This window comes from Cetorhinus maximus, chromosome 11 (assembly GCF_964194155.1).
Source record: "Cetorhinus maximus chromosome 11, sCetMax3.hap1.1, whole genome shotgun sequence".
NCBI lineage: Eukaryota > Metazoa > Chordata > Chondrichthyes > Lamniformes > Cetorhinidae > Cetorhinus > Cetorhinus maximus.
Window position 1 is genome coordinate 93,576,537 of NC_135889.1, and position 121,896 is coordinate 93,698,432.

Below are 121,896 nucleotides of genomic sequence, written 5' to 3' on the forward strand. Positions count from 1 at the left end.
CGGAAATGAATATATGTCATGACCCGCCTGAACAGAGCATCAGCCACCAACTTCACGCAACTGTGAACAGCTGACTGATGCATGCCACACAGATCCCCTCTGGAAAGAGCCATAGGCTTAGAATGTGAGGGCCACTGTGACCTTCAGAGCCACTGGCATGGGGTGTGCACCCACACAATTGGATGCAACCTCCGGTCCAATGATCTGACAAATGGAGGTCACAGTCTCCCTGGAAAGGTGGAGCCTCCTTTGGCACTGCACGTCTGACATGTTGAGGTAGCTGCATCGCTGCCTGTACACCCTGGCTGCAGGCTATTGGTGCCTTCTGTGGCCCCTTCCGCCTTAGGCTCCCTGCTGGCCATGCACTCCTTGCCTGCACCTCTCCTCCCACTGGTCTCTCCCTTAGGTGCTGCCTATGGACACCTGGCCTCTTCTCCCTTCTACCCCTCTATTCCTCCTCAGAACAGCTGCCACCAGTGGAGTACACAATCCCCATTATCAGAGAAACAGAAGGCTGTCTGGCTACTAGAAGATTTCACGTGGTATCCTCCAGGGGCCTTGGAGATGCCAAGTCTCTGAAACGAAGGTTAGTAATGCAAACACTGAAGCTCAAAACAGTGATAAATCTGTCAAGTTTCACTAAGCAACCAGCAGCAAACTATTCCCTAAACCCCTCACCACTCACAATGGCAATGCTGCAGACCCTTGGTTGACAATTTGTTAAAAATGGGCTGCTCACCTGTCTGTTTTGCCCATGTGACAAGCATGAAATCGCATGGGCAACGTAGAATCGTGGACAGAAGGATTTGTATTGATTTTTAATTAGCCGTTTAATTGTCGGCAGGCGCAGCAAAATAAATGAAACAAACGACATTGTAGTAAATGTTTGATGAAGCTGAAAAATCCTGTGTACTCAAACCATCAGCATTACCAAGCCCAATCCCATCAACCAGCATAGTAGATGGAACACTGGGCCCAGAATTAGCTGCTCTTGTGATTGATGATCAACCACTTTCTTCTATCTCTCTTCCAACTATTGGTGAAATAAAACAATGTATGGAATCATCTGTTCCCTCAAAGTCATCGGCATCACTTTAGCACAATACTTTGGGAGCAGAATCATGGAAGACACGGTATCTGGATGAGCACAACTATTATTATTAGTGCTTTCTGATGTCTTATCGCTGTTTCATGTTTCAGTTAACATTTATACATACAGTGTTTTCAGGTTCACACACTTGCGGTTAGGCATTCTAACATCATTGCATAATCCGAAAAATTCCAAAATCCAGAAATGACGTTCCCAAGCATTCCGGCCTGAAGAGGTTACAGTGTGCTAATTCTAAGACAAACAATTTTTGTACTGTGCTGATATCAAAATTAACCCTTAAGGCTTGGATGCAATGCCAAGTTAACATTGGTCCAGCTGTATTGGGAACAAACAGCAGAATCATGTCCCGCAATGACTTGCTTCCAAGCTATGCCCACTGGAAACACATTATCGGGTAACATCATAACACAGAATGGAATTTGTGCTAATTTTTCTGAATGTGCGGAAGTAATCATGTAGCAGACTTTTCTCAGGGCCATCCAATGAGAATTACAATGTAAACAAGTCAACTCAAAGTTAATCTGACAAATTCCTGGAGAGATTATATCTATAAATTACAAGTTTCAGCACAACTGTGTTTAGGAAGGATGCTTTAATCCCAATCATATGAGTTGGATTTCTGTCAAGGTCACTTGTCTATAAACTGTATCTACACATACAATGGCACCTGGTTTGTTTCATCACAAGATGGGTCATGCAGTTTTACTGAGGTGATTTCCGAAAGATTTTGTACCTCATTCTAATAAAATGTATAGCAGCTTGGTGTATTGACTTGCATTATTTAGTAGTTTTCAATTAATGGCTACAGTACCAAAAAAGAGGAACCACTGCAGGCTGCAACTAAAAATCTGAATCGTAAAAAAAAATCTACTCAGCGGAATGTGGAGCCAGGTGGAGCAGAAATGCTCCCCCAACCCCAAATTAATTCAGTGCTGTTTTCATCCTCCTCCCTCTATCGCTGCGTCTCCCCTCCCTCCAATTACTTCTTCCGCTGTCCCGATTACATTCCTTTCTTGGTTTAGTAAGGATTATTGGCTCCTTTTGTCATACTATTCTCACTTCTGTTAAATAATTGCTCCTGTCCTTCACCTAATCACAGACTAAAAAGACTTGCGTTTACATATAGTCTTTCTGGGTGTTGCAAAGCACTTTACAGCCAATGAAGTGTCGCCACTGTTGTAATTTAGGAAATGTGACAGCTGATTTGTACACAGCCATCTCCTACAAATAGCAATTTGATCGCACCCAGATAATTTGTTTTAGTGATGTTGATTGAGGGTTAAATATTGTCCAGGATACTGGAAATAACTTCACCTGCCCTTCAAAATAGTGCCATTGGAATCTTTTGCACCCAGCAGAGTGTGCAACCAAGGTCTCAATTTAAGAGCTCATCCAAAAGTATCCCCAACAGGTCATTGCTCTCTCAACGCTGCATTTGGGTATGAGCCTTGATTTTTGTACTGCAGTGGGACTTGACCCACAATCTTCTGACTCAGATGAAAGAGTGCTATGTACTGAACCACAGCTGACTTCCACAGACCATTTGAATTCTATTGTTTTTGGCTTCTTCCTGCTTCAGTTCCTTCTTATAAACATTTATCTGCACCAACTTCTGACTGAACAAGGATTAAGGGCAGAATGGACGTGCACCTGACCTGATTGGTAGTAAAATTGCACGAGAGGACGTCGGGCGAGTGCCCGATGTCATCGCGCACTCGCGCGATATTTCACTTGCTGGGTGAATGCTAAAGTCGGAAGCACACCCCACCGACAATTAAGCGGCCAGTTAAGCCCATTAATGGCGCAACTGTCTGTGCTTTCTCGTGGTCCATCCAACCTTACGGTTGGCAGACGGACAATTTGGCCTAGCGGCCTTTACATTTTTCATCAACCCTCATCCAAGAGCGGGATGAAATCTCCATAAGGAAATAAAATAATAAAAAATACCTGGGGAAGGCATTTTTATGAGGTATGCTTTCAGGTGCTTAATTGTGATGCATGGACATTTTTTTGCAGCTTTTTAGGGCTATATTCCATAATTTGCAGGTCTGCAGCTCCCTGAGGCAGCTGCCTGCCTTGAGGGAGCTCTCTCGCAGCGCTCACCCGCGCCCGCAGTGACGTCGTCGCCCACCCTCTTCCTGTCCACACCCCGACTGCGCTGAGCTTTTCAGCACGCGTTTCACACTGGCTGACTGTTAATTGGCCAGCCAACGTGAAATCGTGGTCGGGGGCCAATTGCGGCTGAGGGCCCATTTCTGGGCCAATCCTGGGCTCGCTGATCTCACACCCAATGAGGGTAAAATTCAGGCCTATGTGACCTGAATCATTGGGTTGTGTTTTACGGTTTTCAGCGGGGTGAGGGAGGCAGAACGGAAAGTAGGTAGTCCACTTGCCCTCGCCCTCTCACACGGCAAATCAAGCACTGGACAGCCAATTAGCGCCCACCCGGTAGGAAATGGTGCAAAGTGGGGCTCGGCACCCGATCGGGCGCCTGAGCCGAATTGTGAGGTGGGAGAGGGGTTGTAAACAGGGAGCTGGTCGTGGCCACCAATTTAAAAGCCCCTGCCCTCTCAATCTCTCCTTGTTTCTTATGGCTGGCTCAAAACAGTGAATACATGTTTTTTTTTATTCATTCACAAGATGTGGGCTTCACTGCAAGGCCAGAATTTATTGCCCATCACTAGTTGCCATTGAGAAGGGGGTGGTGAGCTGCCTCTTGAACCGCTGCAGTCCATGTGGTGTAGGTACACCCACTGTGCTGTTAGGGAGGGCATCAAAAGTAAAAAAATATATACAAACAGTGCCACTTTCACCAACAGACTTTGCTGCTACATGCATCCATGATCCCATTGGCAGGCGTCATGCAGCTTCTTTGTACCTGGAGTAAAGCACTCTCAAACTTTTTTTCCACCTGAAGCCCGAAAAATGGAGTGGGCACTAAAAATTTGTATGCTATTGGATCGTTAACAAGCTCAATAGATTGTTAATTGGTTATTTCAAAATGGCAGGCAGGCTTCTGATTTCCATGCCCATTCAGCTTTCGTAATATCAGGCACTGGTGTGATGATGCTGGATTGCTGCACAAATGGTGGTACCATGGACCAAAGTCCCTCCCCCATTACTGACAGATCCTATTTTCAACGGTAGGGGGAGTGGGGGGGTGGGGGCTAAAGGAAATGGGGGCTGGATGTCACTCCCACATTTGGAAATCCTGAACTCAGCAGGGTCATTTGCATAAAAGCAAAATACTGCAGATGCTGGAAATCTGAAAGAAAAACAAAAATTGATAGAAAAACTCAGCAGGTCTGACAGCATCTGTAGAGAGGAAGACAGAGTTGATGTTTCAAGTCCGTATGACTCTTCATCAGAACTAAAGAGAAATAGAAATGTGGTGAAATATAAGCTGTTTAAAGGGGGTGGGACAGGTGGAGCTGGATAGAGGGAGTGATAGGTGGAGGCAAGAGAGAGATTGCCAAAGATGTCATAAACAGAAGGTCAAAGGGGTGTTGACGGTGGTGATATTAGCTAAAGGATGTGCTAATGGTGACATTAAGGGTAGAAAGCAGGATGAGCAAGTGACAGATGGGGGTGGGGTGGGGGGAAGGGATCAAATTAGGCTAAAAGGTGGAGATAAAGCAATGGATGGAAATAAATTTTAAAAATAATAATAGAAATAGGTAGAAAAACAAAAATATATGGGGTGATCTGAAGTTGTTGAACTCAATGTTAAGGGTGTAAAGTGCCTAATCAGAAGATGGTGCATCGATGTTACATCTTCGGTACATGGCTGACTGCTTCGGTGCCACTTCATACACTTGCCTGGACCTGGAAAATTTTATTAATTTTGCTTCCAATTTCCACCCCTCCATCTCTTTCACATGGTCGATCACTGACACTTCCCTTCCCTTCCTTGACCTCCCTGTCTCAATTTCTGGTGATAGACTATCCACCAATATTCATTACAAGCCTACCGACTCCCACAGCTACCTCAACTACAGCTCCTCACACCTGTTTCCTGTAGGGACTCCATCCCATTCTCTCAGTTCCTTCGCCTCCATCACATCTGTTCAGATAATGTCACTTTCCAAAACAGTTCTTCTGACATGTCTTCCTTTTTCCTTAACCGAGGTTTTCCACCCACAGTGGTTGACAGGGCCCTCAGCCGTGTCCGGCCCATCTCCCGCACATCCGCCCTCACACCTTCCTCTCCCTCCCAGAACCATGATAGGGACGCCCTTGTCCTCACTTATCACCCCACCAGCCTCCGCATTCAAAGGATCATGCTCCGCCATTTCCGCCAACTCCAGCATGATGCCATCACCAAACCCATCTTCCCTTCACCCCCCCACCCCCTCCCTGTTGGCATTCCATAGGGACTTTTCCCTCCGGGACACCCTGGTCCACTCCTCCATCACCCCATACACCTCAACCCCCTCCCATGGCACCTTCCCATGCAACTGCAGAAGATGCAACACCTGCCCCTTTACTTCCCCCCTCCTCACCGTCCAAGGGCCCAAACACTCCTTTCGAGTGAAGCAGCACTTCACTTGCACTTCCCTCAATTTAGTCTACTGTATTCGCTGCTCCCAATGCGGTCTCCTCTACATTGGAGAGACCAAACACAGACTGAGTGACCACTTTGCGGAACACCTTCAGTCCGTCTACCAGACCTTCCTGTCGCTTGCCAGTTCAACACACCACTCTGCTCTCAGGCCCACATGTCCGTCCTTGGCCTGCTACAATGTCCCAGTGAAGCTCAACGCAAACTGGAGGAACAGCACCTCATCTTCTGTCAACACCCCTTTGACCTTTTGTTTATGACATCTTTGGCAATCTCTCCCTTGCCTCCACCTATCACTCCCTCTATCCAGCTCCACTTGTCCTACTCCCCCTTAAACAGCTTATATTTCACCACATTTCTATTTCTCTTTAGTTCTGATGAAGGGTCATTTGAACTCAGTGCTGAGTGCAAACACACCCTATTTCTGCTGGAGCAAGGGCCTTATCCCACAATGTGTAGGTTACAAATCTTTAGAGAAGCTGTGAATGTTCATGAAAGACGGATAATGTCTGTCAAACTGTTAAGCTACCAAGTTATTTAAATGGCCAACCTTTGAAAATTGAAAAATAAACTGCCTGCCTGTGACCGTGAGAGATGAAAAAATCTGTTCTAGCAGTTTCAATTACTTTTTGTTGACATAGCCCTAAGTGCAATCATCAAAGCATTTATTAATTCTTGGCTGCTTTCCACAACCTATCATTATCATGGGGTGAGGGGGAGGCTTGGATGGTTATAATTTCACTATTTTATTGACAACTCAAATAAGTTATGAAAGGATTAGTATTAATTGATGTAGGGTTATGAGTATAATTTTTTGATAAGGGACAAATTACTTGAGGGGATTTAAATGGGCTTTTATGAATGGGCTTTTTTTAAATAGTGAATCCTATAACAGACATTTAGAATTTATTTTATTCCATCCCAGCATGTCTCCTGAAGTATGCCATGGTGGATACTGGGTGAGTTGGTATGGAGAGTGTCAGAGCAAAGGGTGGTGGGTAGGGGTCATGACTTGGCATGAATTGGCTCTAAGTTGGCATAGGGGTTATAAGGGACCGTGGGGATTGGTGGAGGAGGGTGTCATGGTTGGCATGTATGGGCATGGGGAAGGGGTGAGGGCTAGGGGTCCTAATGTTGAAGTAAACAAGTCACAGAGAACTGAGGCGAGTTGTTTAAACAGCCCACCTCGGCATCCAGCAGCCCCTGCGGCCACTTCCGATCTCTTTCCGGGGGCAGTAGGCTCGACTCCAACCTGAACCACACCCCATCCCTCCCCCCGAAAGATGATTCTATCATTCGGGGCACATTTTCCTCAGGCAGGTGTGACAAGCCAGGAAATTTCCCAACTTGAGCTACCCGACTCAGGAGTGAAATCCAGACCTAAGTCTCTCCTGCATTTTTCTGTTTTTATTTCAGATACACAGCATCGGAAATTAAAAAAAATGTCCCCAAGTTAAATAGACTGGTGGGTTTGAGTTAATGCTGGGTGTTTATATTGTCCAGAATAGTATTCTTCATAGAGTAACCATGATGGCAGAAGCTAACAGCTAAATAACAATATATAATTTATGTAATTAGATGGATCTAAAGAAGGAATAAAGGAACTTGTATTTCTATTGCCTTTCACATCTCCAGATGTCCCAAAGTATTTCATGGTTGATGAATTACTTCTGTTTAGTCACTGTAGCCATTTAGGCAATCATGTGTAGCAATTAACAGTTTAACTGTTACATTATACGGCATTTAAGTATCTTGAATTAAAAATTGATTACATCAATGCTATGGAACCTTTAAGCAGAGTAACTTATTTTGAGTGGCAAATAAAATATTAACTGACCAACACCTTGTGGAAAATCATACTTTTTTTTCACATTCTGCTCCCAAAAGTCACAGTTGTACAATTAACTTTTCACTGATATTCAAACTTGGGTTTAATTTAAGTTGATAATTAAACAATAAACAGCTTTTCTAACTTCATAATGTTGACTGTGAAATAGCTCCTGAGCAACTAAAATATTTTACTTTTTTCTAATTTTGCTGCCTACTGGGAATGAGCTGCACTGTGAGAGCTATACACATTTTGACACAAGATACCCTCCTGTGATTAACTCTTCAAACTTTGGCTAATTGGTGTGGATTATCTCTTCATTAAAATATTTGTTGATTGGAAAGATATGACTACCTTGTGCAGATGCTTTGGACTTGTCAGAACTGTAGAACCTGCAAAGTTAATTTTCACACCTTCCATCACACATAGCGGTGATGACAAGGGAATTTATTCTGAAACTTCTTACCTTAAAGATAATGAAACGAGGTGGTGTGAGCATTGAAGGAGCTTCAAGAAAGCCTACCAAGGCTGATTTTAATTCACTACTGGCCTTAGCGGCCCTGAAATTCGAGTGCCGCTCTTACCACTCGGCACCATTTTTTAAATTCATTCATGGGATGTAGATGTCACTGGCTAGGCCAGCATGGGAACAGCACTGCAGGTACACCAACCGCACATCAGCTGCAGCAGTTCAAGAAGGCAGCTCACTGCCGCCTTCTCAAAGACAATTAGGGATCCTCAATAAATGCTGGTCTAGTCAGCAAGACCCACAACCCATGAATGAATATTTTTTAAAATGGGTGCAGAGTGGGAATGGGTGGTAAGAGCGGCACTCCAATTTCAGGGCCGCTAGGACCAGTGGAGTGAGCCAAAATTTTGCACAGGGTCTTCACAAAGGTGGTCCAGGCACCTGTCTGAAGCAGGCAAGATTCTCATGGAATATGGAAATAAGGGCCCAGTGACATACATTCAGCCCTGAATTCAATTTCGAGGTACAATCGGGCAGAGCTTCACCGATTTATACTGGGCAGCGAGCAGTCTAACCCAGTGATCCTTAAAAGGGCTCACAGTAGGTCACTCACAAAACAACCCAAGAAATGTCCAATTATAGTTGATTGAGTTCAGAAGAGCAGAAGGATCACACAATAAATCACAACACCAATAATTCTTTGGTACTTAAGTGCTATTATAATTAGCTTTTCAATTGTTTTTGCTATGGTACTCTGGTATTGTCTGACTGTAAAACATGTGTCATTCTAATAATCCATGTGTAATAATAAAGAATAAACAAACACAACTAAGTTGAAGAAGGTGGTTTTGGTGTTGTTAATTTTGAGCTAGAGAAAGTTCTTTTTCATCCTGATTTGAATTCGTCATCAAGCAACATAAGCAACAGTCATGGTGATGCAAGAAGGGTAAAGCAAATTATCATTGACACAAATACAATAGTTGATATGTGCTTATGATTAACGTTACCAAGTAGGAGCACATCAATAAGACTTCTGCTTGATTCAGCACTAATTCCAAAGACATGCTCTCAGTCAGTTGAAACCAGAAATGTTTAGCAAGACTATGTGCCATTAGATCAGCAGGCCTAACAGCCTGTCCTTAATCTAATGAGTGATATTATTTCTGTTAGAAGTATGTGGTGGTGGAATCACTACTTATTTATCCACCAATAACTTGGCAGTTTGAAACATAGCTTACAAGAATTTCAGGAGAAACAACATTCCCGCCAGTTGGCCTAGACTACTACATGAAATGGAATCAGCAAACTATTGTACAATCCTGTCCACTTGTAAGCTTATTCATTTTCTGGGTAGCATGCACGATGTCTCCAGATCAGATACGCTCACTATCATAGCTGTTCCACCAGTGATTGGAATTGAAGCCTAATTGGAAGTGATTGGACGAGTATCACTTTTTTAAACAAGCATCCTGTCACAACTTGAGGACGGATTTTGCAGATAGATTTAAATAAACTAGCAATGATTGCAAACTGCAGCAATGTATTCCGTGGAAATTGTGTAATTTATTGCATTAGTAATTAGACCGATCTTTGCAGACAAGGCATGAAGTATTTTCTAAAGAATATCCCTGTTGTAACTCTTGCCCCCTCATACCTTGTACCTATAATATACTCAGATGGGAGTAAATTGATTTTCTACTTTCTGATGAAAGAAATCAAACAAGAGTGACATTATTGTTCACAAATTACATGCACTGTTAATTAGAGAGAGTGCCATAGAAAGCTATAGTCAATAGAAACAAGCTTCTGTCACTGAACTCCAACTTACAATGCCTTCACAGTTTCTATAGAGTTTGATAGCACTCTGCCAGCACCTGACTAGAGAAATATAATTTAAAGAAATGAAGGCAAAAATATATGTTTTGCACTCAGTCCGTGAAAACTCTATTTTCACCTTTGAAGTTGAGCAAACTCCAGTTCAATTTGCAACAAGACAAATACACAAATGCCACAGCATTCATCCATGCAGTATTTGGTTATTCAATCCTACAGTGCCATTTTGCATTCAAAATTGCAGTCGCAATGCATGCACATTTCTGGTACAGGCTGCATCAGATGTCATTTTGGTGAGGCCATTTGTGCAGGCATTAGAGCATGCACCAGAAGTATGAAAAATTGACATGTCATGGCATCACTCAGTGTCTAATGCTGATTTGACTCTAGGGGTGCCAATTTTGTCCTGACTGTTCCAGATAATTCCCTCTGTGAACATTGCAGAGCTTGACACGCATTCAGCAACAGGAAAGCTGCCTACCAGCACAATTTAAGGGATTGTCAACTTCTTTAAAGTTAGTTATTGATTGATTTTTACTGGTTCTTGCTGGGTTTGTAGAATTGCTGTAAGTTTTTGACTGCTGTTTAAAGTTGCTGAAGTTTGCAGGGTGTGGTGTGGCATGTCCTGAATGAAACATTCACATTTCAAGGAGTCTGCTCACAGGACTTGCTTCCAGTCATGGCCACTGTAGCTACTATTCCCCTTGGCCAGCAGCATGACAGGGAGTGTGGAGAGAAAGACAGGGTTTACGTTTTGAGTCCGTACGACTCTTCTTCAGAGCTAAAGAGAAGTAAAAATATGATGAAATTTATACTGTTTAAGGTGGGGGGGGTGGTGGAGCAGGTGAAGCTGGATAGAAAGCCAGTGATAGATGGAGGCAAAGGAAAGATTGATAAAGAAGTCATGAACAAAAGGACAAAGGGCTGTTAATGGTGGTGGTGCTGGCTAAAGGAGGTGCTGATGGTGACATTGAGGATAGAAAGCAGGATGTGATAATAGCAGGACAAGGGTAAGCACTCTGGAAAGAACAACATGAACAAGTGACAGGCGGCCCTAGTGGGAGTGGGGTGGGGGGAGGGGACGGTGGTGGGAAAAAAGATCAAAAATAGGATAAAAAGCGGGGATAAAACAATGAATAAAAATGAAAATAAATAAAAGAGTCATATGGACTCGAAACATTAACTCTGTCTTTCTCTCCACAGATGCTGTTAGACCTGCTGAGTTTTTCTAGCATTTTCTGTTTTTGTTTCAGATTTCCAGCATCCGCAGTATTTTGCTTTTAGCATGATAGGGAGGCAATGCAGAGGAGGACAAGCTACTTGAAGAGGGAGAAGGGTTCTCAACATGAGACCGCATCCACCCAGGGTCTGCAGGGAGCCATTCTCCTACCTCAAACTCAATGGTAACAGTGTGTGTGGTGTCTGTTTTATGAGAGCAGTGCACACTGAAATCTGCCATCTGCTGCAGCCTCAGAGCGGAATGAGGATGACATTGCCAGTGGCTGTGAAGGTGACCATGACCATGAACTTCTTTGCGCTAGCACCCTTCCATGCTGCAGTAGGCAACGTTTCTAACACCCTTCAGTTCACCACCCACTGTTGAATAAGAGAGGCCACTGATGCTATGTATGCCAGGAGAGAGGAATACTTTGCAGCAGGCAGAGTGTGCATGCGGCCTCACCAGGGTAGTGGATTTCTCCATGGTGAAGGCTACCATTGACTGCACAAACATTGCTTTGTGGACGCTGCATCTAAATGCAGTGATGGCAATTGCAAAGTGTCCCACTACCTAAATGTGCAATCGATGTGTGGCCAGGCTTAATACATCATGCAGGCGAATGTCCAGTGTCCCATCAGGAGCCATGATGCTCTGCCATTAATATTTTTGGCACCATGTCAAACCACAGCATGGCTACTGGGGACAGAGTCTACCCACTGACCACGTGGATCATGTCTCTGTGCAAAATCCAAGAATATGTGCGCAACATACACATAATAAGAACCATTGTGCCTTGTAAAATGTGATTGAGTATTTCTGATAGTTTCTGTTACTTAAATCACTCATGAGAAGTCCTACAGGACTTGCATCCAACACAACTATGCCATCAGGAAGTGTGATACAATGTGTTTGGATGATGTGAGCAGTCATGGTTCAATAGCTGTCAGTTTGTGCAAGGTGTGTGGATTGCAGCAATGCTAAGAGCGTGAAGGTGAGGTGGAGCTACAGGTGTTCGGCATGATTTGTGATTTTTAGGGGTTGTTGGTAGGTAAGAGATGGGGGTGAGAGGTGAAGTTTGTTTATAGTGCCTCCTACCCCCATTTAGGTAGAGGACACCTTTCCTTCTGTAAACCTCCCACACCAAGGCCTCCTTGCTGTTTTGGAGTGCCTTGGATCATGCTTTCTGCTATGTTATGCCATTCCTGTGCCTTTTCCAGGCCAAATTTACTTTTGCAATGAATTACAGCACCTACCCCAGTGAAAAAACACTTCTCCTTTCAAAAGTACAGGTTTATTTCAGGTTGAATAGGCCAATTTGAACTCATAATTTTGTTGCCCCTACTGAGTGATGCAGCCACTCAGTTAGCGATGGCTGCATGCTGCAATCATGTAACTGAGTGGGCAGCATGACGTTTGCCTGCATTAGAACCAATGGACATGGGTTAACTGTGCATTATGATCTCACACCCATTTATGGGTCTAATCCAATTTTCTCCGCAATGCAATTTAAGATGTTTGAAAGTGATCTCAGTTATTTTGATATGATGGTGTGGTGCACACACAGCAGCACAAAGATCATTCCTCTAAGGTTGAAGTAGACCTTAAAGATTATTCAAGGAATTCTTTGGTACATCAAACTAGCTCACAAAACAAATGTAGGTAGGTCCGCTGTATAATGAATACTAACCAAAGGGCACTAGGTGAATCTTTAATCATTTCGCCTTAAGTTATTGTCAAAGAAATAACTGGGGATTTGCTGTCCACATCTAAGGTGTATTTGATGGCTAAAATTTAGTTTACTTGAACTTTCTTGGAATAGCCAATCCAAGATGTTATTGAGAGTTGCTTGAGCCAACAACTCCCTTTTTGGACACATTACACAAATGAATTAAATAAGCTAATTTTTTTGCCAAAGTTATCAAAGAAAAAATTGGGCAACAAGATTAGGAACTAATATTTCTAAATACACTTATGGTAACAAATTTAACAGCTTCTTAATGCTAAACTTTTCTTGGATATATGCTATGAACAAACTGAATTGATAACCCTATTGGTCCAAAGGGTCCAGTTTATGGTAACTCAGATCATCTGGATTTCACATTCTATGGAATAAAGTTGTGTTTCTTCTTCTTATCGTGTTCACAGACAGTCTATATATGGCCCAGCCAGAACTGGACACATTTTTGTGCCTTGTTGAATCCTCTAGCGATAGGCATTGCAGGAGATGTTGCATAGTCTGTGGCTCAGTTCCACATTCACAAGTTATCGGGCTGGTTGTATACTTTTATCTCTGTGTTTAATTGTATATCCCCATTTGCTTAGTGACACCTTTGAACGACCTACACCAGTCCTAAGTCTGTTAAGGCACTTCCAGGTTGCCCAGTTGCAATTAGCTCCTGGGGGAAGGCTTTCATCCGGTAGAATTTCCATCGCTGGAGGTTGTTCGAGACTGGCGAGCCGGTCTTTCCACAAGGCGATGCGGGATTCAGATGGGTTTGATTATAATGGAACAACACTGTTCATGAAGCTCTTCCTTGACTTTAGGCACCTGGGTGTAGCTGTATGACCATGTAGAGGGTTCCTCTCATCTGATGTTTGACGGAGTCGCTCTTTCTTGCTGGCTACCGTTCTTCTTATATCAGGGGGAGCAATACCCGCCAGGATATATAGGCTGTTGATGTTTGTTGGTTTTAAACAACCTGTGTTAAGTCAGCAGCTTGCATTCAGAATGGCATCCATCTTCTTAGCATGAGTAGATCTTTCCCATGCAGGTCAGGCGTATTCGGCAGTGGAATAGCAAAGAGCAAGTGCACTGGTTCGCAATGTTTTCGAGCTTACTCCCCATTTTGTGTTAGTGAGCTCATTCAGGATGTTGTTTCATGCGCTCACTTTTGCCTTTGTGCTTGAAGTTGTGCTGAACGCCCAGCACTGTTATAAAGTCAGTATGACTAATTTAAGATGAGATTCTTGGGTGTAATTTTCAACTTTATCACCTGGGGAGTGACATGGCAGAATGGATTGCTCACCCGTTATAAAACTTGTCTGATCTGCTCTGGCACTTAACCACCCCAGAGGCAAAGTTGCAAATTATATCCTTGCATAGTTGACATGATAACAGCTTTGAGTAACAAGTATGTCAGGATATATTTAAATCTATGTCAACAAAATACTGAGAACCTAATCACTAAGTCGTATTTCTTTCATCTCGTACATCCTAGTTATCTGAATTGACTATAGTGGATGTGGCTGTCTCAATTCCTTCTGGAATGTTTGCATTTGCCTTAAAAACACCCATGAGGTTGATCTCCATCTGCATCTGTAACAGTTTGTTTCTCTTCTGTCATCTGCTGTCTTTTAGGTAGATGTAACCTTGGTCTTTAGAACCTTAACTGTTCCATATAAGGGACACATTTAAATAATTGCATATAACTGGACTTCTTAAACTACACAGTTTCACTCTTAAAGACTTACTCAGTTTCGAAACCTGCCTTTACAACCCTATTCTGAACCATTTTACCTACACGAATTAAGTACAACCATGTGTTGTAGGAATTATCAACATTCTTGGCTTTGGTTTTACTTCAAAATATGCTCTGCTCTTGAATACCGCATCTCAGGCAAATCAAGTGCAAAAGTGCCAAGCACATTGCACAATGACACTTTGAAGTAGGATGCACACTTTCTCATCTCCTGCAATTCTATGCTGCAAGCAAGAATTTTAATTTTATACAAATGGATAAATTAAACAAAGCAAACAGTTAACATTTTTTGCTAAATACAAGATTAGAATCTGAATCTATGGACATCCAATTTGAGTAGACTCCAGCCTGAAAAGTGATTGCTGTAAAAACCCTTATTAAGAATCAATATTTTGATGTTTTTTTACCATAATTTACTGATCTATAAAAAATCACAAAGAAAAGTTTAAATGGAACATATCTGAGCTTTACAATACTATTATACCCATTGCAAAGGAATAAGCCTAAATGGGATATTTAAATGCAGGAATAATTTATGAATAAAGGCTAAACACTTAATATGAATATAGATTGGAATATGTGACATAATATGTACGATTCATATTGGGCTATTAGCAATAAATAATTAAACTAATCCAATATAATTACACATGGTGAATTGATAAACAATAAAATTACTGTTGAATAAATTCATGATACAATCAATATTTTTAATACCAGTGAAGAAAAATCAAAACATTTACATGATTTTGCTTGTCTATTTGTTTAATGGAAGTTTAATTGTAGACCTGCATGAACTAATTTTTAAAAAAAGTATCTTATGAAATGTTTAGAATATCTAAAAAGTGGAATTCTTGTTTGAACTTTCTATATTTTCAAACCATAAAACTATTACAAACGAAAAACTTAATAAGCTCTTAAACTGAGAAAGGCTTGTGTCTATTGCATAACTGCTTGCCTAATCACTATCAGAAAAATAAGGCGATTTTCACGCTAATTCAATCTTGTACCTAGGAATACAAATGCAGCAGGTATTTTACATTAACAATCAGAAATATAGGGTTTACGTATTTTTGTTTTCAAAATGCCACAGCTGTTAAATAAATCACATTACAAGGTTTGTTAATTATGAATTACATATTGCTCTTTTGTCACTTTTGTCAAGTATGGCGAGCAGAGGATTTCTTCCCTGCCTCCATCTTTACCACTCTGAAATCCATGCCAGGATATACATTGAACAACTTTCTCTCTTCTCCAAGTCTTCTCTCCTAGCGCAGCAAAGTGCCTTTGTTTAGCAATTTCTTATAGCAGCATGGTTGAGATCAGGCACTCTGTGAAGGATCAGGAATTGGTCGCAATATGTTAGCAATAAAATAATGTAATTGAAAGAAAACATAATATCATACATTGTAAGAAGTCAACAACATGGTATGCAATTGTACATTGTAAAGAGTTCTGATTTCTATGAGTTGGTACACTTGGAATTCTTCACGGTTCAACAAGCAAAAAAATGCAGAAAAAAACAAAGGATCTTTGTTTTATTTGCTGTCTCCATCTGAGTAGCTGAAAACCATTAGTCAGTGGGTGTTCCATGCTTTGTCCAGTATCTGAAGAAGAGTCTTTTTTCCCCAAATTTACTCAGTTATAATGAAGCACATTTATTTTTGCAGTAAGCTGACCATGAATTTTGAATGTTAATTCTCGGCTAAATTTACACAGAAAGCTAAAGAGAACAAAGAAATGATCTGCTTTAAATAGTAGAAAAGTATTGGGGCAGAATTTTTTACTCAGCGTGTGGGCGCGTGTCCGCCACGCTCAAGTGTGAAAGAGTGCGTAATGATGTCGGGCGAGCGTCCCAACGTCATTGCGCACTTGCTTGATATTTCAGTAGATGGGCATTTGCGAGAGTTGGCAGCGTGCCCGCTGACAATTAATGGACCTTTTAAGGCCATTAACATTGCAATTACTGGGGATTTTTCATTACCCGTCCAACGTTATTGTTGGTGGGCCGGCGAATTGGCCAGGTGGCCTTTGCCTTTTCGAGGAAACCTCATCCAAGGGCGGGATGAGGTTTCTGAGATTAATTAGAAAAAAGATAAAAACGTTTGGACAGAATTTTCAGTATCCATATGTTTAGGTGATTCATTCAGTAGGTGTGGACATTTTTTTCAGCGTTTTAAGATTTTTGTTTATGGCTTTCGGATTCTTCAGCTCCCTGAGGCAGCTCTCTGCCTTTGGGTAGCTTTCTGTGAGCATTCCCCTGTGCCCGCACTGACATCAGTGCTGGCACCCACCCCCCCTCCCACCCCCACCATCACCCCCGCAGTACTGAGCATTTCAGCGCGCCGTTTATGTTGGCTGGCTGTTAATTGGCCAACCAGCATGAAATCGTGGTCGGGGGCTGATCGCGGGTGGCAACCTGTTTCCCAACTGCTCCCTGGCCTGCTCACATGCTGAGCTAAATGTACTGTCCTTGGTGTTACAGACAGGATGGTGGGTGTGTTAATTTAAACAGCACTAATTTCTTCTCTCACCACCTATTTGTAAACAGAAAGGTAATTTGATCTTTTCTCTCTTTAGAAGTGGTGGCGTATTTCCCCAACCCCCTTGGTTTTTGTGCAATCCAACCCTACAGTAAACTCGAGGATGAACTAAAAGTGTATTTGCATACACTCAGATGTGGGAAGGAGGGTTCGCAATGTTACCTCCACACTCAGTCGGTAAAGAGAGGGTTAGAGAAAAGAAGGTTTTACAGTACAGAGACCACAGAGAAAATAAATATTAGTTTGTGAGAGTCCAGAATGAAAGCCCAACGAGGTATTCCTTTCATAGAGGTCGGTGGGCTGTAAACCGATGTTGTAGAATTTGCTTTTCCGCTCGTGTTGACCTCGCAAGGTGAGATAGGCACTCAGAGATGAATCAATCTTGCAGGCAATGGTCCCTCCAGGGACCAACCTCCCTGTCCTGGATAGACAGATTTTCCTGGTCCTGTGGATTCCTCTGGACTGCTCCCTGTCTGATTGGAAGCAAGCCTGTCAATCAAAATGGCTCTGGGGCAGGAAGCCTATCAGTGATATCACATACTTGCTGAAACTTCGCACTGTGTGGGGAAAACCTAACTTCCGGGTTCCCAGCACTCTCCTGAAACCCCTAATCCTGGTGGGACAATTGTAACTAAAAATTCAGCCCAATAGATATTACGTTAAGGATTCAGACTACAGAAACTAGACAGCCAAGATTTATGTCTAATGGCTAAAGGACCATGAAGTCTTTTCTCTGCAACAATTAAATCATAAGCTTATGTTGAATATCAGCTGATCTGATCCGGTTAGTGAGTGTCAACTATCACTGAAAATGGGTACCTCTTCCTTATCAGTAAGAATAATGATATTTCAATACTTTGCCAGTAATTGAATATTTACCTAATGATAGCACAAGAGAACTATGATACATACATTGTCATTAGATTGCCAAAGATTGAATACCATCATTAGAAAAACTGACATATATTAATCACAAGATTGCCAGAAATTGTATGTCTATCCTTGATAACCAGGCCAAAAAAAAACTGCAGATATTTTTCAAATAACAGCATTTGGATTCTGGCACAGTAACCTAATCACTCCATTACTGTGAATCTTATGCCTATAATGGTAATATAAATTGGTCAAATATATAGATTTGTGAGTAAATCTAAAATGGTTCTTCTGCAATTGTATCTAAATGTGCTGGGGTAACAGGTCAAACTCTGAAAAATAGTCTTTGACTTAGACAAGTACAATGTCACCTGGAGACCCCATTTGGAATACTGTTTACCTTTTTTAGTCTCCTCGCATTGTAGGCAACATAGAAGCTTTGGAAAACATGCAAATGAGAGCCACACAGCTTTAAATAACTTACTTCCTCAGAAAGGCTTAGAAATATAGTTCCAATCACCTATGGGAGTTGGAATTTCCCAAAATATAAGTAAAGTAAAATGCAGATAGCAAAGGTTAATATCTCAAACAGGATCAGGGATGCAAAAGGCTTGTATTTTGGGGGATGGCTGAGGGAAATCAGGAAGGGGAGGGAGCCATGACCTGGTTTTAATGTGGGATCAAGAGGAACATTGCTCCTCCCAGTACCACATTCAGATAAGTATACTTCAAACCCTTACCATGTTGGTGGTGGCTTTTAATGATTCCTTTAAGAGCCACTGTACATAGAACTGATTTTCCAGAATGCAGTTGGCCCATCACTGGCTCTGGACAGGGCTGTTGTAAAGGGGGCTTCAAACAGTCTGTAAACTCTTAAGTTGGATATATAAAGAGCCAAGTGCCATTTCAGTCTTGGGTCCTGGACACCAAATATTTTTGCCTGCTCTAATATGATAGAAAGTGCTTTTTCAGCTTGTAATGCCACCATATTGGACACTTCGGAGGCCATTTAGCACTCAACAAGTGTTTTGCATTCAAATTTCTTGACCATAGCTGCTCGATCAGTTTAAGAACAATTGATGAAGGTTATTATGCATAAATCTTCCACATGCTTTGTATGTTACAATGACCAAGAACAAAGTATTTCATTTTGATTTAGAGAAGCATCATTTTGAAAAATGTATCAAACTGCTAAAATTAGATTCTAAATTTGTTATGCACAACCTTTTGTAATAACTTTATTGTCGAGTAACAGAGCTGCATAATTTTGACTGCATGCAGTAATAACTGGAGCAGGCTGTTAGGCGATGGCAGATGTGTCACAGTTGTAATTCTGACAGGTACCATTTTGCACATCAGCCAATAGCATAAGTAGCAGGAAGAAAAGAGAAAAATGGTTTGAAAGAATTCATAAAAGGATAGAGCTCAGCACTCTCACATTGATATGAAGTATGCTATCCATCACATTATAGAGGTAATGGCATGCCTATCAGCAGTCTGACTGGAAATGCAGTCTAAGGCCTTATCTATCACTGGAACTGGAATAAATGTGTCAACAGTAAAAAATACAGTTTAAAAACAATAAATTAAGCCTCCCATAGATAAAATGAAACTGCTGGTGCAATTTTGCCTCCCACTGAATTTATTACTAACACTATAAGCAAAACAGAAAATTGACCCTAAGAGAGTAAAGTAAGTACATATTCTAGACAGAAGCATTTCTTCAATAAGGAGACAAAACCACTCACTTGAATTTTATTGAGCATTGTGATCCCACTTTTCTATGTAGTGATCAAATGTGAAAACTCAAAAGCAGCATGATATGGCCCAAATATCTAGGCTTTTCAATTAATGAGGTAGTCGAACCCATACCTAAACCTCAATAGCTCATTTTCCAATAATTATATTAATCCTTTTCATCCTGTTAATTAATTGAGAGATGTCATTTGTATGTATGTAATTCTATTGTTTCATGAATGCGTATGAGTCAAATAATTTATTAAACAATTACCAATATACATAAAAACCTTTTGGATTCGTTCTCAGTAGTTAACTGAAGGTGAATGCGGATGAGCAGGGTTGAAAGTAGTCATCAAATTTAGAAAGTTGTAAGACTGGTAAAGTAAGAAGTAAAGGGTTGGCTGTTCATGTTAAAAAGACATGGGAAATGTGCAGTGGATTCTAACAGGTAGCTCAGTGTCATAGGGTTCAACCTTCCAGACTCCGAAAATTTCAGACATCATGACCATTTTTGGGACCCCACCCTGTTCATGGCAGCAGTGGGAGTTCAGACACGATCTTAAGACCAATTAAGAACCTTTCTCCAGGATCGCCATCCAATTAGAGACAGCAGACTGGCTGAGGAGGCAGGAGGGCCAATCGGGGCCAAAATTTGAGGGATGCTGGCAGCCTTTAAAGTGGTTGCAGTGGAAGTGCAGCTACAAGTGATTGGGGCACAAGAGGAAGCAGGCAATGCTTTTCCAGCATTGCTGATGGGCCAGGAACAGCGGTTCCCCCAGGCACCAAGCCCACCCACCTCCCCCACCACACCGATTAAACTGTCATGATTTGCCTGCCTCCCACAATATCCAAACACCGCAACTCCCCCCCACCCATGATCGACTAACTCCTTCCACACGATCTTCAGGTCCCCATCTAACGGTCTCTCCCTCTCTCCATCCTCCCTGGTTCCTAGCTGCTGCCTTCTACAGGCTTTTGCGGATGGAATTTACATACTATTTTTTCTTTGATCACTACAGTCCTTGCATATCACCAATAAATTATTGTGAAACAAAGATATATGTAGGTGACAGTATGATCAATTAATTGTAGTGAAACAAATGTACATAGTATAAACAAATATATACGCTGGTGATAGCATAGCTAACTAATTATAGCAAATCTAAGATACATTGTGCAGCCATTAATTGTAGTTAGGCAAACATATTAATTATAGCTGAGCAAAGAAACATGCACATGCCTAAAATTAATTTTGTCCTCTCGAATCCCTTCCAATTATCCCGTTAATATGGTTACATTGCCTTAATTAGCTCAGTATCCCATTAGTGATCAGATAGGCACATTCCAGGTCATCACACGAATTGCTCATATATTTTTTCAGACATTGCATCATCTTTTAATACTTTGAAGCTGGCTTGATTAAGCCTTAGAAATGATAAGTCTAAAGTCCAAAATGTTACCATGTTACCTGGATTTTTGTTTTGGGGTTGGGAGTCCTGACATTGGGTGAACTTCCAGAGCCCTCCCCTACGTTGCATCATCATCAGATATCCAATGTGACATTTTCACAGGTAAGACTAATTAGTGGCCAAGGAGTGCTGTCACCATCCAATTAAAGATGCCGGGCAGGGTCCCATGGCTGGAGGTCTATTTGGAGGCTGTCCAGCAATGGCACATCAGCAGCTTGACCATCCAAGGTGGAAGCTGCCAATGCATGCAAGAGAGAGAGGGTGCTCATGATGGAAGCACTCTCAGAAGACATTCGGTAAAAATGTTTAATTTAAAAAGGCCATAGTTGTCATTGTGGAGGTGCAACCCTTCAAATGGACCACTAGCAGCTGCAGCTGTGGTATGATGGCCATGGAGGGTGTGGGTGGGATGTCCCTTATGGGATGTAGCGCTGTCCCTTCCCTCCCCCAGTCGCCTGCTGGGAGGCCGCCTCCGTCCCCTGGCCTTATCTGCAGACATTAGAGACTGAACAATGGATTCCTGTCAGAGGAGGAATGAGAGGCGGGGAAGTGTGAAAATTGGCCTTGGAGAACGGTGTGCTAAATGGGGAGGGGTGGGGGAGCCTGCATTCTTCTGCTGAGTGGCCTCAATGGACCATTTAATTGGCTTAATAGGATACCTGGTTCTTGCGGGCAGATAGCCATCAACCTCTTAGCTGTGCCTGGGCTGAAAATGGTCAGGAAATGGAAATGTGCTACTCTCCAACATCAATTTTCACACCTTTCCACCTCTGATCCTACCTCTAAGAGGAATTCATAATTCAGCCCTGCAGATAAGTTCTTAAAATGGCTGAATCGCTTCCTGCACCATTGGTAACAGTGTGGTGGCCAATTATTTAAAGGAAATGAAAGAGAGAATTCATTGTGGCTGTGCTGAAGAGCCCAAGAAGTTAATTTGTCAATTCATAATTTCGTTCAGTCACCTTGGGGAAAATATCCACTTAACTTAATCAATTTAAACTTATTAATTCCCAGTTTATAAATTTACATTCGGCAATGTAAAAGTTGTTGTGTCTTGAATTTAAAAAATAGCTGTTAGCAGAAATGATTAGCTTCTTTCTATGTTTATTAGAAGATGTCAGATGCAATTTCATCACTTCAGATTTTTTTGGTCTAATTTCCCGATTGAAACAGACCTGAAAACCTATTATTTTTATTCCAACTCCTTCAAAATTTGCACATGTTGTTTTGATCCTTAGGAATTGAAAATCTGTTAAAATAACTGAAAACATTCACAGCACCGCCACTGTATTACATTTAAATTATCTGCATAAAATTCCTTAGCGCAATCCAACCACATTGGGTTTGAATTTGAGTTGCCCTTATTTTGGGTACCAGGTTTGAGATTCGTGCCTGTTTAGACTGACGTGTGCAACGCATAACACTGACACAGTAAATGTGTCTGAATGATTGTAGCAGCTAACTGAGTGGGCCTGCATTGCAGTCATATTCCTAATACAGCTGACTGTCCCTGCACTGAGCAGGGAAGACCAGCGGCATTGTTCAAAAACCATGTTGTGCAGCTACCCTGCTCTTCTTAAAGGCAGGTCAAACCACTTAAAAGGGAATCTGCACTGAAGAATATTGCTGTAATTTAAACGATGGAAAACTGAACTACCTGGTAGAAGAGATAGCTTCAGAGTGAAGGATGTGGCACTGTAGGCATTAGTGACGGAGGTCGGCAGGAGGAGAGATGACATGGTCCTGCGGTGGGGAAGAGGGCCCTCAAGGACGACTCTCAGAAGGGAGTGGGAGCAGGAGGCCTGGAAAGTCAACACCTGGAGTCTGAATCTAAGGACCTGGCAGCAGTGCCACAAGAAGACTAATGACTTCATGCGGGTGAATACATGATACCTCCTACCAGCACGCCACCAACGTCTCATGTTGTCCAGTGAACCACACTCCCTCACTCACCCCGCAGCACACCCTGGCACTCAGATCTAACATTCAGATACTCCAACCTCCTTCTCACACACTTATCAATGCTGGCAGCCTCACAGCTACCTCTCATTGCCTCCAGATATCTCCAGATTTTGAACTATAGTAGACACTTCATCCAAACACAGTGCAACTCAGTCACTATCATCAGGACAAGCTGAGATGGGATGGAAGGGATTGGAGCATGGGGCCACCTACAATGGGGCCCATGGCACCTGGAGGCCCTGAGGACATTTAAGATGATGGTATGATCCTGCCTTATGCCGCTTCACAACTCCTAGCACACCCTCAGCCTTCCAAGTGGCACGATGAGCAAGCTGCTGATGGTGTGACCATGAACCTCTTGCTTTTGCTCCTTAACACCCACTTCCCTCACACCAACCTTTCCCTTCAGATTTCCCGCTTTCAGACACCCAAGAACTGCTGTCTGCCCAATCCAATCTGTCACATCAATCCAAGGAGGGAGAAAGAGAGAGAGAGAGAAACAACACAGCACTGGTGAAGAGGCCCCATCACTTGACGTGACACTCAAAGCCATCAGCTCAGACACTGGCACTGAACCTACTTTGGAGGTTAATGTAGGTCAGTGCGTGGTGAGTCATGCAAGCAAAAGGGGCTGCAGCCAGGTCAGGGTTAAAGGATAGTTTGTTTGATAGCTCACTGGAAGGTGAAGTTGTAGAAGAGTTCTGCTGCAGAGAACTCAGATGTGGACCTCGATAGGGCGACAACAGAAGAGCACACTGAGATATACGCAGATGCCCTGCCAGCCGCCTGTCACTGTCAAGGAATATGGATGAGTCCAACTCCAAGTTGGCAGAGGACATGATGAAGAATTCAATCTCTTTGCAGCCTCTGTTCCATATCCCTGTCATGTTACAGATCCAGAGGTACTGTCACTGCTGTCCCTACACCTGCCACAGCCTTTGTCTGAACAAGTAACCAATGCCTCTGCTTTCACTGAGAGGATGTAGCAACACTTCCTGGTAAATCCTGAAATTTACCACGACATCCCCCACCAGAATAATGTGCTCTGGATGGAGATCACAGAGGAGCTTAGCAACTGTGGGGTCACCAAAGATGCTAGGTCCAGTGCAGGAAAAGGGGCAATGACCTCCTTCAGTCCTCCCGGGTAAGTGTCATGGTGGTATGGGACTGTCTCTCATGTGGGCATCAGGCTATGTATCTGTGCAGATGTGCAGCTAGGTGAGGTAGGCGAATGCATGATCAGCCTCAGGACTGCATTGTATTTGAGGCCAAAGCATGAGATAATTTGGCTTGAGCGAGCAATTGGATACAACCTAACACATTGACGGGCTAGTATGTTGGATGGACATGTGTGTAGTCTAGGGGGTCTGTTGCCATTTGTCAAGTCACTAAATCTCCACTTTCATCTGTGGGATGATGACACCAGTGACCCAGAGATGCACTGTCAACTGCCTCTCTCACACCCTCCATCAGCACAGGCACACCCACCTGGATCACAGAGGAGTCTCCTTTAGAAGCACAGACACACCCCAGCAGTTGGGAGTGGCTGTGACAGCTGAGGTCTCAGAGGATTGCTGGGGATCAGGCCCCCACTGAGCCCCACTCTGATGATGGGCCTCTGATCACAGCCACAACAAGTCTGCTGGAAATGCAGCAGAAGTTAGGGGAACATATGACAAAGATGCCAGGGGTTATGTGCAACTTTGCACGGATAATGGAGATGTTCATGCATGTCATGAGTTCTGCCATGTCTCAGGCATATGAACACATGGCTTCCTCCATGGAGAGGTTGGCCACTGGCATGGAGAGCCAGGTAGAGCAATCAACCAATATGCACTCTGACCTGCACTCTGTCACTCCATCCATGGGTTCCATACAGCAATGATTAGGTGAGAGGGGGATGAGGCACCTGGACCTCTCTCCTCAGGGAGATAGGCAGGTGCCATTGCTCCTCCAGATGGAAGAAGAGCACATACCAGTTGCCCTTGAGACTCCCTCTTAGGGCACTCGTAGGGGTGAGGGGCCTCTCATCATCCCCTCTGCCACTGACCCCACTGTCTCCAGTAGGGATGGCTGAAGAGGCTGCCTCTGCACTTGTGCAGGACATCCCAGTAGGCCAGATCCCTCAAGATCCCGGAACTCTAAAGGACGCCTGCCAAAGCCATTGCAGTCAACAGGGCATCATACTCAGCAGCCTGCCTCCATCTCAGCTGCCGATTTTTTTTTTATTCATTCAAGGGATGTGGGCTTCACTGTCTAGGCCAGCATTTATTGCCCATTCCTAATTGCCCTTGAGAAGACAAGGTCAAACCAAAACATAGAGATGGAAAAGAAAACTTATGCATTTATGAAAGTGGCACGAGTGTTTTTATGAAATTCACTTTGTCACATGTAAATATTGCACAATATAATGCTTTCACTTTATTAATGTGTACATCATTATCTTTTTTGGAACTTGCTTAGTTTGAGACCTAACTATACTGGAATGCCTCACGGTTGGCACTCACTTGATGGCTGCAGGGGAACATTAGACACCTCCTCCTTGTGCGAGAGACTATGTTGTTAGGTGTTTGTGATCAGTCTTTATCTAATGTCCATGTTTGTGTCATTTTGATGTTCACCAGTCCGTGGGACGTAGAGGAACATGTGGGCTCTGCAGACACTCCATTATATGCAGTGTCAAGGAGATTGCCTGAGATGATGCTCCACAGGGACAATTGAATTGTCTTATTTGGAGTTATGGACCTGTAACAATAGAGCAAGGTCTGAGACTCGTTCATGATAAACTGCTTGATGTATGCCCACTGGCACATCAGCTGTCCTGGGTAACAATCTTCAGTAGTGAATGTGTGTGACAGAGGTCCACTCCCCTTGCTATTCTAGGTAGTAGAGGACACATATTTAGAGGTAGCTCCTGGGGTTGCAGAGAGCTGACGGGGTTGATAGCCATCCTGAGCAGGCAAACCTGTCACAGCAATGGGATGTCATGTGGGAGCCTCAACCTTGGGCAAATCTTGTGCATATGAGATTGTTCCTGCTATCCCTGGCATGTCTCGCCATGGCCCTGGCATTTAGTAGAGGCTCATGTGCATTCATGTCCTTTTCCTCAGGCCCATCTCATTCATCCTTACCTGAAGAGGAGTGTTGGTCCTCCCTGTCATCCTGATGCAAGTGTTCACCACGTTGCATGGCCATGTTGTGCTATGTACAACATACCACGGCTATCTATGAAACCCTGTGTGTACTGCAGAGCCCCTCTGGACCTGTCATGGCAGTAGAAGCACATTTTCAACCTGCCTATTGTGTGTTCGATGATGGCCCTGGTAGAGGTGTGGGCTTCTTTCTAGCGCTCTTCCGCTGCATTGTGGGGATGTCATCGACCAGGTCCCCCAGGATCCAGCCGTCAGTCTGGGCAGGGACCACAAGAAGCCCAGGAAGCTGTGAGTTCTGCAAGATATATGAGTCATGAGAGCTTCCTGGGAAAGGAGCACAGACCTTCATGATTTTTTTGCCTGCGGTTGCTGATGAGTTGGAATTTTAGAGACCAGAATCCCTTGCGGTTCACATATGCCACTGGCTGCTCCCAGGGAGCTCTAATGGCAACATGCATGCCGTCGATTATCCCTTCACTTGAGGGAAACAAGCGATGGCCGCAAAGCTCATTGCCCCATCCACCTGGCTGTTATCATCTGTGATGAATCTGATGAACTCATTGGTATGATGGAAGAGGGCACTGGTCACCTCTTTGATGCATCTGTGTGTGGCAGCCTGCAAAATGCCACACATCACCTATGGAGCCCTGGAAGCGGCCAATAGTGAAAATGTTGAGTGCCGCAGTCACTTTGAGGGCCACTGACATGGGGTTGCTGCCAAATCCATGTGGCTGCATGTCTTGCTCCTGCATAGTTTGGTATCCACTTCCTAGGACAGCCTCAGGCATCTGTGGCATTGCCTCTCAGACATCTGGAGGTAGTTTGTCCATGTCCTGATGATGCGCTAACATGCCAGTGATCTTTTTCTCCTATGCCTTCCCTAGTTGGCTGCTTTCCTGGCCACCCTGCCCCTCTGGTGTTGCCTGCTGCAGGCCTTGCAGCCTCAGTTGTTGATCAGTGAGAGTGTTTTGTTGCATCCTCACCTATTGTTCCCGAGGTTGTAGAAATATTGAGTATATGAGGCCCGTAGATATTTCAACAAGTGAACTGTGTGAAAAAGGCCGACAATGATATGCGCACTTGCGTGTTCAGGGGTTTCATCCACACAACTGCTGGCTAGTGAGATTTTCCACTGCTCCCATTGACCACATTCAAAACTCCACCCGTCTCAAATTTGCCACCTCCCACTTGGTTTGCACTGCTGGCAGCTACAAGAAGAGTTTTGAAGGCCAGTAACGCTGTGCCAGTGACCCCTGAATTGCAACCTGTGACCCTCCACCTCCCTGTCTCCTTCTACTTTGTCCCCATGACCCTTCATTCTCCCAATATCACTGTTTGCATATCCCCTGTAACCCTTGATCCTCACCACATCAGCCTTGATTCTGTCATTGTGGAAGTGGACATACTATTTCTCCCCGCCAAGCCTACCCCCACCCCATCAAGCTTCCTCCTTTGACCCTAGAACTTCCCCACACCACACTTAGGGTTTCTGTTAGATCCCATGACCTGCCAAACGAGGCCTTGCATATCCCTACCTCAGACTAGACTTGCCCCCCTACTGAATTGAACTCCCCCCATGATAATAAATATTCCTTCTGTCAGCCACCCCAGAAACCAAAATTGGACAGCGCTCGCCCTGCCCTTTAGGCCCTTCATTTTGCTTATCTTTACTGAGTGCCCCCAAACGCCTGGCCACACCATGAGACCAGGCCCTTCCCACTGCACACTTCCGCACCCTGGCTCCACCTGCTGTCCTCCCTCAAAGTCATCTTCCATTCCTCCATGCCCCCTTCCGACCCCACATCAGCTCTCACCCCTGACTCGCCCTCACCCTCTATCCAAGCTGCCACTGTCCTGCTCCCCTCCCCCACATCTGCCGCAGAATACAAAGACAACTGCTCACCTCAGACACAGCTGCACAAAACTGACTGCTGCACGCCACCTTTAAACAAATGTGAACTGGGTGCCACACGTTTCCCGTGCTCTGCTGATATAATCTTGAAGGTAAGACTTAATTTCACCAATTTTGAATATAATGAGTATTCATGGCATGCAAATGTATTATGGATAGGAACCTGCCACGGGACAGCGTGAGGCCTGACCCACCACTGACACACCTCCAACTTAATATTTCATTCTGAAACCACTATCATAATTTCAAAATTTCAGCTCCTGCATGATTAGCTCACCCCACCTTCCATGTTTCCTGTTCCCAGAGTCTTCATCGTGTTGTGTGGCACTACCAGCATTCTAAATGGGAAAAATTTTGTGAAGAGATCTAGCAACTCAAGACTGGGCAACCATGAGGCGCTGTGGGCCATCAGCAGCAGCAGAATTGTACTTGAACACAATCTGTAACCTCAGGGCCCGGCATATCCCCCACTCTACCATTACCATCAAGCCAGGGGATCAACCCTGGTTCAATGAAGAGTGCAGGAGGGCATGCCAGGGGCAGCACAGGCATATCTAAAAATGAGGCATCAACCTGGTGAAGCTACAACCCAGGACTAGAACAAAGAACAAAGAAAAGTACAGCACAGGAACAGGCCCTTCGGTCCTCCAAGCCTGCGCCGATCATATTGCCTGTCAACTAAAACATTTTGCACTTCCGGGGTCCGTATTCCTCTATTCCCATCCTATTCATGTATTTGTCAAGCTGCCTCTTAAACACCACTATCGTACCTGCTTCCACCACCTCCTCTGGCAGCGAATTCCAGACACTCACTACCCTCTGCGTAAAAAACTTGCCCCGCACATCACCTTTATAGTTTTCTCCTCTCACCTTAAATCTATGTCCCCGAGTAATTGACTCTTCCACCCTGGGAACAAGCTTCTGATTATCTACTCTGTCCATGCCACTCATAAATTTGTAAACTTCTACCAAGTCGCCCCTCAATCTCCGTCGCTCTAGTGAGAACAATCCGAGTTTCTCCAACCTCTCCTCATAGCTAATAACCTCCAGACCAGGCAGCATCCTGGTAAATCTCCACTGCACCCTCTCCAATGCCTCCATATCCTTCTGGTAATGTGGTGACCAGAATTGCACGCAATATTCCAAGTATGACTACTTGTGTGCCAAACAATAGAAGCAGCAAGTGGTAGACAGAGTTAAATGATTCCACAAAAAATGGATCAGATCTAAGCTCTAGTCACATTCAGTCATGAATGGTGGTGGACTATTAAACAACTCACCGGAAGAGGTGGCTCCACAAATATCTCCATCTTCTATAATGGGGTAGCCCAGCACATCAGTGCAAAAGATAAGGCTGAAACATTCTCAATAGTTTTCAGCCAGAAGTGCCGAAAGGATGATCCGTTTCAGCCTCCTCCAGAGGTCCCCAGAATTACTGATGCTGTCTTCAGCCAAGTCGATTCATTCCGTGTGATATCAAGAAACGGCTGAAGGCACTGGATACTGCAAAGGCTGTGGGCCCTGACAATATTCCGGCAATATTACTGAAGACTTGTGCTCCAGAACTTGCCATACCCCGAGCCAAACTGTTCCAGTCCAGCTACAACACTGGCATGTACCTGGCAATGTGAAAAATTGTCCTGGGATGTCCTGTACACCAAAAGCAGGACAAACCCAAACTGGCCAATTATCACCCCATCAGTCTACTCTCGATCAACAATAAAGTGATGGAAGGGATCATCAACAGTGTTATCAAGCAGCACTTGCTTAGCAATACCCTGCTCACTGATGCTCAGTTTGGGTTCCACCAGAGTGACTGAGCTCCTGACCTCATTACAGCCTTGGTTCAAACATGGACAAAAGGGCTAAGCTCCAGAGTGTGAGCGTGACTGGCCATGATGTCAAGGCAGCATTTGACTGAGTGTGGCATCAAGGAGCCCTAGCAAAACTTGAGTCAATGGGAATCTGGGGAAAACTTTCTGCTGGTTGGAGTCATACCTAGCACAAAGGAAGATGGCTGTGGTTGTTAGAGGTCAGTCATCTCAGTTCCAGGACACCAATGCGGGAGTTCCTAAGGGTAGTGTCCTAAGCCTCAGCTACTTCATCAATTACCTCCCTTCCATCATAAGGTCAGAAGTGGGGGCGTTTGCAGATGATTGCACAACGTTCAGCACCATTCGAGACTCTTCAGATACTGAAGCAGTCCATGTCCAAATGGAACAAGACCTGGACAATATCCAGGTTGACAAGTGGCAAGTAACATTCATGCCGCACAAGTGCCAGGCAATAACCATTTCCAACAAAGGAGAATCTAACCATTACCCCATGACATTCAATGGCATTACCATCGCTGAATCCCCCAATATCAACATCCTGGGGGTTACCATTGACCAGAAACTGAACTGGACTATACATATAAATACTGTGGCTACAAGAGCAGATCAGAGGCTAGGAATCCTGCAGCGAGTAACTCACCTCCTTATTCCCCAAAGCCTGTCCACCATCTACAAGGCACAGATCAGGAGTGTGATGGGATACTCTCCACTTGCCTGGATGAGTGCAGCTCTCACAACACTTTAGAAGCTTGACACCATCCAGGACAAAACAGCCTACTTAATTGACACCGCATCCACAAACGTTCACTCCCTCCACCACCGACACGCAGTGGCAGCAGTGTGTACCATCTACAAGATGCAATGCAAGAATTCACCAGGGCTCCTTAGACAGAACCTTCCAAACCCATGACCACTACCAACTAAAAGGACAAGGGCAGCAGACACATGGGAACACTGCCATCTGGAAGTTCCCCTCCAAGCCACTCACCTGCCTGCCATGGAAATATATTGCCATTCCTTCACTGTCGCTGGGTCAAAATCCTGGGACTCCCTCCCTAACAGCACTGTGGCTGTACTTACACTACATGGACTGCAGCGATTCAAGAAGGCAGCTCACCACCACCTTCTCAAGGGCAATTAGGGATGGGCAATATATGCTGGCCTAGCCAGCGACACCCATGTCCCATGAAAGAATAAAAAAAATTAGATAAATTTAGTGCTTTTTTCTCAACCTAATTTACAATTTTTGATTACTTTTGTCAAAACCTTAGAGGACAGGAGGGGGCAAGCACAACAAGAGTGCTTAAACCAGGAGTACAGCATTTTGTAAATATTTGAAGTGATTTAAAATAGGACCATGCATTGTTCATTTAAAATTCCATAAGGCAATAGCAATTTTTCACTGTAATCCAGTTAAAGCCAAGTTCATACTGATCAAACAGAATGTACAAGTAATGTTTAGCTAAAATAAATCCATACCAACGACCTTAACATGAGGTGTCATCCAAAGTTTTCCCAATTCTGGGTACACAATCTTAAATTGAAATACATGTGCTCAATCAACCATACTCACACGCTCAAACATTCATTCAACTTCGAAAGATTGATCCCTGTAATGGAATTTGAACTCAAGTACTAAATTTTATTCGATATTCCTTGGTCACAAGTCCAAGACATATTTATATAGGTTAAATCAGTTTAAACCAAAAACATGACTCAGCTGTCTCAAAAATAATACTCATGTATATATATATATAATATATATATATAGAATGAGAGAGAGAGAGAGAGAGAGAGAGGATAATTAACAAACTTGAAATAGTACACGTTTGTAAAAAAGACCTTGATTTAAATGCTTAATACTTCCATTATCAAAAATAAGACTACAGGGGGTTAAAGAGTTGTTAGCTTTGAACAGAGCAGTTGGTCATGCTGACACTGAAAATAAGCATTAGATAAGCATTTTCTCTTTGAGAGTTTCTCATCCGCAGGTCAGGAAACTGGCACACATGCACACATGCGCTCAGAAACAGAAAACAAAATGCTTCACAGTTTCCATTCCATAACAAAAGCAGAACACGCTGAAAACTCTTATCCTATTTTTTTTCACAGTAGTTTTAACCTATGCTGTGGGCTTTTTAACTTATTTCTCTTTTGCTTAAACCTTTTGTTGCATTTCAAGTGTCTAATCCAGGTTTTTTTTAATGGACCTCTTTTACAGCATTTGCATAGCGTGACGGCCTGATAATAACTCTGCACAATCTCTTACCTTTCTGACGTATTTTGGAATTTTACCCCATTGGCGGAATCGTCCCAAATTTGCACTAAGTGCGGGGGTGGGCGGGTAAAACAGCCTTTTACCCGCTGGCCGCAATGGCGGGTTTTCACGCCATATTGTCCCAAATCCATGACATTACTTATGCATTCCTGGGAAACACGCTGTTTTGATGTCAGGCAAGGTCTCATTCACCTGCCATGTCATCACCTCGCCGCTTCATCAAGCCGGGCTCCATATTTAAAGTCCAGCCACGCGCACACATGTCAGTGCTCCCAGCCCATGACTGCTGCAGGGAAGATGTTCAGAAAAGGCAAAAAAACTGCAAGTTTAGTGACGGGTCACTGGAATGCCTTTTGGACACCGTGGAGGCCTGCTGCGATGTCCTATAGCCCACTCTGGCTGCAGGATGGGCAGCGGCGTGACCAACCAGGCTTGGAAGGCGGTGGTAGTGGCGATCAGTGCCAATGCTGTAGAGAAGAGGTTGGCCATCCAATGCAGATAGAGGATGAATGATCTCATCCATGCAGCCAGGGTATGGCAACAATCACATCACTCTAAACTCACACACTGAAGCCCATCATACATCCACTGGAATCTCACTCACTGCCAGCTCAAGGGACATCACCACCCAATCTCACGCACAGACCCTCACATGTCCTTCTGACCTCATCTCCTCTGGAGACTGCCTCCTCAGGCCTCAGCATCTTGAGGTCACTTGCACAGATCAACATGTGCCCTCACATACACCCTGGGATACCCTCCTTCCCCAGTACAGACCTCACCCTGCAGCCTCTTCCCTTGCCTGAGGCCACTTCTACCCCTTTGCCATCAAGCCTTCGTCCTGCAGCCATTGAAAAGCCACATATGGCTGATCTGGTAGGTAGAGACCTGCCATGAGCCCCCCTAAAAGTGATGTGGTGCTGTCTGTGAAGCCTGGCTCTGATCACTGTGACTGCTGCCTGAAACAAGGTAGGCAAACAAACCTTGAAGTCCCGAGTCAAAGTGCAGCCCCCCGCAGTGCAAGTTGCTTATGTGCTTTTGTGAAACAGCACATAAGCAACTGCTGTGTGTTTTCCCGCCAACATGTGCGGACGATCCAGCAGGGGAGATGATTCCGGCAGGCAGGCCTAATAATATGTTGATGTATTACACTGAGGTCCCCGATGGCTGAGGGTGGGGAACGTGGCCCGCCATTGGTGGGCTGAGTGGACAATCACAAACCGGTTTCACGCCATTGTGAAACAGATCGCACCATATTGTCCACTCATGCCACTGAACACACCCGTCGCTGGTGGGCACAGAAAATCTTGGCCCACCTCTCTCATGCCAGAGATCCCCAAAGCCACTTAAAGGTCACGTTTCATTCACAGCCTCCACGGGGAGGTTTCATAATCACATCCGTGTCTTGTGCTCCTTCCACTCCCCATATTATTCAGAGGTTGGGTGAATTGTTGTGGAGTATCAACTATATGGAGGAACCAAGGGGACATCTAAATGTCTTCCTCTGTAGCTAATGTTGCTAATCGAAGCTATGTAGGTTCAGGGCACCAAATTAGGCAAAAAGTCAAAGGAAAATGGAAGGGAGTGGTGACCCTGTTCCTATCCCAAAATCCCCTTATCAACTTTAGAATCTTGAGAATCCTCCAAGCACCACCAGGCTTCATCAATTTCTGTCTGCTGAGCAAGCCAATATTGCCATCTGATGCCCTCACTCCTAAGCACAAGGACAGTAGCTCCTCACTGAGTGCAACTAGATACAGAGTGTGATCTTGAGAATTTGGTGAGTGAGGGGATTTTAAGGATTAATTTTAAAGGTGAATGCCTTTCTAAAATCTAGTTGAGATTGTGTTTAGCATTGGATTACAATTTACTGTTAAAGTTAAGATTTTTTCAATCTTAGTCATGGATAAACAAGCTCTCTACTACTGGAGAGGCAGCTACAGTTAATTAACTAAATAGCTAGTTTGAACTGGTTTCTCTAGCCAGCAGTGTTGGCTTATCCTTGTAGAATTTCAGCTAGCATAAATACAGGTGGTCTTGCTAATTGCATGAATTATGCAAGCACGAAGACAGCAGATCATCACTGAAGACAGCTAAATGCAAAGTGTGAGTTTGGGAATTTGGTGAGTGATGGAATTCAGTGCAGGGAAGGAGGAGGTGCTGTTCACTTAAGTAGCTGCCTTATACAGAGACCTCATAAAGGAGCTTGAGAGCGGCAGATCAGGAGTGACTTAATAAAATAATTAGTTTAGTCCGTGGCTCCAGAGGAGACTGCCTGAGTCCTGAGAAAAGCAAAAGGCACAGGAAAGTTGATTGGTTGGTGAGTATTTTTCTCATTTACCTTTCAAAATTCTGGTAATTTTAGTAATTGTAATATTTTATTAGTAGTAGAAGGTTTACTGATAGTATTAAAGCTTTTTAGATTAGCTGGTGAGTATTTCCTATTTATCTTAACTAGTGAATTTCAATCTGGGTAAGTAGAACATTTATTGAAATGATAACAATATAGGCATTGGCAAAATTAAAGACATTAACTGAAATTTAATCAGAATAATTATTTAATTAATTAAACACTATAAACATGGCTGCAACAGAATGTGAGCGACAAGTAAAAAACGTCTTCAGTAAGCGCAGCTGGAGGAAATTTGGCTCAAAGTAATTGAGCTGGAGGCCGAGCTGCAGACATTGTGACGTAACAGGAAGGAGGAAAGTTACCTGGAGGAGGGAGATATTTATCTGTTCCAGAAGACAGTCACACCACTTAGGATAGGGCTGTCTGATTTGGTCCACAGTCAGGGACAGGAGGGTGTGGCTGCAAGTGAGGCAGGTACGAGGATCAAGCAGATAGAAGTGGAAGAGCTTCCATCTTTGTAATTGGTCAACAGGTTTGAGGTTCTTGCAGCCTGTATTGTTGAAAGTGGGGGCTGCAGGATGGATGAGAGAACTGACCGTGGCATTGTGGTACAGGAAGCCATTCAATCGGGGAGAGTTAATAGGATTGTAGAGATAGTTGGGAACAGTATAATTAGGGGGATAGACACACTTCTGTGCAACCAAGGCTGAGAGTCCAGAAGCCTGTAGTCCTATCTGGTGCCAGGGTTCAGGACATCTGTTCTGGACTGCAGATGAACTTGCAGTGGGAAGGGGAAGATCCAGTTGTTGTAGACCACGTAAGTACCAATGGCTAGGAAAGAGGCTCTGCTTAGACAGTATGATCAGCGAGGGCCTAAATTAAAAAGCAAAACCTCAAAGGTAATAATCTCTGAATCATTACCTGAGCCATGAGCAAATTGGCAAAGGATAAATGAGATTAGGGTGTTAAATACATGGCACAAAGATTGGCGTGGAAGGGACATGTTTTTGAATCCTGGGACACTGGAACCAGTACTGGAGAAAGTGTATCGCTGGGACTGTCTTCACCTGAACCATGCTGGGATGAGTGTTCTGGTGAGTCATATAACTAGGGTGGTAAAGAGGGCTTTTAAACTAAATAGTGGGGGTGAGGGATCATGTTAGGGAAGATGTGATAAATTAGAGAGAGAGGAGGAGGCAAGGGAGCAAAGTAGCAATAAGGGAAGTGATAATCAGAGTGTCACAGGAAGGGACGGAGAGCACAAACTTAAGAGACAGAAACAGAAAATAAAGCTAAAGGTTGTGAAAATAATAAAAAAAGACAGAATAAATGGCACTCTATCTGAATGCACACAGCATTCACAACAAGATAGATGAATTGATGGCACTAATAGAAATAAATGGGTATGACCTAATTGCTATTTTGGAGGCATGCTTGCAGGGTGACCAAGGCTGGGAACTGAATATTCAAGGGTATTCAACATTTAGGAAGACTAGGAAAAAAGGAAAAGGAGGTGGGGTAGCACTGTTAATAAAAGATTAGATCAGTACATTAGTGAGGGATGATCTTAGATTGAAAGATCAAGTTGTAGAATTAGTTTGAGTGGAGCTAAGAAATAGCAATGGGCAGCACACATTGGAAGGAGTTGTTTTTAGACTACTAAATAGTAGTAGTGGCAACATAGGGCACAGTATAAATCAGGAAATTAGAGCTGCATGTAACAAGGGTAATACTGTAGTCATGTGGACTTCAATCAACATATAGACTAGATAAACCTAATTAATGCTAATGGTGTGGAGGATGAATTCCCGGAATGTATACGAGATGGTTTTCTAGAATAGTATGTTGAGGAACCAACTAGAGAACAGGCTTTTTGAGATCTAGCATTGTGTAGTGAGAAAAGACTAATTAATAATCTCATTGCAAAAGAACCTTGAGAAGAGTTAGCATAATATGATAGAATTTTACATAAAGTTTGAAAGTGATGCAGGCTGATACTCTATACTATGGCCTGTACTCTGCCTATTATGAACAACCAAATGAACACATTGTTTGATTCAATTGGCCAATCATTGGGACATATGTCCTATGTACCTGACACAGGTTAAGCAATAAATTTCATGCTTCTAATATGCAGCATCTATGTGAGTGGTGGTTTCCATTAACAGGATGTTGTCCAAAAAGTTGTTCTGTCTACCACACAACTAAACAATGTTATATATGAATTTCGGTGCTGGTGTGATGTCAGGGATATCTTAGAAACCCTGTAACCTGATACTACAATGACTTTCTATGGACTTTTACCTTCCCAATACTCACCTCCATGGCAATGTGAATCACATGGGCTTTGTATCCAAGAAGATTTTTAAAAAATCATTCATTGGGTGTGGGCATCATTGGCTAGGCCAGCATTTATTGCCCATCCCTAATTGTTCAGATGGCATTTTTTTTAAAAAGTCAACCACATTGCTGTGGGATCTGGAGTCACATGTAGGCCAGACCAGGTAAGGACAGCAGATTTCCTTTCCTAAAGGACATTAGTGAACCAGATGGGTTTTTACGACATAGAATTTTACATAAAGTTTGAAAGTAATGCAGGCTAATACTCCATACTGTACTCTGCCTATTATGAACAATCAAATGAACATATTGTCCAATCAGCAATGGTTTCATGGTTGTCATCATTAGACTTTTAATTCCTGATTTTTTATTGAATTCAAACTCCACCATCTGCCGGGGGGGCATATGAACCCAGGTCTTCAGAGCATTACCTTAGTCTCTGGAACACTGCTCCAGTGACAAGACCACAATGCCATCCCTTAATTAGCTATCTCCTTGATGGCGCACTCCATTCTATCTTGGAATTAAACAGGGAGTTTAAAGTATAACCATTTATAAAATTTGACATTCCCTAAAATCCACCAGTGAGACCTGTAGACTAGCTGTCTACCCAGAGTCAGCACAACTTTCTCTTGCTTTTGTCTACAATTTTGAACATTTTGCACCTTCTTCCCAAACCGGGACCCCCCAGCTCCCCACCCCTGCTCCTTGTTCCCATAACAACCAAGGCACTCAGGCTTGTTGTCACACAGAATTCGGAACAGGCCTACACGACTCCATTTTACCTTAAATGAATGAGACAATCCTAAAACATAACAATCTTATAAACATGGTATCTGTAACAGTTGCTTAGTTTTTGTTAGTTTCTCAGTTGTCATGCATGACCCTGAAAGCAACACCAATGAATAATTGACCAATTAGCCTAATTTATTAACTCAGCCAGAAAGTTTGGGGGATCAGCTGTATCACTAGTGAACTGTGAGCATTTAATGAAGTGATAAGTTATCACTCAGTCTTATTACTTCTTATTTACTGTCATTCTAAAGCACACATGTCTGATTTGTTTTTTGTTGTCTGCAAGGCTAAGTTGCTTCATCTGAAATAAGAGCACAGAAAATACCACAAGTGGACACATGGTTGATCAGTATATGATAAAAACAGTCATTTTGCTAGCCAGCCCACGACAGCTGTCAGAAGCTGGTTAATGAGAACAACAACAATTTGCATTTAAATATCATTTCCAGCATCATAACAAATCTCAGAGTACATCGCAGGTGCATCATCTGACAAAATTTAATATCCCATGGAACTATTCAAAGAAGATCAGGGTGTTCTCCATGATTCCTATACAACACCTTAAGTAACACCAGCAAAAATTGGATTAAATGTTAATTTACCCCATTGTTGTTTGTGGAATCTTGCTCTGTGCAATTTTGATAGTTTGACCCTAACTAGTAACTTATCTCATTGTTGTTTGTGCGACCTGGCTGTGTGAAAATGGTTGATACGTTTATCTACATTACAACAGTCATTGCATTTCAAAATAGTTTACTGTCATCGTACATTGTTGTTTGTGTAATTGGGTGTGCCATTGGATAAAGATGTTTTGTGAAGATTTTTATTGGTGGCTTGTATTGTTGAATGCTGGCCAAAGAGATGTTGTGATGTTGAGTGTGAAATGGATGTGATGGAGGGGAATCGTCAGTCCATGTTGGGAAGGGCAAGTTGCTTCAGTGGAAGCAGAGCCTCATAAATGACTTCCTCACCCTCTGTCCACTTAGGCTCCAGGGTCCCTCCACTCTGCCACTTCCTGTTCCTACTCCTGCTCCTCCTCCCTGCCTGCTTACAGAGCTTCCCCTCTCTGCTTCTCCATTCCAATTCCTGTTAATGCTACAGACCAAGTGGCACTGCAACAACCGGATCAGGTAGCCCTCTGTATTTAGAAACTGGCAAAAAGCAGTTCCAAGTGTCTAGCACAGTGCTTCCACCAACTTCGCCTAAGCAAATATTACTCAAAAAAAAATCCTCACCTGCAACTTATTGAATGGCCCTTTAATTAGCATTGGTTCAGATCTTATCTTGCTGCAGAACGCCTGTTCTTTGGTGAATGATGTACGAATTTGTTCCTGCACTAACATTGTCCAAATTAAGTATCCTGTGTAGCATCAGCCAGTTAAGGAGTGTGATGTTAGGATTCTGCTGACTCACGTGTTTCTAGCGCACATTAGAGACACCAAATGTATGTAATTTTGAGCAGGCCTCATCCACAAGCCATGCCAGAAGCTGCTGGCTGCTGCTGTGAGCAGCATGAAGTAGCACCAGACTTCTGTGGCTTCATTGGAGGTGGTGTTATATAAGGCAATTTTGTGTCCTTCATATTTTGTTTGCATTCCTTGTGTCTTTGGTGTTCTCATTAATTATGTAAAATCAATGTAATTTTTTTTAGCAGTTAATTACTGAACAAAACTATAATACAAAAGCTTCTGTTATGCAATCGCTGATGACATGCACTATGCTGCTATATTTTAGTGACCATGTTTTCCTTTGCCTTGTCATGTCTATTATACAACAATGCTCAACTCATGATGTCTGCGACTTGCCCATAATATATTCCTATAGACACTGGTGAAAACTGTAAGATATTCAAAGGAACTGATCATTACAGTGTATATAAATAGTGTGTGCTATTGTGGGTGCAGTAATCCAGTAGGATTGGGATGTAATAATATGGAAAAATATCTCTGATACTTAGCTGCAAGTCAGCAATTAGTCATGCACCCTTTGGTGTCCAAGAGAAGCAAATTTAGTAAATACAATATTACAAAATGTTACGGTTGATTTGCAGAAATCGAATCCAGAAATCTTAAAGTACATCAGTTCTTAAAAAAGCAATTTTCAGTTTTTCTAAAAATTCCATAAATAATTGAAATGTTATTTCCTCAACCATCCTGTAACTTGGGTGGGATCAGATGCAGTGATAAGGAATCTGAAAAAAATCATTGTTTCATAAGAACATATGAACATACGAAATAGGAGCAGAGGTAGGCCATTTAGCTTCTCGAGCCTGCTCCTCCATTCAATAAGATCATGGCTGATCTGTTTGTGCTTCGAATTCCAAATTCCCATCTACCTCCGATAACCTTTGATTCCCTTATCTAACAAGAGTCTATTTACCACTGCCTTAAAAATATTCAATGACCCCGCCTCCACCACCTTCAGAGGCAGAGTTACAAAGTCACACAATCCTCTGAGAGAAAAAAATTCCCCTCATCTCTGTCGTATAAGGGCAACCCCTAATTTTAAAATAGTGACCCCTAGTTCTGGACTCACCCACAAGAAAAATCCTTTCCACATCTACCTTTTCAATACCGTTCAGGTCTTATGTACTTCAATCAAGTCATCCCTCACTTTTCTAAACTCCAGTGGAAACAAGCCCAGTCTGTCTAACATTTCCTCATAAGACAACCTGCTCATTTCAGGTATCAATCTAGTAAACCTCCTTTGAACCACCAATGCATTTTCACCCTTTCTTAAAAAAAGAGACCAAAACTGCATGCAATACTCGTGATGCGGCCTCATCAATGCCATGTATAACTGAAGCATAGCATCCGACCTTTTATGTTCAATTCCTCTCACAATAGGGGATAGCATTTCTTTAGCCTTCTTAATTACTTGCTATATCTACATACTAACTTTTTGTGACTCATGCACTATAACGCCTAGATCCCTTTGCACCTCGGAATTTTGCAGCCCTTCTCTGTTTATGTAATACTCTGCTTTTTTATTCTTCCTGCCAAAGTGAACAATTTCACATTTTCCTACATTATACTCCATCTGCCAGATTTTTGCCCACTCACTCTACCTGTCTATAGCTGTCTTCAACCTCCTTCTGTCTTCTTTAAAACATACTTTCCTACCTATCTTTGTGTCATCTGCAAATTTAGCTACCATGCCTTCACTCCCCTCATCTAAGTAATTGATATACATTGTAAACTCTACTCGTCACATCCTGCCACTCAGTAAAAGACCCATTTATCCATACTTTGTTTCCTGCCAGCCAATGTTCTATCCATGCTAATATGTTACCCTCTTCATCATGAGCTTTTATTTTCTGCAATAACCTTTGATGTGGCACCTTATCAAATGCCTTCTGGAGATCCAAGTACAGTACGTCTAGCGGCTCTCCGCTATCCACAACGCATGTTACTCCTTCAAAGAATTCCAATAAATTGGTTAAATATGATTTCCCTTTCACAAAGCCGTGCTGACTCTTCCTGACTACCTTGAGTTTCTCTAAGTGCCCAGCTATCACCTCCTTAATGATTGATTCCAACACGTACCCAGCGACAGACGACAAGCTAACTGGCCTATAGTTTCCTGTTTTCAGCCTCCCCACCTTCTTGAATAGAAGGGTTATATTTGCTACTTTCCAGTCGGAAGGAACTTTTCCAGAATCTAGGGAATTTTGGAAAATTAACACCAACGTACTTACTGCCTCATTTCACAGATCACAATTCAACACATTGTTTCACAGCTAAAATTTACTGTAATTAGAAGAACAAAGTGTTTCAAATATGGAAATAGTTCAGATGTATAATTTTGCATAAGGGCCTGACGGGGATATGAATCTGCTTATCGGAGCAACAACCCATGAATAAAGATGCCATGTTTTACATTACTAAAATGTACAGTCACTTCCTTGAATTAACTTTACTGGGAACAGAAAATCCTTTGGTAATTTGGCCTTAACCTTACCTGTAATGCAGGACAGTGAGGAATTACCAAGAAATAGTATAATGCTGGAGGGAATGGGAAGCATATTGTTAATGTTATGACCACGGATCCTATCCCTGAATTACTTATGGATATATACATGTGTGTTTTTTTTTAAAAAAAAAGGACATTCAAGCAGAAGCTGGATGAGACTGTAAGGTAACCACTTGCTGGAAAATTTCTATGTGGATTACTTGACCAACTAGTTCAGAGAAAGCAGAATGTCGCACCTAAAAGGTGTGACACAGCCTACTTCAGACAGAAGCACTTCAAAGGAAAAGATACAATGCAAACTGAACTGTGATCTCCTGTGGTTGCGGAGATAATGGAAAATGATTACCATCTCCTATATCCCAGACTTTGAACCTGAACTGTGTTGAAAAGAAAACAGATCTGGGCAAAAGACATGTTTGTTTTTCCCTTCCAGGAATACACAAGAAAAAGGGTTTAAAAAAAGCCAACATCAACCCTAGTATGTGTGCACATCTGGTGTTCCAGACCTGGTGCTAGTATGTACTAGTTTTGGTGTTCCAGGCCTGGTGTGTGAGGGTGTACTGTGAAGGTCACAGCTGAAGAACATCAACTAGGTATCCCTGCACTTGCAGGTAAAACAGTCCTCTTTCTCTGACTGCTAGAAGCAATACACAAGTCAGCAAAGCCACAGTCAAAAAGGAAACAGGACAACTCCTTTCAGCTAACCTGCAGAACCAAGAATCTCCAAATCTATTGCTCAACTGCCAAAGTCAGCTCTGTTGGAATCACCTAGCTTAATAACCGCAATGTTTCACCATCTAAGTCATCATGGACAAGCCAAAGGACTGATTTGTATACCTTTTTTTAACCTTTATTTAAGGACTCACTTCTCATTTCTATTCTGTGTGTATGTGTGATTGGCATCAGGTGACAAATGGGGGTTTATTAAAAAAATAATAAGAAGTGATCCTCACAAATACTGCCCTGAAATGATCATAAATTCACCTCTTAATTGTTCTAGCAAAGCTGTTGTATTTTACTTTTAAATGTTAACATCTCCAGATGGTGATACATTAACTATTAATAGTGGGGGACAGTAGTGTAGTGATAATGTCACTAAACTAGTAATCCAGAGGCCCTGGCTAATATTTTGGGGACACAGGGTTCAAATCCCACCACAACAGCTGGTGAAATTTAAATTTTATTAATAAATCTGGAATACAGAACTAGTCTCGGTAATGATGGCCATGACAATTGTCATAAATTGTTGTAAAAAGCCATCTGGTTCACTCATGCCCTTTAGGGAAGGAAATCTGCAATCCTTATCCGATCTGGCATATGTGACTCTAGAACCACAGAAATGTGATTGACTCTTAACTGCCCTCTGAAATGGCTGAGCAAGCCGTTCAGTTATATTCAAGAACCCCACGTTCTCATGGGCAATTAGGGATGGGCAACAAATACTGGTTTTGCCAGTGGTGACCACATCACGTGAAAGAATTAAGAAAACAAAGACAAAGGCCGGGATTTTCCATGCCCGCCAGCATCAGGCATGTTCAGTGTTCATGTGGGCTCGAAACGTTAACTCTGTTTCTTTCTCCACAGATGCTGCCTGACCTGCTGAGTTTTTCCAGCATTTTCTGTTTTTATGACAGAGGCCTAGATTAGGCACAAGGGAAATGGTGCATAGCATGAAGTAAATATGCAAGGAAAAAGACACTAAGAAAGGGAACAGAATAGCACAATAATTATTTTTATATGTTTTAGATGTTTGCATTACTAAAAACGTTTTTTTGCGAAAAATCCATCTTTTCTAGTAAAGTTTAAAAATAATAAAAATGACATTGTTTTATTACTGAATGCATTTAATAGGCTGACAGGTTGTAGTAGCTACAAGCAGCCTCGTAATGGCAAAGCACCATCATGTATGTTTGTTTGGATGGATTATTTGTGCTGATTCTTCCTCATGCTGTTTCTCACTGTTAATACACTGTGTATTAATTAAGCATATTTCCCATCTGCATTAACAAAACTTCATAATATTAACTTCTGCAGCTAAATTTTGAGTCCAAATACAGGAGCAATTTGTATTTTGTTTTCAGCAATTTCCACTGTTCACCTATCTTAATATCTCAAAGCACTCATCTGTCATCAGCATCAACTTCACTTATTTGATAGTACAGTTGCCTCTGGGTCAGAAGACTGATAGTTCAGGTTTCATACTAAGAGCTTAAGCAAATGGCCTAACCTGACATGATAGTGCAAAACTGATGGATTGTGACAATATCAAAGTGGCTCTCCTTAAGATAAGACATTGAGCCAAAACACTTCCAAAAACTAGATTTTGTGGGGCAGGTAGGAAAGTGGAAGTAAGGCCACAATCAGATCAGCCATGGTCTTATCGAATGGCGGAGCAGGCTCTAGTGGCAGAATAGCCTGCTTCTGCTCCCATTTCTCATTATCTTATGGAAGTTGGCTAATACTCAGAATTTCAAAAATGTTAACAAGAACTTTTAATTTGCATTTTTCCAATTACTGTCTTATTAGAAATTGTTCACTTTTTCATACTGCAATGTTAGGAGATGCAAAGGTGTCATTTTTCTAATTAGTTTTTCCTGACATTTCACAATTTTACATGGTGCTGCAGGTATGCACATTAAGAAATTTAAATCTACTAGTCATTAGGTGGCTATGGTTGATGAGGTTAATTAGGAGAGCATGCAGGTGAAAGTCAATTTGTCCTAGCTACCAACAGTTCTGAATTGTTTCGAAGTTGAAAGATTAAAGTCTAGTCGGAAAAAGTGCGTACCCTTGTCACTGCAGATAACAAAATACAGTCAGCACTCAAACAAAACATTTGCATTTATATACTGCATTTTAAGTCCTCATGGGTCCGTAAAGTACTTCACTGCCAAAGAAATACTTTTAAAACTGTAGTTACTGTTGTTGCGTAAGCTAGCAGAGCAAGCAATGAATGTAAAGCAAGATCCCACAAATAACAATGTGTAATGACTTGACATACTTGAAACAGATAACTTTATTACACAAAGCTTTTCAGAAGCTACATGCTTAAACCTGGTACTCAACTAGAAAGCCACACTCCCCTGATTACCCACGCTTTGGTCTCATTGGTCGGAGTCTCCAAGAACAATCATGTGATCCCTGATAGGCAGTAGAAAAGGCTATACCTTCAATTACTACATTTCCTCCCCCTTTAGTTCTTTACACTTCCTATTTACAGAGAACATTTGAGTAACCCACAACATATACATATATACAAGTCAAGTGATTAAAGATTAAGTCTCTGAGGTAGTTTCTTTATTCAGTTAGAGTGGCATAGCTGTACCACTTGAGGTTCTTCCACTGGATCAACATGATCAGGAACTGCAGCACCAGATACATTATTGGAAAGTAGCAGTTCAGGGTTAGGCAACTCTACAGAGAAATCGGGTATGTCTATTCAAGGTCAATCTGTCACCTCAGGGATTAATGGTTCGATGTTAATCACAGGTGAAACAGTTGGTTGTAGAAATGTCTCTCTGCTCCTAAGATGATCCATATGTTTTTGATCAATTCGGTCTTCCACTTCCACCTGGAAGGACAAGTGAACAGTTTCTGAGGCAATTGTACAAAGAACTCAACAGGGTCCACTTCCAAAATTCTGCACAAAAACTGTATCTCCTACACTGAATCTTCAAGCTTTGCTATGAATATTGGGATTCAATTTTTGATTACTCTGATTCTTCTCTACCTTCCCCTCTGAGTTTGGAAACACCAGACTTAACCTTGTATGTAGGCAGCATTTCATCAATAATTCAGGCGGCATTGAAACTGTAGTTGAATGAGGCGTCGTATGATAATTGAGAAGAAAGCGGGGAAGTTGAGTTTCTTAAGTGCCTTCGGATAACCTCTTCATTCCAGATTTGAAAGTTTGCATAGCTCTTTCATCTAAACCATTTGATGAGAGAGGATATGGTGCTGTACGTCGGATTCCATTTAAACTCGTGAATCTCTGAAACTTTGTACTGGTAAAGACTGTAACATTATCCAAAATGATGACTTCCAGTTGGTCGTGTATATTAAAATATTGACACAGCTTTTCAATAGTTGTGCTTGATGTTGGTGACCTGACTTCATACACAACCACCCATTTTGAATGTGCATCTATGATCATTAAAAACATGGTACCTAGGAATGGTCCTACATGATCAAATGTAGTCTAACCCCAGTACCGATCAGGTCACTCCCACGGATGCAGTGGAGCTGAAATAGGCAACATCCATTGTCGCTGACACTGGAGACAGTACTTGACCATGCGTTCAATGTTACTGTTCATGCCTGGCCACCAGTCATAGCTTCACGCAAGCATTTTCATCTTCGATATGCCTGGAGATGCACTGTGAAGCTCTGTCAAGAGTGGTTCTCTTCCTTGCAAAGGTACAACAACTCTTGATCCCCACAACAAAATTTCACCTTGACAACATAACACTGTTTTTCGGACATGAAATGGTCTTATCTCTTCAAACACTGGTGAATTTGTCCACCCTTGCAATACAAGGTCTCAAACTTGTGACAAAATTGGATCTCTGTTCGTCAACTCCTAATTTGCTTTGCACACCACAGGCAAAGAATCAAAGAAATTCGGTATAAGCCCAACTTCTTATGGCACTGCAGCACATGCAATGCTATCTCGTAAACAGAGACGACTGAATGCGTCCACATTTGCAATATGCAAACCAGGATGATACATAAAGGTATACTCATAAGCAGATAATGTCAAAGCCCTATGGTGAAATCTTGCTGATGCTATTAGCGGAATGGCTTTATCCTCATTAAATAAACTCATTAATGATTTATGGTCCGACACAATGGTGAAATGTTGTCCATACAGGTACTGATGGAATTTCATCACTCCAAATATCACTAAAAAACCTTCCTTTTCTAGTTGGGAATAACATTTCTTGACTGCGGACAGGGTTCTGGAGACATAGCCAATTGGCCTTTCTGACCCATCTTCCATACAATGCGATATTACAGCTGCCACGCCAGGAGGCGACATATCACATGTTAATACCAATTCTTTCAATGGGTCTTAATGTGCCAGTAAACATGATGAATGTAATAGCTTCTTAACTTTCACAAAAGCTTCTTCTTGTTGTGAATTCCATGACAAATGATGATTCTTTTTTAACAACAAGTATAATGGTGCTAACACTGTTGACAGGTTTGGCAAGAAGCGGCAATAATAATTGATCATACTCAGAAAAGACTTGAGTTCAGTTTCACTGGACGGAGCGGGCACTTCTCTGACAGCCGTAACTTTCTCTTCTACTGGATGCAAGCCCACGACATCCACCCTGTGACCCAGGCAAGTAGCTTCTGGTGTTTGGAATGTCCATTTCTCTTTTTTTAATCATAAACCGGCTTCCAAGAATCTTCTTGACACCTCTTCCAGGTTAGCCAAATGTTCAGCTTCATTGGCCCTGTGATCAGAACATCATCTAGGTGTACTACTACTGGGAGAAGTCCTTGCAAAAGACTCTATTGTCCTTTAGAAGATTGCACACGCTGATGATACTCCAAAGGCGAGTATATTGATACAGACCCTTGTGCGTGTTGATGGTTACATGCCCTCTAGATGTGCTATCCAGCTCTAACTGTTAGTATGCATGACTCATGTCCAGTTTGATATAGGATTTACCTCCAGCTAGATTTGCATCTAAGTCATCTATCCTCGGGATAGGGTATTTATCTAGTTTGGCTGCCTTGTTCACGGTCAATTTATAGTCCCCACAAATGCATATAGTTTGGTCAGGTTTCACCACTGGGGCTATGGGAGCTGCCCTTCATGAAAATTGACTGCTTGAATGATTCCTAGCTTTTCTAACCAGCACAATTCTGCATCCACCTTCTACTTTAAGGCATAAGGCACAGGTCTGGCCTTAATGAAACAGGGTGTCACCTGAGAGCCTACATAGAGTTTTGCTTGCAAGCCTTTTAAACTTTCCTAATTCATCCCAAAATACACTGTCAAATTTTCCTTAGCAGTTCATGAACCCTGTTCTCAAGTGAAATATTTCAGACCAGTTGAGCTTAATTCTTTGTAACCAGTCTCGGCCCAGAAGACTAGGCCCTTCACTTGTCACTATGATCACTGGAAGCTGGGCTATTTGTTGCCTGTAGGACACAGGCGCTGTGGTAATGCCCTTTACCTGTATGGATTCTCCAGTGTATGTCATCAATTGAGCCATTGTTTGCTCCAGATTCAGTGGCTGGGTACCTTCACTTAGGTGTTTAAATGTGTGATCTCTGACCACTGTGGCTGAGGCTCCCGTATCTGCCTCCATTGTTAGTGGCTTCCCATTCACTTGGATGTGACGGTAATAGATTCAGTTTTTACTGCTATGACATTGTACAGGGAATAGATACTGACATCGGCAGCTTCACATTCTGTTATGTTATTCACTTCAATCATTTTGGTCTGGTGACTTATGGGCTGTTTCGATCTCATCCTGCATTGCTTTTTTATGTGACACTTCTAATGGCAGCAATGGCATTCTGCCTCCTTGGATCTGCAGGTACCCGATGCGTGGTTACCCCCACATTTATAACAGATTCACCTCAGAGTCGCTTCCACAAGACCTTTATATTTTCTTAGCAGCAGAGATTGTCTCCTGCTTCCTGCTGTTTCTCTGGTTTTTGCGCCATGCCTGACAGTAGGTTCCCGCCCCACATGAAGAACAGCACTATGCTGTACGTTCTGTAAAGCCTGCGAGTCTCTCACAGCACTTTCCACAGCTAGTGCTATTTCCATGGCGCGCTTCAAATCGATGTTGACTTCTACGAGTAAATGGCGCTGAATGGCGTCATTGTGAACTCCACAAGCTAATCAGTCCCACAGCATATCATTAAATGTGTCCCCAAAGTCGCAGTGTTCAGTCAACTGCTTTAACTTCGCTACATAGGTTGCGATGGACTCTATCGGCATCCTTACTCTGGAGTTAAGCTTGAAACTCTGCATTATGATGGGTGACTTCGGCTGGTAATGCGCCATCGTGAGGTCTACTAATGCGTTAAAGGGCTTAGAATTGGGCATGTTCGGGGCCATCAGACTGCGAATGGGATTGTATGCTTTGTTATGGCATACACTCAAAAGGATTGCTTTCTGTTTCTCTCTGTGGTAATTTTTGTTCGCTATGAAATAAAAACCAAGGGGCTCTACACACTGGCTGCAGTCTTCCAGAGTCGCGTCGTAAGGATCGATTCTGCTGAAAAGTGGTATGACTGGTGAGCATACTTTTCTTTTTTTCTTAAGATCTGATGTACTTACATTCACATGGCGAGGTGCAGCATTGGAGCTATTTTACCCTCATTGCCGAGTATGACTTGATGTACTGGACAGGTTTCTACTTGCTATACCTTCGAGCTATACCTTCAATCTCTACACAATGGCATAAATGTATGTAAAAAGAAAAAGATTACTGAAGATAAATGTAAATCCCTTACAGTCTGAAATGGGAGAATTTATAATGGAAAACAAGGAAATGGCAGAGCAATTAAACAACTACTTTACTTTTGTCTTCACCGACGAAGACACAAATAACTTCCCAGAAATACTAGGGAACCAAGGGTCTAGCGAGAAGGAGGGGTTAAAGGAAATTAGTATTAATAAAACAATAGTGCTGGAGAAATTAATGAGACATAAGGCCGATAAATCGCCAGGGCCAGATAATCTACATACCAAGGTACTAAAGGAGGTGGCCATGGAAATAGTGGATGCGTTGGTTGTCATCTTTCAAAATTCTGTAGATTCTGGAACATTCCTGGCAGATTGGAGGGTGGCAAATGTAACCCCACTATTTAAAAAAGGAGGGAGGGAGGAAACAGTGAATTACAAACAGGTTAGCCTAACATCAATAGTCAGGAAAATACTAGAGTCTATTTCAAATGATGTGATAACAGGAGACTTGGAAAATATTAATGGGATTAGACAAAGTCAACATGGATTTATGAAAGGGAAACCATGTTTGACAAGCCTACTGGAGTTTTTTGAGGCCGTAACTAGCAGAATAGATAAGGAAGAACTAATGGACGTGGTGTATTTCGATTTTAAGAAAGCTTTTGATAAAGTCCTACACAAGAGGTTAGTGTGTAAAACTAAAGCACATGGGATTGGGTTTAATATATTAGCATTGTTTGAGAATTGGTTAGCAGACAGGAAACGGAGATTAGGAATAAGTGGGCCTTTCTTGCAGTGACAGACGGTGGATAGTGGGATACGCCAGGGTCAGTATTTGATCAACTATTCATAACATATATCAATGATTTGGATAAGGGTACCAAATGTAGTATTTTCAAGTTTGTTGATGATACAAAACTTGGTGGGAATGTAAGGAATGAGAAGGGTGTGACTGCGTTAGGAGGCTTCAAGGCGATTTAGACAGGTTGAGTGAGCGGGCAAATACATGGCAGATAACGTGGATAAGTGTGAGGTTATCCACTTTGGTAGGAAAAACAGAATGGGAGAGTATTATTTAAATGGTGATAGTTTGGAAATGTTGATGTATAAAGGAACCTGAGTGTCCTTGTACACCAATCACTGAAAGCAAGCATGCAGGTGCAGCAAGCAGTTAAGAAGGCAAATGATATGTTGGCCTTCATTGCTAGGGGACTTGAGTACAGGAGCAAGGATGTCTTACAGCAGCTGTACAGGGCCATGGTGAGACCACACCTGGAGTGTTGTTTGCAGTTTTGACCTCCTTACCTAAGAAAGGATATACTTGCCATAGAGGGAGTGCAGCGAAGGTTCACCAGACTGATTCCTGAGATGGCAGGGTTGTTGTATGAGGAGAGATTGGGTCGATCTTCCTATTTTACTATAAACTAGCATCATTTATAACTACAGGAGTTGATGTCATCAACGAAATGACTCTGCTTAAGCTTCCACTATTATTTGGAGATTTTCAGGAGCCAAATGTGATTTTCCCAAAAATGGGCATGGCAGTTGTGATGCACAATTAACCTGCACACATTCCTTCTGATGCAGACAGCACATAATCTTCCTGCTGCATGTTAATTTACATGATGATGGTGTGCAGCCCAGTAGTAAATGTGCTGTGGGTAGCTGCTAGCTTCAATAGGACACCAACGTTTGTGCAGGGCTAGCATCAGGTAGCCAGCCTGCACCTCTTGAATGGGATGTGCATTCTAGCTGGAGCAGAAGTTGAAATTGGGTGGGAAAGACAGTCTGAGTAAGAAAACTAATGGCAGAACACGGCATAGAGTATTCTCCAAGATTCTTAGATGCAGCACTGGAGGATTTGATACAGGAGGTGGAGAGGATGATGTCCTCTATCTATGGAAACAAGAAGCTCTCAAGACAAACTCTGGGAACAGATATCTGTTGTGTTCAGTGCAAGGACTGCACCACTGAGTATCTGGATGCAGTGCAGTAAAAATATTAATAACCTCACAAAACTGGTTAAGGTCAGTGAATTCATCTTCAATTGCCATATCCTTACATCTGAATGACTAGGCATAGACACTGTTCAAATCACACCCACATTATTTTTTTTATTATTTGTTCATGGGATTTGGGCGTCGCTGGCTGGGCCAGCGTTTATTGCCCATCCATAAATGCGCTTTTTCAAAGGTCCTTTAAGAATTAACCACATTGCTGTGGGTCTGGAGTCACATGTAGGCCACGCCAGGTAAGGATGGCAGATTTGCCTCCCTAAAGGACATTCATGAACCGGATGGGTTTTTACAACAATAGGCAATCATTTCATGGTCATCATCAGACTCTTAATTCCAGATTTTTATTGGATTCTGCCATGGTGGGATTCAAACCCAGGCCCCCAGAGCATTACCCTGGGTCTCTGGAATACTAGTGACAATACCATTACATCACCCCCTCCCAACAATCTCTATTAATCATGACTCAGATCTCAGATTCATAGCTTCACAATGTGGTGCCTAACTTGGGGACGCAGCACCAAACTGATCGGTAATAGACATGGCTGCATGTCCTTATTCCCGTGCTTCTACCATTGGAACGACCATGACCATAGGTAGAACTGAAGCTATCAAAGTTGACTGTATGCTCATATCTAATCCTGTTCTCACATCCCGCTTCCCCTGCACTCCACATCTCTTCTGATTTACAAGCTGCATATGATGTAAGAATGCACCATGGGCTTTCTTCTCCCTTGTCACCACAAGCCTATCCTTGTATCTTTATTCTTTCAGCTACCCATGAGCTTCCACCTGGCCAGAGAATGATGAAAGAGTAGGAGATGAAAGAGCATGAAACCAGTGATGAAGAAGAAATACTGTCACTTGCCTTCACACTCACAACCATGAGATTGGATACTGACACTTCTGAGGGTGCCTTAGAGGCACAATCTGCATATGGTGAGACAATGGAAACAAAGTCACAAATGACACCCCATGCGACTGAGACAAGAGTGAACTATCCCTCCTCGTGTTTCTCAACCTGTCTGCAACCTTCAGCACAGGTGACCACACCATCCTCCTCCAATGCCTCTCCACTACCATCCAGTTGGATGGGACTGCTCTCACATGTTTCCATTCTTATAAATCTAATGTAGCCAGAGTATTATTTGCAATGGCTTCTCTTCCCATTCCTGCACCATTACCTCTGTTGTCCCCCAAAGATCTATCTTTAGTCTCTCTTATATTCACATCTACATGCTACCTCTTGGAGACAACATCTGAAAGCATAGCATTAGTTTTCGCATGTGATGACACCCAGCTCTACCTCATGACCACCTCTTTTGATTCCTTCATTGTTGCTAAATTATCAGATTACTTATCCAAAAACCAATTCTTTTTGAGCTGTTATGATCTCCAGCTGAGGCTACCACTAGACTAGCCTGTTGGCAGGATGGAACCAATCTTGACAGATCCTAACTTTTATTTTTGTTTGTTTAGATACATGGAGAGGGGCTACCAAACAGAGTCACTGGAGTCAGCTAATGAACTTTTAACAAAGGCATAAAACATTTATTAAACAAGAAAAAAGATGAACTATATTACAATGCTCGTTCACCCACAACTATACCTCTACAGCTGTATACAGATTTTTAAAGATAACACAATTTACAAAAGCTATCTTATACTTTAATGTTCACAGTAAATAAACAGTCCATGTAAACCAATTGGCGACCTGTGGTCAGACGCACCACACTCTGAAACTAAGTGACAGATGCTAAATGCTATGGATCTCTCCTCAACTCCACCCAGATGCTTGTTACACCGTGAGTCAACCAGCTCCACTGAACGCCATCTTTCACACAAGGGTTTCCAATCTCCATTTTCCAAAGAACTCACCTTGGAATCTTCTCCCAAACCAACACTTTCTCTCATACACCTTCCGCAAGGGTTCACCTCCAGGGTTCAAACTCTCCTTCAGCTGTTCCTCTCCCCTGGGTCACCACATGCATTCAAGCTTTCGTCCACGCACTCTCTCTCTCACTGGCTCAGCTATCAACAATACATAATTTCTTCACATGCCAATAGCAAGAGGTTACACACCTTCTGTTGCCTCTTTGCACCTGCTGACTTCTCACAAGCCTTTCTATTACTTCGACTCTGCTTCATGCAGCTTGGAGCGTTAAGCTTGAAGCTTGGAGCCTCTCTCCCTCACTCTTAATTTCACTTAATTGGACCTTTTCCAGGTTCCTGTCCTTCCTTTGACTTGAATGTCTGCTTGGGACTTTCTCCTGTTCCACTCCCCTGGATTCTTGGGGACTGGCTATCTGTCCCCTTTTTCTCGAGTCTCTCTCTGGCAGTTACTTTCAACCAATTTTAGCTTGGGACTGGCTATCTGTCCCTTCTAGGTGGCTTCTGCTTGGCAGCTGTCTTCAAACCAAACTTAAAAACTGCTGTTTCTCATTTCTTCTGTGTGTGTCTGTGGGAGGGATCTGCCTCTCTGGACCCTTCTCGTTAGGCAACAGCCCAGTTTTTCTACTTGTGTTAGCTTAACTTCTCGTACAGTTGTAAACTCTCGTTATAAATGTAGGCACCTTTTAAAGTGAAACTAAAACTCAACTTGGCCTTTTCTTAACACACAGATGCAGAAATACAAATCAAACTTAAACATTTAAGTTGAAACTGATTCCTAACACCCATAAATACCAATATAACTTACTTAAACTATCTCTACTTCTTAACAGAGCAGAAATAAAAACCCTGCTGCCTGTGTTCTTATTTGCACCAAGCCCCATTCACCCATCACCCCTATGCTGGCTCACCTACACTCATGTCAAACAATGTCTTGATTTTAAAATTCTCATTCTTGTTTTCAAATCCCTAATGGCTTCATCCCTCTTATCTCTGTAATCTCCCTAGCCTCTCAAACCTCAGGTATCAGAGCTCATATAATTCTAATTCTTGAGCATTCTAAATTTTAATTTCTTCACCATTGGTAACCGTGCCTTCAGTTGCTTAGCTAGGCCTTAAGCTCTGGAATTTCCTCCTAAACCACTCCAACTCTCTTTCCCTCTGTATTTCTTTAAGACACTTCTAAAAACCTATCTTTTTGACCAAGCTTCTGACCATCTGTGCTGATATTGCCTTACGTGGCCCAGCATTGAATTTTGCTTTCTAACACTCCTGTGAAAGCCTTAGTATGTTTTGTTATGTTAAAGGTATTAAATAAATATACATTTTGCTGTGGTTGTTGAGTGGCCTGCAGCCACTGCAAAGAACAAGGGTAACGTGGGTATTAGTTTTCTGGAGGGCAAGCTAGGTCACAAGGAATTTTGCTGCAGAGCACTCAGATGATGGTTTTGATAGGGAAGCCTATAGAAAATGTCTGGTGAGTATGCACCATGAAATGGTTGATGCATTGGTAGGTGTGCCTGGGGTTAATGTCAAGGAATATGGAGGGGTGCGGCACCAAATTGGCACAGGGTTTTCTGCATAGTTTGCAGTTAATTTTCTCTATTGAGAAATGTTGACCAATTCCATGAGAACAATTGCAGATCCAACCATGATGAAATGTTTGCTCGCTGAGGTCTTCACTTTGATGGAGCAAAAACAGAAATCATGCCACCATAAAAGCTTAGGCTGCTGCCATCATCATTTCCGGAATCAGTGCTCAAAATGGATTGGAGGATCCTCCGACAGATTACTAGGATTGTTGAGGTGCCCCCCCATAGAAGTGGTGGAGGGTCCATTGAGCATGAACCTTTCATCCACTCTCAGGAAGACAGCATTTCCTCTCGCCGCTCTTATTCATCTGTTGCCCTTGCTGTGGCTGTGAGCCAGCCAGCCCAGACAGCTCCCGAGGTGGTGCAGTCTGCAACTGGGTCTTTTAGGCAGAGAGATGCTTGAGGTCTTCCTACAAAGCCATCTGCTGTCTCCCCCATTGAAAGTCAGCAGCCTTCCACCAGCTATGCATCAGCCACTGGAATAGCATTGGATAGGAGCCTAAAGACACTTGGAAGAAAGGTACGAAGGGAATGCACAAAGATGATTAATTGGCTTTTGGATGGAATATTGACTGGTTTGACTGAAAGCTGGTATGGAATGGTTGTTTTATGGTGACTTTTATTTCAGCTGTGACCAACAGCATACTGTGATGGTCAGTACCTGAGGGAAGGGAAGGTGTGGAATCTTTCGTAAACTGGAAATTGTAGTTACATTCACTGGTCTGTTGGATGAGCTATCATGGATGACCCAGCTGCCTCCTCCCTTTCCCCTCCACATCTTCTTCCTCTTACTCCTTGTCCTCTTCAGCTGCTTGCTGTATACCTAATGCAATCATGAGGGCGAAGCCATTTCCAATCTTCTGCAGCATGTAGCCGACCCCAGTAAATCTTGGCATGCTGTGTACTGCAGGGTTCCTCCAGAGCAATCAAGGAAGTGGTGGTATTGTTTAAGTATATGATGAATATCTATTCCATGGTTGATGTTAATATTTTAATGATAATTTTTAGCTTTGGGAAGGTTAGAGTTTAACTATAGAGCATGGGATAAATGCAACTAAAGCAGCTTAGGGTCTTTTACACTTAAAAGGTTGGGGCCATATTGACTTAATGAGTTAACAGCTAGAAAGGTAAGATCCATAAAGATGAGCTTATTTAGCTGCAGAAATTGTAAAGGAGGGACAATTGGCTTGGAGATCAGTTTGAGGATAGATACATCATCATGGAGACGGGTGGAACTTAATAAGGTTCCCTGGTTTCAATTTATCTGTGTGTTTGCTGGGAGATTGAGCATGCTGCAGCAGGGGAAGAAGCTCCATACCAAAAGGGTGCTGCTGGTAGCAGGCTCCAGGCAGTTAGAACATAAGAAATAGGAGCAGGAATAGGCCATTCTGTCCCTCAAGCTTGCCCTGCCATTCAATAAGATCATGGCTGATCTGCCCCAGGCCTCAACTCCTCTTTCATGCCAGCTCCTCATAGCCCTCAATTCCCCAATATTTCAAAACTCTATCTAGCTCCTCTTTAAATAGTTTCAGCATTCTAGCCTCCGCAACTCTGAGGTAGAGAATTCCAGTCATTCACTGCCCTCTGAGAGAAGAAATTCCTTTGCAACTCAGTTTTAAATACCCCCTAATTTGAGATTCCTCCACTAGTGGAAGCATCTTCTCAACATGTACCCAGTCCAAACCTCTCAGAATCTTGTCCGTTTCAATAAGATCACCCCTCATTCTTCTAAACTCTAATGAACAAAGGCCTAACCTGTTTAGCCATTCTTGATAAGTCAACACCTTCATCCCAGGAATCAGCCTAGCGAATCTCATTTGAACTGCTTCCAATGCCAGTAAATCCTTTCTTAAATACAGGGACCAAAGCTGTACCCAGCACTCCAGGTGCGGCCTTACCAACACCCTGTACAGTTGTAACAAGACTTCCCTATTTTTAAACTCTAACCCCAAGCAATACAGGCCAAAATCCCATTTGCCTTTTTAATTACTTGCTGCACCTGCATACTAACTTCTTGTGTTTCATGCACAAGAACACCCAGATTCCTCTGTGCTGCACTTTTTTGGAGTCTCTCTCCATTTAACTAATAGTCTGCCTTTTGATTCTTCCTACCAAAGCACATCACCTCACTTTCCTGCATTAAACCCCATCTGCCAAGCTTTTGCCCACACACTCAACCTATCTATATCCTCTTGCAGATTCCTTATGTCCTAATCACAACATGCCCTCCCACCTATTTTTGTATCGGCAAATTTGGATGCATTACACACTACTCCCTCCAAGTCATTAGTATAGATAGTAAATAATTGAGGCCTTGGGACTGATCCTTGTGGCACTCCACTAGTTACGTCTTTCCAACCTGAAAAAGACCCATCTACCCCGGCTGTCTTGTGTGTTAACCAATCCATGTTAATATGTTACCACCAATACCGTGAGTTCCTATCTTCTGTAATAAGCTTTTACATGGCACCTTATCGAATGCCTTCTAGAAATCCAAATAAACTATATCTACCAGTTCCCCTTTATCAACTTTGCTTGTTATATCGTCATAGAACTCTAGCAAATTTGTCAAACATGATTTCCTTTTCACAAAACCATGTTGACTCTGTTTGATTGCGTTAAGCTTTTCTAAATATCCTGCTATTTCTTCCTTAATAATGGACTCTAGCATTTTCCCAACCACAGATGTTAGGCTGACTGGTCTATAGTTTCCTGCTTTTTATCTCCCTCCCTTCTTGAACAGGGATGTCACATTAGCGGTTTTCCAATCCTCTGGGACCCTCCCGGAATCCAGTGAGTTCTGGAATATTTTGACCAATGCCTCCACTATCTCTGCAGCCATTTCCTTTAAAACCCTTGGATGCAGGACATCAGGCCCTGGCAACTTGTCTGCCTTTAGTCCCATTAGTTTTTCAAATAGTTTGTCCCTTCTGATAGAGACTGTTACAAGATCTTACTTGCTAGCTCCTTGCTTATCTGATATCTTTAGGATGTTTGTAATGTCCTCCACCACGATGATGAAAAATATTGGTTTAAAGTTATTGTCATTTCCCTGACCCCCGTTATCAAGTCTCCAGTCACATCCTCAAAGGGTCCCATGCTCACTTTAGCCACTCCCTTTCTTTTTATATACCCGTAGAAGCCCTTTGTCTGTTTTTATATTTCCTGCCAATTTACTTTCATAATCAATTTTCTCCCTCTTAGCTTTTTAGTTACCTGCTGATGGTTCCTAAAAATTTCCCAATCCTCTCGCCTACCACTAATTTTTGCTGCTTTGTAGGTTTTAGTCTTTGATTGGATACTCTCCGTGACCACCGTTGTTAACCACGGGTGGTTCATCCTTCTCATTGAGTCCTTCTTTTTGACCGGGATAAATTTTTGCTAGCCGTTATGAAATATCTGCTTAAGTGTCTGCCACTGCTCATCCACTGACCTTCCCCTCAGTCTATTTTCCCAGCCCACTTTAGACAACTGTTTCTTTGTACCTCTAATTGCCCTTAAGTTGAGTACACTGGTTTGAGATCCGAGTCGCTCACCCTCAAACTGAATTTGAAATTCTACCATATTCTGATAACTACCCGGTAGAGGATCCTTAACTATGACATCTCTTATTAATCCCACCTCATTACTAGACCTAAAATAGCCTGTTCCTGGGTAGGTTCCGCAACATATTGTTCTAAGATCCCTGATGCACTCTACAAATTTGTCTTCCAAGTTACCCCTGCCAATCTGATTTGTCCAGTCAATATGCAGAAAATATCATAAAAATCACCCATGACAATTGTAGCACCCTTCTTACACGCCTCCATTATTTCCCAATTTATACTTTGTCCTACAGTGAGGCAACTCTTCAGGGGCCTATAGATGACTCTCACCCATGACTTTTTCACCTTGCTCTTCCTTATTTCCACCCAAACTGATTCCACATCATGATCTATTTCACCTATATCACCACTCACCACCACACTGATACCTTCCTTTATTAAAGAAGCTGCCCCACCTCCTTTTGCTTTTTGTCTATTTTTCCAGAACATCGAATACCCTTGAATATTGAGTTCTCAGCCTTGGTCACCCTGTAACCATATCTCTAATAGCTATCAAGTCATATTAGTTTATTTCTATTTGTGCTGTCAACTCATCTATCTTGTTTCAAATGCTGCGTGCATTTAGATAAAGAACCTTAAGCTTTGGCTTTTTACCAATATCACACATTCTGGTTCTAATTTCTGCTGCACTCTTCTGCTCATATTTTCTGCCCCTTCCTATCACAATTTGATAATCATTTGCCTCTTCACAATCCTGCACCTCTGCTCCCTTGTTTCTTTTTGATTTTTAAAATTCCCTTCAATTGACCCCTTCCCCCCCACCATAATTAGTTTAAAATCCTGTCTACAACTCTAGTTATGCAATTCACCAGGACACTGGTCCCAGCATGGTTCAAATGAAGCCCTTCCCAACAGAACAGCTCTCCCTCCCTCATACTGGTGCCAGTGCCCCATGAATCGGAACCCATTTCTCCCACAACCTTTGAGCCACGCATTTATCTCTCTATTCTTATTTACCCTATGCCAATTTGCACATGGCTCAGGTCGTAATCTGGAGATTACCACCTTTGTGGTTCTACTTTCTAAATTTAGCCCTGAGCTGCTTGTAGTCCCTCAGCAGAACCTCTTTCCTAGTCCTACCTATGCCGTTGGTATTTACGTGGACCACAACAACTGGATCCTTCCCCTCCCACTCTAAGTTCCTCTCCAGACCAAAAGAGATGTCCTTAGCCTTGGCACCAGGTAGGCAAGACAGCCTTCAGGGCTCTGTCTTTGCTGCAGAGAACAGCAGCTATTCTCCTAACTATGCTATCTCCTGTTACTACTAAAATTATCTTTTCTCCCCTCACTTGAATGGCACTCTGTATCATGTTTTGTGGTCAGTTCGCTCATGCTCCAAGCAGTCTGTGCCCTCGTCCACACTGGGAGTAAGAACCTCATACCAATTGGATAAGAGCACTGGCTGAGGCTCCTCCAAAGTTAAATTCTGGATCCCCATATCTGCCTCACTCACAGTCACATCCTCCTGTCCCTGACCATGGTCCAAATTTGATGTAATTAATCTAAGGGGTGTGACTGTCTCTTGAAACAGTGTCAAGGTAACTCTCTCCCCGCACCGATGTGTCGCAATGTCCGCAGCTTGGAGTCCAGCTCATCAACTGAGCCAACGTTCCTTGAACAGCCAACACTTGCTTCAGATTTGGTCACCGTGGATCGCACCAGCATCTACCAGCTCCCACATACTGCAGCTACAACATATCTCCCGCCCAGCCATCTCTATTCCATTTAATTAATTAGTTTGGATGTTAAATATTTTAAAAGTGAATTTCTTAACTGTACTCTTCATCTCCTGTAATAACATCTCCTGATTTAAACCACTTGGCCAATCAAAAGAGACACGGAAGAGATACCCACCAATTACCTACCTGTTTTCCTTTGAAGTCACACTTCAGCTCTGACAGGTAGAAACAGATTGAAGGAGCTCTCTGCGGCTGGTTTTTATCTCTCACCGCCGCTGCAGGTCTGCTCTTTGTTAGGGTTCAGAAAAAGCTCTGGGAGACATTTGGTGCAACTGAGTTGTAGATTTGGACCTTGTGTGGTTTGCAGCTCAGAGAAACACTAGGACCTGTTAACAGCCTCTAGGCAGTTAGGGCTCAGTGAAGTCTCGGGAGCTGAGAAGATTGTGGAAGGTCACTGGTTGCGTGCTGGAGAGGGTTAGGGCCCAGAGAAGCCCCAGGATCCAAATTATAGCTCAGTGCAGATGGGAGATTGGAGTTTGGAGAAACCCTGGGGCAGTGTTAAGTTCTAGTAACTGTTTATAAATGAAGACCAAAACAAAGATAGACTCTTTCAGACAGAGTTTTTTTTATTATTTGTTATAAAACTCTCCACAGACAGAACTAACATCAGCTGTTATCCCTTTTATACAACCAAATGATACTTAGTTAAACAACCTAATAATTAGCAATCAAACTTCTTTAACTGTTTCCTTCCCTAACAGATTCCCCTCTTCTTAAAAAGAAAGTAACCCTGAGTTTATATAATCATACAAAAAATAATGGTAATAACAAACATCAATATATATTTTTCATTCAATAAATTTACCTTTTTTCCCTCCTTAAAAATTAAAAAAGAACACATGTATAGATATGTCCATGCAAAATAAGCATTTTCTCTTAACAAAAAAGACATCACATGTATAGATATGTCCACGCAAAATAAGCATTTTTTCTTAACAAAAAAGATATCCCTCTTTGAGGATCTCTGGTAACTTGGAGCTCGCTCCTCTTTTGGTGAAGCAGTCAGATAATTGGTAGCCGCTATCAATCCATTTGATCCTGGCAGTCTCCTTATTCTCGAACGTCTGTTTTAAGCTTGCAATGTCAATTTGCAATCTTTTCTCGTTAAAGCACTTTGTAGAGTGAACATTTTCCCCAAATGACTTGTTATCTATAAGACATTTGATAGGCACTGTTCCTGAATACCCTTTTCCATTTAAAGCTTCAGCCAGTATCTTTGATTTAAAGAATGCCATATCTACTGCCTCAACAAGGGCGAGAGTCTCCGCTGCTAATGTACTTTTCACAACTCTTCGTATCTTTTTAGATTCCCAATGCCAAAGGGCAGCATTTGCCTTGATTCTCCATGAGAAATATTATAAATCCCTCCACACTTGAAAATCCATCACATAGATTTGCATAAGATGCATCACTGAACACAATCAGTTTCATTTTTCTAAAACCAGCCAAAGATAGGAATTTCAAAACACACTGCTCCATTTTTAATTTTGTCAATGTTTTGTCTGCCCAAATGATTTCTTCAACTTTAGGATCATTCATTTTAGCGTTCAATTCCAAAATGCCAAAGCTGACACCTGGCCTTGTTTGTTTGCCCAGCCAATGGAGTTGCCCAATTAGACTTCAGACTTCCTCTTTGTTTCAGAAGCCGCTGTATCTTTCTGGGAGGCCCTACCATGATTAGTTGCAATGGGATTGTCGTTATCTAAATAGGATTGCTGATGTAAAAGGACGTGTGATCTGCTCTGCCTGATTTCCAATCGAATGCACTTAAACGCACCAGAAGCCTGGCTTCCAATTTTAAACTCCGTTCTGAGCCTATTAACGATAACTGTTTCAAATTCGCTATTACCACCCCACAAAAAATCATCTACATGCATCATAAGAATGCCTGTAAGTTTCCCTCCATGGTGCCAATAAAACATTGCCATCATTTTCAACAGATGTCAGCCCAACTTTAAAAAATCTGACCTCAGTGAGAAATGCCAAACTCTGGAGGCATCACTTAAACCGTATATGCATTTATTTAGCTTCCAGTGAGTCCCTTCTGCATTTGGCGCCTCTTTTGGTGGACGGAGAAAAACTTTGAAGTTGGTGTCCCTGCAAAAAAGCAGCTTTAATATCAATGGGCTCATATTCCCAAGCATTTGTAGCTAATAGAGCTTCAGCATAACTTTCCCTGCCATAGGTGAAACTATTCTCATATCCCGGTCACCTAATTTTTCTTCAAACCTTTGTGCCACTAGCCTGGCTTTAGCTTTTTAAGTCCCATCAGGTAGCACCTTTTCCGTTCATATCCACCTATGAGACAGAGCTGGTTGTACCCTATCTGGCACCTCTGTGTTTACCCCAAATTCTTTCCAGCTATGTAGTTCTTGTTGTTTGGCACTCTTTATTAATTTATCATCTAATTTGTTTGAAGCTGCTATGGCACCTTGATGACATGGGCTTCTGCTGCTTGTAGCATTACCAGTCCGTGCCATATTCCTTGACCTTGTTAAGCTGTATCCTCTATCTTGCCTTCTATCACGGTCTGGACTGTTACTGTTTGAGCTCCCTCTCCCATTGATAGATGTTCTTTCATCAGTTTGCGATCTCTTCCGAGAGGTATGTTCACTCCCAGATCCACTGTCTGAACTGATATTGCTTTTCCGTGTCTTCCATTTTTGTACTTCATGTTTCCAATCCATAGGCCTAACCTCCTGTCCTTTATCTCGTACATATAACCAGTTTTTATATTTTCCAGTGGCCTTCCCTGCTTTACCTACAATTGTCACTTCCTGCCATTGATTGGCCCCTTCAGGCAAGTATGTAGCTTTAGTGCCAGCTTTCAGCAGTTGTCCTCTGGGCCTCATTCTCTTCATCCGAATTACTGTCTATCTTCAGATACCCTGTCAACTTCAGCTACCTAGTCCTCAGAATCATGCAACATATGGGTATGAGAAATACATGGTTCCTCGCCCCTTCCCACAACACTTTCCGAACCCGCATATTTGTAGTCTGCGCCAGCTAACCTTGATGAGTGTGCCCGAATAGTCTGGCTCCCATGTTGTAAAATGACTGTTTTCCCATCTTTACCTATAGCCTTTCCCGGGCCTTTCCACTCATTAAGTCCTTCTCTTAGCATACCAAGTCTCCCTGGAAATAGTTTCCGATGGTCGTACATTGTGTCTTAGAGCGCGCCGAATTCTGAAACTTCGGCTTTAAAGAACGCTCTTCTACTAACTACACGTGCATTTAAATGCTTAGAAAAGGTAGAGATGATCATAGTTCCCTCCCAAGCTGGGGGATGGTCATTCAGGACTGAAGGAATTTTTGGGTTTCTACCAAATACCAATTTATATGAACTATAGCCCCCAACCATCTGCAGTGAATTCTTGGCATGGACAGCCCATGCGAGACCTGATGTTAATTTACAGCTTGGTCTGTCAATATTTAATGAAGCATTTCATCTATAACTGCGTGATTCCTTTCACACACTGCATTACTAAAGGGGTTTTCAGCCGCGGTATTCATAGCTATTATATTCATATTTTTGCACATATCCCGGAACGCGTCATTAGAAAATTTGCCCCGTTATCAGTGAGGAATTTTGCTGGTGGCCCCAATCTGTTCCCTATCCACTTCTCCACTACCTGATCCACAATTATTTTCTTTTCTTTACTGTATGCAATTGTCGATTGGCTAAACCTTGTTGCCAAATCTATGAAATGTAAAACAAAAATGTATTTTTCTTCATCCCACACTTTAAACCCATCACCACAACTTCAGTGAAATCCCTTGCTAAAGGTAGACTTACTATCGGCCATGATGGTGTCCTTCTGTACTTCTTACATACATCACATCTATCGCTTATTTCCTCTAAGTTTTGTGTACTTTCCATCCCTTATTCCTGCATCCCTGAGCAAAATGTTTAATCTTTGCGAAGAAGGGTGGGCAAACTGCCGATGCAATTTTAACACAATTAGCTTTTTGTCTTCCAAATTCCTATCCCCTGAGGCTAGTAACACTCCTTTAATCTCCTTAGTAGAAAAGTTAGGTTTCATTAAAGGAATACAGTAGTGTCCAGATTGTGTAAATTGTAAATCCACAGGTTTTCCAAATCCAATGGCCTTGTCATTTTGCATGTTCAGCTTCGTTTGCGCTTTCATCATCGATGGTCTGCTCAATAGTAATGGTATATCACTAGGCTCGACACCCGTGCTGATGAAATGATTAACACCAGCTATCTTACAGGAAATCACTACCCTTTTAAAAGATTTTTGGGTATTATCATCTCCAACTCTAAAATTGGCGAAACTCTCAAATTCTTTAACCTTATTCCAGTCCTTGGCATTTAAGGAGTCCAGGTAGCATTTTAACCAGTCTATTCCACAGACTGTGGGTGTGCATCCGCTACCTAGCACTGCACAGTTGAAGGAGCTTGCCACCAAGATATTCACCACCAGGCTGAAACTTCTTGTTACTAATACAATGCCCTTTCCTTGGTCAATATCTCCATCTTCTTCTTCTGAGTCTTCTGTCTCATGTTTAATTTTAAACATCTTATTATATCATTTAGGACGGTTTGTTTCATAATGGTATTTTGAATTGTACCTGCACCACTGATTGACCACACCTTGGGCATTCCTGGGGTTCATTCTTTTGTCGTAAATCCCTAATTATTTTCTCCTGCCATAATTCTCCAAGGTGTTTCTGTCCCCATTGCTCCTAGTTACAAATCTCCTTTCGTACTGATGCCTGCGTCCTGCTTCTAAACAATCACACCATCCTTTTAACACTGTATCCTCCATTTTCTGTCTTACCGCCGAATGGCTCATTTGCGCCATGAATGCTGCCAGAAAGAAATGTTTTCCAAGGGATTTTTTTAGTGCTTCTGACATCTGTTTTAGCAGTGTTTGTCTTTCTGAAAGCTTAACTCCAGTTAGAACTAGAAGCTTGTCCATATTCGGCATGTTGGCACAGTCCAGTAACTTGAACGCCAGCACCGATTGGGGAATTTCTAGATGGAACTTTTGCAATCTTGCATATAGTCTACTGAATTCCATTACGTAATCCTTTATGGAACTTTCTTCCAACTTTCTAAATTTGTCAAAATTGGACCATACTTCATAAGCACTTTAAGTCATCTTTCTGATAGATCTTATCCATAAAATCTTACAACGTTTCCAAACCTTCCTCCGTGTTCGAATGCTCAGGCTCCAACTCCGAAAACACCTTACACATTATTTTGCTTTTGTATGGCAGTGAAAGTGCCAAGGCCATTCCCTGTTTTTTTTTCCGGCAAGGACGTAACCTGAGTCCACATAGTTACTTAATTCTTCTATTGCTCACAAGGTTCACTCTCAGAAAACATCAATGGGTAATCATACCCTGGAACTCTACATTTTGATTCAGCTAATCTCATTATTTTCCTAACCACTCTGCTCTTAAGGTTAACTCCAAATACAGTCTGTTATCTGAAGAAAGCTTAGTTTCCAATCTATTACTTACAAGCAGCAACCATCCTCTGTTACCACTGTTATGTTCCAATAGTTGTTTAGAAATGAAAACCAAAATTAAGACAGAGTTTTATTGCTTGTCATAAAACTCTCCACAGACAGAACTTGTCTCAGCTGTTAGCCCTTTTATACAACCAAATGGGTACTTCATTAAACAACCTAATAATTAGCCATTGAACTTCTTTAACTGTTTCTTTCCCTAACAGGCTGTACCAACTTATTGAAGTTAGCAGTCTGCAAAGGAGCTATAATAATGCCAGTAAGTAATGACAGGAATGCAGCTTTGTGATTCCTGTGGGACGCAGTCTTAGGGGAGGAGATTGAACCATCGGAAGGTGAGCAGTCACTGAGGCAATTCGAGTCAGAATGGCTTTTAAGAGAATTCAGAGGCTAAATCTTCAAAAGTGAAAAGTTGAAATCCCTCATGAGGGAGACAGCTTTTAACAAGACATTGTGACTCAAAGTGGTGATTGACTTCTGGGTGGGTTGCAAAGAAATCCATGGGACCTGTCTTGGTCACATCTGTCATTTAGTGTGCAGTTTGATGCGTTCGATCACAGTTTGCCAGTTAATTCATATTTACCCAATGTTAATTCTGAATGTTAGAGCATAAGACTGTAGTAATTATGATTTTGTTAAATGTTGGACTGTACTTTTAAGAATAGTCTTGTGATGTAAGATCACATGATCTGTGTAAACCAATGTGTTAGTAGCGTGGGCTGCCTCCACAGGCAGTGTAGAGATAGAGATAGAGATGGTGTTGAAAGCACACGTGTAGTTGCTGATGGCTGTATTGTAAACAAACCTAATCTTTCTACTAAGAAAGTTTTCTGCAGATCAACTCTATTACAAGTAGGCAACTCGGCCACACTATAACAAAGACAGATATTGCAGGTTGTTTTACTTTGCTGACTTTGTATGGTAAAGTTTGCTTTGTTTGTTAAAAACTGTGGAATTTTGTGGCTATATTCTCTTTGTGGGATCTCAAACTTTGTCTACTTTAAACAAAAAGTTACTGTCCCTAACCGGATTGTAACAAGTATCATGATGATTTGCTCAATCACATTTTTGTGGTAGTGTGGCTTATGTTATATGAACGCTGGCCACTTATGCCTAGTCATGAGCCAAGTAATCAGCAGAATGCCCTTGTCACTCAATAGCCACCCTCTTGTTCGTTGTGGTAGGTTTAAGGCTGGTGATGCAGTGAACCATGGCAGACGGCATCATGACTGCTGCCAGGATATTGGGCATCGACCTGCATGATAGGCTGAGCATGGTTGAACACCATCTGGATGTTGAAGCAGTGGGATCCTTTGCAGTTGCAGTGTACCTTGGAATTCACGTGCGGAGTTTGGAGGAAGAAGCTGGCCATCAGCACAAAACTGTGTGCTTTCTCCACTTGCTTCTCTTTGACAATGCAAAAAGAATGAAATGTATTCAGCTCTTTTTTGCATAGAGAAGGAGAATGTGCCTCCAGCTGTGGGGCATTTTGTTTTGCAAGAGAGAGGGAAGTGTGTCAGTGCAATGTATGGGTGTTTTGCCTGTCATGGTTGAATAGCTGGCAGTGTGTGCAAGCTGTGAGATGTGAGTGTGAGGCTTGCAGCAGTTCGGAGTGTGTGAGGGTGAGGTGAAGTTGATGAATATTGGGTGTAAATCATGCTTGATACAGACTGTTGGTGGGTTTGTGAAGGGCTGTGTGAGTCTAGTGATTCATTTGTAAGAATATGGATATGTGAAGATGCATTTATGGACCATGGACCTTTAACACTTGTGGAAGGGTATTGAATTTTAAGCGACACCGCATCCAGGTCTTCAGAGCTAGACTGTTGGCATTTACTGCGATAGCTATCTGCTCCCACTGCCTTTGTAATCCATGTCTAGAGGACCTCCTGGCCCCATGAGGGAAGAGGGCTTTGTCTTCCTGTCCTCCTCTTGCACCAAAACCTTGAGACCTCGGAGAACCTTGGGGCACACTCTCTGGTCTGTTGTGCCATTTTTCAGTATTGTTCCTGATCATAGTTCCTCTTTAAGCCATTTCAGCACCTGCTGAAACCAAAATGCAATTTGCACTTAAGAGGTGCAGGCTGACTTTAAGTAGTTCCAGCTAGCTTGAAATGGTGCTAACCTGGCACAAACTTGGGTTCCTTGCTGAGGCGCATAGCCACTCAGCAGCATGCTTAGCACTGGGCTGAATGCCAATATCATTTAAATTAACAGCCAGTAAACGTTTGTGTGCTGCTGGCATCATTACAATTGGGCATGGTTTAATTACGATCCCCACATCTGATTAACAGCTTCCTTCAATCTTTCCCCTAAAACTTGGCAGAAGTTCAATAACAGTTGATTCATTGATTTGACCTTTCACGTGGAATCGGAATAGTTCTCGAGTTGAGAGTCTTGTTTACCTCCATAATCTGTTCACTAGAATAATGCACGGGACTTTCCTATATCTCTTCCAAAAAGTAGAGGGCATTTAGAAACATAGAAAATAAGAGCAGGAGTAGGACATTTTGCCCTTCGAGCCCGCTCCGCATTCAATATGATCATGACTGATCCTCTATATCAACGCCATAATCCTGTGCTCTCCCCATACCCCTTGATGCCTTTAGAGTCCAGAAATCTAGTTCCTTCTTAAATATATTTAGTGACTTGGCCTCCACAGTCTTCTGTGGTAGAGAATTCCATAGGTTCACCACCCTCTGAGTGAAAAGGTTTCTACTCATCTCAGTTCTAAATGGCCTACCCTGTCCCCTTGTTCTAGACACCCCCAGCCAGAGGAAACATCATCCCTGCATCCAGTCTATCCATCCCTGTCAGAATTTTATATGTTTCAATGAGAACTCTCATTCTTCTAAACGCCAGTGAATACAGACCTAGTCGACCCAATCTCTCCACATACGATAATCCTGCCATCCCAGGAATCAGTCTAGTGAACCTTCACTGCACTCCCTCCATGGCAAGTATATCCTTTCTTAGGTAAGGAGACCAAAACTGCACACAATACTCCAGATGTGGTCTCACCAAGGCCCTGCAGTCAGACATCCTTGTTCCTGTACTCAAGTCCTCGTGCATTGAGGGCCAACATACCATTTGCCTTCTTAACTGCTTGCTGGACCTGTATGCGTGCTTTCAGTGATTGGTGTACAAGGACACCCAAGTCCCCTTGTACATCAACATTTCCCAATCTCATTAACATATAAATAATGGTCTGCCATTTTGTTTTTCCTTGTGAAGTGGATAACTTTACACTTATTCACATTATACTGCATCTGCCATGTATTTGCCCACTCACTCAACCTGTCTAAATTGTCTTGAAGCCTCTTAACACCGTCCTCATTGTTCGCATTCCCACCAAGTTTCTGTCATCAGCAAACTTGGAAACATTATATTTGGCTCCCTCATCCAAATCAGTGATGTTTATTATGAATAGCTGGGGCCCAGGCATTGATCCCTGTTGTACCCCAGCAGTAACCGCCTGCCACTCTGAATAAGACCCATTTATTCCTACTCTGTTTCCTGCCTGCTAACCAATTCTCAATCCATGCCAATATATTACCTCCAATCCCATGTGCTTTACTTTTACACACTAACCTCTTATCAAAAGCTTTCTGAAAATCCAAATATACCGCATCCACTGCTTCTCCCTTATCTAGTCTGCTAGTTACGTCCTCAAAGAGCTCCAGTAGGTTTGTAATAACATGATTTTGCTTTTATAAATCCATGTTGACTTTGTCTAATCACGTTGATATTTTCTAAGTGTCCTGTTAGTATTTTCCAATTACTGAGGTCCTGCTTTTTAATTTATTTCCTAGCTCCCTATATTCTGCTTTCAGGACCTCATCCCTCTTTTTTACCTATGCCGTTGGTACCAATTTGGACCACAACTTCTAGCTGTTCACCATCCCCCTTCAGAATGTCCTGCAGCTGGTTCAGTGACATCCTTGACCCTGGCACCAGGAAGGCAACATGCCATTCTGGTGTGATGTCCGTGGCCACAGAAATGTCTAACTGTTTCCCTTACGATAGAATCCCCTATCACTATTGCTGTTCCACTCTTCCCCCCCACCTCCGTCCCCCCTCCTCCCTCCCCCCTCCCCCCCCCTCCTCCCTCACCCCTCCCCCCTCCCCCTCCCCCCTTCCACTTCTGGCCCGTGCAGCTGAGCCAGCTATGGTGCCACGAACTTGGCTCTTGCTGCATTCCCCTGAGAAACCATCTCCCCCAGCAGTATCCAAAATGGAAAATCTGTTGAAGAGGGAGACGGACCCAGGGGATTCCTGCAGTACCTGCCTAATGTTTTTACTCTATCTGGTGGCCACCCGTTCCCTTTCTGCCTGTTCACTCTTTACCTGCGATTTGGTACATGCTTTCCATGAAGATCTCATCCTTGTGGATGCTCCACAGTGACTCCAGCTCCAAGTAGCTGTGGCTGGAGACACTTCCTGCACAAATGGTCACCCTGGATACTGGAAGTATCCCTGACTCCCCACATTGCACAGGAGGAGCATTCCTCTTGGCTGAGTTGTCCTGCCACGACTTACCCTTAAATGACTCCCTTTATTTTTACTTCCTCCATTTTAGAGAATATTAAGGACAGAAGAAATTCTTACCAGGTCCTATTTATCAAGGCCACCACTTTTTTCACTGAAAAAAGGTAGAAAATGAAAGGATCACCTCCTTCCCTCTTCAGCGAAATCCCTCTCTCACCAAACTCCAACTGAACCATTCTAACACAGCCCAAAGCAGCACTCTAGTGCAGACAAAAGCAGCATTGTGGATGTTTTGCTTTTATGCTGTCTGAATGTAGCTCCAGTTTAAGCCAATTAACTAATTTACTAGCTGCAGCTACAAGCAGAGCCTATATAACCCCTGTTTTAAAGCGGGATGAAAACTCACCCTCTCCCAACCCAAAGAGCAACTTTTAGGATGTTGCTAAATTAAAGAAAGGTTAGACTTTAGATAGAAATTAACTCTTAAAAGTTCCTCTCTCACCAGACTTGAAGCTCTAATGCACCCAAAGCAGCACTCCAGTGCAGAACTCCAGTCTCACCCCTTCTTGCGCTCTTTTAACTCCTGACTCCGCCCTCTGGCCTGAAACTTCTTGGATCACACTTTTTTGACTCTACCAGCTGATCACTAAAATAATACAGAGGAATGAGCCTTACTCCTTGTAAAAGAGAGACATTCAATATAAAGAATTGAGGTGTCTGCATATACCGCTATCCGATTAAGAACTTCGCAATGTCTGGCAACTCACGATTTGGTGTTTGCAAAAATATTTGTTTCGCAAAATGAATAAACCATCTTGCACATAAGAGACACTGTACATGGATCAGCATTTTGTGTCTCCTAAGGTGCTTTCCACTCTTTGTAGGTTTCACACACTAATTACACTCACCTAAGGCTTATTTGACAACATGAGACCAGCATTTATAGTCTCTATTTTGAAAAGACCTATTAAGTAGAACTTCTAGTTGAAGTTTTTTAGAAACTAAATTGTTAATAATTATCCATATTACAGCAAATATTATAGCAAATGATAGTATGTTCAAAGATTTATTTTTAATTAGATTTAACTAAGATTTTATTCATGAAATTGCATGGTGCTGGTACATACATATATTAAGAAGGTTAAGGCTGCTGCTTGACAGGAGGCTAAGGTTGAGGAAGATAATTGAGCAGGGAATGCAGGTGGGAGTTAATAGGAATGTAGATAGATTCATGGCACAGAAGGAGTTCATTGTATCTGTGCTAGCCAAAGAAGGCCTATTCAGTCAAATCCTACCTTCTAGCTTTTGGTCCATAACCTTGTAGACTATGGCGCTCCAAGTGCCTATTCAAGTACATTTTTTCAATGTAATGAGGATTTCCATCTCTACCACCCTCTCACCCAGTGAATTCCAGACCACAACCATCTTGTGTGTGAAAAATTCCTCCTCAATTTCCCTCTAATCCTTCTAATGGAAATAGGTCCTTCCTAAGCACTCTATCCAGACTTTTCATAATTTTTTAATACACTTCAATTAATCTCCCCTCAATGTCCTCTGTTTCAAAGGAAACAACCTCAGCCTATCCAATCTTTCCTTATACCTGAAATTCTCCAATCCTGGCAAGTTCCTCGAAAATCCCTTCTGTACACTCTCTAGTGTGATCATATCTTTCCTATAATGTGGTGACCAGGACTGTATAGTGCACTCTAGCTGCAATCTGACTAGTGTTTTCCCAGAAGAAAAAGAAACAATAAAAACTGGGAAGTAAGAGTGTTGGTCTGAATTGTTTTTTTTCCCTTCTGTGTTAGACAATTCTAGCATAACTTCCCTGCTCTTATTCTCTTGGCCTCAGCCAATAAAGGAAAGTATTCCATTTAGTAACGTCATCGGCCTGAAACGCTAACTCTGTTTCTCACTCAACAGATGCTACCTGATCTGTCAAGTATTTCCAGAATTTCTGTTTTCATTTCAGATTTCCAGCATCCTCAGTATTTTATAAGAACATAAGCACATAAGAAACAGGAGCAGAGGTAGGGCATTCAGCCCCTCAAGCCTGCTCCATCATTCAATAAAATCATGGCTGACCTGATTGTGGCCTTAATTCCACTTTCCGATCTGCTCCCATAACCCTTGACTTCCTTGTCAATCAAAAATTTGTCTAACTCAGCCTTGAATATATTGCTAAAGAATCCGTTAAGCATTCTTGACCGCCTTTTCTACCTGTCCTGCTACCTTCAGGAATCTGTAGACACTTCAAAGTTCATCTGTACTTCTACATGTTTCTCAATCCTATCATTTATTATGTATTCCCTTGCAATGTCTTCCTCAAATACATTTCCTCACACTTCTCTGGATTGAATCCTATCTGCTACATTCTCGCCCACCATATTTTGCATCTGTCTACAGATTTCTTCCTCACTATCAACCAAATAAATTCAAATAAACTCAACTGTCGCCTTTTCCCAACTGGAGGTAACCAGAGATGGAATCATCTATGAAATCCTTCTCCACAGACTTTGGCCATTATTTGAAGACTTTTCAACTTTTCTTTAGAATGCTCCACTGAGCATATATGCATGGAAAAATTCATTGAGGAGAATCTGCCAGACATAGTTGCCAGGTATGGCATGTTTGGAGTCTTGTTCACAATTTAAGAATCTGAAAGAACCATGAAACATGTAAATTCTTACTTACTTGGCAGAAACTTATGTTTAGTTGCTTCCAGAAGTTTTTCATTTATTTACAGATCAGCTTGTGACTTGTTCTGAGATTATGGCCTGTAAATTCAGGCACGCAGCATATGTTTGTTGAGTGTTAACCAGTCTATTCACCCCACAATATAGCAGGCAGGAAGAGCTCACACATTGGCAGCCAAAAGTTCACCACCCACTAAATTTGGAAAAAAAAATTGTTGTGCAGGGCTGAAAGCCTGTTTGAGGTTCTCAATTACATGATGAATTTCCCTGAGTCAGCCAGCAGTTAAAGCAGGCTATAGGATCACCTGTTACCAAAAATAGAAGGTTTGGAAATTTCCTGACTTGAATGTGGAACCTTAGGGGGTAGGGCTGAGGGTAATGAGGAGCGAAACGTCCAATTTTCAGTTTTGCCTCACACTTGGTTATCCACGTTAAGATTTAGACACTTTATCCCCCATTTCACAAAACAAAATACCAATGTACGATAAAAGCATAGCATCAGGTGGTCAGTTAGCTAATATTTTAGTAGTATTTAAAGCTTTACTGCTATTAAACTTGTGAAGCTAGGATGAAAGAGGAAGAAATTAATGTAATTTTTGTAGTAGCCATATATCATTTCTTTTTATTCAATTAATACATTTCCATTATATTAACACTTTTTATTTCAATGAAAATAAATCAAATTAGTTCCATTAAATAATCATGCTTTCTATTTATTTTACAAAGGTTAAGTGGAAACCCATTGCAGTAAACGCTGTCTATTTTTAATTAATAAATCAATTTGCAGGACATACCTCATTACTTCCAGCTTTCTGGTAGCAGCAGAATGGCTGCTAGTGATTTCTACTCCAGACCTCTCTGTGTATCTGCTATCAAGTGGAGGTTACCACTTGCAGCAGTTCAAGAAGGTTGCTCACCACCACCTTTTCCAGGGAAATTAGGGATAGGCAACAAATGCTGGCCATGCCTGTCATGCCCACACCCCAAGAGAGAATTAAAAAAAATACTCATAGATGTGGCAGGAACCAAGAACACCTGAGGAGGGAAGGAAAAAACATAGCACCACTAGCCAGGGAGTTTTTTTTCAGTGGAGGACAGAGAGGTCCTGACTGAGAAAATCCCCAATGATTTCCCTTCGACCCAGGTACTTATTTTGGGGCGAGCAGAGTGAATGCCTTAATCATTTCTCAATTCCTATTAATGCTCACGTTGGGAAATTCTGAAAACTGTACATTCTCAGCTTACACAGATGTGTTTGAAAGTTCTTGCAATTGATGTAGTTTTTAAATCCTTCCTATACTGAAATACAAAAAACTGAATATGATATTTTACCTGTGGCCTATTAAAGTCCTCTGCGAGTTTAGCATCTCTTAATGTTACCATTTAAGGGATATTTCCTTTGGCTATTCTTGCTTCCTAGGCCTATCACAGTCTATGTCTGGAAATCCCAAATTATTTTTCACCCATGATTCGTTCCTTTTCCTGAGTGACATTTTAGATCCAACAGGAGCAGAAAGTTCAATATGGGACAGTGGCTGCTGAGGCAATTTTTGGGGAACTGATAGCCTTATAAGACTGTTGACAATCCAATTATCATTTTGTTTTTCCTTTTCTTTAAGGTTAAAAACAATTAATTGGAAGTCTAATTGTGCATAAAATTAACTAGAGTAATTGTATTTAGATGTAAAATCTCTAAGAACGGCCTCAGCATCCATTAGAAATGTACCATTGAATGCCTTCAACATTGACATTTCACCCTTTAGGCTTTTAATTGATTTTTCTCTCTCCGAAAAATAATGTTATCTACAATTCACTAAGGCTCCTTAGACAGCACCTTCCAAACACACGACTACTACCTAGAAGGACAAGGACTGCAGATAGTTGGGGAACACCACCGCCTGGAAGTTCCCCTCCAAGTCACTCACCATCCTGACTTGGAAATATATTGCTGTTCCTTCACTGTCGCTGGGTCAAAATCCTGGAACTCCCTTCCTAACAGCATTAAGGGTGTACCTACACCACATGGACTGCAGCGGTTTAAGCAGGCAGCTCACCACCACCTTCTCAAGGGCAACTAGGGATGGGCAATAAATGCTGGCCCAGCCAGCGAAGACCACATCCCGTGAATGAATTTTTAAAAAACTTAAGTTACTAACCTTGTATAGCTAAAAGCAAAAAAACGCGGATGCTGGAAATCCAAAACAAAACCAAAAATACCTGGAAAAACTCAGCAGGTCTGGCAGCATCTGCAGAGAGAAAAACAGTTAACGTTTCGAGTCCGAATGACCCTTCAACAGAACTAAGTAAAAATAGAAGGGAGGTGAAATATAAGCTGGTTTAAGGGAGGGGTGGGACAAGTTGATCTGGATAGAGGGCCAGTGATAGGTGGAGATAATCAAAAGATGTCACAGACAAAAGGACAAAGAGGTGTTGATGGTCATGATATTATCTAAGGAATGTGCTAATTAAGGGTAGAAAGCAGGACAAGCAAGGTACAGATAGCCCTAGTGGGGGTGGGCTGGGGTGAAGGAATCGAAAAAGGCTAAAAGGTAGAGATAAAACAATGGATGGAAATACATTTAAAAATAATGGAAATAGATGGGAAAAGAAAAATCTATATAAATTATTGAGAAAAAAAAGAGGGGGATCGGAAAGGGGGTGGGGATGGAGGAGAGAGTTCATGATATAAAATTGTTGAACTCAAAATTCAGTCCAGAAGGCTGTAAAGTGCCTAGTCGGAAGATGAGGTGCTGTTCCTCCGGTTTGCGTTGAGCTTCACTGGAACGATGCAGCAGGCCAAGGACGGACATGTGGGCATGAGAGCAGGGTGGAGTGTTGAAATGGCAAGCGACAGGGAGGTCTGGGTAATGCTTGCAGACAGACCGAAGGTGTTCTGCAAAGCGGTCACCCAGTCTGCGTTTGGTCTCTCCAATGTAGAGGAAACCGCATTGGGAATAACAAATGCAGTCTACCAGTGCGGTTTCATCTACATTGGAGACCAAACGCAGGCTGGGTGACCGCTTTGCAGAACACCTTCGGTCTGTCTGCAAGCATTACCCAGACCTCTCTGTCGCTTGCCACTTCAACACTCCACCCTGCTCTCATGCCCACATGTCCGTTCTTGGCCTGCTACATCGTTCCAGTGAAGCTCAACACAAACTGGAGGAACAGCACCTCATCTTCCGACTAGGCACTTTACAGCCTTCCAGACTGAATATTGAGTTCAACAATTTTAGATCATGAACTCTCTCCTCCATCCCCACCCCTTTTCCGATCCACCCCTTTTTTTCCCCAATAATTTATATAGATTTTTCTTTTCCCATCTATTTCCATTATTTTTAAATGTATTTCCATTCATTGTTTTATCTCTACCTTTTAGCCTTTTTCGATTCCTTCACCCCAGCCCACCCCCACTAGGGCTATCTGTACCTTGCTTGTCCTGCTTTCTACCCTTAATTAGCACATTCCTTAGATAATATCACCACCTTCAACACCTCTTTGTCCTTTTGTCTGTGACATCTTTTGATTATCTCCACCTATCACTGGCCCTCTATCCAGCTCTTCTTGTCCCCCACCACCCTCCCCCCCCCCCCCCCCCCTTTAACCAGCTTATATTTCACCTCTCTTCTATTTTTACTTAGTTCTGTTGAAGGGTCATTCGGACTCGAAACGTTAACTGTTTTCCTCTCCACAGATGCTGCCAGACCTGCTGAGTTTTTCCAGGTATTTTTAACCTTGTATAGCTATTTGTTTTGCATGTCATTGACTTGTTTTTGGGGTAACTCTTGAGTTGCTGGTTTTTAGGAGCTGTTGCAGCAGTCATAGTGTCATCAGTCAGTGTTTGCTAGTTTTCAGGTCTTCCATGTGTGTACTTGAAATTCTGACACTCATGTGCCCTGGAAACAATATAACTTGGGTGGATGGGTGGCAACAGAGAAAATTCTGGGCCTTTGAATCTAGCACAGGAAATATGGTGTATAGAAAATTGTGAACGGAAGAAATTGGGTGCAAAACTATCCTGTCCCTTTGAGTTACTTTTCTTTAAAGGTCTTTCTTTTCAACAAGTTGCCTTTCATTGGCAGCCAAAGGGCAATTGTATAATTCTAAGTGGATCAGTATTTCAATAGGTGTCTGCCTGGGATGTGCAAAAAAGTGAACCCTATGAGTTTAGCGGTGGAATCAATGCCTGCACTGGTTTGGTGCAAATGGTCCCAAGGCTAAGCTGGGTTTTACCAGCTGTCTGTGGACTGGCTGGGAAGTGGTGGGGTCTGTAAAATGATGAGGCAAGGCAAGAGTTGGAGTGCCTCAATCTTCCCACCTCCACGCTGATGCACTTAGTTATTTGCCCTTGCAAAAAAACAATGAGGAACTCCCAGTCCCTCAAGAGCCCGTTTTATTATTGAACTTCTTAGATTCATCAACAGTAAGTGCTAGACAGATCAGAGACTGGACAAGTCGAGACCCAATCTTATCAGAAGTACGTGAACAAGTTCTTCATGGTTGGTCACAAGAGCAGGAATATGACGAAATGAAACAGTATTTTCACAGAAGACATGAAATAACCAGACAGGAGGGTATCTTATTGTGGGGAGCACAAGTGATTGTTCCTCCAAAAGGACAAAAGTCATTGTTAACTGAACAATATAGTGCACATCCAGGAATTTCCCAAATGAAGACCATAGCGTGCAGCCAAAAATGGTGGCCTGGGATGGATGGAGAAATAGAGAGCTTAGTGTGGAGCTGTATGCAGTGTCAGCAACTGCAAAAGTTACCTCCAACAGCTCTGTTACACCCTTGGAAGTGGCCAGGAAGGCCATGGGTGTGATTACACATTGACTATGTGAGGCCTTTTATGGGAATAATGTTTCTGCTCATTGTTTATGCCATTACAAAATGGATGGGCATATATGAGGTGAATTCACCAACATCTTCTGCTACAACTGACACGCCACGTCAAAGTTTCACCATCAACGGGCTACCGGAAGTAGTCATATCAGATAACGGCATGGCATTTACAAGTGCTGAGTTTCAATGGTTTATCAGCTTCAACGGTATCACTCATGTAAAAACTTCACCGTACCATCCTTCCTCAAATGGACTGGCCGAGACAGCAGTTCAAAGGTTCAAGTTTGGAATAAAGAAATTAATTGGAGATTCTATTGCAGCCAAGCTGCCATGTTTTCATTTCCATTATAGGACCAGCCCTCATGCATCAGGTGTCACATCTGAGGGATTGTTGATGAATGTCTTAGGATGAGATTGAGTATGATAATGCCAAATTTAGGGGGGAAGGTGGAAAAGAGTCAGGGAAGTCAGAAAATTGTAAGTGGTTGGCATAGTCATGACAGGGATTTTACCGTAGGAGAGACGTTATATGTGAAGAATTTTGGAGAAGGACCCAAGTGGTTATTAGATAAAATAAGTGCAGTGACTGGACCTCTTTCTTACCACATGTAAGTGGAAGACTGAGTCATATGGAGACATGTGGATCATATCAGGAGGAGAGAAACAAAGCACCAAGAAATGATACCACCAGTGTTCATGACCTAGTCAACGTCTCCTGTTAAAAGAACTCAACTGAGTACAGATTGGCTGTACCTGCAAGAGTTGAGGAAACAGATTTGCAAGTGCCTACCAAAGAACCCGATGTTCAGACAACTCCAGGAAAGGAGGTTCCTGACAAAACAGCTGAAGCTGCAGAGCTGAGACATTCTACACACGTAAGGAAATTCCCAGAAAGACGAATTTGTAAATTACTTATCTATGTCAATAATTTGATATTTTGAGAAAAATTGTAATTGTAACTGTAAAATGCATTTCTGAGTAAAGGGGGAGGGATGTGGTAATCTGATGTGTAATATACCTTTTAGAAGAATGTTATAATGGTAGATCACATGATCTTAGTATCCAATAGCAGAGTAGCGTGGGCTACCTCTGTAATCAGTAGTCTGCAGTTAGAGTCTGTAACGTAGGGGCAGGGTTTGAGTTGAAAGCACTGTCACAACTCATTCGGGATAGTGTGCCAAAATATCAAGCCCCACTGTTCCCCGAGCTGTAACAAATGTGAAAAGCTTGGCCAAACCACCAGATTGCCCCAATTCTACCTAACTGTTTAATTTGGTTAACAGAATATGAGTACCAGGTTTGTAAACTTAATAAGTAAATAACTGTTGATTGAACAAACTGTCGTTAACCAGTGGCATAAGAAAGAAATATGAACTGCTAATTTCTAACTCTATGACTGAAACTCTACACCTTCTTAAGTCCCTATATACACACATACAAGTCACACGAGATGCACAAAAAAATGAATTTTAAGGGTGTGTTAAAACAGTTCAGTAGCACCAATTCCAGAGTACGGGATTCAATGGGTTCATTTTGATCGATGTCTTCCAAACCCCTTTCAGTTCTTTCGGTATTTTCACTGGCTGAGCACTTGCCTTTCAATGTCTCTAACAGTGATTTTCCCCTTTTGCCTCTTGACAGGGGTCGTCAAAGAGAGAGAGGGAGAGAGAGAACAGGTTATCGAGACATGAGGAGAAAAAGCCAGTTAGCTATTATTGTGGAATTACTGGGATCTTCCACACACAGGATAGAGAGGTCTTGTTCCTTTCAGGCTAGGAGCTATTCTGCTGCACTGCCCTCACATAAAAACCTGGTTACCTGGTCAGGAACCAATTGAAATGTTGTTGCCAGGCAGTTCCCTTGGTCCAGGACTCCTTTCTGGCACCATCCTCTGTTCCAGGACTGCAACATTGTATATATCTCTCATCCTCTTCCAGTGGACATGTCTTTCAGACTACAGCTATTGTAATTTCATCTGAAACAAAAACAGAAAATTCTGGAGAAACTCAGCAGGTCTAACAGCATCTGTGGAGAGAAAAACAGAGTTAATGTTTCGAGTCCATATGACTCTTCTTCAGAGCAAGAAATAAAAAGATATGTTCTTTACAACAGCCCAACAGAAATAAAAAGATATATTCCTTACAGCACACAAGTGCAGCTGCTAAGTTCCTTTGTAAATAAAGAGAACATGTTCCACCTGACCTATTCCGTCTATGGTACCAACTCGGCCATCCTTAGACAAGCGTGCAACCCAGATCCATAAGTCCAACCAAACTAGTGACTAGGATCCGACAGGTTTGTCAGTAGTGAACCGTAGTGAGATATAGCTATACTCCTGATTGATAATAAAACCATCAGTTTCTTCTCACCTATGTTAAATTAGGTAGTAACTATTTTTTGACAAAAATAAGAACTAATTTAGTAATTATTATCTTCTATGATTATGTTGCCATTTATGTTCAAAATGGCTCAAGGCGAGACTGTGCAATTGGTTATACACAATGTTGTTGAGTGAAGAGCATTAATACTGTGAATTTAAAAATGAATGATTAAAATCCATTCAATCCCTATTTCTGAGCTCAGTCGAGTAGGCTGTAGGCTCACCTGGAGGTGAGAAGGGAAACTGAAAGGGAGAGTCATGTCTAAGCAGTTTCCATTGTTTCCTGACAAATATTCAGAGCATGTATCTGACATCCCCATGTACAGGATTGCCGCACACCCATCTGGAAGGAGATTCTATTTTTTTGCAGTGAGTTATTATGATTTAGAATGCACTGCCTGAAAGGGTTCTTATGATGAGTCATTCAGACTCGAAACATTAACTGTGTTCCTCTCCACAGATGCTGTCAGACCCGCTGAGTTTTTCCAGCTATTTTTGTTTTTGTTGCCTGAAAGGGTGTTGGGAGCGGATTCAATAGTAACTTACACAAAGGAATTAGCTAAATACTTGAAAAGGAAAAGAAATTGCAGCATGGAGAAAGATTAATTGGATGGTTCATTCAAAGAGTTGTCACAGTCAAGATGGGCACAAACAGCCGTTTCTTCAGCTGTATGATTTTATGATTCTGGGTGTCAAGGGGGGACAAGTGGCAAGAAACATTCATCTTCAAATGGCCGTCTTCAACAAGAGAGAAACTAACCATCACCCCTTGATGTTCAATGGCATTACCATCTCTGAATCCCCCAAAATCAACATCCTAGAGGGGGGGTTACCATTGACCATAAACTGAACTGGCTAGTCTTATAAATACTGTGGCTACAAGAGCAGGTCAGAGGCTAGGAATCCTGTGGCGAGTAACCCACCTCCTGACTTGCCAAAGCCTGCCCACAATCTACTAGGCACAAGTCAAGAGTGTGATGGAATACTCTCCACTTGCCTGAATGAGTGCAGCTCCAACAACACTCAAGAAGCTCGACACCAAGCAGGATAAAGCTGCCTGCTTGATTGGTACACCATCCACAAACATTCATTCCCTCCATCACCGACGCAAAATAGCAGCAGTGTGTACCATCTACAAGATGCATCGCAGGAATTCACCAAGGCTCCTTCGACAGCACCTTCCAAACCCACAACCACTACCACCAAGAAGGACAAGGGCAGCAGGTACATGGGAACACCACCGTTGGAAGCTCCCCTCCAAGTCACTCACCATCCTGACTTGGAAATATATCATCGTTCCTTCACTGTCGCTGGGTCAAAATCCTGGAACTCCCTCCCTAACAGCACTGTGGGTGTACCTACACCACATGGACTGTAGTGGTTCAGGAAGGCAGCTCACGAGCACCTTCTGAAAGGCAATTAAGGATGGACAATAAAAGACTAGCAAGTCAATGGGAATTGGGGGAAGCTCTCCATTGGTTTGAGCCATACTTAACACAAAGGAAGATGGTTGTGGTTGTTGGAGGCCAATCATATTATTTCCAGGACATTGGTGCAGAGTTCCTCAGGTCAGTGTCCTAGGCCCAACCATCTTCAGCTGCTTCATCAATGACATTCCCACCATCATAAGGTCCAATATGGGGTTGTTACTGATAATTGCAATGTTCAGTATCATTTGTAATTCTTCAGATACTAAAGAAACTGTGTCTATATGCAGCAAGATCTTGGCAACATTCAGATTTGGACTGATAAGTAACATGTAAGATTTGCACCACACAAGTGCCAGGCAATGTTCATGTGCAACAAGAGAGAATCTAACCATCTTCCCTTAATATTCAATGCCATTACCATTGCTGAATCTCCCACTATTGACAGCCTGGGAGTTACCATTGACCAGGAACTGAACTGGACCAGCCATATAAATACTATGATTACAAAAGCGGGTCAGAGGCTGGGAATTTTGTGGTGAGTAACTTACCTCTTGCTCCTCTGCAGCAATGTCCTGGGAATGATATAATTGGCCTCCAACAACCACAACCATCTTCCTTTGTGTTAGATATGACTCCAACCAGTGGAGAGTTTTCCCCCAATTCCCATTGACTTCAGTCTTGCTAGGGCTCCTTGATGCCACACTCAGTCAAAAAAAAATGGAGAGTTTTTCATGGACATTGAAGTCTACAGATAAGCTTCCAACATACCCATTTGGTACCAGTGTGTCAAGGTGGACAGATCAGAGATGGGGAATAACTTACCTAAAAAATAGTCAAAGTGAATCTACAAGGCAGAAAACAGGAGTGTAATGGAATACTTTCGACTTGCCTGATTGAGTACGGCTCCAACAACACTCAAGAGGCTCGACACCATCCAGTACAAAGCGATTGGCATTCAATCCACCATCTTAAACATTCACTCCCCACCACCACCAATGCAGCAGTGTGTACCATCTACAAGGTGCACTGCAGCAATTCATCTAGCCTACTTTGACAGCACCTTCCAAACATAGAAGGACAAGGGAAGCAGATGCATGGGAACACTATCACCTGCAAGTTCTCCTCCAAGCTACACACCATCCTGATTTGGAACTTTATCACTGTTGCTTCACTGTCGCTGGGTCAAAATCCTGGGAATCCCTTCCTAACAGCAACATGGGAGCACCTGCACCACATGGACTGCAATGGGTCAAAAGGTGCCTAACCATAGAACTATAGAAAAGTTATGGTGCAGAAAGAGGCCATTCAGCCCATCTGACCATTACCTTCTCAAGGGCAATTGGGGATCAGCAACAAATGCAGCCTTTCCAGTGATGCCAGCATCCCATTATTTTTTTTATTAAAAGCTCCACTTGAATGCATCACTGTTTTTGATTGATTTAACTTTTGCCAAATCATGTCTCAGCTCAGTAAAATTGGACTATACCCAGTTTAAAACTTCTACTCAATGTCTACCTTTGGCATTTTCCAGTTGTATTGTGAGGTGAATTTTGAATGGGAGATGGGTTCCCCTCCCCTGTCTGAACGGTCAGTGGTGAGTCCACTGGTTTATCCACAGACATTTAATGCCTGTCAGGGCTTTAATTGGCTTGCAATGCAACTTCTACCTCCACTGGAGAGGAGTTCTGCCTCTGAACTGCCAGCCAATCAAATGGCTGGCAGCTCTCATGTCTCAGCAGTGCCAATGGGAGCAGTGGCCACTGCTAGAACTGCACTTCAAAGACAAGATGCTGATGGAGTCTGGACTTTCAGGTAAATCAGAGTCAAGCTGGCAGGCCACGGCAAGGGGGCTGGAAGGCAGGGATGGATAAGGCAGGGGCTAGGTAAACATGGAGGGAGGATACATTTGGAGGGGTGGGTGGTGTTCTGATGGGTACATTAGGTGCTCAAATTGTAAGCACACCATCAACAACCCCTCCCCTGTCTCAGCCACATGGCTGTCATGTTTCATCTGGTGGCCTAGATACTTGACATAAGCCTCCCCTGCCGAAGGTGAAACCCTGGTGGGAAGAGCTCCTTAAGTGACCCTCAACTGGCCCATGAATGAGTGGCCTGCTTGATGTTTCTCTCGGCATAGGTAAAATAGTCGGAATGGTCAGGCAATAGGTATGGCGTTGCTGCCATGGTGCCCAATTTTACACCATCCCCATCATCCCAACCTAGGGGAGCTATAAAGTACGGACCATGATCCCAACCACCAAAATACACTCCCATTGATACCCTTTCCCATGTCCGGCTTCTTTCCCTGAAATGAGGTCCAAAGATGCCTCTTCTTTTCTTGGTCTTGTTACATATTGGATGCAAACATTCTCCTGAATGTATTATCGGATTGTGTGTCTATTATGTCTTTTGCATTGATTTCATCTGTTAATATTTGGGTATTTAGAACTTGCTCTTATTATTGCCACATTGTTTCTGAACTTTACAGGAATTTGTCTACATATTTGCTCTTCTTTCTCTCTCTTACTGTTTTTGGGGCTTTGTCTTCACCCAGCAGTGTGATTCCCACACACGGCCAGAGACCATTCTCTCCGTGAAATGGGAGTAAGTGACAAAGGAGGTAAATACAAGTAATTTGGTGTCGACGACCTAGCAGCAGTACCAGAAAAAGTTCAATGACCTTGTGCGGTTGGTGATGGTCACTGAACACATCTACAAAGGAAAACTCCTATCCATTACAACACCAATGCACCAGACTCCCATTACTCACCCATCAGCAATCCCTAGCAGTCAGGACTCAAGATTAACATTCAGAAACTTCACCACACCCTCACACACTTTCCAATGATGATAGTATGTTTCCACCTTGTGCCCCTTCTCAACTCCCAGATCACCCTGATCTGTGATTGATACAGTGGGGGCTGCAAGACCATGTGAAATGCCTAGTTCAAGGGGGTGGTTGTGAATATGGATTGGGGAGTTTACATGGAGGGAAAGATTATTGGAGGACCAGAGGGTAGTGAACTCAGCAGACAGTGCACGACGTTTGACATGGAAGCAAAAACAGGTGGAAGATAATTGAGCAGCGCATACATGTGGGATTTAATGTTTGGAGTGTTCCATAGTTTTACGATTAAAGTCCAGTCAGGTCAAGGCAATGTCCAAAAACTGTTCTGTAAAGGTAACAAAACTCAGAGCGAACTCAACTATTACCTTTCTTAACTGAGAACCAGAGATGGAGTCTTCTATGAAATCCCTCCCCTTAGATTTTGGTCTGTATTCTAAGTCACTTGAAATTGCCTTTGAACACTGCAATGAACATCAGGTCGTGAAAAAGTTCATTGATGAAAATCTACCAGATGTAGTAGCCAGGTACGTTACGTTTAAGGTCCTGTTTAAAACTGAGGAATCTGCCAAATATTAAGAGCAACAATGCCCCTTACTTATTCAGTAGAAACCTATTTTTAAATTGATGTTTAGTTACTGATAAATGTTTTTCATATATTTACACATTTGTTTGCAATAGTAGGTAACACTCTGGCTCTGGAGTTAGGATATTTAGGCTGGGATTTTTCGTGTCCCCTAGCGTCGGGCGTGTTCAGTGGCATGTGTGGACAATAAGGCGAGAAGGCCAAAAATCGGATTGGTGGCATTGTGAAACAAGTTTGCGATCGTCCACTCCACCCACTGGTGGAGGGCCACGTTCCTCACCATCAGACATCAGGAACCTCATTGTAATACATCAGCATATCATTATAAGGCCAGCCCACTGGAATCATTCCCCTCGCTGGATCGTCCACCCACGTCAGCAGGAAAACACGCTGATGTGTTTCACAACAGCATCTATAAGGTGTGTGCCTGACGGCTGTGCTTCGCTTGGGGCTTCAAGGTTTATTTGCCTACCTTGCTTCAGTCAGCACTTGCAGTCATACTTGCAGTCTACCTACCAGATCAACCATATGTGGGTGGCTTTTCAACAGCTGCAGGGCAAGGTATTGCTTGGGGAAGGGGGAGAAGTGGCCTCAGGCAAGGGAACAGGCTGCAAGATGAGAGCTGTACTATGGTAGGAGGGTATCTCAGGGAGTGTGTGGGGGCACATGTTGAATCTGTGTAAGTGGCCTCAAGACGGTGAGGGCTAAGGAGACAGCCTCCAGAGGAGATGAGGCCAGATGGATGTGTGAGAATGGGTGGTGATGTCCCTTGAGCTGGCAGTGAGTGAGATGTCATTGATTGAGTGATGGGCTTTAGTGTGCGAGTTTAGAGTGATGAGATGATTGCCATACCCTGGCTACACAGATGAGATCATTCATCCTCTATCTGCATTGGATAGCCAACCTCTTAAGTGCAGCATTGGCACAAATCACCACGGCCATTGCATACCAAGCCAGAGTGGTATTGTAGCTCCCACTCCTGTGGCTAGAGAGGGGGTAGATGACATAAGAGCTGGCCTCTACGGTGTCCAAAAGGCCTCAAGAACTGCAGTCATCTTGCCTTTCGGGATCATGTCTTCTTTGCTGCATTCCTGAGCTGGAAGCACTGAGTGTGGCTGTACTTTAAATGTGGTGCCAGGCATGATGAAGCGGTGAGGTGACAGCGTGGCAGGTTAATCAGAGCCCACTTGCTATCGAAACGGCGTGGTATCCCAAGAATGCATAATTAACGTAGCAGGATTGGGACGATACGGTGTGAAAAGCCTCCGTTGTGGCTGGCGGGTAACCTGCCCGCTACCGCAAATGTGGGATGATTCCACCCTCAAAAGATTGGTTTATAAATTGGGGGGTTCATAAATCTCATTTTCAGGCACTAATAGGCCAATACTAACCCTGCAATACAGCAGGCAGGAAGAACTCACTCATTTCCAGCCAAAAGTACAAGGGCAAGTGAAAAGAAATTGTTGTGCCTGGCTGAAAACGTGTTTGAGGTTCCACACTACAAGATTGGTGACGCACAGGATGCAGGATTAGAAATGTTTAAACCTGTATGTTCTCAGTTTATCCAGATGTGCTTGAAAGCTCTTGCAATTGTTGTAAAGTTTTTATTTTTTCCTCATGTGAAATACTGCAAACTTAATGTGACATTGTAAATATGGCCTAATTAAAGTTTTCCATAAGTTTAGTATCTCTTAAATGTAAATATTCACATTATAGTCTTTCTGCTTCTCTACTCAATTAAAAATGCTACCTTTAAGGAATATTTCCTTTTGCTACTCTTGCTTCCTAGATCTATCAGAGCCTATGCCTCATGTCATTTTTCACTCATGCTCAAGTGCTCTCCCTGAGTGAAATTCTGGATTGAACAGGAGCAGAAATTTTAATATGCGGGAATGCTTTTTGAGGCAACTTTTGGGGAACTAATGGTCTTATCAGGCTGTTGATAATTCAATTATCAATTTGTTTTTCCTTTACCTTAAGATTAAAAATAAATTAATTGGAAGTCTGTAAGTGCACAAAGTTAACAAGAATAATTCAATTTAAGTATAAAATCTCTCAGAACGTCCTCTGTTCCCATTAGAAATATATCATCTTCTGCCGTCAACATTGACATTTAATTGTTTAGGTTTTTAACTGCTTTTCTCACCTTAACCTTTCTGAGGGAATGTTATTGACAGCTTAAGTTACAAACCTTGTGTATTTTTTTTGTTCTGCATGTCATTGACTTGTCATTAATGTCACTGCTGAGTTTTATGGATTCTTGCAGCTGTTTTGATGCATTTGTTCTGTGTTTGCTAGCTTTCTCGGTTTACACGTGTCATTGAACTTCCTACATTGAGCTGCAAACAGTATAACTTGGGTCATCAGAAAAATTCTGGGTCTTTGGCACTAGCACAGAAAATACAGTGAATATAAAATTGTGACGGGAAGAAACTGGTCGTAAAATAGTCTCGCTCCTATTGACTACACAAATGTTGTTTCTTTAAAGATCTTTTTGGAACAAATTGCCTTTCTTCGGTAGCCATCTGAGCTCCTGAAGGAGGTCCTTCAATAGATATTCAGTCTCAGCCCCAGTACCCGCCTAGGATGCCCAAAAATGAGACCTAGTGGGAGTCGGTTTGCTCAGTTGGCTAGATGGCTAGAGTGTGGTGCAGAATGAGACCAACAGCACATGGTCAATCCCAGTACTAGCTGTAATAGCTTATGGAGGCCCCTTCATTGCCTTGCCCCACACTTGATATGGAGTGGTGCCCCTTAAGGTATGTAACCAATTGTCTCTCTCTAATGGAGAGAGATACCTACAGTCCTACATGGACTGCAGCTAATTACCATGAGTTTAGCAGTGGGATCAGTGCCTGCGCAGGTTGTGTGCAGGCAGTCCCATTGATATAATTAATCATTATTCAACAGAGTCAAAAGGTGGACAATGCTCACAAATTTTTACCTGGATGTGATCTTGATTACATTGGTTGAGGGTTAAATATTGACCAGGACACTGAGTGAACTCCTGTTGTTTTTCAATCAATAGGATTTTGTAAGTCCTGAGAAGGCAGTCATGGCTTTGGCTTAACATCTTATCAGAAAGACATTACGTCCAACAGAGCAGCACTCATGCAAAAACAATAACAATTGTATTTTTAATAGGTCCTTTAAACCTAACAAAACATTCCAAGGTGCTTCACAGGTGCATTGTCAAACAAAATTTAACCCCTAATGCAATTTTCACCAACTTCAGCATGTTATTTATCAGTTTTACAGCAGATTCAATTTGTGGGTTTCAATAGCTTGGAAGGTGCCATTTTAAGGGATCGTCATCTGCTTTCAGGTCAATCACTGGCTTCTTCATTTTGACTGACAGTGTGTTGCTTTCATATTTTTGCACCGGCTGTTTGAACTGAAATTAAACTTTCCACCAAGATATCTGGGTGAGTCAACAATGGAATTTTAACCAAGGGCTTCCATCAAAAATCACAATGGCATTTTGGTTTTGGTAACTGCTGTGCCACTGTGACAGGAGGAGGAGGAGGAACAGGTAAAGACCAGAAACATGCAGCTCTAGAGAAAGGGGACAGAGGAGATAAGTTTACTGAAGACCTTAGCCTGGTAAAGTGTCTACCCAAACTGTTAACAAAAAATTGGATAAAGCAAGTTTCACATTGAATAGACATTGCTCCAGCCTATACCCTTATATTGCAAACATGGTTATTTTTTTGCAGTCAGCAGTGAAGCTATGGTGCTAGTTAATGACCTCAAAGAAAGCTAACCATAAAGGTCTAGTAATCTCTGTGGCGTGAATTTTCCCTTTCTTGATGTGAATTTGAATCTGGCTAAGTTAGGGGGATCTTCAAGCATTCAGTCGCAGTGATGTCATCAAGCCAATCATATTGTTGTATTCTTGCAGAGGGAAGATCAGGAAATAAGAACAACTGAATCCCTTAATTTTTTGATTTTACAGAAAGCGAAATGGGATTAATGCAAAAGCTAAAATAGCATAAATGTTAAAAAAATTATTTTAACAATATGTAGAATTTCTTAACATAATTGAGAAATTTGACATGCAATAAATATAAAATAAAACTTTCAGGGCCAGTCAGGCTGTTTATTTGTAATTATAAAAGTAGCACGGCATTCAAAATTCAGTTACACCTCATTCAGCAAGGCGCAACATTTTCAAGGGTTTGTCTGCAACACTAAGAATGCGGGAATGGAAGTTTCTATCAGTTCAATGATTTCCAATTGATTGCAATCTCGAGCGATCTCAACAGCAGATCCTCTGGAGAAGCTCAGAATTACTGACAGGAACTTTCAGATTTCTGTGTTTAACTGCACATTGTGTGAACTCCAGAAGTTGCTGTCAGTTTCAGAGGCGTAATGGCAGCAAATGCTCTGAGTTTTGCCTTCATTACTGTTGCAAAACCTAGGCATTTTTCTTAATGATTACGAGTTAAAAGAGTTCAAATGCTTTTGCATAATTTCAAATGAACTACTAGGTTTTTGCATGTTAACATTAAGATCTACACAGCTGTGGGTTAGAGAAGCCGTTTGTTACAAATGTCATTGTAGGTTGGTTCCAGTCAGTTCAAAATAAAACTTTTCTTACTTTGCAACATTGGGAAAAAAGGAGGCTCCAGTCTTAATGTCCTGGGGGTAGGAAGTGGTTCAGGTAGGTCCTGCAGTGTCTATTGTTGTATCTAATGATTAAGTACGGTATTCATGATACAAGTATTTTTATCATCTTATGTAGGGTATTTAATCAAATACACATTCACCATGACATACTAAGAAACATGATTACATATTGAATATTGATGGATCCTTTATATGTTATCCTGTAACTGACATTAGAATATTATTCACTGGATTTCCAAATTTTCATACTGTTACAATAAACCAGAGAGCTAAAAATGGAACATAGGATAAAGATTGCAGTGGAAACACTAGTATTGCCTAATATCGGCTTCAGGCTGATACTTAACTTTGGGATTTGTCAGTAAACTTCTAACTTTCATTTCTTTGATAAAGTTATCCTGTAAATGAAACCAAGATGATATAAATTGTTAAAAGGAATCCATGGGCAAAATTTTTACCACGTCGGGCAGGCGCGGTGCATGGACCCAGGAGCAGCCATGCAATGGTTCACTGCGCGCGATCGGGCCCCAACCACGATTTCATGCTGGTTGGCCAATTAACAGGCCAGCCAGTGTGAAACGTATGCTGATAACCTCAGCGCTGCCTGATGGGGGCAGGAGGAGTGCAAGCGCTGAGGTATGCGCATGCGCATGCACACCGGTGTGCTCAGTAAAAGCTTCCTGAGCTGCCTCAGGGAGCTGAAGATCTTTAACATTAAAAATAAAGACTTCAAAAATAAGGAAAATATGTCCCCTCATGTGGCTCTGCCACATGAGCAGGGTGATCTTAAAAAGAGATTTCAAAATTTTTATTGTTTTTTTAATCACTGTTCGAAACCTCATCCTGCCCGTGGATGAGGTTTCACAGAAAATGCAAAGGCCGCTTGGCCTATTCGCCCACCTGCCAACTGTAAGGTTGGACAGGCAAGGAAAATTTCACTTTAATTAATTTATTAATTGGCTTAACAGCCTTCGTAACTGTCGGCGGGCACGCTGCCGACTCCTGTACACGCCCGCTGACCGAAATACCATGTGTAAGCGCGATGATGTTGGGATGCTCGCCCGACGTCATTGTGTGCTATTTCATGCTATTGCATGTCGGGCGCATGCCGAAAATCCTGCCCCATGTGTTTAATAAAGCCATGAATAAATATTAGATATATAGCGGAAAAAGGAAGAAACTCAATGTTCGCTGATGATTGCACAATGTTCTGGACCATTTGTGGCTCCTCAGATACTGAAGCAGTCAGTGTCCATATACAGCAACATTCAGGCTAGGGCTGATAAGTGGCAAGTCACATTTGCACCACACAAGTGGCAGGCAATGACCCACTCCACCAGGAGAAAATCTAACCAACTCCCCTTAACTTTCAAATGACATTACTATCATTAAACCCCTCATCATCATTCTGGGGGTTACCAGAAACTTAACTGGACCAGCCATATAAATAAGAGCAGGTGAGGGGGTGGGAATTCTGTGATGAGTTACTGACCTACTGAGTCCATCGTCTACAATTCATCAGTCAGGAGTGTGATGGAAAACGCTACAATCTCCTGAATGAAAGCAGCTCTAACAACACTCAAGAAGTTCAACACCATCCAGAGCAAAATCGCCTACTTCATCAGCGCCTGCTGGTGTAAACCAATTTCCCACTACAAATCCCAAAGTCCAGTCCTTCAGGATTGTTCTCAAAGATAATGATTGGAAAGTATATCTGCCCCTAATATTGGCAAGAATTTTACCTTTGCTGTGCAGGTATGCGACAGGCCCAATGAATCACAAAATGGAGCGTGGTGACATCAGGGAGCTTCCAGTCATCATCAGGCCACCTCGCGATATTTCGGCAGAAATCGCAAGTGCACCCGTCAACAATTAAAGGGTCCGTTATAGCAATTTAAGACTCGGTCCGCTGTGATTTTGAGTGGCCCATGCATTTTTATGCTTTGCGCATGGGCCATTTGGCGAGGCGGCCTTCATGTTTTTCATTCATTCTACATCCAGGGCGGGATAAAAGGCCCAGAAGATGTTGGAGAAGTGAGGAGTTAGGGGTTTTGAAGTGAATTGCTTGTTGGTGGGTTATATTTCCTTTCTAGGAATATTTTGACTGATTTGGATAATTCCACAAGGCTTAAAGATTTGCAGAGGCTTACTGCAGGAAGGTCCCTTCAGTGAGAAAACCTGTGCAGCCATCAAGTCATACATGGGGATTGTGTGCTCAGCTGGAGGGACCTCCTCCTCAGAAGAGGAGAGGGTCAGAAGGGAGAGAAGGCCAGTCTCTTGCAAGCACCATGCCAGTCGGCCCTCTAGACCAAGAGACACAGAAGGGTTAGAGGGCCAGCAGGCTTTTCAAGGGGAGAAGGGTCAGGAAAAGGCACCATTACCCAGCAGGTGGAGTGTAAAGGCAGCGATCAGAGGTTCAATGCCAAAGAAGGCTCTGCCTCTCCAGGGAAACAGTCACCTCTATCTCCGACATGATCGGCCTTCGAATAACCTCAAACTGTGTAGGTGGCCACCCTATGCCAGTGGCTCCGAAGGTAACAGTGGTCCTGAACTTTTATGCCTCAGGACCATTGCAGAGGTCAGTGGGAGATCTCTGCGGAGTCTCGCACTCTGCTGCACACAGCTGTATTAAGTTAGCTCCCAGCCTCTTCATTGCACCAGCACGGCTGGGTGGCTGGCTACTGGGGAGCAAGGGCTATCTGCTTAAAAGGTGGCTAATGACACTACTGAGACACTCAAGGACTCCTGTTAAGCAGAGCTAGAACTGCAGTCACGCCTCCATAAGGGCAATAGGCCTACTCAAGATGAGGTTTTGCTGCCTGGGCCACTTAGGAGGATCACTACAATATCCTTTGGAATGCATCTCCCTTATTTTAGTAGTCTGCTGTACCCTACACAATCTGGCTCTCTCAAGGGGGGGCCATTTGGAGGATGAAGACAGTGGGCAGAATTTTGCCCTCGGATGGCATGCGGGCTCCACTGGCTCGGCGGCGGACAGACAGCTGACCCCCACCACTGAAACAAGGCCCACCGCCATTTTAAGTGGGCGGGCCAATTAAGGCCCGCCCAGCGGCATCCCCGATGGGAAGCGCTATGTGCTTCCTGTTCCCGAGGGGGGGGTGGAGGGATTCCCCATCTGTCAAAGTGCGTTCTTTCGCGCATGCGCACAAAAGAGTGCACTGCTCCCTGAGGCAAAGTGCTGCCTCAGGGAGAATCGTGACAGGTAAATTAAGTGTAAAAATAGAAACATTAAAAAATTATTAACATGTCCCCCTCATGTGACAATGTCACACGAGATGGGACATGTTAATAAAAAACACATAAACTTTATTACTTTTTTACAAAACAGACATGAAACTTCATCCCGCCAGTGGATGAAGTTTCATGAATAATCTGGAGCCCGCTGGGGCTCCTGGCCTTCCCGCCAGCCTTAAGCTTGGCTGGGCAGGTTTTTAATTACTTTAATTAGCCTGTCAATGGCCTTAATTGGCCATTGACAGGTCGGCGGGCGGACAGCTGATTTCGCTGTTAAAAATTTAAAGGGACCGGGATGACGTCAGGGATTCCTCCTGACGTCATCCTGCGTCATTTTCCCATCGGCAAGCAGGCCCTGCCCCCAAATCACCGAGGGGAATATCCTGGCCAATGATGCTGTTCCAGAACCGAAGATGATGATTCCAGTACTGAATCTGAGGAGGAGTCTGATCAACCCCTGGGTGAGGAGCAAGATCCAGGATTAGGGATGCTTATAGGAGGCAGGGAGATGAGGGAGGCCTTGGTTCAGAGGACTTTCAATTAGGAATCCATCTCCGTACTATACTCCCAATCCCATGCGCTTTAATTTTACGTGCCAATCTCTTATGTGGGACTTTGTCAAAAGCCTTCTGAAAGTCCAAATAAACCACATCCACTGGTTCCCCCTCATCAACTCTACTAGTTACATCCTCGAAAAATTTCAGTAGATTTTTCAAGCATGATTTCCCTTTCATAAATCCATGCCAACTCTGCCACTATTTTCCAAGTGCTCAGCTATTAAATCTTTTATAATGGACTCTAGAATTTTCCCCACTACCGATGTCAGGCTGACTGGTCTATAATTCCCTGTTTTCTCTCTGCTTCCCTTTTTAAATAGTGGGGCTACATTAGCTACCCTCCAATCTGTAGGAAGTGTTCTGGAGTCTATAGAATCTCGGAAGATGACCACCAATGCATCCATCATTTCTAAGGCCACTTCCTTAAGTACTCTGGGATGTGGATTATCAGGCCCCGGGGATTTATTGGCCTTCAATCCCTTCAATTTCTCCAACACCATTTCCCTACTAATACTGATTTCTTTCAGTTTCTCCCTCTCACTAAACCCTGTGTTCCCCAACATTTCTGATATGTTATTAGTGTCCTCCTTTTAGAAGACAGAACCAAAGTATGTATTTATTTGGTCAGCAATTTCTTTGTTCCCCATTATAAATTCCCCTGTTTCTGACTGTAAGGGACCCACATTTGTCTTCACCAATCTTTTTCTCTTCACATACCTATAGAAACGTTTACAGTCAGTTTTCATGTTCCCTGCAAGCTTACTCTCGTACTCTATTTTCCCCGTCTTAATCAATCCTTTGATCCTCCTTTGCTGAATTCTAAACTGCTCCCAATCCTCAGGTCTGTTGTTTTTTCTGGTCAATTTGTATGCCTCTTCCTTGGATCTAATACTATCTCTAATTTCCCTTGTAAGCCATGGTTTAGCCACCTTTCCTGTTTTACGTTTGCGCCAGACAGGAAAAAACAATTGTTGCAGTTCACCCATGTGCTCTTTGAATGTTTGCCACTGCCTATCCACCGTCATCCCTTTAAGTAATGTTTCCCAATCCATCATAGCCAACTTGCGCCTCATACCATCGTAGTTTCCTTTATTAAGATTCAGGCCCTAGTCTCAGAATCAACTATGTCACTCTCCATCTTGATGAAGAATTCTATCAAATTATGGTTGCTCATCCCCTAGGGGCCTTAAAGCCTATTATATTAGAGTCACTATTACTTAGATGTCCCCCTACATTTACTTTTCTTACCTACTTGTGTAATTCCCCAATACTAGATTCAATAGTAAATCTTCCCTAGTTGGACATTTTACATTTTGGGTTGGACCGGAGTCCTGTACGCATTGTAGAAAGTCCATTCCCTTATCCCTTTACTGGCTTCCTCTGTCCCATTAATATCAAGGTAGTTGAAATCCCCCATTATTCTAACTAAAATGTGTAGAATTATTTCAATGAATTCATCTTACTGCAAATTCAGGAATGTTCTGTTTTTCCATTCAGGTCAAAATGACTTTGAAATACTTGGCAAAATTCAGTCCAAACATCCAGGCCTTTTAATTCATAATGAGGTGATAGAGCTTAATCCTGAGCATATCCCCAAATACAAAGGTATTTTTTAAAAGAAAAAAGTATTTATATTTACCAAATGTTTTCAGGTGAAGAACAGCAGTTTTGTTGGTGGTATTAACTCATCTTTGATCTGTTTCTGGTAGTGAACATGTGTGGGTGAGACATCACTATCCTTTTGGTTGATCGTAGAACCATTTGGCTGAATTTTCAGGAGGCAGGGGCTTGGCCAATGCCATATTTCACTCTAACGAGTGTTGATTGGCATAAAGTGAGACTTCCGCCCCTCTCTCAGGAGGAAGTCCCACCTTGGAGAGCTGTCGACCAATCAGATTGGCCGGCAGCTCTCCAGTCCCTCTAGGCACAGCACTGCAGTGGCCACTGGGGGCATCGCAGGAGCTGCCTGGCACTAAGTCCCGGAAACCGGACGGCAGATAAGTGGCAGGGGTCCCAGGTTGGGGGTGGTAGGGAAGGCCTGGGCGGTCACGAGGGGACGATCGGGGTCTCAGGTGATAGGTTGGAGGGGGAGTGAAGTCCGGAAGTCACCGGGCCTTAAAGGGACAGTGCCCAGTCAGAAGGGTCTTCTGATGGAGGTGCCTACCCACCTTCACACCCGAGATCAAACTTACTTTATTTGGTAACCATTTAAGGGCCCTAACTGGGATAAAGGTGGGCTTCCTGTAAGAGGCCTTGCCACCCCACCATAAAATCAGTACCAGGTCGGGGCAGGGAGGAACCTGGAGGGAATCCCGTCCATACAATTTCACGCTCCCCCCAACCACCATCTCAGAACCCACCGGGGTGAGCGTAAAATGCTGGCCATTGTTACTACTAACCCATGTAGAGATAGCTGGTAACCATGTTCAGTAAAAATCAGTTAACCATTTATGAATTATTAGCTTCTCTGGTTATGTTGTTATTTGTGTTCAAAAAGTTAATTATCTTTGGTAAAATATTGTGTTTTTGGATGAGCTTTTGTGATGTCTGGGGTAAGCCTATGTATAAGCCATTTGAAATAAACAGATGGAAAGGGCACAAGGTTGTTGAGTGAGGAGCATTATAACTCTGAACCTAAAGTAAAAGAGCAAAATAAATTCAATCCCTGTTTCTGAGCTGAACTATGCTCCGAGGTGAAGAATGAAGTGTCTTCCTGGAGGAGAGAAGTAATATGGGAAAGTCAAGTATTTTCCAAACTTTCCTAGCAGATACTTGGATAGTCCCAATGAGCAGGCTCCTCACACATTCATTTGTTTTTTTTCAGTGAGTTATGATGAACTTTGATAAAGTGCCTGAAAGTGTGTTGGAAGTAAATTGAATAGAAACTGTTAACAGGAATTGAGCAAATCCTTGAAAAGGAAAAAAAAAATGCGGTGCTATGGGGAAAGAGCAGGATGTGAGAATGTGAGTTCATATTGCCCATGTTTCTCTTTGCTTGTGGGATCGGTGCACGATGGGCTGGACTTTCCCCAGCCCTCTGTGACCAAGCTGGGAGGCTGTGGGAGCAGTAAAATGGAGAGGAAAGGTGGGAGGTGGTGTGCCCATTGTCATCCTACTGCCATGCCACTTTCCCAGTGGTGGGTGAAGCCTTCACCGCATGGCAAGATCAGCAGGTGGACCCAGGTGGCCTCCCTGAAAGCTTGGAGAGGGGCTGTCCTATTCAGATACACTTTGTCCCATGGATGGGCCTCCTCTCAGCAATGGCCACCCTCTTGGCAAGGATGCAGCCTACACTCATCAGCCACCACTTGCCTTGCTAGGCCTGCATGACTGCCCCTGGTGGCCCCAGGCTCCACTTACCAACTTGGGAGGGTGGCATCCTTCCCTGGCATCCTCTTCTTCCAGGTGCAGTCCGAGCGGTTGCCATCCCTCCCTGTGACGCTGTTGAGACTGCTGAACTTCCAGCCTTCTGATTGGCTGGCAGCTCCTGGGGGTGATCATTCATCCTTTAAAGGGGTGGCAGCCCTGGCAGCAACTAATTAGTTGCCTGATGCCAGTAAAGTGCAGCTGGGGGCCCCACAACTGACCAGGGCAGGGTCAGGTTTTCCGGCCCATCGTCGGAACCCCAGCCACAATGATACAATTCAGCCCAATGAGTTAAAACAATGTTTATTTTGTTGAATAAGGATGCTTTGTGAAGCAGGCATGAAGGTACCGCTGAGGAACTGAAAGAATGAGAAGGACATTTTTCCGTGCCTAAGAGATCTGGGACATGTTTTTTGGTCACTGTTTATATTAATAAAGTGATTGAGGGGCTTGATTAAATTATATAAATACGATAACAGAATGTTATCTGATATCTGCTTTGCATGTTTTTTAAGCTATTGTAATTGACTGTATGTATGGAATGTAGAAATCATGAGGTAGAATTGGTATAAATGTTTTGAGTAAATCACTGTTTTCTAAAGCGTGTAAAGTGTGGCCCCTGATCTCTTATAATGAATTGTGTATTCAATAATAAGAATCCTATAATCACATGGAATTTGTTTTGACTGAGTACACATGTTGCATTGTGTAATATGAATTCATTAAACTGTTTTTACAGTTGTGACAAGTGATGTCTGAATGCTCTAGTATTTAAAGTAACAGAACACAATAGAAATTGAAAACATTCCAACTCAGGGGAGTAGGGCTAACTGTATGATTCTTTCAAAGAGTTAGCACAGACACCTTGGTAGAAACTGTTATTGGGTACGGACGATAATGGGAGGGCTTCTCGACTAAGCTGAAAAAGGACAACTGGTAGAGGAATCTCTGGTGGGAAACCTGTTTACTCAATGTCGGCCTGATTCGATATTTTGGTTTAAGATGTTTTTATGTAATTACAGATGGATTCCAGCAATTTCTACTAGATTTAGATCTACTAGAATTACTGTTGGTGATGTGTATCACTTGACAAAATAATTAATGAGCTTCAACAGTGAGTGTGATATGTTGTAGTGTCAACAAATCGCTTCCGTGTTTCAATCTGTTCCTTTTTCCCTAGGCTAAAATTAACATCCCCATGTCTCTCCTAAAAGCAGAAGGTATACTGAAATGAATTTCTATGGCCCACGTTTTTGCCTGGAAGGGGAGGTTCTCCATTGTGGTGAAAATCCCGGAAATGGCCGGAATTTCTAAATCCTGCCCCTAAACCAGGAATTTCCCATCTTCACGGGGATGGGACTGAAGTTAGGCTGAGGCTCACACATGCACGATTTATAGAAGCAGCTGGCCATTAAAATCACCAGCTGCCTCCACTGAAGAGGGATTTTGGAAGAACAGGAGTGTGGAATCCAGACTGTACAGGTTAGAACAGCTGTCCAAGAAGTGTCAAAGCTGTCAAGGAACTGTTCAATGATGCTTAGGTGAGTTGGCGTGAAGGATGTAAGAGTAAAGGGCGGTGCGTGGGGGCCATGCCTTGGCATGAGTTCACACAAAGTTGACCTAGGGATTATGGGGGCAATGGGGGGTGGATAGAGGGGCAATAAGTTGGCATAGGGAGTATGGTGGCAATGGGGTTGAGTAAAGGGCCACTAAGTTGGCATGGGGGTGTGGGGTAAAAGGGGCATGTATTGGCATTTGGGTATGGGTGCCATGGTGGTGGGTCAGGGGGCATGGGTTGACATTGGTTGACATGGATGGGGCATAGTGAGTGTGTGGGGAGGTGATGGATGGCTGGGGGTGAGGGCTGGATGGATGTTTTTTTTAAACACAGTGGTGGAGCACAGAGGCATGCCTTGTGCCCAGCTTACCTCCACACCCGACAGCCTGTGCACTTGTTCCGGGGTCACTTTCCCAGACTTGTTTCCCAGCTCGCCTCCCCCGACTGAAAACCCGACTTGCGGGTGGACATTTTTAAAGGTCATGATCGCCGAGCCGGGAAATCTTCCGACTCGGTGAACCTGACCCTGGGACAAAAATCTGGGCCTATTGGCAGGATTTTCCAGCCCCCGTCATGGCGGGGCCCACCATAGGAGAGTCGACGGCCCAGCCAAAGCTCCATTGACTTTCGGTGAGACCGGACGATCCTGATGGTGGGCGGGGCTGGAGAATCCCATCTTATGTGTCAACTCCTGGAAACTAGATACAATGAAACAGCAACTTTACTGCAAATGGGTGACGATTCTGCCCATTATCTAAGTGTGGTAGTGGGGTTGTAAAATAATGTTTTAACCGTTGGCCGCGATGGCTGGTTTTTATGCGTATCGGCCCAAACCCACCACATTATTAATAGTACCCTGGAAACACACCATTTCGATGGTGGGCGGGCTCTCATTTACCACCTGCCATCACCTCGCCGCTTCATCACGCCGGACGCCATATTTAAAGTCCAGCCACAGGCACATATCTGGGCGCTTCCAGAGCACGACTGCTGCACGGAAGATAGGATGGCCCCAAAAGGCAATAAGGCTGCAGCCCCCCACTTCAGCGACACATCTCTGGAATTCCTTTTGGATGCAGCGGAGTCCCATTGGGATGTCCTAAACCCCTACCCTGGCCGTAGGATGGGCAGTGGCATCACCAACCAGACTTGGGAGGCAATGGCAGCAGTGGTCAGTGCCAACACCCTTCAAATCCACCCAGTGCTGCAAGTGGATGAATGATCTCCTTCATTCTGCTAGAGTAAGTCACTCTCCTTATCGCTCTCAACTCACGCACTCACAAACCCATTGCACATCCACAGGGCCCTCACTCACTGCCAGTTCAAGGGACATCACCATTCACTCTCTCGTACACACCTTAATTGTCCTCATCCTGTCAATGGGACCACTCATCACCCACACACACCAGGTTTACTTACAATCTGGCTTGGCAGGCATCCTGCTTACACTCTCTCCACCTCTATTCATGCAGGACAAGCTGGCACACAACAGGGAGAGGTTGAAAATTGGTGGAGGAATGCCTGAGATCAAGGTCCTAACTGGCTTTGAAAACAGAGTTATCCAGTTGGCCAGCGATGATCTGGACCAATCCTGCGTTAAAGGTGAAGTCGGCAGTGCTCTAACAAGTGAGGGTCCAGCTGTGCAACATCCATCAGACAACCATGCTGTGAATGATGTGTCCTGTTTCATAGGCCACTGCCATGCGCTAATTATCTCTCCTTGCTTTCACAGGCACATCTGGGAAACAGCCAAGACCCAGGGCCTCCGAAGACACCTCGGAAGAGGAATCTGAAGGCACCCTCCTTGAAGTCCCGTCACAGCGCTCACCCACACCCTCCACAAGCGCAGAGACACACACCTCGCTGGGACCTAGCTTTAGAATAGCCTCTAGATCACAATCTGGTGAGCACATCGCACTGTCTGATCCACAGCAAGTGGCAGCAGGGACTTCCCAGGTCCCCAGTACTCGGAGGACTGCTGGAGGCCATAAATTTGCTGAGTCTGAGTCAGCTGACGAGCCTCTGGACTCAGTCATGTCACAGTTGCTGGAGCTGCGTAGGCAAGCTCAGGAACATCAGGAAGGGATGTCCACTGCACTCCTCAGATTGCAAGGCACAATGGAGGAGTCCGTCTGCCTTCATACTGAGGTGATATTGCTGGCATGCCAACGCAGCGAGGTCAACACTGGTAGGATGGAGGCGGCCTTGGAGATCTTGGTGCAGGATATCACTCTTGCTCTGCTGCGCGGGCTGAACTCCTTCGCTGATGCCATAGTTGGCCTGCAACAGTGTGTATGTGAGAGGGGTGCAGGGCAGCCTGATCTCAATCCAGCTACCCTTTCTCCTCAAGGAGTCAGGCTGGGGCCCTCGAGCACCCATAGGGAGGAGGATCAGCAGGTGCACACTCCGGGGCCATCAACCCAAGTGATTCCGAGAGTGTCTGGCCCATCCGAATCCCCTCTTCCTGTGAACTCAGCAGCTCCAGCTTCACAGGACAAGGGGGGTGCCACTGCCACACAGCAGACCCCCAAAAGCAGGCTGGGACCCTCCAAGTCTCGGCCCTCCAGAGGACACCCGCCAAGGTCATCACAGACAGGGCGTCACAGTCAGCAGGCTGCCTCCACCTCTACTGTGGATGTCCAGGGAGCACCAAGATGTAACGGCAGGGTTAGGAAAGTTAAGAAGAATTAGTTGCACAGCCTGGGCATAAGTGTTAATTACTTGTACATACTGTTCACTATTATCAATAAACTCCCAAGAATGACTCCCTGCCTATAGCTCCTTGTTCTGATGAGCAGTGTTCTTGTCACTCAGATGTGAAACCTTTCTGCACAAGATAAAGGCAGATGTCTCAGTCCAGGGCCTCTTCCTTGTGCTCTGTGGAACCTCTGGACCAAAGTGATGGTCTGGCCTCCACTCCCTGGAAACATTACTGATGCCTGCACCTCGTGCTGGTCATTGCTGCCAGAATGCAGTAGGCAGATGCCACGGAGTCCTCTCATTCTCCCTGTGTGCTCTCAGCACCTTTAAGGTGGGGCTGGCCCCCACCTCTCAAGCTTGAATTCCAACTGGCGACCCTGGTGAGCGCTGCGCAACGTTACTGCGTAATCACCTCTGCGTTCCCCTCGGAGTGCAGGCCGCCAAGTGCACGCCTTTTTTTTGCTGTTGTCAAACGCATCAGCATGCTTTCCCACCAACGTGGTCGGACGATCCAGCGACAGGGGACGATTCCGGCGGGCTGGCCTGATAATGATATGCTGATACAATGAGGTTCCTGACGTCTGATAGCAGGAAACGCGGCCTGCCATTGGCGGACTGAGCAGATGATCGTGAAATGGTTTCCCGCTGTCGTAAAACCGGTCGCACCATATTGTCCATTCATATCACCGATCACACCCGACGCCAGTCGGCACGGAAAATTTCGCCCAATGTTTTTCATATCAATTTATGGACAAGAGTGAATTTCTTCTAATTCTATTTGTGTTCCAGCGCTTGTGAAAGAAAAGGGTTTGGCCCTTAACATCTCATTCACTTGGAACCAGATGCGCTCAGAAGAATATGAAATGCAAAGCAAGGAAAGAAATGAAAGCAAAAAGTTTGATTTCATTTACATGACTGAGGTAACAGCAGTTAAAGATTACCTGACAAGCAGCAAAAATGGGAGACGTTCAACCCACCAGTCAGTGTTCTAGCCAAATACCTAATCCTGCCACTTAGTGTCCAATGTAATGATGGTTGTATGTACTATAGTCATTAGAATTAATATTCTTTTTGTCATAATTCTTAGGTAAGTTATTCCATATCTTTTGACCTGCCAGCCCTTGACACATCTGGTACCAAAAGGACGTGTGGGCAGCTTATTTATAGGCAATCCCCATGAACACCTGCCAGGTTGCGTCAGAGATCGTTTTGGCATGACGCACTCATAATTTCCCCTTCCATGTCACAGGAAATCCTTACAGCCTTCCCATTTGACCATAACTCAGATCCAAAACTAAGTGGAGCAGGAAAGCATGATTAGTGGGAAGGTGCAATATGATTGGAAACACGAAAAGGATGATCTGAAATGGGCTATCGAGCCCCTTTCATCTAAACCTTGGACTGTTTTGTGATGTAACTGGGATGAGAACAATGCCCATGATGCTCCTCCCTACCCATATTAAGATTTGCCAAGTACCCTCTGAAGAAAGTGATGCCCTTTTAAAATGTCACCTCTCCATCCAGTTTGACTCCTGCACCCATAGATTTCGCTATATCATGTTTCAGTTGGCTGGACTGGAGTTTCGGGGAAAAGGAACTTGAAATTATTATATGAAGCTCCTTGAGTGCAGAACTGTTGGCACTTTCAAAGAGCTGGCACAGATGCAATGTCCCGAATGGTCTCCTTCTCTGGCTGCATGAGTTTATGATTATATGAAAACAGATTATCGATGGGGAATCCATTAGCAGAAGAAAATAAAGTAATTAGAAATAATAAGACTTCATAAGTTGTTGGGAAGCATCAATTTTTTTGGGTGACAATTTTTTTGGGAACAGTCTGTTAGGCACACTCCTGGGACATGCTTTCAGGTCCATCCCAGACTAATGGGATGAAACTCTCCTGTGTTTGTTACTGCTTTGTGAAATGTATCTGGGGAGGTTCTTCTGAGGGCGGAGACTTTTTGCTGGGAAAAAAAATAGAGACAAACATTTCCTTTGTGCATACTGAGTTTGCTGATATCAGCTAGAATCAGACCAGAGCCATTACAATTGGCCTTAGCAGCCTTGGGGTATGGAGGAAAGGAAGAAATCAGTCATAATTTCTCTTCCTGCTATCAATCCACTGGTGGAAATTGCCTGTTTTTGGAAAATAGGTGAGGGGAGAAGCAGGATTGGCTGTGGCGGAACTTACCCTTAGTTAATAGCCTGTTACCATTCACTGTTTATGCTCACAGATGAAATATAGCTGTTTAGTTGTGATGCTTGTCAATCACATGAGACTTAACCCAGCGTACATCAATACCGTCAGATGGAGAGGGAGAATTTGGGAAGAAAATACATTTAAACTGTGTCATTTACTAATACTTTTCTCATAAAATGAAATAGTCTTCTCTTTTACTCCAATTCCATGAATTAGATGTCTATTACCTGGTTCCAGAATGTCTTGCAAACTTCTGAATCAGCAAATAAAATAATGATGATTTCACTGGACCACAATTTTTATTAATGTGGTTTATTTGAGATAATTCTCTTGTAATATAATTTCTTAATTATGAGGTACATTTTTCATACTTTTACCATGAATTTTCAAAGAGTCCTGGGTGGAGAATGGAAAATAATGGGATTAGGGACCTCCCACCAATTCTCCAGGCCCTAAAAACAGCTAATTATTTTCCTCAGCCCCTATTGGGGATAGTCTGCACTGCATGCTGCTATCCCAACACACTGCATGTAAAAGACAGTGGGAGGTCAGGGATTCCAATTTCACTCCCTAAATACCTCCTAAAGAATGTGGGAGGCTTTCAGTTTGGCCGTGAACAGATGCACTATTGGTGGGATTGCCGTGGCAACCACTCAACGCAATGACTTCCGATTCTTCTTGCCAGTTCCGTCCAATATGCACTTTTACAAAGGATGCAGCAGGGTGTGACCCAGGTCTCAGATTTTGTCAGAAAATGGGACACCCACAGAAGCTCAAAATAATCCCTCCTGACAATCTCTGCCTCCATTAGGGTGAGTGCTGCTGAAATATCCTTACTGTTGTGGTGGGCTTGCCCTCCGTGTATTCACAAAATGCAGCATTATTATCATTTGGCACTGGGCCTTCTCACTCAGGTTTAGAGTTTGCCCCATTACTCTTCGACTAGTGCAGCATCTCTACAGGAAACTTGGGCCAAGATATTGTTCCAGCAATATCCGCCCTGACGGATGACTGGAACAACTGTGGGAGACTTGCAGCTTGGCCGTGAACAGATGCACTATTGGTGAGATTGTCATGGCAGCCACTCAACGCAATGATTTCCGAATCTTCTTGCTAGTTCTGTCCAATAATCACTTTTACAAAAGATTCAGCAGGGTGTGACCGAGGTCTCAGATTTTGCCAAAAAGTGGGGCGTCCACAGGAGCTCAAAATGATCCCTCCTGACATTCTCTGTCCCCATTATAATAAGTGCTAGCTGTAACAGCCTTTCTGTTGTGGAGGGTCTGCCCTCTATACATTCACAACTGGCAGTATTATTATAATTTGGCACTGGGCCATTTCACTCAGGCTTAGAGTTTGCCCCGTTACACTTAGGCTAGTGCAGCATCTCTACAAGAAATTTGTTCCAGCAATTTTCACACCGATGGACAATGGTATAACAGGGTATTTTATGCTGCTCCAGTAAAAAAGAGGTCTGAAAGAAATCATTGACAAAGAAAGCGACCAAATTTTCAGTTCTTTCAGGAACTTGGTGGTGGGATTCCTCCCAGGATTCATTGCCTGGGGTTGAGGTTCTGGGGCTTTTCCAAAGGTGTCAATGCAACAGAGCAGCTCTCTGCTGAGGCCTCACAATGGTATTCTGGGTGTAATTCCAGTGGAATGCAAAACTCATCCAGATGTAGATGTTTGCGGCAACAACAAATTTCTTCACATTTCCCCGTGACTAGCAAGTAGCCAAATGGGTGTAACCCTGACAGAAGTAAGTTCTGCCCCAACTTCAGACATTACAATCAGAAGTCTACATGATTCCACCTTTGTCCCGACCAAAATTTCAATGTTGGTGCCTTAAAGATCATGAAGGATGTATCAGAATTAATTTATAAGATGTAGCTTATATAAGAATGCATTTGTATTTATGACATTGCATTTTCTACATTTAGATGTTGTATTATGCTGAAAGTTTGCATGATACCATCAAGCACTTCCACCGCCTTCTGGAAACTAATGGCAAACTTCTAATAATACAGGTAGGTGATTGTCCAGTATTTCTGATATGTGAACACGTCCAGTGTTTCTGATATGTGAACATGTCCAGTATTTCTGATATGTGAACATGCTCAGTATTTCTGATATGTGAACACATCCAGTGTTTCTGATATGTGAACATGCCCAGTGTTTCTGATATGTGAACACGTCCAGTGTTTCTGATATATGAACATGTCCAGCATTTCTGATTTGTGAACATGCTCAGTATTTCTGACATGTGAACAGGTCCAGTGTTTCTGATATGTGAACACGTCCAGTGTTTCTGATATGTGAACACGTCCAGTGTTTCTGATATGTGAACACGTCCAGTGTTTCTGATATGTGAACACGTCCAGTGTTTCTGATATGTGAACACGTCCAGTGTTTCTGATATGTGAACACGTCCAGTGTTTCTGATATGTGAACATGTCCAGTGTTTCTGATATGTGAACATGCCCAGTGTTTCTGATATGTGAACACGTCCAGTATTTCTGATATGTGAACATGCCCAGTGTTTCTGATATGTTAACATGTCCAGTGTTTCTGATATGTGAACACGTCCAGTATTTCTGATATGTGAACATGCCCAGTGTTTCTGATATGTGAACACGTCCAGTGTTTCTGATATGTGAACATGTCCAGTGTTTCTGATATGTGAACATGTCCAGTGTTTCTGATATGTGAACATGTCCAGTGTTTCTGATATGTGAACACTAAGGATGCCTGTACAAACTGAAGTTCTGCAGGGAAAAAGAGAATCAAATTTCTAATCTTTGGTATTCATCTTCCTCCTGATATTTAATTGTATACTTTCTGGCACATGTGAAAAATAATTATAGCTACTGAAACAAAGTAAAAGAAAATGTTTAGTACATAATGAATTGTCTAGATGACAGAAAGCAGCTGTCAGTGTTGAGCATTGTAAGTGAGCAACTATGATCACTGAAATCTCCTCACAAGTGGCCTTCAAACCTCTGGTCATTGATATATTTATTGTATATTAAACATGAAAAATGTCTCAATAATCTAAAGATACTGTACTTGTAGATGGTGCTGGAAACATAAAATGACATGAGTAATGTTGCATGTGTCATGTCCAGTATATTATGAACTTTCAGTCAATACTTTTAAAAACTGGACACAAACAAGCTACTAAAATAGCTGCTACAAATCATGTGACCTTTAGCATTTGAGCTACAGTCAATATCAAGTCTCAGGCAAATGCCTTTATATACGCATATTCACAGACATCTGCAGTATTCACACATCTCTTTGTTTATGGATGGGCCAACAGAAAAGGACTATGGAATTTCCAGACTGCCTGACTCCATTTCTTACCGACACAGAAGTGTATGGCCGTTGTTACTGTCCCACTGTAGCATGATGACTTTCCCCATCCAACCTAAACTGGTGAACTTCAGAGGCATTAACCCACAACACAGGGTGTGAAATCAGCTAAACACCACGCCTTATTTGAAAAAAGATTGAACTTGTGAAAAGCCACATGGGGGCAGCTATGTTTTTGTCTGCTTTAAAAAATCAGCTATGAGCTATTTGCTGTTATTCACCAGAGGGAAATACCTCAATTGTTTCCACAGCAGCAAAGATGAAACACAAAGATGAAAAGCAACAAAGCCTGGGGCCTTGATAGTATTCCAGCTGAGCTCTTCAAAGGTGGTAGACTTTTGGTTGCATCAAGAATCCATGGCCCATCCTATGGACTTGGGAGGTAAATGAACTCTGCCCCCACTGCCTTCTACCCAACTTCAAAAATGCAACAACTGTAATTATCTTCAAGGGAGCTACATCATGCTATGGAAACTATCTATGGAACTATGGAAACAAGGCGTTTCCCACTTGTTCACAGCAGGGAAAGTCCTGACATGCATTCTCTGAATCGTCTACTTCCTGAAGTTGAGGAAATCCTCCCAGGGACCCAACATGGAGAGGAACCTTTTGGCATGGTCTTTGTTGCCAGACATATGCAAGAAAATTGTTGAGAACAACACCAGGAATTCTTCATTGCATTCATCTACCTGACCAACGCATTTGATTCAGTAAACCATGAGGCTTTGTAGATTGTGCTCCAAAGATTTGGATGCCTAAGAAACTTCATCACAATCCTGCAAGTGCTTCATGAGAATATGACTGCAGCTGTCTTGAGTGGATGATCTGAAATCGAGGCCTTCAAAATCCAGACCAGGGTCAAGCAAGGCTGTGCAATAGACAAAAACAAAAAATGCTGGAAAAACTCAGCAGGTCTGACAGCACCTGTGGAGAGAAAGACAGAGTTAATGTTTCGCTTCCATATGATTCTCCTTCAGAGCTAAAGGGAAGTAGAAATGTGGTGAAATATATACTGTTTAAGGTAGGTTGAACAGGTGAAGCTGGATAGAAGGCCAACGATAGGTGGAGGCAAAGGAGGGATTGCAAAAGATGTCATAAACAAAAGATCAAAGGGTTGTTAATAGTGGTGGTCCTGGCTAAAGGAGGTGCTAATGGTGATATTAAGAGTGGAAAGCAGAATGTGATAAATGAACTTCAGAAGCCTATACAACAGAAAAAGTGCAGCATAGATTTGTTTGAGTGGTAATGGTGATGAGGTTACAGTTAGGATGAAAAACTGCATAAGTTTGTGTTCTTTTCATTGGAGCTGAGCAGCAGTGATCTGATAGAAACCTTCAAGATTGTGATAGAATAGACAGAACGTTTCCATTCATGGAATGTTAACAAGGGGCCACATTTTAAAAGATAATCACAAAAAATTTAAGGCTAGAAAAAGTGCTTTTTTAGAGAATGCAGCAATCTCTTCTCAGGCAATGGCTGAACCAAAGTCAACAGGTACTTTCAAAATGGAGTTAAGTTCTTGAAAAGGGGGAGTGTTAAAGGCCATGGGAAATGTTAAAGGTTACGGGGAATGTTAAAGGCTATGGGAAATGTTAAAGGTTACGGGGAATGTTAAAGGCTATGGGGGATGTTAAAGGTTACGCGAAATGTTAAAGGTTACGCGAAATGTTAAAGGTTACGGGGAATGTTAAAGGCTATGGGGGATGTTAAAGGTTACTGGGAACAATCAGGAGTGGAATTGGAACATGGGGTGAAACTCTTGATGGGCTGAATGGCTTGTTTTCTTTGCTGCAGCTTTCTATGATTCTCAAATGTTTCAGATTGGAGAAACTAAGACAGCTTTTTAACTCACCAAAACAAAATTAATGATATTCAAACAATACACTTTTGGACAAAAACTTTCCCAAAGTATTCTAACCATTAAAGATATATATAGATGCAATAAGTCCCTTTGTGTAGCATGACATATTGTGGAAGGGTTTTTTTTTCCCAAAAAGCATAAATGATTTGTAAATCATAGAATGGCTACATTACATTCGGCCTGTCGAGTTCATGCCAGCTCTCTGCAAGAGGAACTCAACTAGTCCCACTCCCCTGATCTTTTTAACTCTTCAGATAATTGTACAATTGTCTCATGGAAACCATAATTGAACCTACCTCCATCATCATAACACACAAGCAAGTTAGTTCACCATGATTTGCACTTAATAAATCCAAATTGCTTTCCTTCATTAATTCACATTTGTCCAAGTGACTGTTAATTTTGACCCTAATTATTGTTTTCAAAAACTTTAAGGACCATAATCTCCCCAATCCTCCTTTTACAACGCTTTTACTAATATTACATCTATGGAAGACTTTTGGACTCCCTTTTTTGTTAGCTTCTAGAATCTTTTCATACTCTCGCTTTGCTTCTCTTTTTTTAAAGTCAATTTCCCACTGAATCTTCTATATTCAGTTTGGTTCTTGTTGGATCCTGGTCATTAGTTTAGGTATATTACACATCAGGTTACCACATTCTTGCCCCTTTTACTCAGAAATACATCTTACAGTTACAATTACAATTTTTCTCAAAATGTCAAATTATTTACATAGATATGTAATTTACAAATTCAGTCTTTATGGGGGTTTCCTTATGCGCGTAGAACATCTCAGCTCTACAGCTTCAGATGTTTTGACAGGAACCTCGTTTCCTGGTGTTGTCTGAACATCAGGTTCTTCAGTGGGTACCTGCAAACCTGTTTCCTCAACTCTTGCAAGTACACCCAATCCTTCAAGCACATCTGTACTCAGTTGAGCTCTTTCAACAGGAGATGTTGACGCAGTCATGAACACTGCAGGAATAATTTACTGATACTTTGTTTCTCTCCTCTTTATATGATCTATATGTCTCCATATGACTCAGTCTTCTACTTTCACGTGGTAAGAAAGAAGTCCAGTAACTGCACTTATTTCACCTGATAGCCACTTGGGTCCTTCACCAAAATTTTTCAGATATTACATCTCTCCTATGTTCTGTCACGACTATGCCAATCACATACAATTTTCTGACTTCCCTGACTCTTTTCCACCTTCCCCCCTAAATTTGGCATTACTAAGCTCAATCTCATTCTGAGACAGCGTTTCATCAGCAATTCCGCAGATGTGACATCTGTTGTCGTGTGAGGGGTGGTTCTATAATGGAAAAGAAAACATGCTAACTCCAATTGATGTTTTCATACCAGCTATGAATGTTTGAACTGCCTGCTCGGAGAGTCCATTCGAAGAAAGGTAGTACGGTGAAGTTTTTACATGAGTAATACTGTTGAGGCTGATACACCGTTAAAACTCAGCACTTGTAAATGCCATGCCGTTATCTGATACGACCATTTCCAGTAGTCTGTTGATGGTGAAGCTTTGACGTAGCTTGTCAATTGTAGAGGAGGATGTTGGTGACTTTACCTCATATATGTCCATCCATTTTGAGCGAGCATCAACAATAAGGAGAAACATTGTTCCCATAAAAGGTCCCACATAGTCAATATGCAATCGCATCCATGGCCTTCCTGGCCACTCTCATGGGTGTAACTGAGCTGCTGGAGGTAACTTTTTTACTTGCTGACACTGCATGCAACTTCTCACTAAGCTTTCTATTTCTCCATCCATTCCAGGCCACCATAGATAACTGCGCGCTATAGTCTTCATTTGGCAAATTCCTGAATGTGTATTATGTAATTCAGTTAACAATGGCTTTCGTCCTTTTGGAGGAACAATCACTCATGCTCCCCACAATAAGATACCACCGTGGCTGGTTATCTCATATCTTGTGTAAAAATACGGTTTCATTTAATCAGATTCCTGTTCTTGTGACCAACCGTGAGAAACTTATTCTCGTCCTATGGATAAGACTGGGTCTCAACTTGTCCAATCTCTAATCTCTCTAGCACATACCGATGATGACTCTATGAAGTTCAATAATAAAACGAGCTCTTGAGGAATTGGAACATCCTCATTGTTTTCTTTCAAATGCAAACAGCTAAGTGCATCAGCGTTTACAATCTGATTTGCAGACCTGTGGATAAAAGTATACTCATACACTGCCAGTATCAATGCCCATCTCTTAATTCTTGCTGAGGCTATGGGTGGCATAGCCTTATCCTCACTGAATAATCTTAGCAAAGGCTTGTGGTCTGAAACAAAAATAAAATAACAAACATGTACATACGTGAAATTTCCTGACACCAAAGATGATTGACAGGCCTTCATTTTCTATCTGTGAGAATCCCTTTTCTGCTGTGTTGAGCATCCTTGATACATATCCAATAGGTCGTTCTGAGCCATCGTCCATTCAATGGGAGAACACTGCTCCCACTCCATAAGGAGATGCATCACATGTCAGGACTAACTCTTTTCTTTGGTCAAAACGCTTTGGTCAGGTTTAAGTATGGGGGCTATTGGTGTTGCCCATTCTGAGAATGGCACAGGTTGTGTCATTCCCAGTTTCTCTAATCTATCTAATTTGGTGTCTACCTTTTCCCGCATTGCGTATGGTACTGGTCTTGCCTTCATAAATCGGGGGGTAGAATGGATCAACAAGAACTTTTGCTTGTAGCCCTTGGATCTTCCTGAGTTCATTTTGGAAAACCAAGGCGTATTTTTGTAGTAGCTCAGTCCAATCCAATTTAATTTCTTTCAGCCAGTTTCATCCAAGGAGGCTTGGCCCCTCTCCTGCTACCACCATCAAGGGTAATTTCACTGATTGACTTCCATACTGTACAGTAACTCTGTTTATGCCTTTGGTTTTGATGTCTTCTCACGTGTAAGTTTTCAATTTGGTATCCATTTCTTCCAAATCTAATTCCCCATGATTCAGGTATTTAAAGGTATGCTCACCTATTGCCGTAGTGGAAGCCCTTGTATCCACCTTACTGTTACATAGATTGGTTATGTTCTTTCTACCTTTAAATTATACAATGAATACATATCTGAATCTGTTACTTCAAGGTCTTCTATGTTATGAATCTCATGGGGCGTTTTCTTTTGATTGAAAGTCTGCCTGATTTTAACCTTGCGATGTCTCATAAGGTGTCCATTTCAATGACGGTAAAAACATTCGATTTTTAAAACTTCGATTCGTTACAAGGTTGTCTGCTTCCAACTCTGTTACCATTATTCCATGTTTTCACTGCTAAGTCATTTCTTTCTATTTGTCTGAAAGCTGAGGCTACTTCCCGCTTCTCACCAGAGCTGTACATTTTCGTGCCCTTTTTGGCTGGGGCTCCCTGCCCAACGTGGAGGACGGCACCATTTTGTGTCCCCTGTATGGCTCTCGAGTCTCTCACTGCACCTTCCATTGCCAGTGCCATTTCCTGCACTTTCTGAAAATCCCAATTTGTTTCAGATAGTAATCTCTTCTGAATCAAATCTTTGTTTATACCACACACCAAACGATCTCTAAGCATTTCATTTACAGAGGTACCAAACTCGCAATAATCTGTTAACTGTTTCAGGCTTGCCACATGACAAGCAACTGTCTCCCCTGGGCTTTAGTTCTTAAATTAAATTTGAACCATGGCGTCGTTACCGAGGGCTTTCCAAACTTTCCGAATCCGGGGCAGTGGGTGCCATTAGACTTCGGATCAATCCATATGTCTTACTCCCACACATGGATAAGAGGATCGCATGCCTCTTCTTCCCTGCAATGTCACTAGCTTGGAAAAAGAATGCGAGGCACTCAACATAATGAGACCAACCGTCCACTGTTGGGTCGAAAGAATCAACTCTTCCAAAGTGCGGCATGCTTCAAGGGAACTGCTTTGACGATTAGGACGAAAATTCTATTTACAATAACCATGCGAGGTATCACGTGATCTTGGTTCACTTGATTTCCTTCCTCGCTCTTTCTTGCTTTCTTTTTTCTCGTCCTTCCTTGCCTTTTCTTGCTTTTTCACCTCGTCGCCAGTTTGTTGGATCCTTGTCACTAGTTTAGGTGAATTCACATCAGATTGCCACAGTTGCATTATCCACATGGCATCTGTCATATGGACATGTTTTCTGTTTCATCTTTTCAGTATCTCTTTTACCATCCAAGGAGTTCTGGGTTTGTTTGCCCTTACTTTCCCCCTTGTGCTAATGTATTTTGACAACGTCCAAACTATCTCCTCTTTAAAAGCAGCCCATTCTCCCATTACAGCTTTGCCTGCTAATCTTTGATTTCAATATACCTGGGCCAGACCAGTTCTCACTCCATGGAAGGTTGTGCTACCCCAACTAATCAACTTTACCCTGGATTGACCCTTGCCCTTTTCCGTAGCTAAATTAAAACTCATGATATTATGGTCACTGTGCCCTGAACGTGATCAAGCTATAAATAATTTACAGAGAAACCCTACAATATTAGAATTTCAATTAAATGAATGTCTTTTACAAATATATTTCAAATATTACTATTACCAGATGATGGTGGATTTCATTCCCTTTGGAAAAAATGTGGATCCCGGTTTCCTAACAGTTGTCTTTTCCTTGATGTCCACAAAACGCTTGATGAAATGAAAATGAAGTATGGATCTTTGAGCTTTCCTCTGACATGGATATCACAGAATGTTTCATTGAAGGAAATAAAAATGGGGAATTTCTGCTGGATTTCCTCATGCATGTAGTAGATTTCAGGAAAACTGCCCCCGTGGATCTGAAGGCTCAAGTTCTCCATTATCTACATCAACCTCAATACTCAAGAGAGGAAAATGGGAAAATTATTTTCAACAATAATTTATATTTCAAAGTGGTCGACTATTAATTGTATTTCTATCAGTCGGTCATTATCCAAGTAACTTCACTTAGAATATTCTTAATATATTCTTGTTCCTGGTTTGTTGCTGTTAAGATCAAGTAATTATTAGATTGTGCTTGTATCCATGCTTTGAATTAACCCAAAAAATTTCTCTTAAACTTATCAAACAATTCTTCATGAAATTTAAAATTATAATTCCTGGTTTAAGTGGTGGAGCTTTTAAAATATCATCTTGTAACCAAATCATTTTGATAAACCTTACAAATAACTATTCATATTCATATTCCATGGTGTCGATGCTATAAGCTCCTTATGGAAACCTCATTTTGTTTCACACAAGAAACAGTCTCAGGGTTTTTATTGCTACGGAATGTATTAATTTATTCTCATTCTACTTCAGGTGTTTTTATGCTCATTATTAGTTACATTCTAAGAGAAAGGCTAATTGACTCAGTGATATTTGTGATGCATGGATCAAGAACTGAATATACATTACAATGGGGTAGCTTTTGTGCACTTTGTATAAGGTTCAAGATACAGTTAGAGAATATTTTTGCTGGTTAGCATAAATAATTTGTATAATTTAATCCGACTTGATAAATATTGGTTTCCTTGTCTGAACCTGTCCAAGTAAAATATCAGAGCTTACCAAACTCTGGTAGCTTTGAAACATTTTCACAAATTAGTTCAAACTCTAGTATGTATTATTCTAGCCTATCTTTGTGCACATGCTTGTGGTTCACTAGCATGTGCACATTTGGATAATACAACCAAAATGCAACGTCAATAAAGCAATATGAATGCCAAGTTTCTCACTTCTTTTTTGTTAAATCTTAAGGGCTAAAAATCAGTCTGTAGCTTTTTTTGGGTGCTCCCTGTTCTATTAAGGCAATCTTCATGCTCTCTCCTATTGGCCTGTTTGAAGCAGTCACCCAAGTGTGATCCATGCTGCTGGCTGACTGCAGGCTAATCTGAGGCACTAACTGCTTCTGAGATTAGCACATGTTTCTGCTAGCCTCCAGCTCCAATGGCAGTCTGTCCCTCTTAAACATCAGTTGCAATGACTGAAAGGAAGCTGCTGCTGACTGCTAGTATTATAATTGGTTGCAATTGGAAACAAATGGTGCAACAGGGCAAATAAAGGGTGACTATTTTCATGGACACAGCTCTGGAGGCCTTAGTCATGGAGGTTTACAGGAGTCGAGTGGCCCTGTTTCTGTAGAAGTATAGAAAATTTACGGCACAGGAGGAGGTTATTCAAATCATTGTGTTTGTGCTTGGTGAGAAAAAGCTAACCTGCCTAATCCCATTTTCCTGCTCTTTGGTCCATAACCCTGCAGGACACAGCATTTTATGTACATATCCAAGGGCAGGATTTTCATGTCGTCGGGCAGCCTGCAGGCCTGGGAGTGGCCGGGAAACGGTCCACCGCTTGCGATCGGCCCCCGACCGCGATGTCACGCTGGCTGGCCAATTAATAGCCAGCCAGCGTGAAAGATGCACTGAGAAGCTCAGCGCTGCCGGGGTGGGGGCGGGAGGAGTGCGAGCGTGGAAGTCTGTGTCTATGCAGGGTAGTGCACACTGAAAGCTCCCTGAAGGCAGAGAGCTGAAGAATATTAAATTCAAACATAACAATTCTGAAAATGTGAAAAACATGTCCCCACATGGGACTCACTGACATGAATATAAACGTAATAAAAATCATGTCAAAAAATGTTTTTTTTTAAATTAATGTTGGAAATTAATGTTGGAAACCCCATTTCGCCCGTGAATGAGGTTTACTAATAAATCCAAAGGCCACCTGGCCGATTCACGCCTTCTCCCCCCACCCCAACCAGCCATAAGGTTGGACGGGCAGCAAAAAAAGCTTGAAATTAATTGATTAATAGCCTTCCAGACTATCACTCCTTGACCGTAAAGTTACTGCTCACCTGTCCTCTAATCCTACTGCAAATTACTTTAAACCTATGCACCACAGTTATTGACCTCTCTGCTAAGGAAATAGATTATTCCATTCCACCCTATCTAGGCCCCTCATAATTTAATACATTTGAATTATAATTCTGCTCAGCTATCTGTTTCAAAGAAAACAACCTCAGTGTTTCCAGTCTTTCCTCATAATCAAGATTCTCCTGACAAGATCCTTGTAAATCACTTCTGTACCCTTTATAGTACGTTCGCATCCTTACTGTTGTGAAGTGACCAGAGTGTATGCAGTGCTCTGGCTATGTCCTAACTAATGTTTTCTACAGTCTAGCACAACCTCCCTGTTCTTAAATTCTATGTTTTGGCTAATAGAAGAAAATATTGTCCACATCTTCTTAACCACTTTATTTACCTTCAAGGATCTCTGGGTGTGCACTCCAGGGTCCCCCTGTTCCTCTACATGCCTCAGTATTGTAACATTAATTCTGTGTTCCCTTGTCATTTTTACCCTCCCCGTATGAGTCATCTCACTCTCTGGGTGGAATTTTCCATGCCCGCTGGTGTCGGGCGTGTTTGGCGGCATTAACAATATGGTGAGAAGCCAAAAATTGGTTTTACGACGTCATGAAACCAGTTTGCAATCGTCTGCTCTGCCTGTCAATGACAGCTCGTGTTTCCTGCCATTGGACATCAGGAATCTCTTTGTAAAACATCTGCATATCATCATAAGCCCACCTCACCAGAATCATCCCCCAATGCTGGATCATCCGAGCACATAGGTGTGATTGCAGGCTGACATGTTTCACAACTGTACATAAGTGACGTGCACCTGGCGAGCTGCACTTCGCTTGGGACTTCGGGGTATGTTTGCCTACCTTGCTTCAGGCAGCACTCGTGGTCATCAACGCCAGGCTTCACAGATAGCACTGCATCACTTTAAGGGGGCTCACGGGCAGGTCTCTACCTATCAGACCAGCCATAAGGTGGGAGCGGCTTTTCAATAGTTGCAGGGCTAGGGCTCGATTGGGGAAGGGGAAGAAATGGCCTTAGGCAAAGGAAGAGGCTGCAAGACAAGGGTTGTACTGCGGAAGGGGGAGTATCCCAGGGTGTGTGTGGGGGCACATGTTGATCTGTGCAAGTGGCCTCAAGATTTTGAGGGCTGAGGAGGCAATCTCCAGAGGAGATCAGGCTAGATGGAGATGTGAGGGTGTGTGTGAGAGAGTGAGTGGTGATGTCGCTTGAGCTGGCAGTGAGTGAGATGCCAGTGAATGTGTGATGTCCAGAGTGGGGATACAGGACATCACAGTGGGCCTTCTCAGCATTCAAAAGGCAGTCGAGGGACATGGCACTAAATCAGGAGGCTGCAGTATTCTTGCCTTTCTTTGCCTTCTTGTCTTCTTTGCCGCAGTGCTGGGCTGGAAGAACTGAGAGGTGTGCGCGCGGCTGCATTTTAAATGTGGCGCCTGGCATGATGAAATGGTGAGGTGACGGCATGCCTGGCAAATTGGAGTCCACCCGCCATCGAAACGGCGTGTTTCCCGGGAATGCATAATTAATGAGATGGGATTAGGACTATACGGTGTATAACGCTGCCTTGCAGCCTGCTAGAGCGCTTAATACAAATCTGGGGCGATTCTGCCCTCTGAATTGAATTCCATTTGCCACTTCCTTCCCACTTGCCCAGCCCATTGACATCTTCCTACAGTTTAAAGCTTTCTTTCTCATTATCAACCACATAGCCAATTTCTGTATTATCTGTCAAATTCTTAAGCATGCTGTCTACATGTGATCATTGATATATACCAACAAAAAATGAGGGATATAGTACTGAGTCCTGCAGAACCCCACTGGAATTAGACATCCAGGCATAAAAACACCTGTCAACCATTATCCTTTACTTCCTGATACTGAGCTACTTTTGACTTCACCTTGCCACTTGCCCTTGGATCCCACAGGCTTTTTACTTTCCTCACAAGTCTGCGAGTGGCACTTTGCCAAATGTCTTGCTACACGACATGTAGACTATATAAAATGCGCTACCCTTATTAACCTGCCTGTCACCTACTCAAAATACGTAATCAGGTTATGCAGACATGACCTTCTGTTGACAAATCCACGTTGAGTCTCTTGATTGATTCATGTATTTTTTCCAATAATTTGTCCAGCACTGAGGTTAGGTTGACAGGCTTTACCCCTCACTCACTTTTAAACAAAAGTACAATACTAGTATTCATGCAATCCTCCAGCTTCACACCTCTAGCCAGAGGGGATTGGAAAACGATGGCGAGAGCCTCTGTCGTTTCCTCCCTTGATACTCATCGAACCCTGGGATATATTTAATCTGTGCTTGGTGATTGATCTATTTCCAAAAATGCTATACCCTTTAATATTTCCTCTCTCACTAGGTTTGTCCCATTTAATATTTCACACATCTCCTTTACTACAATGTCTGCAATTTCCTGGTCCTTTGTAAAGGCAGATGGAAAATATTTGTTAAGAACCATACCCACATTCTTCCATCTTCACATACAGGCTCTCTTTATGGTCTCTGACATGTGAAATGTTTTCTTTCAGTATCTTCTTTTGCTTTATGTATGTATAAAATATTTTTGGGTTTTCCTTGATTTTACTTGACCATATTTTTTTCTTGCCCTCTCTTCGCTTTCCTACTTTCCCTTCAAATTTCACCCTCGCACTTTCTATACTCACCACAGCTTAATGCATTGGTGAACTCTCAGTGGTGGAAATAGCTTCCCTTTATTTGCCTTATCCTACCCTGTATGCTCTTTGGCAGCAAGAGAGATCTAGATTTTCTGAGTCCCACGCTTTTTTTTGTGGGACCATATTTGTTCTGAACCCTCGTCAGCCTCAGTGAATGACTCACACCGCTCTGAGACTGACTAACTTTCAAGCAATTGTTTCGAGTCCACTTTTGTCATATCACATCTCAGCTCAGTAAAATTGGTCTCTCCCCAATTTAAAACTTCTACCCAATGTCTACTTTTGGCTATTTCCAGATGTATTAGGAGATGAATTTTGTATGGAAGGCGCATTCCCATCACCTGTCTGAAGAGTCATTGGCGAGTCCACATGTGCCTGGCTGGCTCACCCAGAATGATAGTCTATAATAGCTGTCAGGGCTTCAATTGGCTTGAAGAGCAATTTCTGTCTCCATTGGAGAAAAGTCTTGCCTCTGGACTGCAGCCAATTGAATAGCTGGCAGCTCTCATGTCTCAGCAGTGCCAATAGGAGTTGAAAGAGGAGATGCTGATAGAGCCTAGACTTCGAAGTAAATCCAGATTCTCACTGGAGCGAAGCTGGAAGGCCACAACAAGGGGACTGGAAGGCAGGGATAGATAGGGAAGGGGGCTGGGTAAACATAAGGTTGGAGACACCTTGGGGAGGGGGTGGGGTGCTCTGTGGGCAGAATGGATGCAAGAATTGTAAGCACACCATTAACAATGATCACAGCCCCCCCCTCCAATCCCTTCCCCGTCCCAGCCACATGGCTGCTATGTTTCATCTGGCGGCCTAGATTCTTGGCATTAGCCTCCTCTGCTGCAGGTGAAATCTTAGTGCTAGTGGGAGGAGGCCCTTAAGTGGCAATTAGTTGGACACTTGTGGCCATCAATTAGCCAATGGATGAGTGGCCTGCTTGATATTTCCCTCGTCATAGGTGAAATAGTCAGGACGGGCAGACGGGCTGCCATAGTGCCCAATTTTACACTACCCCCATCATCCCAATCTAGGGGAGCCATAAAGTACAGCCCATGATCACAACAACCAAAATACTCTTCCATTGATACCCTTTCCATTTGTCCGGCTTCTTTCCCTGAAACTAAGTCCAAAGCTGCTAAGTGATTTGGAGGAAAATGTAACTGGGTTAAGTTTGCAGACGACACCAAGGTTGGAGGAGTTGCGGATAGTGGAGAGGATTATCAAAGGATACAACGGGATATAGATCGGTTGGAGACTTGGGCGGTAAAATGGCAGATGGAGTTTAATCCGGACAAATGCAAGGTAATGCATTTTGGAAGGTCTAATACAGCCAGGAATTATACAGTAAATGGCAGAACTCTTAAATGCATCGACGGGCAGAGGGATCTGGGTGTACAGGTCCACAGATCACTGAAAGTGGCAACGCAGGTGGATAAGGTAGTCAGGAAGGAATATTGAATGCTTGCCTTCATTGGCAGGGGTATTGAGTATAAAACTGGGAAGTCATGCTGCAGCTGTATAGAACCTTGGTTAGGCCACACTTGGAATATTGCGTGCAATTCTGGTCACCACATTACCAGAAGGATATGGAGATGTTGGAGAGGGTGCAGAGGAGGTTTACCAGGATGCTACCTGGTCTGGAGGTTAGTAGCTATTAGGAGAGGTTGGAGAAACTCGGTTTGTTCTCACTAGAGCGACGGAGATTGAGGGGCGACTTGATAGAAGTTTACAAAATTATGAGTGGCATGGACAGAGTAGATAGTCAGAAGCTTTTTCCCTGGTTGGAAGAGTCAATTACTAGGGGACATAGATTTAAGGTGAGAGGAGAAAACTATAAAGGAGATGTGCGGGGTAAATTTTTTACGCAGAGGTTAGTGAGTGTCTGGAATTCACTGCCAGAGGAGGTGGTGGAAGCAGGTACGATAGTGGTGTTTAAGAGGCAGCTTGACAAATACATGAATAGGATACGGACCCCGGAAGTGCAAAATGTTTTAGTTGACGGGCAATATGATCGGCGCAGGCTTGGAGGGCCGAAGGGCCTGTTCCTGTGCTGTACTTTTCTTTGTTCTTATGACCAGAATTGTCGATTGTTGTAAAAATCCATTTGATTTACTAATGCCCTTTAGGGAAGGAAATCTCTTGTCATTACCTGATCTGGCCTACTCGTGACTCCAGGCCCACACCAATATGGTTGACACTTAAATGCCTGCTGAAATGGCCTAGCCACTCAGCTGTATCAAACCGCTACAAAGTCACAGCATCGATTGAGGCACTGACAATGACAATCTCAGCCCTGTTGACCCTGCAAAGCCCTCCTTACTAGCATCTGGGGGCTAGTGCCAAAATTGGGAGAGCTGTCTCACAGACTAGTCAAGCAATAGCCTGTCATAATCATCCTCGCAGAATCATTCATTACAGATAATGTCCCAGACACAACCATCACCATCCCTGGGTATGTCCTGTCCCACTGGCAGGACAGGCCCAGCAGGGGTGGCGGCACAGTGGTATACAGTCAGGAAGGAGTTGCCCTGGGAGTCGTCAGCATTGATTCTGGACCCAATGAAATCAGGCCAAACATGGGCAAGGAAATCTCCTGCTGATTACCATGTACTGCTCTCCCTCAGCTGATGAATCAGTGCTCCTCCATGTTGAATACCACTTGAGGGAAGGACGGAGGGTGGCAAGGGCACAGAATGTTCTCTGGGTGGGGGACTTCGATGCCCATCACTAAGAGAGGCTTGGTAGCACCACTGCTGGCCAAGTCCTAAATGACATAGCTGCTAGACTGGGTCTGCGGCAGGTGGTGAGGGAACCAACAAGAGGGAAAAACATACTTGACCTCAACCTTACCAACCTGCCTGCCGCAGATGCATCTATCCATGACAGTATTGGTAGACATGATTGCCACGCACACAGTCCTCATGGAGACGGAGTCCCGCCTTCACATTGAGGATACCCCCACTACCACTGTGCTAAATGGGATAGAATTAGAACAGTTCTAGAAATTCAAGACTGTGTATCCATGAGGCGTTGTGCACCATCAGCAGCAGCAGAATTGTACTCAAACACAACCTGTAACCTCATGGCCCGGCATATCCCCCACTCTAAGATTATCATCAAGCCAGGGTATCAACCCTGGTTCAACGAAGAGTGCATCAGGGCATGCCAGAAGCAGCATCGGGCATACCAAAAAATGAGGTGCCAACCTGGTGAAGCTATAACACAAGACTACTTGCATGCCAAACAGCATAAGCAACAAGTGACAGACAGGGCTAAGCAATCCCACAACCAACGGATCAGATGTAAGCTCTGCAGTCCTGCCGTATCCAGTCATGAGTGGGGGTGGACAATTAAACAACTCACTGGAGGAGGAGGCTCCACAAATATCCCCATCCTCAATGATGGAGAGGTCCAGCACATCAGTGCAAAAGATAAGGCTGAAGCATTTGCTGCAATCTTCAGCCAGAAGTGTCAAGTGGATGATCCATCTCGGCCTCCTCCGGAGGTCCCCAGCATCACAAATGTCAGTCTTCAGCCGATTCGATTCCCTCCATGTGATATCCAGAAACAGCTGAAGGCACTGAAAAGTGCAAAGGCTATGGGCCCTGACAATATTCCGGCAATAGCATTGAAGAATTGTGCTCCAGAACTTGCCAGGCTTCTAGCCAAGCTGTTCCAGTACAGCTACAAAACTGGCATCTACCAGGCTATGTGGAAAATTGCCCAGGCATGTCCTGTACACAGAAACAGGACAAATCTAACCCAGCCAATTACCGCCCCATCAATCTACTCTTGATCATCAGCAAAGTAATGGAAGGTGTCATCAACAGTGCTATCAAGTTGCACTTGCTTAGCAATAACCTGTTCACTGACGCCCAGTTTGGGTTCCCCCAGGGCCACTCAGCTTCTGACCTCATTACAGCCTTGGATCAAACATGGATAAAAGAGCTGAACTCCCGAGGTGAGGTGAGAGTGACTGCCCTTGATATCGAGGCAGCATTTGACTGAGTGTGGCATCAAGGAGCCCTAGCAAAACTGGAGTCAATGAGAATCAGGGGGAAAACTCTCCTCTGGT

General features: G+C 42.9%; 1 pseudogene; it reads left to right on the forward strand.

Annotated features, from left to right (window-relative positions):
• The first annotated feature begins 24,801 nt into the window (after positions 1-24,801).
• On the forward strand, positions 24,802-113,183 carry LOC144686215 (histamine N-methyltransferase-like; annotated as a pseudogene).
• The last annotated feature ends 8,713 nt before the right edge of the window (positions 113,184-121,896 follow it).